The 144179-nt window shown below is 49.6% G+C and overlaps 1 protein-coding gene across 1 annotated transcript; it reads right to left on the minus strand.

Annotated features, from left to right (window-relative positions):
* Positions 1-4252: 4252 nt before the first annotated feature.
* ZBTB7C (zinc finger and BTB domain containing 7C) lies at positions 4253-114783 on the minus strand (the record flags this gene model as incomplete). The annotated part of the gene is made up of 3 exons (XM_084278796.1): positions 4253-4889; positions 10192-11388; positions 114701-114783. 3 exons carry the CDS (start codon positions 114781-114783, stop codon positions 4253-4255), a joined length of 1917 nt encoding a protein of 638 aa, XP_084134922.1.
* Positions 114784-144179: the final 29396 nt, after the last annotated feature.

Genomic DNA, 144179 nt, shown 5'->3' on the forward strand with positions numbered 1-144179 from the left:
ATCAGCTGAGCAAGGAAGGAGCTGTGGTGCCAAGAACATCCCTCCCGCAGTTAACCTCATCTCTCTGTAGCTATGGGAAAGGAAAGCAGTTGAGTCCCAGCTAGTTTTCCCAAACCACACCAGTAGGTCGTAGATAGGCACGTGCAGTCCAAGGTGATTCATTCCACCCTTGGGAGGTCCAGCGTAGGTGGGGTGAAATCGCCCTCCAGCGGGATCTGCCTCCATCCAGAGCTGGGTTGGCTTCGGAGCCTGGAAATCTTGTTACAGGTTAGGACATCCAAACTTACAAGTGTCAACGTGGAGGTGGCTCTGTGCAGGTGGGAAGACTGTTACTTCACTTCTGGGCATCTGAATGACATGGGCTGAGTCCCACCACTTGCACCTGCAACCTGTTTTCCAGAGCTTTGCTCCTCTTTCACAAATAACAAGGAAACGCTGCTGCTCCATAGTGGCAACTTGGATTACAGGGCTCACATTTGTCATCTGTGTCACAGAAGGGTTTGGGTTGAAAGGGACCTTTAAAGACAAGCTGGTACAACCCCCTGCCCTGGGCAGACACATCTGCAACCAGATCAGGTCGCTCAGAGCCCTGTCCAACCTGACCTGGAATGTTTCCAGGGATGGGTCATCTACCACCTCTCTGGGAAACCTGTGCTGGTGCTTCACCACACCCAGTGTAAAAAACATATTTTCCCTATATCTAGTTGAATCTCCCCTCTTTTAGTATAAACTGAATACCCCTTGTCCTGTGACTTCAGACCCTTGTACAAAGTGTGTCCCCATCTTTCTCATGAGCCCCCTGTAATGGAAATGCCATGGTAAGTTCTCTGTGGAGCCACCGTTTCTTCTCCAGGCTGAACCACCCCAACTCTCTCAGCAGAGGTTCTCCAGACATCAGATCATCTTCCTGGCCTCCTCTGGACTCACTAGATCAACTCCATGTCCTTCTTCTGTTTAGGACCCCAGAGCTGGGTGCAATACTCCTGGGGTGTCTCATGGGAGTTGAGAGGCAGAACCCCCTTCCCTGGTCACACTTCTTTTGATGCAGCCCAGTGTTCATCAGTACCTGCTACAGCCTGGCCCTAGGAGTGAGATGATGAAAAGAAACCACCATACCATGAGCTGGGAGAGAGCCCTGTGTCCTTCCAGCTCAAGGCTTGGCGCTCATCACACCCATCTAGGCTGGGGAAGTGGATCAGAGCCCCAAGAAGGCACCTCCACGCTAAGCCGGGCTCCTGTGTGGATACCTGTGACCTGGAGTCACCCCACAACATCAAAATGGTGAGAATTAGGGTTTTCTTTAGTCCTCCCTTCCCACCCCAACACACGATCGCCACCAGCACCCAGCTCCATCCAACACAGCTGAGCGCAACGCGGGAAAATCAACCTTAACTCATTTAATCATCAGCAGCATCGCAACGCCAATGGCCCCTCAGGCCAGAGCCCATTACCAGATAGATGCTTAATTAATGCACGATTATTTTGTCTTTCCAAAAGGCGCCGCTGGAAAGCACCACATTTGTGTGCCTGGCAAACATATGCGACCTGAGGCCATGGGGATGGCCACACCAGCCCAAGGGAGGAGGCATCTGCAGCAGCTTAGCCCTCTCAGCATGGCCACAGGCAGAAGAACCAAGTCCTGCTAATAATTTAAGACCATCAATTCATACAGTTTAATAAATACATAAAAGGGTCTAGAATCTTTTTTTCCTGTCCACTTTCTAGCATCAATGTAAGTTAAGGGTGATTGTCCCGTGAGTAACTAAGGCAAATTTGTTTGTGTGTGTGTTTCTCTCTCCTTTTTTTTTTTGTTTTTGTTTTGATCCCCTCCCCCCATTGTTTTTGTACATAAAACAATCACATAAAAATAGTTATAAATAGAAAAATTGCAAAGGTTTTTCGCCTCTAGACAAATAGGAAAAACAACCCAACCAACCCAACAAACAAATCCAGACAGAAAAACCACCTTGCTTCAAGTCCTTGTAGATTATTCAGTACTTGGCATCTTTGGATACTTTACAATGACTCCAAACTGTAGACAAAAAAAACCCACCTGAAGTAGCCAGTCATCTGCAAAACTTGTGTAAGAAGATAAGGATTTAAAAAAAAAAACCAAACAAAAAAACAAAATTAAAAAAGAAAAGGTTTGATGCAGTTTTAAGAAGGTTTGGGGGGGTTTTTATTCCTTCTTTTTTGTTTTCTTTATCTCCACTGGCTTGTTGCACACGGAGTCTTTGTGGATTTCTTTTTTTGGAAGAGGAAGTGAGTGCTGGGCAGTTCCTCAGGATTGTTCTGCCGCGGATGGTCTTGGAGCAGAAGTCCTTCCTGCCCTCATGGGGGGCTGTGGATCTTGGACCCTTTATATCCCCACCCCCATGCTCTGGTGGGTGTATCCTCATCCAGCCACCGCTTTCCAAGTGGCACCATCGATGGGCAAAACACACAAAAAAAACCCTAATTAATGAACCCGTGGTCCTCCCGTTCCCTTTGATTCTGCTGACGTTAAAAGGTAACAGTAAAAAGAGAGAGAAAGAGCCCTAATTTTGTAACAGTTACGTTTTTGAGAGATGGTTTCGCATTAAAACCCACTTCCCAGGGCACCTGCCGCAAGCCATTTCAGCTGGTGGTGAAACTGGGGTCCCACCACATTGGAGAGGAGCCATCAGCGGCAGATGGCCATAAAAAGCCTTTATTCTAGAGGGGTAGCTCATGTTTTTTAGGGGCTGAAGGAGGCCAATGAGGCGATTCCAGTCAATCTGCCACATTTTTGTCCTCAAACGAAATATTAGAATAGGGGTGTCCAGACCAGGATCCACAGGGATGCTGGGGAGGACCCCTAGACTTGGTGGCCCCTGTGGGCAACCTTCAGCTTGGAGCACCCCATCATATGTTACCGCCTCATCTTTTGAACCAACAAATGGTGAAGAAATAGTATTTCTCCTTGCTCAGCTACTTGCTCATCTACAAGAAATCTTTAGTGGACTTCTGTTCCATAAAGATGCCTTGAGACATACAGCAGGAGAATCTGCACACCTAATTTTTAGCCTTTTTTTTTTATTATTTCTCATCAACACTGCAGATTTGAGGACACTCGAGTGTTCTGTAAATATCTGTGATCAAAATATATATAGTAATTAGAGGGAATTAGGGACAAATCCCCAGGTATTTCAGAACAGTCAGCGGCGGTGGATTCTGACTCTTTGGTTTGAAATTATTAATTTTTTTTTTTCATTTCAAAATTCCCACATGGTTCATTTTCACAAAACAAGAATTTAAAAACAAAACAAAACAAAACAAAACCCAAAAAAAAACCCAAAACCACCTCAGGATCGAAACATTTCTGATCCTTCCAAAAAAAAAAATCCTCCTTCACCTTTTCAAGCAACCAAAGTTAAAATACTAAAAATAGGCTTTGGTTCCCCTTTTGAAAATTGGAAAAGACCAAAGAACCAAAGTAAGTAAAATATCCCCTTTTCCACCCAGATTTGCTCCTGGGTGACTTTTTTTTTTTTCTTTTTTTTTTAAATTTTATTTTATCTGTATAGGGTCCCAACTCATCCCGCACAGCAGGGCTTTCACCATCCCTGCAAAATCTGATATTCTGCTGAGAAAGTCAACAGCCTGGATCCTCCACCTTCCAACGTGGCTGTTTGACCATCTCCTTTATCCCCTGTAGAATATGTTTTGTTGCCAGACTTGGAAATTAATTTTTTTTTTTTTTTTAAAAAAAAAAGGAAAAAAAAAGAGTCTTTTTGTTTTTTAACCCAAAGGGCTAAGGAATGTAACATATCAAAACCAAGTCTGGGCGGCTTGTCTGTGTCCAGTGGGCCCTGCGGGTGACAGACAAATGGGGAACATCTCCCCTAGAAGAGCCATCTCATGGTGATGGCCATGCCCTGGACTAAGGCAAGTGATCTTTTCAGGAGCGTTGAAGAGAGAAGTAGTCCTGGCCTGGCCTTCCCAGATACAGCCATGAGCAGTGGGCAGCTGGATGGGGCAGTGAGTGCCTCATGGCCCCAAAGCCAAGTGCGTCGCAGAGTCTAAAGTGCCAGCAGCCATGGGGCACGGAACCAACCCAACCCACCCACCCCAGGAAAGGAGCCCTGCCCCAAGCCCCACAGCAGGCCATGATGGCAAAAGGATGAAGAGCTTCTTGGGAGCCAGATGATGTGAAAAGAGCTGGCAGGGACTGCGATGGAGCCAGTCGCCCTGTTGGGAAGGGAGCAGACCCGTGGCAGGACTGGATGTGGGTTTAGTTGCTCGGCTCTGAGATGGGAGCCACGTGGCCCAGCCCTGCCAAGCCGCTGAAGCCCGTGCTCCAAGGATCAGGAAGGGGGAAGAAGGGTTGGGCGGCGAGGTTTTCGTTATGGCCTAGGGCAAAGGCCAAGATGCCTGCATTCCTCTCCATGTCCAGCTGGGCTCGTCGGAAGAGCTTCATCTGGGTTTCTTCAAACTGGCTCTCCAGCTCCTGCAGGCTGAAGGGGTTCGTGGCCCCACTCAAAAAGTGCTTGGGGCTGGGGCCTGGAAGGCACATGGCCGCCCCACCGAGGTGGCCGCTCATCTCCTCCAGCGTCGGTGGCATCATGAAGCTCTTCTCCACCGGCGGGCCACCGGGAGCAAAGAGCAAGCCAGCCGCCCTCCAGGCCGCTGGCTTGCGGCCTCGCCGGGGTCGCGCGATCTGGCAGCTCTGGCGCTTGATGTGGCGGTGGAGGTGGTCGGAGCGGGTGAAGCTCTTGTAGCAGAACTCGCACTGGTAGGGCCGGACGCCGGTGTGGATGCGCATGTGGTTCTTCAGGTCGTAGTTGTGCACGAACTTGGCGTTGCAGTGGATGCACAGGTACGGCCGCTCCCCTGTGTGCTTCCTCATGTGGATTTTCAGCTTGTCCTGCCTGCAAAAGAAAAGGCTCTCGGTCACGTGTCATGGGCGGGAAGGGATGTGTTTTTGGGATTGGATCAGGAGGAGGGAAGGGCGATGGGAAGGTGTTTGGAGGAGGGGAGGCTCGTCCCAGGGCTTCCAGCCACCGCACAGCTGCAGTGTACGGATGCTCTCGCAGGCTGGCCTATGCATTCACCTCCTCGTTCCTGGGGTGGCACCGCACAGACCCAGCCCTCCATGCTGGGAATTTGCACTCCATCCCAATGACTTCAGAACAGCCAAAACTGGAGGAAAACACACACAAACACCCGCAATAAACCCTAAAAAATCCATATGGGAGTATCTGAAGGAGTACACCAGCATTCCTGCCTGTAAAGGAGGGAATTGGTTGAGTTTCAGGAGCCCAGCAGTGTGGGGCAACGCTGCTTGAAAAGTCCCTCTTGGAGAGGATTTCTCCTCTCCTTTTATCCTTGCACTGACCACTGGGTGTCTCTGGAGCTTTCCTTTGGAGCATAGCATAGGCAGAGGTCCAGGGAGCACCTTCTCCACGGCCAGCACCCATCCAGCCTCACGCATATCTCATAGGAGGTTTATAAATCCAGCACAGTTCCCACCCCAACAGCACTCATTTGCAAAGACAGCAGCTTTTTTTTTTTTCCCTCCCCTCCAGGGAAACAATCTAAAAGCAGCAGGAATACTTTCCAAGCTGATAGCCCAATCAACATTTCATCCCACAGCCTGCCAAAAAAATAAAAAAAATCACAGCTAAGGCATATGATTGTAAAAGGCCAAGCCAGTAGCAACTGAACTGAGCCTGGGTTGCACGAGCGGAGTTCAGAAAGTAAACAGCAAAGTGGGGGAATTTGTACTGCCCTCCCCAAAAAATTTTCAGCATGGTCCCTCCAAGACATCAGTAACACAGCTAGGAATACATGGAGTCATGTCATTATTATATATAAAACATGTGAGTGTGCAGGGAAAAAAAAGAAAAAAGCAGCAAGAAAACCCCACAAAAATTTTATTTACATTGGCAGGTGGAGACCCCAAAACTTCCAAGATGCCACCTTTGCCCTAATCCCACCCCCCCCCACCCCCCCCAACCTGCCTGTGAGCATCTTGAAATAGTGTTTCACAGAATCACCAGGTTGGAAAAGACCTTTAAGATCATCAAGCCCAACCGTTCCTGTCCTGTGCTGAACCAGATCCCTGAGTACCTCATCTACCCTTTATTTAAACACATAAAAAAAGGCGGTGTGACCATCAGTGTGTCGGTGTTGGCTGTAGCCAGCGCCCAAACCCCACTTCCCGCTGCTACCCCTGGGTTTTAACAAGGGCACGTTTCCCTCCCTTCCACACACACACACACACAAGGGCTGAAGACAAAGCAGCGTGGAAAAATTTCATCCCAAGTGGATAATGAGCAGCAAAGTCGTGGGCAGGCGAACGCAGGGGCTCGTAACGCGAAGTGTTGGGAAACGTTAATAAAAAGCAGAGCTACCAGCCCCACCTATAATATAATTTAAACCTATATATGTAATGTTTCACCTAGCAGGATCGCTTTCCCTAATAAACATGCAGCGTGCCAGGACTGTATAATGTAAATACAGGCAAAGGGTTGGTTTTCTCGGGTTTGTTTTTGTGGGGTTCTTTTTTTCCAGGCTGTTACCCATCTCTGGCAGAAGACAGGGAGAAACTCAATCCTCCCTGCCCTGGCAGCGTCTCCGCGGGATGGAAGAGAGGTTTTTATGGCTCTACCTGGAGAATCTCAGAGGCTGGGGAGGGGAGATGCTCCAGCTGTGGCGAGGCACCCAGGGGAGGATACGGCGTGGGGAAACACGGGTTTTGCAGGATGGGAGCTGGGCTCGCAGGCTCTCCGGAGGAGAACCACGCTCCGTGTGTGTGAATAACCTTAATGCAATTGCATTAGGAGAGCGATTAGGGCTCTGCGAGCTGTCACAACACAAATAATAGGAACAAATAATGTTAACCTTTCCGGCTGGAACAGTTTCTCCTTCAGCACTCCGTGGTTGTCTTGGTGGGAAAGGTGAAATATTTGCAGTTTTCTCCGGCTTTTTTAGCAGGGCAAAACGGCAGGCTAGAAGCTGAGCAGCCTTTGTTTAAGGAAAAAAAATTAATGAGCTATTAAATGAAGTGCCGGTTCCTGCGATCAGATGTCCCTGGGAGTCAGGAGCGGCAGGTCCAGGTGCCTGTGGGGTGCTTGCCGTGGGATGCAGGATCCCACTGATGCAAAAGGAGGTTGGGGGAACTCCCCAACCAGGAAAATGTGTTTTCTCTATTCCCACTCCAGTTAAATTTGATCCTTCACAGCTCCTCAAGCACAAAAATAATGCAAAGGACTGATTCCCACGGAAACCCCATTTGGGGACCTCTGCTTCCCTGTATCCTCAGATCCCTGGGGACCCCGGGGAGGGAACGTCTGGGCTTGCAAAGGCACTGCTCACTGCCGTGGGTGTGCGCCCGATGCTGCTGCTTTCAGGAAGCGTGAGATTCCTCCCTGAGATTCCTCCCAGAGAGCAAAACAACACGTAAGGCAAGTGGCGGTGTGCAGGAAACCCCGGCAGAAATATCTCTGTCTACATCTCAATCACTCCACGCTGGCTGCTTAAACACTCTTTTCCCTAAAGGAGAGTCCTTGTGTTGGAGTAATGCTGGAAGCGGCTAAACCTCCCCCACCAAAAGAAAAAACCCCAACAAACCTCAAACAAACCCAAACAGCCGCCTGCTGTTCAAAACACTTCTAAACTGCAGCTAAAAAAAGAGCGGTGACTTGAAATGTTCCCTTGGCTCCCGGGTGTCAGCAGGACGAAAAGACCCTCCAGCCTTCAGCGCTGTACAGGGTGACCCAAACAAAGGGCTTCATTTTTCAGGAACGCTGATAAGAGGCTGCACAGTTGGTTCATCACCAGTTTTGTCTGTGGGCATTTTCTTGGGCTAGAGTCCTCCTACCTCCTAGGCTTTTAATTTATTTTGAGCATATGAGGGGGACATAGAAGCTGCTGGGTTGAACCCTGTGTTAGAAATGGGCCATGCTGGGCCACCTCTGCGTGGAGCTTTTAACCTTTCCTAACTGTGTGACCTGTCCCAGGGACCCTGCTTTGGCAGGGGGGTTGGACCCGATGATCTCTTGAGGTCCCTTCCAACCCCTATGATTCTGTGAACCTCCAGGATGCTCATTTACCCTGTCTGGACTAGGCATCAGGATGCCTGAACTCTCACCTGAGCCCTTGTACTACCCTCCGCAGTGACTCTGAGTCAACACCAACACCCCGCCCGTGCCTCAGTTTCCCCAAGTGAAGCCAGCAACGCTGCCTTTGCCTGTAAAGGACTTCAGGAGTCGGCTGGGAGGGCTGAGCAATCGCATTTCCATTACAGGGAAGGTGTTGGTGACGGGTCCAACCGCGCTATTTCCTCGCCTGTGATTGGCACCCGCAGCATCCCACCCCAGAAAGCGACAGGGAACCCAGGATGGTGGAGGTCCCGACAGGATGCAGCCACACTCACGGCTCTGAACCCACCCCGCTCCACCCAGCAGAAACCCCATGTCTGGAGGTGACGACCCAGGGCTAACCTGGGGATGTCACACCAGCGGGAGCCGGATCCAAATTCCCACAGGCAGGAATTATCACCGGGCAATGGCCTTTCCCCCCTGCAGATACCAGGGTGAGCTGGCTCACATCGCCCGCCCCAGGCACGACGCTCCCCGCATGATAATACGATGTCTGCTGCGTTAATGGAGCGGAGCATGGAAATTTATTTTCAGGTCAAATCCTCATCATCTGCATAACTTCCACTCGAAAATTATCACAGGGACGGAAGAAGAAAAGACAGGCTGAATGTGGGAGCACCCCAGGTGTCCGGCCATTGTCAGGGAGCTCGGCTTTGCCTACTGTGCATATTATTTCCCTCTGGTTTGCTCGCCCCAGCCTAATAGGGCTCCCTTCTCTCACATGCAGCCAGGAGCTGAAATACCATGCTCTTGTCAGAAAGCTTTATTATTATGGTAAAGATTGTACTCATTAGATATTAATTATACCCAGCAAGAGCAGGTCCAGGAATCTATCTGCCTCTGCTCGCCGATTAAATTTGCCCAGCTTTTCAGGGAAGGGTTGCAGGCTGTAGCGTTAGATTTGAGTAGCCAGCTCCGATTTACTGTCCCCAAGGGCTTGGCTGGGGTCCAGAGAGGTGCAAAGGCTGGGACTGTAAGAACACTGATACCAGGGGGGGATCTGGTTGGTCACACTGCCTTGGAGCAGCCCATGTTGGGGCTGGTCTCACCTCGCTTGAGATACCTAACAGTTAGGTGATCTAAGCCCCACAGGTCCTCTTCGTTGTCGGGGATGATGCTTCTACTCATCCCTGTTCTTCAACTCCCTCTCTGAGGGTGCTGATCTCTTTCCATTGGACATGGAGGGAGTTGAGGTGCCAGGCTTTTGGGCAGCCAATATCTGGGCTGATGGACCACAGACTCATTTTGGTTGGAAAAGACCCTTAAGAAAGAGTCCACCCATTAACCCAGCACTGCCAAGCCCACCACTAAGCCATGTCCCTCAGCACCACATCTGCCTGTCTTTTAAGTACTTCCAGGGATGCTGACTCCACCACTTCCCTGGGCAGCCTGTTCCAGTGCTTAACAACGATTTCAGGGAATAAATTTTTCCTAATATCCCATCTAAACCCATCTAGACCATTTCCTCTCATCCTATTGCTCGTTACCTGGGAAAAGAGGCTGACACCCACCTCACTACTAGCCTATAATAATTAGGATCACTCCAACCTCAGGAAGTCCAGACACCATCGTGTCTAAACATGTGCAGCTTGGTTGTGGTCTGCACTGAGACCAAACTAATTACATCCTGCAGCCCTCCCAACTCAACGCATCTCCCAGCACATTAGAGATGAAGCCTCCTTGGATGGTTTGGCCATCTCTTTCCCAGCTCCTTCTGGTCCAACTGTGGTGACCTACACTGGGGTTGAAAATATCCTGTTACCTATTTCAGCCTTTGCCCAGTGAGCGGGTGGATCCAGTGAGATGTGGGTGTGACCAACAACCCTACAAAATCAGTAGCTCCCGTTTTCTTCCTCCACCCTCCTCCTTTACATCCCTCCTCCCTCTTTTTTATGTTTTCCCTGAGAGGACAAAGGTCATAACCCTGCTTTCTTATCTGCTTTTTTTGGGGGAAAAAAAAAAAGATGTGTAGCTTGGGAAAGAGTCATATGTCATGGCACAGCCCCTTCAACCACCACCAACCCCACGCCCTCAGAGGCCACGCATGCTGGAGGTAACCAGTGCACACCTGGTAAAGCGGACTTCACAGATATTGCACATATAGGGCTTCTCTCCCGTGTGGGTCCTCATGTGCCTGGGCAGCTTGCCAGCCCCCATGATGACTTTGTTACAGATAGGACATTGCTGGGACGCCTTGGGCTTTATCTTCCTCTCTTCCTCCAGGGGCCACGGGGGAAAAACTCCTCCAAACTGGGTAGCGCTTAGGAAATTGAGATAAGCGCTGTAGTCAGTCTCTGCCTTAATGTGCCCTAAGGGAGCGGCTGGAGTGTTGGTAAACATGTCCTTGAAGAAGTCATTAGGGAAAGGAGGTGGAGGCAGGTCTTCCTTCTCCTCCTCTTCCTTGATCTTCCTCTTATTGATCACCAGATCCAAGGGGCCATTGTCTACTTGTGGCTCCTCAGGCTGGGAGAAGGAGCCGAAGTTGGCATTCCATAGGTGGGGGAAGAAGCTGGGGGCAAAAGGAGAGAGTGCTGGCCTCCTTTCTGGGATGTTCGCCTTAGGGTACAGGTTTTCCCTTAGCAAAGACTCGATGGAGAAGTCTCGTATCACACCTAAGTGTCCAGAGGAGTTATTGGCTGGGTAGTGATTTGGAAAGTCTTTAGGTGCTTCTGTATACGCTTCTTCAGTAAGATCAGACTTAGAAGGGCTTTGGTGACAGCTTACTTCTTGGACGTCAGTTAGGTTCTCCTGATTGACAAAATCCTCCACTTCCTCCTCCTCCTCCTCTTCCTCCTCATCTTCATCGTCATCTTCGTCATCGTCCTCATCTTCTTTGTCATCTTCCTCTTCCGCCTCTCTGTCGGGCTCCATGATTTCAAGGCATACGTTGATAATGCACTGGATCTCCAGCATCTTGGCAGCACTGAGGATGTGCTTGACGTTTGAGGTGGTGATGGTGAGGGTTGAGGTGTAGGCAAACTCGAGGATGGCAGAAAGTGCTTCAGGCTTGACAAAGTCAATCTCGTAAACATAGGGCTGGTCTGTTAAAGTGCCAGTAGTGAAGAGTTTTTTGAAGTACTTGCTACAGGCAGCGAGGACGGACCGGTGGGTCCGGTACTCCTGGTCCTGTACAATGAGGATGACATCGCAGAGGAGACCATCATGACGCTGTTCGTTTAAGCCACATAAAACTTCACTGCTGTGGTTTGGGAATGGGATCCCAATAAGATCTTCAATGCCATTGGCCATATTCTCATTTAGTGCCCTAGGACAAAACACAAACAGTAGGGAATGAGCAGGGAATTCCCAATCAATGTACCTTAACGTACTCCCTTATGCCATTTGGACCTACTTAATCACCTCCTGCTTGCTCCACCCCAGTGCATCTCCATGACACCTTCAACTCCTTCCTTTAACCTTTGCTTCCCTCCACATCTCTTCATCTCCCTTTTTCTCTCCATCCTCCTCTTCTTGTATCCCCCCCATTCACCTTTCCATAGCCACCACAAGCTCCCTCTTCTCTTCCACATGCCTCCCTCAGGAGCCTTGTGCAATCACTACCTCCCCATCACAATTCTTCTACATCCTCCCAGAGCCAGCATCCTTCCAGGCACACATTGGATTTGCCCTACCAGGAGCTATGTGAGGAAAGGGTGACATTGTCTTGCTTCACACTACCAACAGCTAGTACCTACACTGCTTAAACAAGACAAGCCAGGGAGTGCCCATCTCATCTACGCAACTGTTTTTGGGGACTGGTACAACTGAACATCCCAAATAGGTCATGAATGTTTGCTGCAGTGGGACTGTGGTCCTTATGGACCTGATGGTCTCTGGTTCTGCGTCCCCACCCTGCTACTTTATGCCTGGAAGCTGTCTATCTCATGTCCCCTCAGCACATGGACAACCCACACAGGGATGTCTTCCCAAGGGATGCGGGAACGGGTGAGGCAAACCAGAAGTTGTGTGTCCCAGGGTACCTAACCTCTCAAAGAGAGACAAACAGGAACCCAACCAGGGAGCAAGGGCTTGGCCAGAGGCAGATGGCTGGCTGCTATCTTCACCCATGAGCTGAGCTTGCTCCATTCCCTGTTTGGACTTGTTAGCATGGTATCAAATGCCCTGTGCATCTGGCAGGCACCTTCCCCTGCCAGAACAGCTCCACCTTCAAAGGGAAATTTAGAAACAAAAAGCCCACACCCAAAAGGAAAACCTGATTTTTTTTTTTGGACTTTTTTTTTTTTTTTTTTATCTGTAAGATGTTTCCTCTTTCACATGGCTCCAGCAGCCCTTCCACATGAGAAATCCCAGGAAAGGAGAGCAACTTCCTCCAGCAGGCGATGAATACATTAATCCCATCACACACAGAATACATCAAACAGCCAGAGTAACTTTGAACACACTCACCCTTTGGAAGCCCCCAGGACACAGAGCATGTGCTCATGCAGTGTCACCTCTACGAGCTCCAGCTCGTGGCCCCACTGCAGGTAGACACTCAGGTTCACAGCCAAGTGTTTATCTCCAAGAGAGCCCAGGGAATACATAAGTAAAACTGCAGCCCCACTCTGGCCCCTTTTGCAAGGCTGAGACCATCAGGTAGGTTCCCAGTCCCTGCCTCTGCATCTCTGGCAGGTTCCCAGTCCCACCCCATGCCACCTCCACGTCTCTCCTGGGATCGGTCACCACACACTGTGTCTTTCCCTGCTCAGTTCCTGGCTGCCCTGACTCCAAACTTCCTTCCCACCAGATGTGAGGACCTAGCCAGCATTCTTTGGGGATAGAAAGAAGCTGGTCTGATGGAGGTCATCCAGGGGAATCCTTGCTTCACCTTGGTCAGCAAGCCAGTAACCCTTGGGGGAAACTGGGGAGCTGCATAGGGGTCTGACTCTGCAGCTAACATTCCCATGGGAAGGGGAACACCATCTCCCTTCTCTTCCCTCCACAGGGTCAATTTCCAGCTAAGACCTGGCAGATACCTCCCTCACACCTTATTAGTGCTGCTGAGGACTCACTGCTTGGGATCCAGTGAGCACATCCCAGGGAAGCGTCATGGACCAGCAGCCTGGTGGGAGCAATGCCAGGATGGGGGACAAGCTCTCCCTTAGCTAGAGAAGCCTCTTGAGGTGCTGGGGGGCAGTCCTTACCACAGGAAGCCTTCTTCAGCCACCTCCACAGGCCCAGAGATGGGGAGAGGAGCTGGGAATCACACCCTCCTTATGCCCCCCTCCCCTTTCAGCTCCAGCCACCAATGTTTTCTCGGCCAGAGGAATGATGCTCAGGCCCTGCCTCCCCTGGTGTGCCCATTAGCTCCACGCTAATTATGTCTGTTGTCTGAAACAAATTGATTCATTACAGTGTGCTGTGCTTAACCATGTTAACTAGCTACGCTCCTCTACCAGCCCCACCGGCTCCATATCAAATCCTCCTTGAAAATCGCCGGTAAATGGAAGTAAACCCGGTGTGCTCCTCAGGTGGAGAGCAAGGCAATAAATAACCCCAGCCAGGGAGGAAAAGGAGGGCTTCCTTTTTAGGAGGGGGGGCTTTGCATCCTTAATAATAAGCACGAGCAATTAAATTTCTACTGCTGTATTTATCTTCCACTAATTTATTTTCCTCTGGAAGGAGCATTAGTGTTTAAAGGGAGCCCCTTGCGTGAAGGGCCGTGCCTCCCGACAAAGCCATCTTGATCTTTTTTTGCTGCCAGATCACCCCAAGTGCAAAAGATGAGAAAAAGCAGGATATTCCACTACCCTGACAATTGTTTTTATGGAGGTTTTTTTTTTGTTTTTTTGTTTTTTTTTATTCCCCAGACACTCTACTGTGTCCTCCCTAATTTTTGTAGTCATTCGCTCGGCGTCAAGGAAGCAAGGGGGGGAAAAAAAAATGAGGTGGGGAGATGGGGAATATGTGATTACAAAGTAAAACGAGGTACAGCTCCTTTTGGTGGGAACTGACTCCTTTTTCCTTTCTTCCAACCCCCCCCCCCCCCCTCTTCCTGGTCCTCACGAGATGGGTTTCTGTTAACAGAAGCACTTAGGCAAGCTGGTAACTTCACAGGATGCTGGCAAAACTGAAGGTGATTCATGTCATTTAAATGTGGAGGGGGGTGGGGATGGGGGTTTGCAAGGAGGGGGGGGGAGAGGAAGAGAGAAGCAGCCCATTCATTTGCATGCATTTGCATTTTTTTAGCTCTGCAGGGTGGTTTGACAGCTCCAGAGCTCAGCCAGCCTGAGAAATGACCTTATGGTTCCCATGCCTCCGGGGAGGTTGATGGCCACAGGCTGGAAGTGTGCTGAGGCTGACGTTTTCCTTCCTCCCGCTTCCCTCCCCTCCCTCCCTCCTCCTGCACTCCCCCCTTCCCCTCCCCAAGCCAAGGGTGGGGTCCTCGAGAATAGCAGGCCTAAAAATAGCATCTGATGGTGACAAATGTCACCAGGGCATACACAAACACACACACACATACACACACACATATGCAAATGCTGGGTGGATGGCATGCAGTTAAACCCCCAAATCCCATTTTATTACAGAAAATTACCACATTGTTGAAATAAAGTTGGGGGGGGGGGGGGAGGGGGTAGAGGAGGGAGGGGTTAGAGGGGGAAGGGGTGGAGGGCACCTAAAATAAATGTATTCTGCAGAGGACATGCTGAAACATTGCATTTATGGGCATGCTTAAAACTCTCATTCATTACTTTCTCAACATGGAAACCCCATTTTAATAAAAGAACTATGCTGGGAGATGTTACTCATAGAGAGGACCACTTCCCCCACACCCCACGTTGCCTGTGGGTGAATGGAGAGTTCCCCCAGTATATTTAGGCACCTGCATCTGCAACAGGGGAAAGGGGGGATTAGGGGAAGCTGAGATTTACCCCCTTTTTGGGTAAAAATCCTTCCTTTATTGGGAAGGATGATGCTTTGCCACATCAGTGCAAATGGAGATGTGTAGGCAGGGGCAGGCAGAGGTAGGCAGGAGTCTCAGCTGTGATGCTGGGGTCTAACCTCACCACCTGTCTGAGCATGGGTGACATGGAATCGTAGAATCACCAGGTTGGAAAAGACCTTTAAGCTCATTGAGTCCAACCGTTCCTGTCCTGTGCTAAACCAGATCCCTGAGCACCTCATCTCCCCTCTGTTAAACACACCCAGGGGTGGGGACTCAGCCCCCTCCCTGGGCAGCCTGTGCCAGGCCCTGACAACTCTGCCAGGGAAGAACTTTTCCCTCCCAGCTGAGCTGACCCTGCCCTGGGGCAGCTTGAGCCCATTGCCCCTTGTCCCATCTCCTGTCCCCTGGCTGAAGAGACCATCGCCCACCTCTCTGCACCCTCCTGGCAGGGCAGGGGAGGTGGGGAGAAGGTCTCCCCTCAGCCTCTTCTTCTCCAGGCTGAACATCCCAGATACAAGCCAAGGACCACAGCGCCATTGCAAGCTGCCCATGACAAGCACTCTCTGGGTGACCCGAAGCCCATCCAGGGCGCTTTGCTCCTCAAAAGCCCACTCTGCTTCTTTATTGTCTTTGGTTTTGGGGGTTTTTTTGGTTGCTTTGTTGTCACATCTCCTTTTAAGTCCAAGCCTCCTCCAGTATAATACAGCCCTTGAAAACCAACGATACAAAACTGAAATATCAGAGAGAGAGGTGTCACCCTTACTTTTGCACAGTAAGGGTGAGGGAGCCCTGGGACAGGCTGCCCAGGGGGTATGGAGTCTCCTTCTCTGGAGAGATTCCAGCCCCATCTGGACACCGACCCGTGTGACCTGTCCTAGGGACCCTGCTTTGGCAGGGGGTTGGACTTGATCTCTGGAGGTCCCTTCCAACCCCTGTGATTCTGTGACTCTGTGAAACTCTCACTTGGCATTTAGCAGAAACAGAAGCATACTCAATAGATCACAGAGATTCACAGATTCACAGAGTTTTAGGGGTTGGAAGGGCCCTCAAGAGATCATTGAGTCGTATGTATAGAAAATCACAGAATGACAGGGTTTGTCAGGAACCTCTGGAGATCACTATGTCCAACCCCCCCTGTCAGGGCAGGATCACCTTGAGAAGGTTGCACAGGACAGTGTCCAGGCAGGTTTTGAATATCTCCAGAGATGGAGACTCCACAAATACATAAATATTGCCTGCATTCACTAGTGGAAATGAAAATGGGAGGAGTGCTGGATCTCAGCAAAGATGTGCCAGACCTGAGGTGGGACAGGATCCTGCCCCTGGGTCTCAGCATCACTCAAAGCCAGTAGCAGGAGTCCTGTGAGCCAGCAGGACTGTGAGCCAGTGTGTCCAGGTGGCCAAGAAGGCCAATGGCATCATGGCCTGGATTAAGAACAGTGTGGTAGGAAGGACTTGGGAAGCCACTGACCCCCTGACCCCAGCACTGGTGAGGCCCCACCTGGAGTCCTGTGTCCAGGTTTGGGCCCCTCACACTGAGGTGCTGGGACGTGTCAAGAGAAGGGCAACGAGGCTGGTGAGGGGACTGGAGAGTAAATGCTGAGGAGCATAAGGGTGAGAGACCTGGGGGTGTTTAGTTTGGAGAAAGGGAACCTGAAGGGAGATGTAATTGCTCTCTACAGCTACCTGAAGGAAGGTTGTGGAGAGGTGGGGGCTGACCCTTTCTCCCTAGTGACAAGTGACAGGACAAGAGGAAATGGCACCAAGTTACACCAGGGGAGGTTTAGATTGGAGATTAGGAAACACTTCTTCACAGAACGGGCTGCCCAGGGAAGTGGTGGAGTCTCCATCCCTGGAGGTATTTGAAAGACAGCTAGATGTGGTGCTGAGGGACATGGTTTAGTGGTGAGTGGCAGGTTAGGGTGATGGTTGGACTTGATGATCTAAAGGGTCCCTTCCAACCAAGACAATTCTGTGACTCCTCATCACAGCACTTCCCTCTCCCATTTCCTTCCTCTTCTGCAGTGATAACACCCCACAGAGCTGGGCCCTAGGAGGAGATAAAGGCTGCCAGGAAGAGTCCAGGCTTGTGCAGTGCGTGGCTCCTGGGCCAGAGGTACAGCAGGGCTGGAGATGTCCCATTCCCATCCGCCCTACCTGTGGGAAAAATGCTTCACGACCTGAGTCTTAGCAGGGAGATGGCAATTTTGGCCTTTAATTGGATGCTGTCATGTAGCTTCATTACCGTAACATGCAGCATTTTAATATTTTAGCTTTTGTACACAAGTATCTTCTACTATATTTATATTTTACATATTTATATATTTATATTTCAGCATTTTTATATTTTTATTGTGATTCTTGGGGCATTTTGTCTTAAAAAAAGTGCGTTGCTTGGCCTTCTCTTCGCTGTGACTTCTTCCCATGGGAAGGAGCTGGCTCCTGACCACGTTTCCTGTCAGTGTGCGAAGCAGCGCTGGGCTCTCCCCAGCGTTGCCACCCAGCAGAGATGGGAGTGCCCCAGGGAAAGTCGGGGAGCACAGAGTGGCTGCCCACCTCTCCCACCCTCCCCCCCCCACCCCCTTATGCCATGCTGATTCTGCATTCAGTGTGACGGAGGAAGGAGCCTGAGGCTCTGGCTGATCTCTGCAGTCTCAAAATGGCATTTTTCCCAGGCAAAACAAGCCATATCTCCAGTTCCCCCCTTCGCTCAGCCTGTGAGAGGTTTGGGGCTGCAAGCCCAGGGGCAGGCCTTCGGGTTGAACACCCTCCCCTCCATGGCCAGGTCCCACCACCCCAACATGGCATCCCTCTCACTCCATCCTGCACCTTCCAGCAAAACATCCTAGAGGTGGCTGGACCTGGATTTGGGGTGCTCAGCATCTCTGGTCACCCCAGCCTGCTGTCCACGGCAGGAGAAGGAGTCAGCAGGAGGTCTCAACAGCCTTGCTTATCTTGATTTATTTTCTACCACCAACTCCTTCCCTCCCCTGCCTGGGGCACCTCATCACCTGAGGGACAGATGCTTTGGCTCTGCTGCTTTCCTACCTGCTCCTCTTTCCCAATCCCCGCTCCAGGCTGCAGAGACAGCACCGGGGGTGGGCTGGCTCTTCTCCCTCTGCATCTACCCACAGTCCCATGTGTGTAGACCTGCCTGCTACATCCATCAGGCCATAAATATATGTGATTTATTTCCCCCCTCCCATACCCCCCCCAGGTTTATCTGTGCCTGGTCATAATGAGGCAATTAACACATGCGTGTGAGATTGCCCTGATCTGTCAAAATATTGCAGGCACTTCCTATGGGCTATGCAGATTGGTGATTGACAGCTCCTGTTCCTTAACTGTGTTGTTATTTTGGGGGCATAGGGATCACAGAATCACAGAGCTGGAGGGGTTGGAAGGGACCTCCAGAGATCATCAGGTCCAACCCCCTGCCAAAGCAGGGTCCCTAGGACAGGTCACACAGGTCGGTGTCCAGATGGGGCTGGAATCTCTCCAGAGAAGGAGACTCCACACCCCCTGGGCAGCCTGTCCCAGGGCTCCCTCACCCTCACTGGGAAGAAGTTCTTCCCCAGATTGGTGGGGAACTCCCTGTGCTCCAACTTGAGCCCATCGCCCCTTGTCCTGTCCCCACAGCCACTGAGAAGAGGCTGCCCATGTCCCCCTGTGTCCCACCCTTCAGCTATTGATCCCCATTGATCAGATCCCCTCTCAGGCTTCTTCTCTCCAGGCTGCACAGCCCCAGCTCACTCAGCCTTTCCTCACAGGGGAGATGCTGGGTCCCTGTTCTCGCATCTGCCGATTCACCCATGACTTTGAGCAAGTCCCTTGTGCAAGTGTCCCTGAGCAGAGCCACCCACGTTGCCACCCCACTTGGAGCCAGCCCACGGGGATGACACCATTGCCATGGCCAGATGCTTGACTCCAATTTGGAAGATGCCTCTTCTTTCATAGCAAGAAGGAGCTGGGATGCTTAAAAGCCTATTTGAAAGGCAGGCAGAAGTGTGAGGGCTATTTTCCCCCTGTTATTTAAAAAGAAATAAATAAATAAAAGGAAGGAAGACATAAAACCCCCAAAAAGGCAAATATTTCCTTAAACACACCTCCCCTCTGAACATCTTGTCTCCAGAAGAACATGTTATTAAACCACCCACCCCAGTACCTAGCGTTTCTCCCCTCGGGCAGGAAGGTGGGGCCGACCGCTCCTCGCCTTTCAATCACTTCCCTGAGAGATGCCCAAAACGATGAGGAAAACAGGGTGACACCAACCACTGCCTCCCTCACAAAAGGAAACCGTGGGGCTTTTAAAAAGAGATGATGCCACTTTGCAGACCCAAAGATGATGCTGTGGGAGGGAGCCAGCTCTCTAGCAACAGCGCCGGGGTTGGGCACCTGCCCCAGCCTCTAATAACTGAGATCAACCTTCCCCTTGGGACCAGTCATGCTTGGGGAGTATGGGGTTGAATTGGGAAAGGTGGAGGTGTTTGGATTTTAAGAGGTACTTAAGTTCATCCACCCACAACTGAGGATTCCTCATCAAAAAATTCACATTCACGGGTACAGGGTAGAGGTTTCCAAAGCGATGCTTTGGCAAGGAAGGATGCAAGAGGGTTGTGTTGATCATGGAAGATACTTGCTTACAGAAAGTATGGGGAGAAGGGCCACGTGGCTTCTGGCAAGGGAACAGCTCCATAAGTGGAGCAGGTCAGCACGATTCAAGAGGATGCTCCACAGGACGCTGGTGCCAAGGTTACTCATGGTGCCCAGGCAAAGTCCCAGTGCTGTTGACACAGATGGAGACCTCCCACTGGTTCTGGGAGGAGAGGGTTGGCCATGAGGCTGTGGGGAGGTCACCTGACTCTTTTTGGCCAGCCTCCACAGAGCCAAGGGTGCGTGAGATGGCTTCTGTCTGAAGGAAGAACACCAGAAGTAGAGCATGGTTTGTTCACGTAATTAATGTGGTTGTACGTCAGGGACTGAGATCACACGGGTGACCTTCAGCCTGGTATTTTGCCATTACCTACCATAGTTTTCAATGGTAGTACTAACCTCTCAACAAAATCCATGGACACACAAGGATTTATCCTTATCAACATCTGGCTGGCAAGCAGAGCCCATGTGAACAAAGTATATTCACACATGCTATAAAAAGCTGATGTTTTGGGGGCTGGAACTATTCGTTTGCTATAAACAGGCTATCAGGAGGCAATCTTAACCTGAGGTCACATGGGGGAATTCAAAATAAAAGGCATTGAAGAACTACCTCCAGAGTGTCCAACAACCCCAGAAACCACATGCTTAACCCCTGCTGCATGTTAGTGACAGTCACTCCTCACAGTTTCCAACATTCACACAGAAGTTTAACCAGCCACACAGACCCAAGACATGTCAACGCTGGAGATCTATAATTTTCCTCTGGTAGGACATCACTAGGGGAAGTACCATGAGGGCTGTTTTCTAAAGAAGATAAACAGTGATTACAGGTGCTACTCCCTCGTTCACCAAGGTGTGGAGGAACAAGCATCTCCTGTGCCATTTGTGAATCCATCCTTGGGAATTTTTAAAGGGTAGTTATACGTTGCAGAAAATACTATGTATCTCTCAACAAATCTGTCCCTGCAGGTTAACTCCAGCTACTGAGAGGCTGCACCAGGCACCTTGTACTTCAGCAGCTTTGTTTATGTACAGATACTATCTGGCAAAATTGCAAATCATGAATAAAATCCTCCCCCAGTGAGCTGAATGGCTGGGTGCTACTGGTTGTAATGGGAATTTGCTGCTGCTCCACGACAACCAGGACCCAACCACAGCCCAAGGGGGCATTTAAGTTAAGGCCGTTTTTCCCTGGACTCAGCTCCTCTATGGGCTTGTTGCTCAAGTTGATCCCCTCCATTGGCATGTGATGACAAACATGTGGAGCTCCTCTCCTCTGCCTCTCCTCTCCTCTCCTCTCCTCTCCTCTCCTCTCCTCTCCTCTCCTCTCCTCTCCTCTCCTCTCCTCTCCTCTCCTCTCCTCTCCTCTCCTCTCCTCTCCTCTCCTCTCCTCTCCTCTCCTCTCCTCTCCTCTCCTCTCCTCTCCTCTCCTCTCCTCTCCTCTCCTCTCCTCTCCTCTCCTCTCCTCTCCTCTCCTCTCCTCTCCTCTCCTCTCCTCTCCTCTCCTCTCCTCCTCTCCCTCATCAGACATCATGGGAGGCAACAGGTATCTGAAAAGCCTCAGCATCCCCTTAGATCTACCCCAAGCTCTCCCACCCTGGCCTGACCTGACCATTTTATAATGAGCTCCCAGACCTGGGTATGAAGTTTGTTGGATCAGGATCTTGCCCATGGGTGAGCCCTCAGGGACCTGCCACCCAGCCGCTCTGCAGGCTGTGGGACTTAATGCCAGGAAGATGTCATCACACCACCAGGACCAAGCCCCAAGGCTCTCCCATTTCCTTGGAACCAGTTCTTAGGCCCCAGATAAATGCAAACAGGAGTCCTGGCAGGGCCAGAGTCAAGTTTGATGCCTCCTGTAGTTGAAGGGCTACATTTACACTTTGGTTTCTTCTTTCCAGCTTCTTTAAATTACCCAGAACACTTCCCAGTTTCAGAGTTTATATAGATTTCCAGAATCAGGAGCTCAGGGTCACTTCTGGGTGGCAGCCTGATTAAGTCTGCATGCCCTCATGACAAAGCCCATCTGATGTGCTGAGCAGATTTTGGCAAAGGGGAACCCCCAGTGATAAATGGTCAAATAAACATAAACAATTACTGGAGCTGCATCGAAGCCACAGCCTGGCTCCAGATGCTGTTTTGAGGACCTCATCAACACACAAAATAGGGGCAAATTAATTAACCACAGTGTCTAAGCAGGTACCACAGGAAAGGACATTATAGGGTAGTCACATCTGACCACAGTGTTTCCTTGTAGACTTGTCCCTCCCATCCAAGCAGCTCAGAGGGCTAATGCCCAAGAAAATGGTGCTTTGGACATCAGGTCCATTCTGCTCCTCTCCACTGAGGTTCTGGGAGATGCTGCAAGGCTGGAGATGCTCAGCATCCAGTTCTGTCAGGTTTTGTTCTCAGCAGTCCCTCTCTACACAACTCTGCATTAGTCTTGATTCTCCAGTATTTAGGGGACTTTTAAATGCAGCATCAATCACTCTGCAGGAAATGATCCCTATGTATCTATAAGCACATGCATGCATACACATTACACGTGTGTGTGTGTGTGTGTTTGCATAGAAATCCCATGGGAGGGGGGATATGTGAAGCAAAACCAGAAGAGTTTCCAGTCATCCTGTACAACTACCCTACCCTCAACGGAGATTCACTCACACTTCAAGTGACATGTTCCCTTTCCTATGCCACATTCAGCAAGAAAAAAAAGAAAAAAAAGGAAAAAAAGAAAGAAGAAAAAAAGGGGGGAAAAGGAAAAGAGAAAAAAAAAAGGGAAAAAAGAGAAAAGAAAAAAGAAAAAAGGAAAATAAGGAAAAAAGGGGAAAAAAAGAAAAAAGGAAAAAAGGAAAAAAGAAAAAAAGAAAAAAGAAAAAAGAAAAAAGAAAAAAGAAAAAAGAAAAAAGAAAAAAGAAAAAAGAAAAAAGAAAAAAGAAAAAAAAGCCCATCCCAAAAACCAACAAAAAAAGAGGGGACAAAAGGAGCATGAGAGAAAAATCCCCATCAGATATATGCACATGCCAGAGCTGGCCTGGCTGAACATCAGGTTGTCGGTCTCTCCAGCATCTCTGACATGACCTGGACGGGGGTCCACAAGGTAGGTGACATGGTTGGTGGCATTTCTGCCCACGTGCTTGCAGCTGCTCTCCTCCAACATCACCTTTCCCCTCGTGAAAGCTGCCCAGCCACTGCTGGGGTGCGTGTACATGAGGCATCCCACTTGGGTGCATCACATCGCGATGCTGCGACCCCATGGCTGGTGGGTACCTCCTTAAAACAAACAAACAAACAAAAAAAAGGCCTTAAAAATAGAAAAAAAAAAGGCAAAAAAAAAAAAAAAAAGCCATTTCCTCCCATTCTGAACTCCTTTGGGAGAACAGGCAGGCCCGTTCTCTCTCCCTCTTGTTCTGCTTTTCTCCGGAGCCAGAAAAAGGAAAAGAAAATTTTTCAAAAAGGCTCCTATTGAACGTCGAGCACACATTGGGTGGGTTTGCTTCCTGAGAGAGAAAAAAAAAAAAAGGAAGAAAAGAAAAAAAAAAAAAAAAAGGAAAAAAGAAACAACCCCACGTTGGAAAAATGTGCCCAGCTTAACCATGGAAAACTGGTTTGGCTGATGTCCCTCCGGAGTGGACAGGATTGCGAGGGACTTGGACAGGGATCTGGGCACGGCTGTCACCAGCCTGCAGGAAAGCAGAGTTCCAAAGCAAAATAAACTGAAATAAAACGAATTTTTGGGTGCCCCCAGAAACAGTGTGGGGGGGGGTAAAGGATGGGGGGAGCTCCCCATTCTATTCTCTCCCTGCTCCCCCAGAGAGAACGCCACCGAAGGGAGGGCTTTGGGAGTAAAAATAGAAGGGTCAAAGCGCTAGCGCGGTAAATCAGAAGCAGATGTGTGCCTGCTCGCCAGCCTGAGTCACCGCGGGAGGGTGGGGAAGGGGGGGGTTATCGCTATTTTGGTGCTGGGTGTGGGGTACAGAAAACAATGCGAGGAGAAGGCGGTGCAGTGTTTGAGCAGGCTTAATATCTGCTTGGGAGCAGGTACGGGCAGGCTCCAGAGGCGGTGGGGTGGGAGGTTCAGCTCGGCAGTGGCATTGGCGGTGCTCCACCTCCCCTGCCTGGGCAGGGCTGCTCCTCCGGACCCTCCCCAGGCTTCCCCCCACCCCACCCCCCCTGCAGCATCGCCAGGCATTCCCAGTCACGCACATCCCTTGTTTGGGGGAGTTTCTTGCCATCTCATTTCCCAGCATCATCCCTCCAGGAGGAGCCCTGAATCTCCTGCATTGGCCAAGAGGTGCCCACCACTGCACCCGCCACGTGGCCAAGGCATCGGCAGCCTCACACCAAGGCAGAGGCAAGACCCTCGTCCTACCTCTCACAAGGATGACCTGAGGAGCTAGCACATCTCTAAATCCCAGATTGCTTTGGGCCAAGCCCCATAGTGCCTGTTCAGCTTCACCTTTCAGCTCCCACCCTGCCCTCCACTGCTGACACTCCGTTGGCTCTCAGTCCCACCAGTTTTTGTGAGAGCTGTACCTCAGATTGGTCTATTTTTTTTCTGGCACCACCCGAAATATTATTTTCCTGGTTGGCTCTCCTGAGAGTCTCTGCAGCCTCATTCATTTTTAATTGCCATTTAAGTCCTTGAGCTCTAAGCACACGAGCTCCTCTGCAACGGCCAGGCCAGAATAGCTCCTGCGTGGACAGAAAGAGGCTTGTGGAGAGATGTGCTCATGGAAGGGTGGGTCTGCAGAGCATCCCATCCTGCAACAGCAATCCTCTCTGCAAAGACATTGGACCTTCCAGCACCAGCGCAGAGGTCTGGTCCTGAGCTTGGACCATGTCACTTCAGTCAACCCCAACTCAGGACAAAAATTCCAGTCCCTGCCTTCAGAGAGAGGACCCAATCCACCCAGTTTTTACCCATATGAGGGTGCCCTCAGAGGCACCTACAGCCCCAGCTCTGCTGCAGGGGGGTGAATATTGCATCTTCCCATCCTTTGCTGACCATAGGCACATCATGGATGCTCCACCCTTGGAAAATTCAAGGTCAGGTTGGGAGGGGCTCTGATCAACCTAATCTTGTCGCAGGTGTCCCTGCCCATGGCGGCAGGGGCTTGGACTAGATGACCTTCAAAGGTCCCTTCACACCCCAAACCCTTCTGTGATTCTACAATCATTTTTCTTCAAGCCACCACTCCTCTGAAGCCCCAGTGAGGTTCATCGCTTGTCTAACCCCTGAGCTGGATGCTTCTAGAGGAAATACCGCCAGGCTTTGGCAGAGGACAGTCAGGAAAAGGGGATGAGACTTTCATCCAGGCTTCTTGTATGTAAACCAACCAACTAATGAGCTCTCTGAAGACCACAGGTAATATATGAGCATAACCTTACAGTGTGGCCCAAGCACCGAATATCCAGAGGCAACTCCCTATCTTCAGGGGACAATTTAATCCCCCTCTCAAGGTTACAGAGCAATTTAAGCGGAGATCAGGGGTCAGATTCAGAGCTCATTTGTATCCCAACTACTCCTGCGAGCGAAGCCCCTGGTTTCTCTGCCAACCGGCTCGAAAGCTGAACAGCAGCTCAGTTGTCAGCCCAGACCTGATCCTGCAAAGCCTCACCCGCCTGAGCAATCTGAGCGATCCAGTGGGGCCCACCCATGCCCAGCTTGGTAAATATAGTCAAAGCTGGTGAAGGACCTACAGGAAAAATATAAAATAAACCCCAACTCTCCCCAAGACACAGCCTGGAAGAAGGAAGAAGGAAAAGTGTCTGCTGATTAGATGTTTCAGCTCAAAATGCTGAAACAATTAAACAAAAAAGTTAAAACAAAAAAAAATTTAAAAATTAAAAAAAAAAAAGTAAAAATCAATAGGATTAATTTTCCAACCCATGGAAAGCAAACAAGGATGGTTGGGGGGTGTGCTGCAGGATCGGGCCCCTGAGCAAGGCAAGTCCTCCATCCCAGCTGGCTACGCACGCAAGCGAACTCGCAGCCTGATTCGATTTAAAGCAGTTAAGTTGTAAATGAGGTTTATAATGGAATTGGCAAATGACCCTTCAACACGGCACTGCAAACTGGCAGCGTTCAAAAATAACCAGGGCTCGAGTCAGGGTTCGGCTCTCAGCTGGGTGTGAGCACAGGCAGCACGAACAGACCAAGTGAGCAGGGAGGGGGGGGGGAAACCCTGCCTCTCCCCTCTCAGGGATTTTAGAGGGGTGATGCTAGAAGAAAAAAGGATGAAAAGAAAAAAAATAGGGGAAAGGAGGAGAAAATGAAGCCCTGCCATGTAAAGAGAGACAGTCTTGCCTGTTTGTTTTGGCCTGTCCTGAGCTCCCGGCAGCTTCCAACTGGAACCCAGAAATGCTGATGGTGTTTGGAGTCTGCCTGCATCCTTCCCATGACGTGAAGAGGCATTCAGGATGGGACTTCTTTTTGGTTTTTTTTTAATTTTTTTTTATCCCCCCTAACAGCTATATTTACTGTTACATTTTGAACTCCCCATGCTGTCATTACGATGTCAGATGAAATTACATGTGCGATAACCATAACATCCATGCGTGCACCAGCTCTCAAAGGCTTTACAAGGAAACATTTTCAAGGGAAGCTGCTCGCCATGTCCAGACTCAAAGGGGATGTCCCAAAAAGAGCCTTTGAATTACAGGACACTGGCTACAGCCAGAACTTGTCCCTGCTGGAGCTGAACAGATGGATTTTACACTTTATTTTGGGGTGGGGGCTTTGCTGAGTAAAGCATATTCTTATTTATCCTGGTGTAACTATGGATTGACTTCAGGGATTTAACTGACGCTTTTCTGGACTTGCACCACTGTGAAGAGGATGAGGGATGCCTTGCAGATGGATCTGAACCTCACCATCCTACAGCGAGCGTCTGTGCTGGTGCCACCACACAGATGTTGGCATGGGATCTGCAGCTGGTGGGTGAAAGAGCTGCACAGGCACAAGAGCTAGAGCAGGGACAGCTGTACTGTTACAAAAGCACCTTATATCAAGGTGGCAGATTCCCTTTTATGACTACATGTGCCCCTGTGCAGCACTTGGAGACTGAGGAGAGATGCTCGCTCCTAGTCCAAGATGTGCTGGAGATATAAGAAAGGATCCTGAGCTTTTCCCCCGCTGCCAGGCCAGAAGTAACCACTCCTCACAGCTCTGCTTTTAGGAAAAAAAGCCCTACTTCTGCAGGGAAAAAGTAGCAAACGGGTTTCTTCCAACTCCTGTGGGCAGGTGGGTGAAGGGAACTTGGCTGGTGCTCCTGGATGACGGTTCCAGCAGCACAGCGATAGAGGCAGGAACCTCCAGGAGAGAGGCATCGCCTTCCATTGCCACAGCTGGATGCGTAAGGCAACATCTGTACAGCTCTGGCTGCATCTGCGTCAGGGTACAGGTATAACTAGGCCAGCCTTGTAAAAGTGCTACAACTTCCAGGCAGATGTATTGGATGTTACGGCTCAACCTCGTGGCACAGCATGACAGATCCATACCTAGGGAGGTCTTGGCTCTCAGCTCCCAGACAGAGAGTATCTTATGGAGCAGCTGCTTATCTTACATTAAAAAAAAGAAAGAGAGATGTAGACATCTAACTCAACAGCAACCCCAAGTAACTGTGCCTTGGAAATAAAACCCTCATCACATGTGCAGGGGGAGCACGTGGCTCCTTCTGTGTACTCTCACCAGGGTGCAGGTTTGATCCACCTCCTGAGCAAAGGGCTGGAGGATGCTCTAGGGGTGTGCGTTTCGGAAACGCCCTGAAGAACACCATTGCTCACACCACTTCAGGAGAAGCCTTTTGTCCCGAGTGGGAAAAAAATTGGCATTTTATCCCACTTCCCCCCATCATTTCACCTCCTGAGCTTTGCATCTCCTTCCACAGCACAGGAGTACGTCAGACCCCAGTTAAACATCTTGCAGCGAATTCTATCTAGCACAGGAAAATCCATTAGTGAAGGGGGCCACAATAAAAGCAGACATTTGGAAAATCTGCCTCTCCATCCACCCACCTCACTTCCCATCTCTGGCATTTCTAACACGTAACATGCCATGTCATACACACCTCGTGTTGGCAAAATACCCCCTCGCAGCATTTTCAACTCTTCTTCTCCCCGTTTGCCTGCGAAGAACATTCACCAGAAAATTCTGCATTGTGGGGTTTACGTGGTGGTGTTTCGTGGGGTTTTTTTAATATATATATATATACCTATATATGTCCATTCAGCCCTTCCTAGGAATGGGCAGGAACCCAGCAGCTTTGCCAACGCCGCACTTCAAAGCCACACACCAGTGCTGGATGAAACGCCAGCGCCGCAGCACGCCGGGGACTTTCCTTTTCCAAGCCGACACTTGAAAATATTTATAAATGCACTTAAGCCCCGTTTTGACCACTGCTTCTATTTGCAAACCCTGCCCTGAGATTCGTGTCAGGTTGAGGGGAGTTACGCTCGCATTGTTGGCATACCTGAGGAGAGGCAGAGGGACTCGCTCCCTGCACACAGAACAAAGCCCCGGGTTGTTGCAGAGCTTTGCCCTCCACTGAGTGCAATTATGGTTAGAGAAAACCCTTGTTTATAGCAGAATCCTTCCAGTTGGGGGAAAAAAAAAACCAGAGAGAGAGAGAGATTTAATTATAAGGTAATGGTGCTGTGGGCGTGTGTGCGAGCAGAGCGCAGATGTGGGTGCAGGAGGCTATGTGCAGGGTTGTTGCCCTTGCCCAGGTGGGATGCTGGTGGATCCAGCCTTTATGGGTGGTGTAAGTGGGGATTCAGAGTCTCCCCCCACGGCTGTTGGAGGCTGAGCACTGAAGCAGGAGCCCGCACAGGGGACGCAAAGCACAGGGCAGAAAAAGCCAGGAGAGACGGCTGCCTCGGAGCAATGAGAGGGGCTTTAAGGGGAGATGGATCGCCAAAATGCCCAAAATTTTCCCTTTTCCCTTTCCCTGAGTCGTAGCTTGCTCAGGTAGGTCAGAAGATGGGTTGAGTTTTCAATCCCTATTCCGAGTGGCGTTGCCAGAGTCAGAGCTTGGTGTGCGCTGCTGGTATTTGACGTGCAGACACTGGATGTAGGATTTCTAAGGATTTTCAACCAGGCCTTATAAAAAAAGCACCTTACAAGGGAAAAGCTTCCAGAGCTCTTCAACGCTGCCTATCGAAGCTTATCACTGCTGCCAAGGTACATGCTCACCAAGTGTGTTCATCAGAGAATATTTTTCTAGCTCTTTCTTTTCTTCCACTTATTTTAAGGAACAGAGTGTGGTTTCCTCTCCTGCATTTCTCATATTTTGCTTAAAAATAAAATTTGAACCTACATCAAACCAAACAGCTTCTTGCCCAAGGTGGTTACGAAAAAAAAGAGAGAGAGAGAGACTCTTCTATGGTGAACCCATCAGGAAGAGGAATATAAGTCTTTATTCTCCACGAAACATTTTGCAGTGGGTCCTTTCTACCACTGCACACGGCTTCTTGGAAATGTAGAAGACATCTAATAGAGCAGAGTCTGATTTATAGATAGAGCAGGGCAACTTTAACAGGAGCAGTAGTGTGGGTGTAAATCTCCAGGCATGGAAAAAAGCAGCGACGTAGCCCCGGTCCTCTGAATTAGCTCTGCTCTGAATGCCACTGCATAAAAATGAGGCTTTATGGTAAAAAAGAGGGACATGTCCTTCTGCTGAACAGGAGGGATTTCTAAGGGCACAGCACTATAAATAATCATTCGAGCCATTTTGCACGTGCCTCATGAAAAGTCACAGAACAGGTACTGAGGAGACCACAAAAATGGTCAGTCAGAAGGCTGGAGCACCTCTGCTCTAGAGACAGGCTGAGAGCACTGGGGTGGTTCATCCTGGAGAAGACTTCATGGAGACCTTAAGAGCACCTTCCAGTCTCTAAAAAGGACTTGTAAGAAAGACGGGGACGGACTTTGCAGGAGGCCCTGTAGCTACAGGACAAGGTATAATCATTTAAACTAAAATAAGATAGATTCAGACTGGATATAAGGAAGAAATCTTTTATGCCAAGGGAGGTGAGGCACTGGCACAGGGTGCCCAGAGAGGTCGTAGATGCCCTATCCCTAGAAACATTCCATGTCAGGTTAGATGGGGCTCTGAGCAGCCTGATCTGGTTGCAGACATCCCTGCCCACAGCAGGGGGTTGGACTAGATGGCCTTCAAAGATCTCTTCCTACCCAAACCCTTCTGTGCTTCCATGACGACCCCATGGGTGGAATTAGAAATGAAGGCTGTTGTGTGCTCTTGTTTATCTCTGCGTTCCCAAAGGTCTGAGCCGCTCCTGTTCATACACACAACCAGAGTCAGTCCCCCTACACGCTGCCCCCCTGCCACTCGACCCCACACACCAAGGGACTACCATGCAGAAGCATCCTCCTCACTGTGCTCTTGGCATGGGTGAGTTGTGGGGAAGGTGGCTCCGTGTCAGGGGATGATGCCACGCTTACTCCTGCACCATGCCGACAACCCAGCCTTAACATCTCATGCCCATCCTGAATCCAGATCAACACCATATAAAGACAAACATCCTTAGAGTCAAGCAGGGATGGGTGGCATGGAAGCACCACCATGGAAGCACCACGGGTGCCTCCACAATCTGGTTTATTAGTTTCACATTATTACTAACTCCTGCTGTCCAGTGCCTGTCCTGTCTGCAGAGCAGAAACCCACCTCTAGCATCCCTGCTCCTAAGTGACCTCCATCTCTCTTTTACCTTCATCACGGGCAGGTCTCACCTTTTCTCTCCAGGGGCACTTGAGTTTGATGGCATTGGAGGAAGCCCTGCATGAGAGCAAGGAGGAGGCTGATTGTGACAACGCACGCTGAAATGAGAAAATGAAATGAACGGCCGGTCCTAAAAGAGAAAACTCCTGCCATAAAGCAGATTTTGAGGAAAAAAAAGGAAAAAAAAAAAAAGAGACGGTCATGCACAGCCCTGCTTTGCTAAACAGGCAGATGGGACCTGTATTTCTCTTCTGAAACTTTAATGGGAAGAATATGATTCTGCTGCAAGCGTATTTTATATGCCTGGCGATTAGAGAGGAAGGGAAGGGCATAATTTATAGAATTGTGAAGCACAGAGGATAGCTTTCTGGCTGCAATGTTTCCTTATTTTCTTGTTATTCCTTTTATTCTTCTTTTTGCTTCTAGGCCTGTGAAAGGTGATGGATGGGCAACAGCGGAGACAGAAATCTTCCTTTTATATTCACAGGGCAGGTACCGCACCAGCAACCGCAGCGGCAGCACAAGCTGCACCACCTCTGAGCAAGAACAATACTGAGACCAAAAAAAATAAAACAGAAGAGTTAAATAAATAAATGCTTCAGTGTATCCTGAAGGCTTTCTACAGTGCTTTCCTGCTCCTGCAGCCATCTCACCGCTCAGTCATTAGTGCGGCTCGTGCCTTCAAACAGGAAGGCTGAGCTGAGTCTTGGTGTAGTCAGCAACATAACATGGCCAAGCTTGTAGTCCACCTCATTCTCCAGATCTTACATCTCCAGGGACAGTCTTCTCACCCTTTGAGCTCTGCCAAGACCCCGGCACTTCCCATCCATGCCACCTTTGTAGGAGGAAAGCATTGCCCTTGTAGAAAAAGACCCGATGGTCCTGCTGGATAACAAAGTGCTCAGGAGTCAGCAGCACATCCTTGCTGTGAAGGTGGGCAGACAGACATGGAGTTGCATTAGCAAAATTTCTGCCCAGAGGTCAAGGGAAGTGATCCTTTCCCTCTGTTCCTCACTTGTGAGATCACCAATGAAGCCCTGTGTCCAGTTTGGGCTCCCCAGACAGCCACTGTTGTTGTGGAAGTACACCAAGATGGTAAGGGAGCTGGAGAACACAAGGTAGCAGCAGAGGCTTCTTCAGCCCAGACAATAAAGGGGTTAAGGGGGGAAATTAATTTCTTCATCTACCTACCTAATACGTAACTATAGAGAAGATGGAGTCAGACTTCTCAGAGCACCAGAAGCTATGGACAGAAGTTGCAGTTAAGAAATTTGAGATCAGATGTAAGAAAAACACATTTGATTTTTTAGAGATTGGTCAAGCCTTGAACCATAAAGCCAGAGAGATGCTGGGATTTGTATCCTGGGAAAAACTCAGAACTCACCCACACAAAGGCATGAGCCTGACCTAGAGAGGGAAGTTGACCATGGAGCCTCCCTGACGTGAAAACCGTTTCAGAAAGGGAACCAAGGCTCAAAGGAGATGAAATAATACAACCACAGGCATGTAGGGGGCCTGCACCTGAGATCCCATCCCCAGGGAGAAACCTAAAGCCTTCCCCTCATTGCTTTTTGTCTTGAACACATCAACGCAGCTGTATGTGTGTGTGTGTGTACTGGGCTTTCTGGGGTCACCTGTTCTTGCTTCCTTGGTAGAAGGCAGCGCTTCTCTAGCTGCAAAATTTTGTTGAAAGTATTTTTATTTCCTCCCCCCTTTTTTTTTCTTTTTTTTTTTTTTTTTTTTCATTTTCAGGGCGAATTCAGCCACTTGCCTTTCTGCTGAGAGTGTCAGCAAAAGTGCCGACTGCACGGCTGGCTCCTGTGATGTGGAATCACACCCGCCAAGACTTGGACCAAGACTCTGCAGCCCATTTCACATAAGCCACCAACCCAGCCCACACTTGGCAAAAACCAAAGACCGTATCAGCCATGCCTGCATGACTTCTGGCTTTGGGCCATTTTTCTCCAACCCTCTGAGCAGCCATGATATAAATCTTGCTCTTCTTTCACTAGTCTTTGCCATGACAACACAATCACTTGGCTCCCCGTGCCACGCTTGCATTGGTTGTTTGTCAGAGATGTGTCAGTGGAAAAATGAACTCTGTACCCTGGCAAGAAAGGAGAGCCGTTCTTCATAAAAGCAACGACCGCTGCCCTTTCTCAGCTAACACGTTTGCTGCACCAGGAATTCAAGTCCTCGTGAAATCACTGTGAATATTTACCTGCACCAGGAGCAAATTTATACTTTCCCTCCCAGGGAACAAGCAAGAAAACCTTGCCCAAATAAATGCAGGGTGAGACTTTCCCTTCCCCTCCCATACCGGCACTCTCACGCCTAAATACCTCTACGAAATATGAGTGTGCATGTGTACACATCCTTCATTCAGAGCTAAATTTGTTCTTTAGAAGGAAAACTGCTTGTCCCACTGAAGTCAGAAAGAAGGAAGAAATTTTTCACACCGAGGGAGGTGAAGAACTGGCACGGGCTGCCCAGAGAGGTGGGAGATGCCCCATCCCTGGAAACATTCCAGGTGAGGTTGGACAGGGCTCTGAGAAACCTGATGTGGTTGCAGATGTCCCTGCCCATGGCAGAGGGTTGGACTAGATGGTCTTTAAAGGTCCACTTCCAACCCAAACCCTTCTGTGCTTCTGTGGTAAAGCAGCTGAGTCCTCCCATTCACCCCAACGAAGCCACAACTCCTGGTAAATAGAGAAAACTCTCCCCTGAACCAGTAAATTGAAGCTCTGCAACATTTCTTTTTTTTAATATACTACCTTTTTCACTATCTGAAACCTCTTTTATTGAATTATTCCAAACTCTGACTTTAGAGCATCGCTAAGAGCCCGTTGATGGGATGCGGGGACCCCACTGCGTTCTGGACACCGTGGGAATGTACATCCCCAGTGCCCACCTGTGGGGAGAATATGAGGCCAACAGAGAAGACAATGGGGTTGGACATGGTGTGGATTCAGCTCAGGAAGGTCACACAGTTATTATACTATTAGCACGGGAGGGTGGAGTCCTACTTCTGTCCAGAGAGAGGGAAGAGAGCCCATCCCCTGCTGAAAGCTGTGGGTGGACGTATTGCACTTGGCCAGACAGAAGATTAAGGCAGTTCCCCTAATTTAACATTTCCCAATGGAAGGGAGGGAAAAAAAGCAATTCGGAGGGGGTGGGGGGTGGAAAGAGACCAGGTAATATGTGAGCCGGAGAAAACAGGGTGGATAGGAGAGGCTCCTCACAGAGAGGAGCTGGGAGGAAGGCTTGGGGGCGGGGGGGGGGGAGAGGAGGCTGCTGGCTGCATGAGCCATCGAGCGCTTCAAACATGGGGCACAGATAAATGGAGTTGCAGAGCAGGGTGGGAGGAGATGAAGGAAGCAGGCAGGAGAGAAGATTACAGGAGTGCAAGGAACAACAAAGAGGAGGAGAGAGGAGAAGGAAAAATTATGCAGGGCCTCGAAGGTCAAAAGAGTCAACTTCAAAAGGATTCCTTAAAAGATATAAAACCAATGCCTTCATATTCAATTATTTAGTTTTCACACAAATCTAAGTAATATGTGGGTTGGGGTTTTTTTTTAATGTTTTTTTTTTTCTTCACAACACTCAATTTGGCACAAAGGGATGATGAGAGAAGTCTGTGACTCTTTGCTTTCCTAATGGACCTGGATGGGGCCAGAGTTGGCATTACCTCCTTGCAAAGGATGCAGAGCAAAGGAGAGGAGGAGGTTTTTCTGGTTCACAGGAGCAGGAAAGGGGGAGTGACCGGGGCTTCTCCTTTGTGGAACTGAAAAAATGCTAGAAAATTACTTGCTCAGCCTCAAACAAAATGTTTTCCCTAAATACTGTGCATCTGTTTAGCTAAAAACACAGCAAATGCTGAGGCAAACAAATCACACTGCCTGAGAGAGTCAAGGCTTTCTCTTTGAAGCTGCTGAAACAAAATGCTTCCATTTTTCACAATTCATCTCTTAATCTGACAAAACTGACCCACACACGCGGTATGTGGGGGGTTTCTTTTTTTGTCACCAAAAACTTCACTTTGTAGGAAAACATATTTGGCTGAATGATCCATCCCAACTGCACTTAAGGAAGCCAAAGCTAAGTACCGAGCTGAAAGAGCCAGCTCCTGTATCCTGGGGTGTTCAACCCATCAGCACAGTTAAAATCACCGACAAGCTACAGCAAGCTAATGTCAGTAAAATGGTACCCAACAGGAGGTTTGAAGCCAGCACAGTGAGCTCTACAATAAGTTCCAGTCCATTAAACACCAGGCTTAAGTAAAATATTACAGCAGGTCACGTTTTAAAGCGGACGGAATAGGTAAGGGAAGCACTGAGGACCCATGAGGATGCTGCTGGTGGAGAACGGAAACGGTGCCATACCCTTTGTCAGCTCCCTGCCCTAAACACCATCGTTTTCCTCCCGACTGTAGGTACTTCCTTCCACTCCACACATTCTTTTTACCGTGTGCCTCCCCAGCAGCTGATGGCTGCAGGGATTTGAGCCGTTGAGGCAACACCACGGTGACGTTACTTTGAGCATCAGCAGGGGTACCACGGTGCCCACCCGAGATGATGACCAGCCACATTGGGGAAAAATACCCCAAACCCAAGCCAGAAACAAAGCAACTTGGTGAAGGCCATGCAACAGGTCAGCGGTGGAGCAAAGAGCAGAAACCATGTCCTCCAGTTTCTGCCCACCCAGATCCCAAGCGTTTAGTACGTTTCTCTGTTCAGCTTTGACCTTACGAGTTCCCTTAACCTTCTCCTGGCAGCTTCCTAATGGGCAAATAAATCTCTGGAGAGTATCTTAAATTCTTTTTTATCACAGACTGTATCAGTGTGATAATAAGATCAGCCTTCAGACTCCCCATTAAGTCACAGAAGGTGTGGTCATCAGTCATGCTTTTCCCAGCCTTAATTGCCAGACAGACACTTTAAGTGGAAAGTCCATCTAATGAGCCCAATCATTAAAACATTCCTGGTTCCTATTTGAGATGGAAAATTATATTGCTCTAATAAGGGGGCTGCATCTTTGCCCCCCTATTCAATAGTGTGGCACGCAGAAAGGTGAGCCTTCTCTGCGAGTTTGCCTCAGATGTGATTCATTTAAATACAGCCCCCTACTTCAGGGAAGAAAAAGTAATAAAACCCTTCACAGAAAGAGAACTAGGTGGTCGGAGAAGATGGCAGCTGCCTAGAGGTGCACAAAGGGGTCACCATGGGTGGGAGGAGTCACTACTGACACCACAGATGCTCCTGAGGGCTGGCCTTGCAGAGATGTTGGAAGACCCTGAGGGTGGTGATGATGTGACGCCCGGTGTGTTAAGGAAAAGGCCACACGGGGTGTATGAAGTGGGTTCTTTAACAGGACAGCTCCTTCCTAAGTAATTTGCAAGAAAAGGCTTCATTTGGAGAAATAATTTATCCTATTAGCCATCACCAGGAGCCTGCACCACGTGGAAGAAGTGTCTGGATGGTTATCATGACCTTCATCTCACAGAGAGGTGGGAAACTGAGACGGGACGAATTCAAAAGCCCTTGCATGGGGTAGGTCTGAACAACGTCCCTAGAACAGGGCTCAGGCTACAATTCCTCTGCAAAGGGGTAATTCTTTCCTGCCTTGCCCAGTCCCAACAGAAATACTAGCCTTTCCCACCTCTCTCACCTCCTCATCACAGGAACATCTATCTAGGTAAGCTCCATCTAGGACCTCAGCCCGGGTAAGATCAGCCCAAGTCTCCAGTGGTCTCCAACCATGCCAGATGCCTTTGGCTACATGTCAGCGTGCCCACTGAAGTGCCCCAACGGACCCGCTCGCACCACAAAGCATCAGCCACGAGATCTCCTCTGCAGGGAAGCCCAGGTGGGAAGCCCAGGCAAGTCTAAGTGAAGAGCTCCACATCCAACGGCGGCTTTGCCAGGTGCTTGGAGCGCTGGTTCAGAGCTATCCCTAATAAAAACAACGAAGCACGGAAGGGTGTGTTACTTTTGGGTAATAATACATCTTAAAAACTGCACGGTGAGGCAAAGACAACGCCGCACCCTAAGCCACCCGAAAGGGTGTGGGCATTATACAATGATTCACCCACACCCAGAGCCTCCGACGACAATTAACATCCAGCCCCGCGTAAGAATCGGTAAATACTGTATCTCAAACCAGGAAATGTCAACATTTTCCATGCACAGAAAGAAGAAGAAGAAAAAAACCAACATCCCCCCCCCCCCCCCCCCCCCCCCAAAAAAAAAAGCAACCAACCCAAAGATGTGTCTTAACATGAACATCACTTTGGGCAGATCATTTCCACCGCAGCGCATGGTGATTGTTCTCTGCCCTTCCTCTGGAAGAAGACGGTGTAAAGCCAAGAGAAGTTTTATTTTGAGTTCTATTACCAAGAGCAGATTTTCTCAGTTTTCACCATTTCCCTCTTAAAAAAAAGAAAAACCCTGAGCAAACAGAGGCAATGGAAAAAAAAAATCTAAATGCATAATTACTTTTTGATAACTACAAAGTCATGCGAGGTGCTTTATAGATAATAAAACGACAAGATCTCATCACACCCAAGTTTATTTTCATAGCCGTAAATCTACTTCTGGTAAAGTCGCTGGGAAAAGATTCTGCTATTGTGTAATGATGGAAACAAAATACCTCTTATTAAAGGGAAATAGGAGCAAGAACTCATCTGATGTTGAAAGACAACAGAGAGAATTGGTTCGTTATTACCAGATAGCAGAAACAACTCTTTTTAGCCAGTCTGAGATGCTGGCAGTGGGACCAGTTGGTTAGTAACAGAGATTTCCTCCCCCCCCCCCCCCATTTTTTTTCTCCCCTTGCTGTGATGCTCATAAAAACAGCAATTAAAGATGAAGCTCAGGGGTTGCACCTCCAGCCATCAGCATATCTTAGAGAAAAAAAAAAGACCAAAAAAAGGACCAAAACAAGAGTGTCTCCAGTATTCCTGATCATTTCTAAGGTCAGGGAACTCAAGTTGTTTTACCAACATAAATTCACATGTTCATTAAAAAAGGCCCAACAGATTAAGATGATGATAAATCTACCTTCTGGGTGACCCTAGGAATAAAATAAAATAAACTAAACCAGGAAAGGACAGTTGATGCTACTGGCTTTGTGTCTGCATGAAGGATGGAGCTAGGAGAGATGCCATATACCTGCCTAAAGCACAGTGAGGCTGAAAGCCTTCCCGAGGGACAGGCGGTGCTCCTGAGGAGGAATGCTTGTTGCAATATTAACGAGGGAGGAGACGGGACCGCCAGGGAGAAATGAAATGTATCTTCCTGGCTGACACAGCGGGGACAGTTTGGATAGCTCAAGAACAAGGGGGTTACGCTGGATGTTGCTGTTTGCCTTCGGGGCAGTCAACTGGGGCAGATGAGGAGATGTTTGTATGGATAAGAAAGTCCTGCTTGAATTTCTGAATCCTGGTCGTGGGCAGGAGGAGGGGTGGATTTCAGTTCTCCATCTGTAGATCTGAGTAAGAGGAGAAAATCATAGCCCTACCAGCAAATGTACAGGCAAGGAAATGAAAATACCCGCTACTGTTTGCTGATGATAGCTTCAGAACATCTTCAAATGAGGCTAATTTTCTACTGTGCAAGCCACGTGTTTTATTATTATTATTTTTATTGCCATTTATTATTACTATTATTACTATTACTAATTGCAGTGACCATTCATACTGTCCCAGTGTCTTAACACCTCCGAGCAGGATGCTCATCTCCTTACAGGCACTGTGTAAGCAAGACCAAAGAAGAAATAATCCATCCCTAAATGCTCATGCTCCAGATAAACAGCGGAAGAAAAAAGGAGGTTACCTTATTTTCTACAGATGAGGAACAGAGATGCTTGGTCATGTGCTGGAGGCCACAGAGGAAGCCCATGGTAGAGCCCAAATTTTGAATTAGCTCTTCCAAATCCCAAATCACCACCTGAACTAGACCATTAGCTGGCTCCTGCCTAAGGCTCAGGTTTATCCTAAGAGGAGCCTTTATCCTAAGGGGCAGCCTACAGTGCAGAGGGTCTCCAGATCAGGACCACCACGTGGGCTCCCAGCGCTGGGTGGTTGCATATTGTCTGGTTTCAGTTAGAGTTAATTGTCTTTCTGGCAGCTGGTGTAGTGCTGTGTTTGGGATTTAGGATGAGAATCATGTTGATAACACACTATTATTTCCCTTTTTTGGTTTGCCCCTATCAAACTGTTTCTATCTCAGCCCACAAGTTTTCTCACTTTCACTCTCCCCCATCCTGCCGGGGAGAACGTGAGCGACTGGCTGTGTGGGGCTGAGCTGTGTGGGGATGGGATTACACCACGACACACGTGCTGAACCTCGTGCCCATGTCGTGGTTGGTTGTACCAGCCCAGCGATCGGCTGGTTCAGCACATCACCAGCAGAGTTCTGGCACCAGGCAAAGCCAGAGGATTTTGGTTTGCACTGGAATGGCGTATAGAATACACAGAGTTGTAAGGGACCCATCAGGACCATTGAGTCCAACCCCTGATTCCACACAGGCCCAGCCCAGTCAGAGCTGGCACTGAGCGCATCATCCAGATGCTTCTTGCCCTCAGCCCAGCCCAGGGCTGTGACCCCTTCCCTGGGGAGCCTGTGCCAGTGCCTGACCCCCCTCTCAGCACAGAACTTCTTCCTGACACCCAGCCTAAACCTCCCCTGGTGCAGCTTCACACCATCCCCTCGGGTTCCATCCCTGGTCCCCAAAGAGGGGAGATCAGCATCTACCCCTTTGCTCCCCCTTGTCAGGAAACCATAGACCCCCATGATGTCTCCCCTCAGCCTCCTCTTCTCCAGGCTGAACAACCCCAGGGCCTTCAGCCTCTTCCCTTAAGGCTTCCCCTCCAGACCCTTCCCCATCCTCACTGCCCTCCTCTGGACACTCTCCAATAGTTTTGTGTCCCTCTTGTCCTGAGGGACCCAAAACAGCACATAGTAAATCTCCTAAAGGAGCTGGGACAGAAGGGTCTGGGCTGGGAGCTCATAGTTCCTGGGATTTTCACTGAGCAAAAGCAAAATGATTTGGGCAGGGAAGTGGGTTTCCAGAGAGGTGGGGGAGAGCTCCCAAGGTAAAAATAAGGAAAGTCAGGAAAACTGAGAATGGCAGCTCATTGCACCCGCACCCAGCCCCGCAGGGTTTGGCAGGAGGGCTTTGCAGGCACCGAGGGGATGCTCAAAATAAATAAGAAAAAAAAAAGTCCTACCAGCAGCAAAAAGGGTCTTTGCAAAACATAAACAGTTTGGGGAAGAAACGAGAACAGCGCACGAGCTAAAAATAAGCAGCAGCAAGTGAAAAAGGATTAAAGGAGCCCGAAAGAAATAGCGAACAGCAAATTGCAGGGAATTGTTCAGCAAACAATAAAAGGCTCCTCGCCATCTCCCTGCAACAGGCGGGTGGCACGGGGAGAAAGCAACCCACGACAAATGATAGCTGCAAAAGGGGAGATGGAGGCAGGAGGGGAGGGGGAAGTGGGGGGAGAGAAATTCAGACCTGGCAGATTTGTTAAGTGGTTATTTTCCCTCTGTCTTTACAGAAGACAAAGGGGAGGTAAAGCTCCCCAAGACAGGGATTGTATTTCACTCCGCGGTCGAGAAGGCTTTCGAGTGTCTGCAGATAGCGGCAAGAAATGGTCCTAAAAAGATTAGAGCTCTTAAGGTAGGGCAAAATACTATATCCAGACAACACACTCGAGTTTTAATGACAGTGGGGAGAGAATTGAGTGAAGCATTGTCTGCTGCCTTTAGGAAACCAAAAACTTAATTTGAAACAGCACGGACTAGAGCTGGGCTTTTCTCATGAGAAAGGTTTTATTCCTGCCCTTTAAGCATCACTTTTTATCCCTGACATATATTTTCCATTCACCGCTTTCCCACATCCAACACAGGTTTAGGAATGGCCTTCCATATTTTTAGAGTGGTTTGGGTAGCTTGCTTTCGAGAATCTCTCAGGCTGCAATGTGTTTCTTCTCACTGCATCCCTCTCTCAGGCTGTTATCCATGTTTATGGATGCCCAGCTGAGGGATAAAGAATCAAAGCAGCTTCCTACAGATGTACAGGGAGTATGCTGGAAAAAGCCCTCACCCTGAACTCCCCAAATCTCAATCCACAGACCACTGCAAGCCCCTCCTACCTCCCCGATTCCCATGCTGGCTTGCTAAACTGGACAGGCCAGTTCCCAGTGGATGCAAAGCAGCAGAGCTCCCATACCACCCTGCTTGCACTGGGGCCATCGCATCCAGTCTTAAGTCATAGAACCATAGAATCATTTAGGTTGGAAAAGCCCCTTAAGATCGAGTCCAACCATGAACCAAATGCTACTGTGTCCATCACTAAACTATGTCTTGACTGGATCAGAGTTTTTGTGCCCCCAAAAAGTGAGGCCAATTGCTACAGACCACCCACAGCAGCTGATGCACCCCATGGGGGTCACCAGGACCCACCCCTGCACCACTTTGCTTTGGGACAAGGGCAAAACAGGACACTGTCTTGCTGCCAGCCTCTGCCAAGGCTGAGGAGGGGGAGAGTACGACACCTACGTTGCCCTCACTGACTCCTCCACTGATGGGTAACACGGAGGTGGCTCCACAGTTCCCATCTCAGCTCCCACATCCCCCCAGCCAGGGACTTTTGGCTGCAGGGTTCCCCCCGACCTTGCCCGGGGCTCTGTTACTAAGAATAAGATGCAGAGGGCTGTGCCGCGGTGGGATAATTGCAAGGAAGCGGCTGCTGTAGCCCAGCGACGGCAGTAATTGGGTACGGGCCATCCTGTAGCCAGGTTTCCCGTGCTATTATGCCCTTATTAATAGAAACCAAATCTACCTTTGCAGAGAAAGCAAAGCGAGCCTGGAAATTATGCAGGGGCTGCAGGGAGACGTCTGCGGCATCTTTGCAATCGCCTCATCCCTTCACCACCCATCCTGGAGGGCTCCCGCCCAAGTCGCGGCCAAATCCCAGCTGTCCCGACCCAAAATCCTCTATGGTCATTGGAAATGTGAATGGTAGACTCAGCCACGTGGTGACTGACCTCACAGAGGCAGGCGAGAGAGATCTGGTCTATTAACTAATTAATCCCAGCAGCATCCCTGCGAGGTATGGCAGGGAGTATTAATTTCATCTCCCGAGAAGGAAAACTGAAGGTCGAAAAGGTTTGAATTTCCCCTTGCCTGCATGGATGGGGTATGGTGGGGGGTGATAAGCTGAGCATCCAAGGATTTAAGGCTGGGAAATAATGTGGAACATCTCAACTGGGATGCTCCTGCCTGGGCGCCGTGGGTTGTGGAATGAAAATGATCAAGGGAAAAGTGACAGCACCATTTTAAGGAGAATCAACCCCATGATGCTTACAGCTCTCCGTGCTGTAAGGTGTGAAAGCCAAGTCCTGACTTCTGAGAAACCCAAGAACAAGGTGAAAGTCTCTGCAGGGTCTTCCAGGACAGGACTTCCAGGCCAATACTGTAGCATGGATTTCCATAGCCAGGACTAACACAGGTCCCTCTCCTCATCCCTGTCTTATTCCAAGCTAACCTCCCCTCCGAAGCTCAGCTTGGAAATGGTCATGGGTAACAAAGTGCCCCAGATCATGGGGTTTTTTTTGATTGGCTAAGGAGAGGAGAAGGCAGTATTACAGCTGGAGGGTAGATGAGGCACCTCCATCCAAAAGGAAGTTGACAATGCAGTGAATGAGATGTGATTCGGTACCCTTGGTTTTTTTAATGCAGGTAGGAAATGCAGGCTTGTGAAGATCTTTGGGACCACCTGAATCTCATCTCAGATTCAGGATTCGGCTTGAAACTTCCCCAGTGACGTTTGCTTCCACCTCCCCTCCCGAACCATGGTAGGCAAAGCCTAGCAGATGGCCTCCTACAGTAACGATTTTAACGATCAACTTTGTTAATACACCCAAGGCTGAAGGGAAGAATTATCAGCCCATAGAATTTCTGAGCCTCTCCGTTTTTCCTCACCTCTTCTTCACCCAGCTTCCAACGCTTCCCATTCCAACGGCAATTAATACCATCCTTTCTGAAGATGAATCCTACAGGCTTGCAACCAAGTCCTCGCAGAGCCAAATCAGCACAGATGTGCTAGAGAGCGATGCAGATGGTTCCTCCTTCCCCTGAAACTCGAGACTTTGCTCCTGCTCGGCGCTGCGGTGTTTCGCAGGCTGGGGATGTCAGGAGCACGTCCCTCCCCATATGGCAAGCGAGAAGTCATCCCAGGAAGATTAAAGGAGAGAGAGGAGACCTGGGCTGCCTTCTGCATTTTTCAGCCCTTCTCCATCACTTTGTGAGAGCCTGGTGCTGTTAAGCAACTACGTAAGAGATGAAAAGTGTTGGGGAAAATAAATAATACATAATTGCCCAAGTGTGTTGCCAAGGCCACCTCCAGGATAGATCTGTACCTAGGCATGCTCCCCTCTGGACAGCTGCGTGCTCCTGCCCTGGAGAGATGTCACAGGGAGTGAAATGGAGCTCCTGGGCGAGACGTTGGTTCAGAGTGATGCATCGGAGAGCCTTGCAGGTGACAGAAACTGTAATTGCTGTGATTTAACTTCGCCAGCCCATTTCGCCCCTGTGAAACCCAGCTTAGCTGCTGATTTCAGCAGAAGCAGGATTGATGTTCCTACCAGGGGGAAGGTTGGGAGGGTTAGAGACACCTCTCCCCAAAGCATGAGCAAAGCCCCGTTGCCTGAGCAGAGGGTTCCTTGTGCCATATCGTACCCCTGGGGCCTCATGGATGCTTTGGTTTCCATGAGGACCTGAAGAGTGTTCTCCATCATTCCCAGAAACAGACCAAACCACGTGCAGAGAGCCAGCAGCTTGGCAAAAGGGGGTCTCAGCCTCAGTGTGAGATGCTACAGATGATGGCTTGGGGTTCAGGGCAGTGGTGCCTTGTGCCCACAGACTGAAAAGACCCCTAGGGAGCTATGCTGCATCCCACCAGCTCCATCCTCACATCCCTATTTCAACAGCAGCCAGATCCACCCCTATTTTTCTCAGCAAATCTGAGAGCTCCATGGCTCCACAGCAATAAAAGATAATGCACTGGTCACTTTGAATACGTGACAAGAATGCACAATAGAAAGTACCCAGTGTGGCTGGATGCAGCCATGACAGTGATGTGAGCTGCCCAGTCTTGAGGCATGGAGAGCCAGCCATGACATCTGTGCATGGAGAGCCAGCCGTGACATCTGTGCCATCAGCCTGCTGGAAGGGATCCTCTCCCCACCTTGTACTTCCCATGGGTTAGGAGGTGAGGCATCACCCCTGGAGCCTGTCCTCCAGTGATGACACAGGTACACCCACCCCCGATGCACAAGGACACCAGGAGGTGCAGAGGGTGCTTAGGAGTTATGATGAGGAGTGAGGTCCTTAGGGTGGCTGCTTCAAACCCTGCTGAGATGGACAAGTCACAACCTCCCCTAGCCCCCCTCCCCACTTTTCACTGCCCTTGCCTGGAAAACAGCTGAAACATCCCTAGCAAAGCACTTTACAAACCACCCACAGCCCTCTCCTCTCCCGTGCCTGCTGCAGAGGGCATCTGGAAGGACTCGGGAGACACAGCACACAGCAGAGCCCACAGGGATGCCACAGCGACTCCCAAAATGAGATGCACCCAGGCAGCCTAACGCCTCTGCAAAAAAAAAAAACCCTCCCCATGCCTGCTAAGATCAGAACTGGTTGCAGAGGTTGAAGATGTCGCTTCAGAAATACCAGCTATTGCTGTGTACACGTGTTCGCCTTGTGAGCTTTCTCTAGTGGGAGGTTGTAAAGCAACTGGGAAAAGAGGGGGAAAATGCTCTCCTTGTTTAGCACAAAAATATAGGTAACAATTATTAGGCAATAATTGATTCATCCGATACTTTATTAACGGGAGTTGGGGTGTGCAAGTGGCAGGCTCTGCAGCGAGCCTTTCATGTGACACGTTATTAAAGGCTCTTTTTCTGGCTTCGAAAGGCAGTGGCTGGCAGATCAAAGGTCAGACATTTCAAGGAGTAAATTGGTTTAATGTGGCTGCAGATAGCCTCACAAAAACCTAATAAATATGCAGTGAAATGTAAGGAGAGAAAATTGTGGACAAGAGAGACAATTACTTTGAAACCAGGATAAAAGCAGCGCAGGCTCAAATTAATCAGTGTACGGGCTCCTTCTCCCTGTCTCAGGATTTAGTATTCAGAGCAGGAGCCTGCCTGCTGGTGGGATGTGATGGAGGAGGGAAGGCAATGGTACCTGACCCCAAAACCTGACAGTGGAAGATGCTCAGCCCCGAGCTGCAGCCGGGATGCTGGTGTGACCCACCACAGCTTTCTGTGGGAACCCACCCAAAGGATGCTCAGGAGGGGATTTTGTGGTGGCTGGTAAAGACAAATCCCTCCACAGCCAAAACCCATGGGCAGCCCTTGGTGTGACTGGGCAAGCTCAGGTTGGCACTGGGACACGGGCACACAGCAACTCACGGCCCAAGCCATTCACTGGTAAACAAGTGAGCACGGAGGAGGTTAATTGTAGGAACTCATGCTTTTAGTTCACCTCCTTGCTTTTCACTTGATCTCATGACTTTTTCAGCAGCGTACCTCACTTATTTTTAAACTCCAAGCAGTGACTAGGTCTCGATACTTCGGGGTTTTTGTTTGCATTTCTTGAAATGCATTAACTCAAATGACCTCCAAATGCTTGCAAGGCAGCATTTCTCTGCTAAAAAGTCACAGCTTCACTCCTTTCAATTAAAGGTGAGGAAACACCCACTCCGGTTCTCTAATCTGGAGAGGGACTTCCGGCACCAAAAACAAAGCACGATATTCCCAGCACGGGTGGAAACAGGAGCAGAGGAAACAAATCTTTGAAGCAAAACGCCCCGTCCCCCCTCTTAGAAGCAGATAAGGACACAACCTCTTTGTGTTCCCTTCGCAGGTCACCTTCCCCAGTTGAGTCACCATGCTTGCTCTGGTGTGATTGATCGTGGCCCCAACCAGATAGCCTGGAAAGGAACAGGCAGCACGATCTGCCTGTGGTTTAGCAGAGTGACCCTTGCCCGGTCACTCACATGGGGACTTCCTGCAAGCATGGAAAGGTAGGGACCCACAGGCTAAACTACTCCATGAGCCGTGTTATTTCATTGGCTGGACCATCAGAGATGAATGACATCCCTATGCCCACCATGTCCCTGTTGGCTCATTGCTGGCTGTGTCCCTGTGCCCACGATGGAGTCACACCCAGGGGTAGCACTGCCACCTCCCCGGTGAGAAAACCTCATGAGAGACCTTGGGGATGGGACAGAGAGGGACAGGTGGTGCCACCCGTGTCCCACGGGCCACAGGACACTTCGAGGAGAACCCATACTTCAAGGAGAACCCACAACCTGAGGAGAACCACAAGCTTTGTGGGTCACCCACAAGGAGAACCGAAGGGGCACTGACCTACAACCCATGCAGGCAGCTCTTACCCTGAGTTATTTGCACGCAAATTGCTCAGCCATAAATCAGGAGCCCTGACAGTGTAATTTGTATCCGGGGGAACCCGGAGCAATTACAAAATCAGCCCAAACACTGTTTGTTTCACAAGATTTTGCCCTTAGTTAGCACTGTCGTTCTGCTTTAATTACAGTGTAATTAATTGCAACAAAACTGTTTGGAAAGTGCATGTGCACGGTGGAAGGGCTGGAACATTGCAACCCGCCTGCTCCTCTGCAGCCACCAGCGTAACATCTCTGATCCTCCTTCGGCGTTAACACTGGTTCGTTCCACCAGCCTGTATCCAGAGAACCTTCCAGTCCCCTTACAAACACACCAAGACCCACGGAAGGTGGCTACTGGCTTGTTTTAACTCCAGGGGAATTAAGGCACAGAGGACCTAATCTAGTTTCTCTCCAGACAGGAAAAGAATGCAGAAGCTGCCAGAAGCAAACCAGACTTAGGCCTGGATGTGCATTGCAACCTCCTCCTTTGCCCCGGGATGCTCAGATGTTTTCATATTGCCTGGTAGCTCCCAAAGCCACCTAGAAACTCAAAGGGGCTGGGACCTGCCTCCTGTTCATTGTCTCATCCCTAGAAACAACCCTAAGAGAGAAAGCAGCGAGACCTGGACTGGCTGATAAAGGAAAGCAAATACGACCCATTTCTTCTGTAATATGTCCCCTTCTCCTATTTCCAGCATCTATCCATGGCATGGAGGTATTAACCCTGGTTGAGGTGGACTCCCAGAGTTCCCTCCTGGCTGGCGCTCCGTCCGCCGGCACAGGCTGTAATGAGCAGCCCTAATGCAATCGCTGGGCAGCCGCTCGGAAAGGAGAAGCCACCAAATGCATCCGAGGCTGCCTCGAGTTTCATCCCCCTGGCCAATTATTCCCGTGCAAGGAAGGCAGCTGCACCAGAAGCCTGCGTCCCTGCGAGGCTGGGGAGGAGGTCTGGAAGGGACACGGGAGTCAGGAGACAGGGATTAGCCGATCTGACTCATCTCCTCTCGCACACCACCCGCGAGAGGCCAGGGCAGTGGCTTGACAGTTGGGGCAGGAGGGGAAATTTCCCATTTGGAAATTGCTCAACACTGATAATGTTCTTTTCTTTTTTTTCTTTTCTTTTTTTTTCTTTTTCCCCAGCTAAATACCTTGCAGAAAAAAACAAAAAAAAGGAAAGAAAAAAAATAGAAGCTCTTGCTTTTCTTTTCTCTCACTGTTTTTTTTTTCCCCAGCCTCTTCTCTTATTTTGCCTCCCCTCTCCTCTCCACTCCCTGCCTCCTGGGAGCACATCAAGCCTCCCCACCTTCATTTTGCTGAGGGCAGATGAAGCAGCCTGCCCCAAACCACAGCAATAGAGACCGTGAGTGGTTGAGAAGAGATGATAGCAGCCCAGTTGGTCCCCAGCGATGTCCCCAGACCTCACGCACTGCTGGAGGCCTCACTGGGCTCCAGATACCTCCCCAGCAGCCCAAAGCCACAGCCACACTGGGGGAGAAGAACCAAAATTTTGCATTAAGGCAGACGTTTCAGCACAGGGATTTGTGAAGCCACTTCTGATGCCTGCCTGGCAGTGCAGCGTGAGCAGCATAAGAAACGCCATGGCAGAGGTAAAGATGCATCTACTTTGAGGAGCTCGTGAGGTGACAGAAGAGTGAAGCCAGGGAGGGACAGGGCAGGCAGTGGCAGGGGGTCCAAAGGCAGCAACAAAACAAATGGGATCATCCCAGCAACAGTAAGTCCGGAAGATCCAGCTGATCTAAGAGACCTCCCAGACACATGCCTAGAGAGCCTGGGGTTTGGCAGAGGATCTGCTCCATCAGCTTCAACTCACCTTGGCAAAAGGTGCCCAGATACCATGGTGACGGGCTCGGCGGGGATAAACACCGAACATGGGTGTGGGTTGTTTGCATAGTTAGGAAGCTGGCTGGTCTCCATCCCTCCACCCTGCGCCCTCCCTGCAGTGCCAGGATCTCAAGAGAAAGTGGTCTCCTACCTCTTCCTGGGCTGGCTCATCCACGGGCAACACAGAGGCACTTCCCAAACTGGTTCCCTGATAGGCAGGGAAGGGTGGGGGACGGTGACGCTGGGTTGCCGCCTCTCCCCACACCCCGGGAGGTGGAACCTATTTGGTGGTCCCAACATCCAGGTGCCTGCCTGGACCCACACGGAGATGGCACAGATCTGTCACGGTGTGGGACATCCCCGCCTCTTCCTCCTCATCCTCCTCCTCCTCCTCCTCCTCTTCTGCAGCTGCCAAGCACATCGAGCCCCTTGCAAAACCACCAGCGAAGGATGTGGCATCCTTCCCCCTGCCCAAAAAAGCACTCACAACCACCACACACCCATTCCTTACGGGCAAGGACATCTTTTTGAGGGATGAGGAACAAAGCAATCCAAAGGCAGCGAGAAATAAATCTATAATTAAGGCAAGCTGCTCACATGAGCGATACTTGAAAATTATGCAGACCTGTGAGCAACGTTGCCATCGGGCGCGCAGCTCCTCTCAGGCTTCCAGTAAGGAATAAAAAAGCTCTGACTAATATAAAGAGGCCTCCAAATCATTCTTGGCAGAAGCATCCCAGCCCCGGATCCCCTCCCTCTATTCATCGCTAAAGCTCTCAGCCAAAGGAAAATAAACCGTGCAAGCTACCTCGCTGACCCGACCCACAGCGCGGTGTTGCTGGGTGCCAGAGCACATGGCTGCCCTTTCTGCACCACAATACACTAATATAAGAGGGTATAAGACATATACGTTGTGCACAGTTGTAAATGTAGATATAGAAAACATGTATAGTGTGTATAAATGTGCAAATATTACACGTAGAGCTGTGTGGGCTGACCCACGCTATTGGGACCCGGAGTGATGCTGCCTTACCGTCCCCATCCTGCCAGGAGGGCAGGGGCATGTGCAGGGGCAGGGATGAGCTCTCCTACCACTGCCTCCTTCGCTGGGATCATACACACATACTTGATAATACCATGTTTTGTTGCAGTCCGGGATCCTTTACCTCTCCTAATTACTTCCAAGTCTACAGAATCATTCCACCGGCAACTCTTAATGGGAATAAGAACAGGACTACCAACCAGGGAGGGAAGACTCTAGTGTTTTGGAACTATTTTAATAGCTTGCTACTTAATTAAGAGCAATAGTTCTGAAATTATGTCAGTGAAACTTGCCACTTATTTATTAATTAGAGGAGGAGTTTCAAAGGAGGCTAGGTGCCGGGCAGCCCCGGGCTCGCTGGAAAATCCCAGGTTTGTATGGCTAATGCTTGCTCAGCGCTCAGACACGCCGGGTCTGACTACACATTGCCTGGTGCTTGAAATAAACAGCGTCAGGCATGAGCGTAAAGTGGGAGCTAAACGCTGCCCGCTCCAGGACCCAGGTTTGAAATGTCCAGTTCCCAGCGGTGGGGAGTGATGGAAGGCATCGGAAGACCAGGGAAAGACAGCAGAGCACCTCATCTACCTCTCCAGGAGTTACTTGCTGTGCTGTGCTGGGGTAGGTACACCAGCATACATGTGGAAAAGCCTGCAAAAGGTTTTGTTTTCCAGCGTGGGGTGCTGGAAATATTGAAGGCAGCAAGCACTAGCAGTGCCCACAGCATCTACTCCCTGCGGCCAGGGTTTGGATAGATCCAGCTGCCTTTGCTGCCTCCAAATCCTCCCGGGAGGAGAAACATCCATCTAATCCCACTTCCACCAAGCAGAAAGTAGGGAAAACTCCCGCTCAGCATCATTTCCCCCCAAACACTGAACATTGTTGAACTGGAAGGTGGCTGCCACATCCCCTTTCCAAGGGCAGAATAAGCCGCAGGTCTCCACACGACCGCACCATCCACCTGACGCGCTCCGGAAAGCAATGCCGGGATGGCCGAGCTCCGGTTCTTCCTCTGCTGAGTACATTCCTCCCCTCCTGTTTTCATTCAGCCCAACCTTAAACAAAACCATGGCTGTTGTTTTTATCAGCGGCGCGGCTCTGGGAATTACCTACGCTGGGTAGGGGGAGCTGGAAAGGGGGGTTGCGCTGCTGAAAGAGGGTTTAATCTCAAGAAGGGGCTGTTAAAAACATAAAGGCTTAACTGGGTACAACATACCACCCTGCTGCCTCCTGTTTGTTAATAAAGAAACTGAACGTTCCTGAGACAGGCTGAGATTTAAACCCGAACTTGGGCTGGGGGTCTCCAGATAAAGGACCTCCTGTTTCCCCATGCGATCCCCCCATGCGGTACAGGCAGCAGGGAACAGGTCGGCTTGAGCCGGGCTTAACCCTGCCCCAAGCAGCAGCCTCATCCCAGCCACGCTTTCCAGGCTGTCTTTAATCACGATTTCTATGCAAGCATCAAATCTGCAGAGATGTTTTAACTATTTAAGAGGAAGGTTGGGGGTTTTGTGTGGGTTTTGGGTTTTTTTTTTCCCCAGCAACTTTTCCACCAAGAACAAGCGAAACAAAAATGACTTTAAACCAAATATTAAAAATAAGACACAAAATATAATATACATTCTATTCAGTTATAAATATTAACCATCTGCCTTAACAAAGCCCTTCTGCCCACCCGCCAGGAGATATGAGAAGATGTATTTTCACACTGATATTTACTATCTGAAACAAATAACTAAGAATGGACTTACCAAGGAAAAAAAAAACCAACCCAACCCCACATTACAACGCCGCAACTTGAGAGGTTTTATCGTACAGGTGTTGATACACAGCCAAAATCTCCGGGCTTGGTAAAGATTCAAGATACCAAGCAAGGAAATCCGAAAGGGAATCACAGGTTTGAGTTCAAACAGCAATTAAAAACGCATGCAAATGGCGATAGATCAGCACAGGGGATCGCTGCGACGCGCCGAAGGTTTCCAACACTGAGCACGATTAGCCTCCGAGCATGAAATTCAAGAGCCTTTCCCCTCCCCTTAATAAACCTTAAAAGCCCTAAAAAAGGGGGGTGGGGAGGTGGGGAAATAATTAAAACCCCACATATTTCTGGAAGTTGAAAGTACAGCATCCGACCCACCTACCCGCTCCGGGAGACGACCCTCGTCCTCCTCTCTCCTGCCTTGGCTGCAAGGGGAATCAGCGTCGCTCCCTGGGTGTCTGCAGCCGAGTGGAGATTGTCATTGATTTGTGTGCGGAAAGTTAAGCCTTTCTAGGAGCGGTTGGGAGAATTCACTCCCACCACTCCCTCTAAACCAAAAGTATTTGGCACGGAGCCCTCCTTGTCCACCTGTACTATTAACGTCTAAACAACGTGTGGGACATCGACTGACTTTCCTGGGATCTTTTCACGTTTCCTTTTTAAACAAGTACACAGAGTTCCTCGGAAAGGAGAGCAGCCGTTTGTTTGTCTTTGGTGGTTGGGGGAAGGATTTGGGGTTGTGTTTTTTTTGGTTGTTTCATTCTTTTTTAATCTGATTTTCATTAAAGAAGCTTTAACACATGTTTTGTTTTTTTATTATTATTATTTTCTAATTGGTGGGCCAAGTCTTTCCCTGGTGTAACTGGTGACCCCTGACCATGAGCTGGTTTGCCTCCACAGAGGACCTGGCTCGGTTGGTGACACCTTGGGTGACTTTCTTATCAATCTGCTCCACTGGCTCTGGTTTTGTCTGAGACAATGCAAAGCTGGGGAGGGGAGAAGGAATCCTCCTCCACTGGAAAAGAACTGGATGTAATTTAACTGAAATACCAGTTTGTGTGTGAATGACCCAAGTGAGCAAGACGATGAAGGCAAGGTATTTTCAAAGGGGGGGCTTGCTTACTCAAGTCTGGGTGACAAAAGCCCAAAATGGGTGCCAAATCCAAGGAAGAAGTGATTTTGAGACCCTTGCCAAGTCCCCCAGAGTGGGGCTTCAAAGCCCACCACCTCCCCCCGAGTTGGAAGCCAGCTTCAGCTTCACCCATGGGGCCAACAGCTCCATCCCACACCCACCTCCTGCGGTCCCCATCCACAAGGATGTCCCCAGCAGAGGAGTCACCCTGCCAGAGCCTGGCTCAGCAGAGCGTGCCGCCTCCACAGCCATGAGCAGCTTAACCTGGCTAAGCCCAGCTTGCCGGCATGCACGCAACCTCAAAGGCTTGGCCATTGTCTTGAGTGATAAATAACAGGTCCCTCCTCTTCTCCTCATTGGGTGCCCTGGGGATCAGCTCATTCTCGAGATGCTGCCCCAAATTAAGCAGCCACATCTCTGAGCATTAAGTTAAACACTGTGCTTGGTAAAATGCTAGTTCCTTTCTGGCACAGGCATTATGATGAGGAAATACAGGGGTTTTTTTGTTAATACAATAAATCTGATGAGAGCAGCTGGACACCCAGCTCTACATTACATGCCTTTCTGCTGGTTTTCCTTTAAAGAAGCACATTTTAAAAAAAAAAAAAACAAAACCGCCAAAAAAAAAAAAACCACCACCAAAAAAAAGAAACCCAAGTCACAACCAAAATTGTTTATAGAAGGGAAATATTTCTGAAGCACGAGGCAAAATCAAGTGTAAGATAGCCTGCAGCAACCTGGCACTCCCAGACACGGCTTGGAAGAGCACCACGCTCTGAGCACGGTTACTTCTGAAAACTTTATTACATGCTTGCTTGGTCTATAGGAAAAGAAAAAAAGAAAACAAACCCAAAACAACCCACTGCTTCCATCCCCACACCCAAACCACTATCTGCAACTCCCCTGACTGCTGGGTTTCTAAGGAGTGTCTGGGTAAGTCAGTAAATGAAGTCGGTACGAACAATGTCTGGCCCCAGATAAGGGTAAAGCAAAACTTGGGCAGCATCCAGAGAGTGCCAAGTCGGCACAGAGAGGAACACCAATTGCCACCCACTGCTCTTCCTGGTACTCACACAGCCTGCATCCCCCGTGGGATGGGAGCACCCATCCGAGCACCCGCCCGCACCCCAAGCAACAAAGCCAAGCAGCTCTTCATTTACCACAAAAACAGTTGTGTTGGGGTTTTTTTTTCCACCAAAATGACTTCCTCCCCATCAATCCACCAAAGCCAACCTGCCCAAGAAACAGTTGTTTCCACCCTGTGCTGATGAAGTGCTAATGGTGCTGTGTCCCCAGATGGTTTTATGGAAATGTCCCCAACACCACTGAGGTGCTAGAGCATGTGCAGAGAAAAGCAATGGAGCTGGTGAAGGGTCTGGAGCACAACTCTGATGGGGGGGTGGTTGAGGGACCTGGAGGTGTTTAGCCTGGAGAGGAGAAGGCTGAGAGGAGACCTTATAGGACAAGAGGCAATGGCCCCAACCTGTGCATGGGGAGGTTTACATTGGAGATGAAGAAAAATGCCTTCAGTGAAAGGGCTGTCAAGTGCTGCAACAGGCTGCCCAGGGCAGTGGTGGGGTCACCATCCCAGGGGGTACTTAAAAGACGTGTAGATGTGGTGCTGAGGGACATGGTTTAGTGGTGGGCTTGGCAATGCTGGGTTAACAGTTGGACTCAAGGATCTTAAGAGTCTTTTCCAACTAAATAATTCTATGATTCAAAATATCTACAAATTCCTGCAAGCCAAGCCCAACATTTCCATACAGAAGAATATTTGGGGGTAGGGACACAGTGTCAAATGAAACATCTCAGTGATGAACTGGAGTCCAAAACCACTGCAGACCAACAGGTCCCCACTGAACCCTGGAAATTATTTCCAATTTTCCTTGTGGAACCGGTTCCCAGTTTTCGATCACCATCAACAAAGGAATGAAACAGTGTCCTAGAATATAAAGAAGGAGAGCCCAAACTACTTCTAACAGGGTGTGAAATCAGAACAGTAGGGGAAAGAAGAGAAGAAAAGGTTGTGTCAGACCCCACTTCAGTTCACAAGCACAACAGGAAGCAGCTAATAGATAAAAATAATGGAAAACATTGTAATGATTGCTTATCCCAGGTCAGGAAAGCTCTAATTACAAGTATTACAGAATTGAAAGCTTTGCAGAAGAAACTTACAGGATGCTTGACCAATCAGAAAAACTAAGGATCATAAACTTTAAAGATTTTCATGAGGAAAAATAATTGTTTTTGACACAGTTTTGTTTTCTACAGCTTTTTTGTTAGAGATAAACTTAAACTTTGTGAATTTCCACAATTTTTCCTTTCAAACTTGAGTTTTTCAGACTTTTTTTAAACTTTGGTTAGTTTTAGTACAATTACCAACCTCAGTGAATCCAGCTCTTTGAAAGCCAGAGGAAGATACTTTCTCTAGAAGTATTTTCTAAGATACTTTCTAAGATACTTTCTCTAAGAGTATTTGCTGCACCAGGCACATTTTTCAAAGGAAAATAGTTTTCTTTGCCAAACATCCCCATGTTATTGTCTAAAACTCTTGTTAAAAAGAGCAGGGATTCTTTATCAGGTTAATTTTGGTAAGGAAATAAATCCCTAAAACACATTTCCTCCCCAAATATTACAGAAACTACTTTGAAATGGGCAAGTTGGAGAAGCCTGACAAGGTTTCATCCAAGATGTCCACTCCATACACCCTCACGTGTTTCTGTTTGCTATGGTGTGTATCCCTGATGACTTCAACACCAATAAAATTAAGCCTTGCCTAAGTGCTTCCAAATGTTGGCCTTGTTTTAAAGGTGGTAGAGGAAGTGGGAAGAAGAGATGTGAGCCCACAACCTTGATCCACACCCTTATTGTTGGAGTATCACCAGGTTAGGAGGAAGGATGATGGTGCAACAACCCATCCAGTGTAAGAAGGTCTCTGTGCCCACGGCTTGTATAAGAGCTGATGGATTTTCATCCTTAAAAGGTAAATATGGACATTTCAAAAGTGTGAATGGGTGAGTTGTGAATAGGATTTTCTTGCTAGTAGTCCCATGAACTGCAGATGAGGAGCAGTTTCCAGCGAGAGGCTGAATTACCAGTTACTCCATGCCATAGACTAGGCAGATTCATGGGTCCAGGCTACATGTACAAGCAAAGCTATTGTCATAACATTCCCAGCCCCCCAAAAAAAGTTCTAAATCCAATCAGTGAAAAGCAATGCTGATTAAGTGCTTAAAGCAACATAGCTGCAGTGATTTCACATTTGAAACCATAATGGCCATAATCCAGATTGATCCTAAGGGATCTCTAGTGCTTTGCCTAACAGCATCTTCAGTGGAAATAGGGTCATTTATACTACCCACAGATTTCCTTGTGAAATGAAAACACAGATTGATTTCCATCAAGGAACAGGGCTGGATGTAGGCAAGATGATATCCTATGGGTGTACAGGGTACATGTATACACACTGAATGTTTAGCTATGTGATGGAACTTTGCTACACCACATGGTTCCACTGGGAAGCTGCACCCTGGCCTCCCCTCTTCCCCCACTACACCTGCTCCAGTAGGGACTGCTACCAGCTCTGGAAATGCCTAGCCCCCTCACAGCTCCCAGTCCTTCTTAATCCACAGCTCACAATCCTTCTTGAAGATCAACAAGGAGATTTGCAAAGCCCTGCACTTGGATCAGGACAATCCTCGCTACCAGTACAGGCTGAGAGCAGCCCTGTGGAGAAGGACTTGGGGTATTGATGCACACAGGGATGGACATGAGCTAATAATGTGACCTTGCAGCCCAGAAGCCCAATCAGAACCTGTGCTGCATCACCAGAAGTGTGTCCAGCAGATTGAGAGAGGGGATTCTGCCCCTCTGCTCTCTCTGGTGAGACCTCACCTGTGGTGCTGTGTCCAGCTCTGGAGCCCTCAGCACAAGGAGGACATGGACCTGTCAGAGTGGGTCCAGAGGAGGCCATGAGGATGATCCAAAGGCTGGAGCACCTCTCCTACAAAGACAGGCTGAGAGAGTTGGGATTGTTCAGCCTGGAGAAAAGGCTACAGGGAGACTTCAGAGCCCCTTCCAGTCTCTGAAAAGACCTACAGGAAAGCTGGGGAGGACTGTTTGTGAGGGCATGGAGTGACAGGAGGAGGGGTGATGGTTTAAACTAGAGCAGGGCAGGTTTAGATGGGACATTAGGAAGAAGTTCTTCACTCTGAGGGCGGTAACACACTGTCACAGGTTGCCCAGAGAGGTGGTGAAGGGCCCATCCCTGGAGACATTCAAGATGAGGTTTGATGGGGCTCTGAGCAACATGATCTAGTTAAAGGTGTCCCTGCTCACTGCAGGGGGTGGGACTAGATGGCCTCTGAAGGTCCCTTCCACCTAATATATTCTGTGATTCAACGATTCTTAATCCCAGTCCTTCTTGCTCCTCTGCAGCTTCAAGGTGCCACAACAGAATGAGAATGATCCCACACTAGCAAGAACATGGCAAAACTTCTGCATAACATTTGAATTAAACCAGTATTTTGCTTGGAAAACATTTACCTTTCCCCACTGTGTCTTATTCTCATTCTAATCAAAGAAGATGAAGCCAGGTAGAGCCATTGACTCTGCAAACTCTTGCTCAGTGGGGAGGTAAGATCATCTCCAAAGCTGACTGATTAGGACACAGGAAGTTTGATGGTGTGGCACAGGAGAGGTACTGTAAGGCTAAACATAGTAAATCCTCCTCCATCCCCCAAAATGAAGCTGTAACCAGCTCATCTGAGATAACAGCCATTCCCAGAGGTGAGGATCAGAGGCCAGGAACCTCATCTCTTCCCTGAAGCCACCAGTGAGGAGACAATGACACCAGCTCCTGCTCCCCAGGGCATGCGCTGCAAATGGAGCACACGCACACCTTCCTCCTTGAACCAATGCCTATATAAATACTTGATGTATGGCTTGATTACTTGGTTAGGTGACACATGCCTGAAGGCAGCAGTGCAAGTCAGTTTGCTTGGTTTTAATACTGCAGCTCTCCCTTCCTCTTCATCACGAAAGACTTTCTGAGCGTGCTTCAGCTTGTGTTTGTGCAGGGCTGGGACTGGGTGAGGGCTACTAAAAGGAGATGATCATAGGATGAATCCTAAATGCAAACAGATGTTAATAATAAAAGGCAAGATGTGGACTGAACAGCCACTTTGCAGAGCTTGATGGGTTGGCGCAGGGTTTAGCTGGGGATACCTCTCTCACCCCAGAGCACCTGACGGTGGGTGAGGTGAGAACCTCCAGGGAGGTCCAAACCACCTGGGGCTTCTGAACATCTACTTTACACATGTCACCCCCCCCGATGCCAAAACACCTTCCCAGCACCTCAGAACAAACTTGAGATGGGTGGTAAAAACGCCCAAGTGATGCGAATACAATCTACTGGGGGATGAAACAGAGGAGGTGGAGGGCACCCACAAAGACCCAGACTCCAGCGATGGCTGCACGCCTCAGCCTGACCTGACCACAACCATTTTTGGACAATTCATGGGCAATTGCCACATGCAGCATTGGAAACATGTTTCCTGCCTCGCAATTTCCCCGTGGGTTATTCTTGATTTACTCCCACACAACACGAGCCACGGCTCCTTGCTGGGTCTGCTCACCCATCTGACCCATGGATGGGCTAGGGACAACCAAGCAAATTGTCCATTGTAATCAGTGTGCCAGCTTCCCAGCGTTGACCACCCTCTGCCCCCGCTTTCATTTCCACAATCCAGAAAGTTACCCTTATTTGGGAGCAAGAAATCTAGCAGGAGCCCCCCCCGATGTACGTGGAAACAGTCTCATTTGCTTTCAAAAGCTGTGGATCAGGCCGCAGCTCCTTGCAGAATCTCACATTAATGGTGGGAGGCAAATGAGCCATTTTACTTCTCCTAGCTGGGGGAAAAAAAAAAAAATGTTTAAAAAAAAAGGGAAAAAAATAATAAAAAAATGTGGCTGACCTGATTTACCTTCCCGATAACGTATTTAAAAAATGCTCCCAGGCTGAGGACTTCGCCAGCCGAGATTTCATACAAAATGAGGCTGTTTATGTCATGACCGCAACCTCCTGAAAAATGCCCCTGTAGATGGGAAAGCTCACAAGACCCTTAGGTATAATGATCTCAGCTATATCAATAACCACATTTCGGCAGATTCATTATCTGCTCGCCGGCCTGCCCAGCGAAACGTTTGCAGCAGGATGGAGGGAGAAAGGAAAACACTGAATTCAGACGTTCTTCCCACAGAAAAAAATTGAGATTGGGGTGTGTGTGTGTGTGAAATTCTTTTCCCTAAAGAAAGCCAGCCTTTTATTTCCTCTTCTTTCACACTGTGCTTTTTTTTTTGGGGGGGGTGGAGGGGTGGGGAGGACCTGAGCTGCACGCAGTATTGAACAGAACCGATCAATCTCCCTTCAGTGGGTGCAAGAGTATTCTCCCTCACAGCTTGCATCCTCACTCCCCAGGCATCCTCACCCCTCGCTGCGACCAACTTTACGGCCGAACATTTGTCCTCCCCCTTGCCTGTTCCTCCTCATATTCACCCCATTATTCAAGGTCTGAATGTCTGCACTAACTCTGTGCACGGATTTCAGACCACACTTGGTAGGAAATCTCAGCTACAAAACAAAGGTTTATTTCCTACCGGTGTTTTCAAGCCACAGGGACCATTATGATCATGTGTTATGCCCTCCAGCTCCATACAAAATAAAATACTTCACCCAGTAATTTCTGCAGCAAGGACCTCGTTCCTGCTTGCCCTCCAGTATTTAGGAGCAGAGGCAATCTTGGCTGAAAGATTTCAAATCAAGGGGGTCTTGCCCTGATCCCTTGGCAAGTGTTTCTAGCAGCTTATTAGTCTCAGTATTAAAAAAAAATTAGCATTATTTTTTTTTCCTCCTGTCTGAATATTTTTACCTAGCTTTAGTTTCTGAGCATCTAACCACACTAAACCTTTCTCTGCTATAGAAAGCAGTTTGGCTCTCTTCCCAAATTGAGGACTTAAAGGCTACAATCCCATGAGACAGGTTGAGAGCCATGAGCATCTCCCTCCTGCAGCATCTCGCTGCTGGGCTTACACACCTCTGCCAGCAATAGATGTGTCTGCAGAGAGCTGGACCAGGGAGGGAGACTGCTCAGGAAAAATGCCATGGCTATGTGATTGGAGGCTTGAAGAGATTAAAATCTGGACCCTGTGGTCTCTCAGCATCACTGGGTCCCTTCAGCCTTGAGCTTCCCCTCTCCTCATGCTGGGGAAAGTCAGAGGGTGAAATGCCAGTAGCAAGCGATGCTCAGGAGCTGTCACAGCCCCAGCTTCTCCTGAGGGGGAGAGAGAAAGAGGCAATCCACCCACCTCCTCCCAGCCTGGATAGGCTGGAGCCTGCCATGAGGAGAACATGAGGCAACAAAACACACATCCTACCTGTGCCCACCCTCCAGACCCCCCGACTTCTTCACCACCAGACCCACTTCTCTACACCTAACCAAGAAAAAAGCAAAATACAGCAGACCCAGGCAAAAAAACCCCACCCCACAACCCACCAAACCCAAAACACTGACTGTCCTATCTCCTAGCTCAGGCCAACTATGTGTAACTGCACTGCCCTTTCAAGACCCTGAGATTGGCCACATCATGGGAGAAAAGGTATTTACATGGTAAACTCTTTGGTACAGATTAAATGGAAACAGATACATGTGGTCCTGCATCATGCTTGCTAAGGAGAGAGGTGTGAACAGGGATGCCACATGAAGAACTTGTAACAGCCAAAAATATCAGCAAATGCTGTTGGCACATTGTGAATGGGTTGTCCCATCACCCAGGGATCCTGGGGTGCTGCCCTCCAGCATGTGCAGTGATTACAGGTCAGAGGCCCCTCATCACCTCCCAGCTTGCTGAATGGGCAGCAATCACAGAATCACAGAATCACAAGGTTGGAAGAGACCTTTGAAGATCATCGAGTCCAACCGTTCCCATCCTAAGCTAAACCATATCCCTAAGTACCTCATCTACCCTTTTTTTGAACACCCCCAGGGGTGGGGACTCAGCCCCCTCCCTGGGCAGCCTGTGCCAGGCCCTGACAACTCTGCCAGGGAAGAACTTTGCCCTCCCAGCTGAGCTGACCCTGCCCTGGGGCAGCTTGAGCCCATTGCCCCTTGTCCCATCTCCTGTCCCCTGGCTGAAGAGACCATCGCCCACCTCTCCACAACCTCCCTTCAGGTAGTTGTAGGTGGTGATAAGGTCTCTCCTCAGCCTCCTCTTCTCCAGGCTCAACACCCCCAACTCCCTCAGTCGCTCCTCAGAGGATTTGCCCTCCAGCCCCTTCCCCAGCCTGGTTGCCCTTCTCTGCACTTGCTCAAGGACCTGAATGTCCTTTTTATGGTGGGGAGTCCAGAACTGCACACAGTACTCACGGTGTGGCCTCACCAATGCCCAGTCCAGGAGCACAATTACCTCCCCAGACCTACTGGCCACACTGTTTTTGATACAAGCCAAGATGCCATTGGCCTTCCTGGCTGCCTGGGCACACTGCTGGCTCATGTTCAGCCTGCAGTCACCCAACACCCCCAGGTCCTTCTCCTCCTGACAGCTCTCCAGCCAGTCTCCCCCAGCCCGTAGCTCTGCATGGGGTTGTTGTGTCCCATGTGCAGCACTCTGCCCTTGGCCTTGTCAAACCTCATCCCATGGGTCTCAGCCCATGGTTCCAGCCTGTTCAGATCCCTCTGAAGAGCCTCCCCACCCTCAGGCAGATCAACACTTCCTCCCAGTTTAGTGTCATCTGCAAACTTACTGGGGGAACATTCAATCCCTTCATCCAGGTCGTTGATAAAGACTTTGAACAGAACTGGAGCCGGGACTGAGCCCTGGGGGATGCCACTCGTGACCGGCCTCCAGCTGGATTTGGTTCCATTCACCACCACCCTTTGGGCCCAGACATCCAGCCAGTAAATGAAGGGGATAAGAGCATCTCTGCAGCTGGCCTTATCTGTCAGAGCTGCTCGAAGGAGAGAGCGAAAAGGCAAATGAAGAAAATTGATGAACACGGGTTGTAGATGGAAATAGGGATCTCCTTTCTACAGGGAACCCGCCACCCCTCTCTCACCCATGCTGGTACCACCAGTCCCAGGGCTCTGCTACCTGCAAGTGGAGCCCCTGGAGCAGGCCTGACCCAGCATCAGACGCATTTGCCCTCCCTGCCCCGAGCCCCAGGATTTATTGTAGCAGAAACCCAGAGCAGGAGGGAGCTGGGGAAACAGGATGACAGGAGAAGGGCAAAGATAAGAGAAGAGAAAGAAATAGCAGCTCTTTTCTAGGTTGGGGAAAAGACCAAGCAGTCACAAACTGCTAAGGAGAGATGAGGGCTTCTTCATCCATGGGTGACTAACTCCAAGTTAGCATGGCAACATGGAGGTAGGGTGGGATATGACCAGATATGTCAAGATATAGAATGTTCATGGCTTAAAAAAATATATATTTGAAGATTTTGGAGGCAAATTTCACCCTTTGTGGAAGGGCCGAGGTGTCTGATGGTTTTGGAGCTCTTGGCCCAACTGCTCAGCAACCCAAATTGATGGACAACACGGCAGCAAATTAGTAACTCCTCATTAATGACTGCAAAGTGATGCAGGGCAGGGAGAGGAATTTCTGCTCCTCAGGCAGGGTCCTAAACTGTGTCAAATCAAGGCAGAGACCTCCCAGCAACGGAGACAACACGGCGGAGACCTCTGCTCCGCGCGCAGCCGCAAGGCTAAGACGACGTCCAGCAGCACATGGAAAGGGATGGAGAGCAATGCTGGAGATATTACAATGCCTTTGTATAAATCAGTAGTGCAGCCCCAGATAGGGAGAAAAGTAATGATGCAGAAAAGGCAGAAGTGTTCGATCAATATTTCTGCTCCGCATTTGGAAAGAAGCAGGATGAGATGCTTGTATCACATGAGGAGGATGAAGTACTTTCCAGTCCATTAGTAACCAAGGAGGTTGTTAAACAGCATCTACTAGCGATAAACATTTTTAAATCAGCAGGCCTGGATAACTTGCTCCCCAGAGCCCTCCAACAGCTGGCTGAGAAGCTCTCTGGCCCGCTGTTGTTAATTTTTAATAAATCTTGGAATACCAGGGAAGATCCAGACGGCTGGAAGCATGCAAATGCTGCACTGATCTGCAAGAGGGGCAAGTGGGATGGCCTGATGAACAGGTTGGCTTGTCTGTCATCAATCAGGGGCGAAATAATGGGAACCCTCCTGAGAGTGAACCTGAAGAGGAATTAAAGGATGGGAATACAGTTAATGCTCGTCAGAGAGGTTCTGCAGCAAACACATCACGTCAAACAAAGCTGATTTTGTTCTTTGAGGAGATTACAAGTTTGGTTAATAAAGATAATTGCCTAGAGATAATATACATAGGCTTTTGTACAGCATTTGATTTACTACGACGTGACATGCTGATTAAAAATGAGTGCTGTATTATAAGAGTAAAGCACATGTGCAGGGGATTCGGAGCTGATCTCAACAAATAGCTGTCAGAGGGGAAACAGACTGTTTCCAGGGGGATTTCACAAGGCTCAATCCCAGCCCCAATATTCAGCGTTTTCTTATCTGGAAGCAAATATAACATTGCTGCTGATAAATCAGTTATGTGCTACACAAACAAGAGAGGCCAAGCCATCTGAGCAGAGAGGAGAGGATGGCAGCCAAGCATCTGGCTGGGGGTCATCACTCCACCGCAGGGGATGAGAGGAAGGGGACAGTCAGCAAAATAAAAAGCCAGAGGTGGGATGCTCAGAAGCAATGCAGAAACTGGGAGGTGACACCATGGCAAGTGGTGGTAGGGACTGTGCTTCCACAAAGAGATGGGCAGAAGGGCAGAGGGTTGGGTGCTACGCACACCCCAACATCTCTGAGGAAGAATCCTTGGAGTGGGAATGAGGAAGCAAACTGGAGCCTGGGATGAGAGAGGTCAGGATCAGTGGATTCCATACTGCAGGATTTTGCTGCACATGCAGTTGGCCATTGCCTAGGAGAGGACACAAGACCTAGACCAGCTCTTTCTGGGCTCTTCGCGGGGCTTGATTCTGATGCTGACCTTTACAACCCTGAGGAAATCAATTAAACCTTAATGCAGTGTTTTTGTAACATTAATACTTCCATCTGGCCTTTCTTATCCCTCAGCCTCTGCTGCCTCTTGGGAAACACAACACTTAATGCATGGGTGAACACCTCAGCAACCCTGTGAAGGCAAGCACAGGGGTGCCAGCCACAGAAGCAAGGCATCCTTACAGGCAGCCCCGCAGACTTGGACTTATAGGTCTTCTTTGCTGCTCCAAAATCAGAAACCTGGCAGCTGAAAGAAACCTTCAGCAAGAGAAAATGGAAGTGTTTAAACAGTCCTACATGAAGCACCTTCTCTGCACCTCAGCTCCACCAGGAACACACTATCCTTAGCACCCTGTCAAGCATCATCGTGCCTCCCTCAACAGGTTCCACCTTTGTTCTGAGGCATCACCCAGCTCCCCAGCAGTCATGCACTACCACATCTTCAGTTTTATTGTGTTTTATTTCCACTCTGCCATCTTAGAAAAAGAGAGGTTGTCCCGCCAAGGCAGCGCTGCCTGATGAACCAAGTGGCTGCTGTGGTACTGAGGAAGGCTGAGTGATGGGCAGAGGCTGCAGAGGTGCCCGTGCAAGGGGTTTGAAGGCAAAGGGCATGTGGGAAGAGCTGCTCACCCTGGGCATAGCCAGCCGGTGTCCTCCCCTTGCTTGGCTGGATGCTGGAGATAAGATGTGTGGCTCAGCAGATTAATGGGAGAGCACTTTTCTCCAAGTTCAGAGCAGAAGAGGGCCCTCCAGGGTAGAGAGGGGTGCACACCCATTGGCTGACGTGCACTCCTCCCTTTCAGATCCTGAGGGTAGGCCCATGTCCTTGGTCTTCAGGGCACCGCAGGGGCAAGAAACAGGTTCCTGTAATTGGGACACTGCAATCCAGCCCACAGGAATAAGGCCCTTCCTGCCCAACCTTCCTTTGTGTCTTCTCCTGGGTCTGGAAGGGCAGCTTCATACCTGTCCTTCTTTCTGATGCTTCTGCAATTGCCTTGAAGGGACCAGACCTGCTCAACCATGAAAGAGATGAGGGGAAACCTCTCTGTCTCAAGAGCCTTGAAAGCCCTGAGCCACCTCATGATCTCACCAGGCACATGAGGGTTAGGCAACCTGATGGAACCCTGAGATCCCTGGGCCTGCCTCTTCCTCCTTGCTCTCCCAACCCTTGACATGGGGAGAGAGCACAGGTCCCAGAGGCAGAAAGAATGGGGAGGTGGGTCTCATGTGGGACTGACTGTGGCTTCTCCCAGGAAGGACCACACCAGGAGCTTTGCTCCCTAACCACAGCCTGAGCCAAAACCAAAGGCTTACTCAGCTCCAGATGCACTGATCTAGCAGAGAAGAATTTATCCTCCAACACATTTAGCCCATCTGCCAAGATCTGCAGATGTGTCTAGGACAGATTGCATGTGTCCTGAGCCTTCATGGTTTACCACAGGAGCTGGAGATGAACTCTGGCTAAGGGCACTCCACTGCCTTGGCCTCACGTTTCCATTTGACTTTGTGACTAACCAGTGACAGAGAACTTGCTCTTCACTATATTTGTCAAGGGCTCCTCCGACTGCTCTTGCTTCAGGAACAGGAAGGGGTCAACAATTCAGATCCCAGATGTTTAACCCAAACAGGCCCCATCCATCAACACCTGAGCGGAGAATTAGAACACATTGTTATTGCTGGAGGTGAATTCAGGAGATAAGGCATTAAATCAAAGTCTTATCTAATGCTAGGCATTACAAAATGTTTCCAACTTAGGGGAATAAAAAAAAAAAAAAAAAAAAAAGAAAAAAAAAAGAAGCCAGTTTGGTTTAAAAACACACGAATTGCCCCCCAGGCCTTTTCAGTGAAGTGATCCATACCGATGGTGGGGCCTCTGTCAAGGAAGCTGCAGCCACCTCACTGGGCTGCCCAGATGCAAGGTAAAAACGTGGTGATGCTTCTCCAAAAAAGACAATCTAAGGGCTCAGCTGCGACTGCTACTGCAGATACAGCAGGTACCAGCCACAGTCCTTGAACTCAGGCTCATCTTCCCTGTCGTGGCTTCCATCACCCAAGCTGCCAGCGGCTCACGGAAGACCCCGGCTTCCCTAAGAGCTGCTAATTTAGTTGCCCCTTCCATCTCACCCATGGTTTTTTTATCAGCATAAAGCTGTCAGCACCCACATCTCAGTGTCTTGCCTTGCTCCAGAACTTCACCCCCACGTCCCCGCACCCAACGGAGGGACGGATGGCCACGGCACAGCTCCCACGTGCGCCTTTAAGCGTCCCTGCCTTGCACCAAGTCCTCAGCGGGTGAGATCCCTGCCAGGGAACGCCCCATGCTGCCTGCCGGCTGCCTTGCCTGCCTCCCACCTCCTCTTCCTCCCTGGCTCCGCATCCGGGAGCGGCGAGGAGGAACCACAAACACTCCATCCCTCTGAAAAAGACATTACCCTCCACTCCCACCTTCCTCCTCACCCCCACTCCAGCTCCCTGCCCGGCCAGCGTATTTTGACTCCGCCGCAGTTAACACTTGACAGGGCAGAACATCCCCCCCCCCCCCCACCCTTTGCTCCAGCCAAGCCTGAAACAGTGCAGCCAGAGCAAATTATTTAGAAGAGAGAAGGGGGGGGGGGGGGGGTAAGAAAAAGTAAATAGCCACAGTAGACAAAAGGCTTCTTGTCTTAAAACCCTTACTCAGCCGGCGCATCGGGCAGGTTGGCACCACGATCGGGGGCTGTGCCAGGGCTCGCCCAGGCACCTCGCTGCAGCAAACCCCCCAAATTCAGCAGCAGGGACCCTGAGTGCCCAGTTTGAACACGTGTGGGGTGCCAGATTTTGCATATAGGGAGGTGTGTTATCCTCCTGCTGCAGAGTTGGACCACTCTACGCAAGAAGGAGAGGATTTGGCACCATGAGGGTCCAGATCACTGCAGCTACACCCCGAACCCCGGCAGGGAAGGGGCCACCCGTGCCCCCCACAAGTGCTCCAAAAAGACCTGGCTCTGGTGGGGCCTGATTTTTTCAACAGGTTGAAATTGTAATTGTATATTTCCCCTACACTTATATAGGAAAAAAAAAAAAAGAGAGAGAAAGGAGGAGTAGAGTAAGACGAATTCGTTCACCATGTGCAGCCAAACCCCAGGCTGGACTCAGTGAAATGAAAATGAGTCGGTGACACTTTGTATAATGGCATTCCAGTTTGTTCTCCGAAATAATTTGTATTTTAATGAGCCCTTTTTGGTCCAGCACTAGTTTGTAGCCCCCATACTTTCTCAAGTCCTTCTGTGCTTTAATTTGATTTAAAAAAAATAAAAAAAATTCCAGTGTCATGTTTTTTAATTAACAAAAAGGAAAAGAAAAGCCTGCTCCCTTCTCTCCTGGCTTAGATGGGAACAGGTAATGAATCTCTGTGTGTAGGAGACAGCTCTTATCTACTTGGCCTTGCTGTTCCCAAACCTGCCTGTTTAAAAGGCTCTCCCATCATGAGATAACAGGAACCGAGAAAGTCAGCAAAGAAACAAAAAGGCAATCAGGAGCTTTACAGAAGCAGGGGAGCACTGTGATTTCCACCTGATCTTCTCCTGCTAGGACAGGTCTTAAGGTCAAGGTGCTGTAAATGAAAAGAAGGCGCTTTGGGGAGGGTAATCACCAGAGCATCATTCTGCATCAGGAAGCTATTTTGCAGCTCTTGGACTTGCTAAGGGCTTCTCCACTTGGGTCATGCTCAGCTTGCCATGGGAGAGATGGCTGCTCAGCCCTTGCACACATCATATTGAAAGGGGTGGGGGGCAAGAGGCAGGGGGGTGGCTTGGCCATGTTAGCTGGGAGTTACACCCCACACCCAAACATCAGCTGCTGCAGGCGGTCTAAGGTGGTGATCCCTGCCCTGCCAAGTTTCCAGGGAAGGGCAGTGAGGCTGTGATCCCAGAGCAAACCTGCGTGGACCAGAGCCGTGCCCCCACCAGGCACAACCTCAGCTGGGCATGGGGGCACTCCCAGGTCATTCCAACACGAAGCCTGACCCGTTCCAACACCAAGTCACACCTACACAACGCGCTGCTGGAGGCCGCTCACACTGGAAGGTTTGTGAGTGCTGTGGGAAAACTGAGAGAGGAGTGGGAACGGAAAGCTGGGCCACATCTTCCCTCACCTGCTTCTTACTGGTGGTGATGGCAGGGCATCTTCCTCCACCACCCTGAAGGCAGCACAGTGTGGTGGCCTGCCAGTGGCCCCACACCTTGTCATGACACTCTGAGTACTGGACCAGGTGATGTCCCAGCTGAAGGATGGAGCAATAGCTAGAAGGGCTGGGAGGAGGGAACAAGAGATGTCCTCCATGTCTACTCCCCCATGTTAGCCTAATGAGCCTCATTAACAGGGGGGACTATGTCCTGCAGCTGGGTGGGATGCAGGCAGGGAATGGGGGTGGAATGGGACTGCTGACCGGGCAAAGGAGTCCCTTGGGATAAGCCCCAGGAGGAAAATGGTCTCTGGAGGGGCTTGTAGGCTGAACCAGGTCATGGTTGGGGTGACATGGATGAACTGGAGATATCTGAGACAAGGTGAGCCAGCTGGTCCATCTCTGCTGTGCTGCCTAATCCCTTCAGATACCTTCTCCCTCCCCAGCACTCCTGGGCTGTAGGAGAAGAGAGGCACCAAACAACTAACTGAGAGGTCAGAAAAGCAGCACCTCCACCTCCAGTCCAACTGGAGACCATCACAGACAAGGAAGGTTTATAAGCAGGGCTATTCAAAAGGAAGGCTGGCTTAAAAAGACCTGAGCAAACCTCATTAACACCAGCCTAACCAGGCTCAACTGCAGCTCTTGCCCTCAGACTGGGGAAACAAATGTCACAGGTTTATACACCAATTTATTTCTACCCATTTAACAGATCAACGTTTCCCTCCCATCCTTCTTCCCTGGAGCAGCAGCTGCTTCAGCTCAGAGTTAGTCCTCATTCCCAAAGCCTTGGAGATATGCTTGACCTTCACTATTGCCCTGTTTTAATTCCCAAGCCTCCCTTTGCATACCCTCCCCTTTGGATCCCCACCAGAATTTCTCCCTCCCTTGAAACCATCCTCGCTGCTATTTCATTTGGGCTTTAATCACCTTCTTCTGTAATTACTCCACTTCCCTCTTTTACAGCCTTCCTAAGGGCTGCGCCACCTCACCAGCCTTTTTGGGAGTACCAAATGGGCCAGCCAGATTCCTCTTAGGAAATATCTGTTCTTTCAGTGGTTTCTTCCCTACCCTGGGAAGAGTTTCAAAGCCGCTTTCCCCGCTGGCAGGATTCCAGGGAGCAAAGCTTTGTGAGCAGGGCCAGCAGCAATCTGAGGAGTCCAAGCAACCTGGTGTTACGGTTTTAGGTCAAATCCAGGGTCTGCCAATTGCCCAAAACCAGCCCAACACCAACTGCCCGATGCACCAAATCCCATCTGTGCCTCCAGGAAGGTGGTCTCTCAGCCCCAACCAGCCCAAGGTTGTTTTAAAACCTGAATAAGGAGCTCTAAACCCCCTGCCAAATCTCAGGTCTTCCTGCTCTTGTTTTCTTTGCCATTCTCAAGCAACATCCAAGCTTTATTTGAGCCTGAAGTTCACAGATTCAGAGGCATCCTGCAGCAGTGAGCTTTGTAGATCCAACCCAATGGGGGAGCATTTTCTCACAGCCATGGCTGCTTTCTTTAACAGATCTGGTGTTACGAAATAGGGAGATCAGAAACATCCTATGTACTTTCTCTGGCCACTCAGTAGGTTAGAGACGCTTCTGTCCCCTTTTCTCTGCCTCTGCTTGGCTCTGTGCCTTCTGTCCAGCTTTTTGCAGCCTCTCTCTCTCTCTCTCAGCGATTTTTTTGCTCTGGCTGGTAATTGTTCTCGTTGCCCTTCGCTCACAGATGGTCCTCGGAGGGCTCACTATTGATGTGGTGCCAGCTCTCCTCAATCCCAGCTGCTAAACTGCATTAGGAGACCAGCTACCACTCAGCAGAGATCACTCCTCCACTCCATCTGCCCTTTCACATCTGGGCCTTTGCTGGGAGAGGCTGTGCTCCTCAGAGCTGCCATGGCTGGGCAACCTCTCAGTCCCACCACAGACACGTCATCCCCCAGCCCCACTGCCTCCACCCAAAGCTTCACAGATGAATCTGAAACTCCCCAACCTTCCTTCTCCTGGACACCCCTCCCGCCCTGCAGATGAGTCACTTCCCCTTCTCCAAACCTCTCCTTCAACCTTTCCCATCCCCTTTGGCTTGTGAGACCCACTGTGGTACCCTCTGTGGTCCAAGGCCAGCAAACCCTGCCCACAGATGGGGCCTCTGTGTTCATGGAGCAGCCCCCAGGATATAACATTTTATGCTGAGGGTAGTGAAGCACCAGCACAGGGTGCCCAGAGAGGTGGGAGATGCCCCATGGCTGGAAACATTCCAGGTCAGGTTGGATGGGGCTCTGAGCAACCTGATCTGGTTCCAGATGTCCCTGCCCATGGCAGGGGGCTGGACTAGGTGTCCTTTAAAGGTCCCTTCCAACCCAAACTGTTAGTGATCCTGTGATTCCAGCTCTTGGGCTCCAGCCCCTCTCTACAGTGGCAAGCTGGATTGCTACCCAGGCAGGAGGAACGGGAGCAGAAGAAACCAAGAGTGGGGAGGGGAAGCACAGTAGACCAGACAGGAGATTAAAGCAGCCCTTATTTTTCACCAGACCAAGTTGCTTTTGGAGGCACAAACACTAGGTTCATTCATGAAGCAGCTTAAGTGTAGGGTTTTCAACGGAAACAATGAATTAGCAAGGATGAGCAGCGACAGGATAAATGACCTTTTTCCTGCTTCCCAAAGTGTCCTGTTTCTTTCCTAACCTAGCAGCCAACTGGGTGTTGAGCTTCATGGCACTCAGCCCCAGCAGCCTGGAGCCTCCAAGGCCTTGGAGAGGACCTTCCCCCTGAGCCACCTCCTTTCCCGCGGCTCTGCACCCTTCCCACCCAAACTCACAGGAGCTGGGGGCTAGAGGAGACCCTGCATGGCACTGGGGATGTGAAACATGACCGCACCAGCCCGGTGAGACCCAACTAAAGGCAGCCATCATTGCCCAGCAGCAAAAAAAGGTCCCATTCCACGAGCACTGGGAGCCCAGTGCCTTTCACCAGCGTGCGGGTTGGCTCCAGAGCGACACAAAGAAAGTGGCTTGACTCTCGTTTCCTGCTGTCTCAAAACCTACCAGAGGGCTATGCTACCTTACACTAACGTAGCGGATTAAAGCAGAAGATAAAATGCCACTCCATTATCTATTTATTAAAAGCACCACTTGAACTGCTTTCATTCGGCATACATCTCCTGCTAAAGAGGCACTCCTTGGCTGTGTAAATCAGCGAGCGATTGTGTTTTAACAGCCTTTGGAATGGCATTTCCCCACAGTTTTAGATGGACTATCAGGCAGAAATCCTCTTCCAAAACTCACTTATCATAACAGGCGCGAGCACAGAGCTCTTTGCCGCTCCTCTACCACCCAGACAAACACAAAATGGGCTTGTAAAGCTCACAAAGCATAGATCATTCCCACCTTTCACCCTGCTGCATGAATATCCTTAACGACGGGTCAAAATAAATAATTTTGTTAGCAGAGGAGAACTACTCAGCTCCCAACTGACAGATGAGACTTCTGGTAGGCAATGCAGGCTGCAGCTCCCAACCCACTGATGCTACCTGTTCTGCTGCAGTCAGTTCTCGCAGAGCCAGAGAGGATGAAGCCACTTCAAATCTGCCAGTTCCCTGGGAAAAAGGGGGAATAAATTATGCCAGATTTTCAGTAAAAGACTTCAGGTGCGAATATAACTGTATCTGTGAACTGCAGAACAAAAGGGAGGCTGTTGGATCGTCTCTGCTCCACCAGAATAAATTGGCTTTTGCTTGGTTGGGGATGTTTTTCCACACCAAGAAGCATTCCTCCTTTTTTTTTTTTTTTTGGCAGGATCTGCTGCTTTTGGTATTCTAATTTCTTTACAGAGTGTTCTGATCAAGAGCAGTGGAGCAACAGTGTTCATAAACCAGTTAAATTTTACCAGCTGACAGGAGACAAGCCCTGCAAGCTTCACCCTGCGCTGGGGAAGTCAGTGGAGGCTCTACCATTGGCATGAGCAAACATCAGGACTGCTGAAAAGGCAACATGCACAGGGAAGGACAGTCTGGAAACTACCTGAGATAGATGGAGGGATGGAGGGACGGACAGATCCCTATCACTCTGCTGCCATCAAAGGAACCCTGGCAAGCACTATAGAATCATAGAATCATAGAATGGTCTGGGTTGGAAGGGACCCCAAGGATCACAGAGCTCCAACCCCACTGCCACAGGCAGGGACACCAACCTCCAGGCCTGGAGCTACACAAGGTTGCCCAGGGTCCCAGCCAACCTGGCCTTGAACACCCCCAGGGATGGGGCACCCACCCCCTCTCTTGGCAGCCTGTTCCAGCCCCTCACCACTCTCTCTGGAAAGAACTTCCCCATAATATCCAGTTTAAATCTTCCTTCCTTTAGCTTTAATCCATTCCCCATCGTGGAGCCATTATCTACCCTTTTAAAAAAGTTGATTCCCCTCCTGTTCCTCTGCTCCCTTCAGGGACTGGAAGGCTGCAATGAGGTCCCCCCACAGCCTTCTCTTCTCCAGGCTGACCCAGCCCAGCTCCCTCAGCCTCTCTCCATAGGGGAGCTGCTCCAGCCCTCTGAGCATCCCCGGGGCTCCTCTGACCCCTCTCCAATAGCCCCACATCTTCCTTGTGTTGGGGCCCCAGCTCTGGCCACAGGACTCCAGCTGGGGCCTCACAAGGGCAGAGTAGAGAGGGAGGCAAACTATGGCAAACTCAACGCCATAGTTGATGTCCTTGTTCCTTCTTTTTCTGTGGCCCCTCTGCTTTCTCCCTCACTGTGGATAAACCAGAGCACTGACCTGCTGGAGAAAGCACAGGGGTCCACTTGCAAAGTTCACCCACCCTCATCTGGCTGGTCACCCAACCCAGCACACCCCAGGCTCCGGGCTGCCCTTACCTGAGTGAAATCCTGGCAGGGCTGACAAACCCAGGAGATCATTTCAAACCACGGTCGCTTCAAATTCAGCTTGTTTCAGCCTGTGACCTTCTTGGCAGGATCTCCCTTCAGCGCTGCAGTCCCAAACAGGAGCTGACAGTGCTCCGAAACCTTTTGAACCAGCACTTGGTTCCCCTGGGTACTGCAGGAAGGATTTCTCTTAACGGTGTGCAAGCTCCCCGGCTCTGACAGCCCTGCTCTTGGGCTGCCTGGGAGGGGACAGGCATCCCATTTCCCTCCGTTTGGCAGTGTGAAAGGTCACCAGGGAAAGTGCACTTGTCACCAGGAATAAACAGTTACAGGGAGGTCGTGTCACGTCTTCTTTCTGGGAGGATGGCAGCAGCTGAAGTCAGTGGAAAAGCTCCCTGATGCCCGTGGGGTTTGGGTCTGTCCCCAAGCACCAGGCAGAAGTGCAGAGCAGAAAGGAGCAAATCCCCTTCTGAACAGCATGGGTTATCAGCTGGCATGGGTGGGCCCCAGGAGATGCCCTGGGAAGGTGTCCCTTCTCATGCCAGCCAGTCCAGTCCAACCTGTCTTCTTAAAAGAAGTCACCCCATGACCAGACAGCTTGGAGGGTCCCAGCTTCCCAGTCAAGCTAAATAAAGCCCTTCCCTTTGCTTCCCTTGACAGCACATCTTATCCAGGGCTATTCTGAAACATGGACCACCAGCAGATCTGTGGGTGCTGGGCTTTAGGGCTCCAGCTCAGGAAAGCCTGGATGGTGCCCTGTGATTCTGAGATGTTTGAGTTTCCCAGAAGAACCTCATATTACTGCCTTTATATATCAGGGTGACATTAGAGGAGATTTTATTTATGCACATAAGAGAAGCAAACATCATCTAACCTTCTGGGAGGAGAAACCAGGGCCAGCCAGCCGCAATCACTGCCTGCTTACCTGGCTCAGCAACATCCTAAGAACCCAAGCATGGACCAGACACCCCCTGCACAGGATGTTCTGCAGTGGAAACATCACATCCTGCCATGGTCCCCTTGAAGACCAGGAGAGAGCAACACAGCCCAGCACAGGGCTGGGACCAAAGAGCACCACAAACAGCCACCAGTTTTGTGTAGCCTCACCTCAAGAGCAGGCCCAGACCAAGCTCTTCCTCCCCTCTCTGCTGCTGCACGCGTTTCAGGGTGACTCTTTGCCTAGGCTCAAGCTTAAGAGCTTGTCCAGGAGGTCACCATGCCAGGTGTAGCTGTGCTTGGCACCACGTGCATTGGCATAGGGGACCAGGAACACCAACTTCTCAGCTCACAGCAGTGGGCATCAGCACTGCTGCAGGCAGGAGCATCACCACGCTAAAGGGCTGTCGAGGCTGTGCCTGGCTCCTCTCTGCCCCTCACTTAATGCAGGTCAAGACACAAGGACAGCGTTACCAGAGCTGCCTGTGCCCACCAAGGTGCTTCCAGCACAGTATCAGAAACTAAAGTGAAGCAATAAAAATTAAAAGAGAAGTAATACGGATCATAAAACTCAAGCACAAGCCTAAAAAAAGTCCGTGGATGATGACATATTGTTAAGGCAAGGCATGGCACTCCCCTTGCAGTGCTACCAAATCCCCTTTCCATGGGAAACCATCCCAGTTTCTGATTGCTGTGGTGCCAAATATGAGGCAGGCTTTTTTTGCCTGGCCCTCCAGGAACTGGTGTGTCATCCCCTGCACACCACTTTTGTGCCTCATCTCCCAGTGGGGCTTTGTGGCTGACACCACCAGCGCCTTAAGCCAACGACTGAGCGGCCACTGTTCATGAAGGATGGAGTGGAGAAATGCTAAATAGAAGCACAGAAGGCTTTGGGCTGGAAGGGACCTTTGCAGGCCATCTAGTCTCCCTGCCATGGTCAGGGACATCTGCAACCAGATCAGGCTGCTCAGAGCCCCATCCAACGTGACCTGGAATGCTTCCAGGGATGGGGCATCTGCCACCTTTCTGATAATTCATAAGTGAAGTAACTAAGCCCAGCCTAGCAGAGCTGCTGGGCTGAGATCAGACGAGGGGGAAAAAAAAAGCTCACTATCCCCTAGCCTTGCAATGATAGACAACTCAAAGACATCCTCCCCCACCCCTATACCCTGCCGTCCTCCCACCCTTAAAGGACCCACTAAACATTAGCCCCAGCACCAGGAGTTTAATGGGGAGGGGGAGGCAGGTTTTGATTCATTTGGATGCAAAGCTGCAGTTTTAATCACCCCTGGAGCTGGTTGGAAATTCGCTGCCTCCCCACTGCCCATCATCCCCATCCCTGTCTGGCCCCAGCGACCCATTAACGTCCCCTTCTTCTTGTAAATATTGCCTGAGCACTCCTGCCTGCCCTCCTGGCCTCAATTAATTGTGGCCTGGGGGAGAAGCAGGTAAGAAAGCTCTCAAATGTAACTGCATCTCTGCAGATGGAGCTGGATGTGAGAAGCGCGGGCAGCAGGGACGTGCATGAGCAGGGAGGGGAGGAGAGCAGAGCCCTCCTTGCCTGAACATCCTCATGGATGGCAGGTTATCCTTATCTCCCATCACTTCACAGGGCCTGGAGACATCTGGCATGCCAGTGGGGTTTGATTCTCCAGGGAAAACTCTGCCCTGGGGTAGATTGTGCTGGCGGGCAATCCCCCCACCACCACTGAATCTCACACTCCCAGCACAGCACCAGGCTCACAGTTCCCTCTGTGAGGCACAACAGGTCACCCACGGAGCAGTCCCAGTGCTACCCAAAGGTGGGTTTGCTGGGACAAAAACAAAGGCCACGCAAATCGGTTGGCTGCTGCTTTTTTGCTGTTGTTTTGTTTGGGTTGTGGGTTCCCCACCCGCCCCCCCCCCCCAGACATTGCTAAAGTCCAGGAGTGGGTAGTGCCTCAGCATCCTGCTCAGCAATGCTTTCAGCACCACGGAACAAAAGGCTGCGGTGGGGAGGGGGACGGTGGGAAACCTCACGGGCTCCAGAGCTTCATTTGAGACCTGGTGTTTGCAGCACGGGGCTGCATTTCATCTTTTCATAAGTAACTCTTACCAGGAAACATTACAAAAAAAAAAAAAAAAAAAAAAAGGGGCATTTCAAGGCAGAAAAGTTGGTCTCCAAATGTAATCTTTCTCTTTTTTTTTTCAAACCTTTTGTTAGCAGCACTTCTGGGGAGCGAATCCAGCAGAGGCAATACAGTGCAATGTGCACTCCTAAATTAGTTTCCAGGCACTTGGGATGCTTTATTATTCATTTCCTGCAAATATTAGGTAATGCCTTTCGCCCCTTTCAAAGTCTGTACGAGGGGTCTTTGATGCATTGTGGGACTTGAAAGTTGCAGGTCTAAAGAAGCATTTCTTTTAAGTCCTCTCTTTTATCAAGCATATTCTGTTCTGTTCGCTATAATGCACACAATGGCATGAGAGTCTTGACCTGCTTCATGTCTGATGGGTTGAAATCTCAGATGCATAGGATAAAACAGCCATTCCTAGCAATACAGCTTAAACACTTATGGCTCTATTCAGGCAAATATTACCCAGGGGTCTGCCACACCACTGAAAAGCTGCAGAAATTGGCTCCGTAGACGGCTGACCAATTCAGCAGTGAGAAACGACCCCGCTACATTAACTCCCCTTTTCATTTCACCCTGGGCGAGCCAGGGTCTGGAGGTAACTGCAGCAGGAGGCGAGAGCCGGTTGAAGCCAGATTCGTTTTCTTTATATAAAGTATTTGTGTGTGTGTGTGTGTGTGTGTCTGTGACCATGAATGTCATTATGCAGGCCCGTGGAAGAGGGGAAGTAATGATATTAGGGCACATGCGCAGAAACCACCGAGGTTTTTGTCTTATGGTTACGTAGGAGCGCTGGCACATCTTCTGGAGAAGTAGAATTTGTAGCTCTTAGGATACCACAAACGTCTGATAACCAGGTCTCTACTTCTGCTGAAGGCATCTGGACTTTGGTGGGTCACCGTACACCACCCAGCATCGGTCTCCTCCACGTGTTAACCAGAATGAACAGCTCTCCTTCTGCAGCCATTCCCCCTTTTTGTAATGTTTACACCACAACCTCGCTGGCCTAGAGATGACTCCTGCCCGATAACACAGAGGACCCAGGACAAGGATGCAAGGTGGAAATTCATCCTTGCAGAAGCAAGCGACTTTCAATGCAAAATTAAATGTTTTTGTCCTTCAGACAATCGCACCGACATGTTTTTACAAAAGTACCAGGCAGCTATTTTAGGATATTAATGTCCTCTTATCAATCTCCTCCTGACAGGTTAGAACCAGGAGAGGTTTTTCAAAGGGAGCTCTTGAAATGCAGGGGTAAAATTCATTGTAAGGGCTGAAGGGCTCCTAAATGGGTTGAAGCTGCTTGCATTTGCCTTACACCCTAGGAGTGAAAAGATGTCTCTAGGACAAATCGGAAAAGGAGTGTTCAGCCTGTATGGAGAGATGTTTGTAAGAGAGATGGGTTCTTTTCTTATGTCTTCCCTTGCCTTTCCCAGTGCTATGGCCTGGTATGCCTGCAATCCCCACCTGTCAGCCAAAACCAGGCATCAGAGTTGATAACCATGATATTTCATGGGGAAGATTGTTTCCTAAGCTATATAAAAGAGGAAGAAGCTGATTTTGCATGAGGAAAACCTAGATATGTCTCTCCTGGCATTGATAAAACATCCAGCAGCAGCTCTGCAGTCTGTAAAGAGGGGGGATACATGCAACCGCAGCCTCTGGCTCTGGTGTGTGTGCTTCCAGCAGTATTTGCTCTAAAAAGCAAATCTGATCCATGGGCATATGATCTCCCATCCCATCCCATCCCATCCCATCCCATCCCATCCCATCCCATCCCATCCCATCCCATCCCATCCCATCCCATCCCATCTGCCTCCTCCAGGACGCTGCAGACCCAGGGAGGCGAGCACGGGGCTGATTTCCAGTGGTGCTGAGCATCTCTCCCATTGCTGGTACAGCACCAGGTACCAAAAATAATGTGAGAAAGTCTCAGCTCTCCCATTATCCATCTGGTCGGGAGGGTTTTTTAGGAGCCCTTTTAAGCATCCTTATTAAAATACCATCAAGACAGCCGGGGGTTTTGCCCTACATGAGAGCGCTGGTCTGCCGGAGGGGAGTTGACAGGTCATTATTTTGTGTCCTACAAATTCTACGAGCCGATAAGGAAACTCCAACAATGTGCTGGTTTATCAGTTCGTAGGCTGGAAAAGGAAATTCTTTCAATCGAGATAACGATTCTATTCCTTTCTGACAAATGGGAGGTTTTCTGCTTCGTGCAGGGAACCTGGCAGAAGCGGAGCCAGGACAAGGATGGGACCCATTGCTCACGAGCCAACAGAAAGATGCTGTCACAGCCGACAGCAGCATCTGCACAAATTGTAAGGAGCCCGAAACTGCTCCTTTGAGAGGGAGAGAAAGGGAAAGGAAAAAAAAAAAAAGAAATGAAAAAAAGAGAAGCAAAACTGCAGGAGAAACGAAATCTATTTGTAAACCCCAGGCAGAGTTGACACGAGGCAGCCGGCACAGGAGTGCAGAGACGATAATGGAGCCTGATGGATAGTTCACAGGATTATTAGATACCCTCCAACTCAAATATGCTGAGAAGCCAATTATTTAATGCTAAGAACAGTGCAAACGGATGTTTAATAAGCTGAATCACTCCAGGATCGCAGGAGCTCAAGAGACCAAATCCCTGCTGGTGTAAATCAGGAGAGCCAGAGTTACAAAATACCGGGGGCTTCAGAGACGTGCCAGCCCTCCTGCTTATCAAGTCTCTGCCAGGTGTGCAAGGACTGGGGTGCACAGAGGGGAAACACAGCTGGATTTTGGGAGCGGATGGGTGAGAAGGATCCCCAGAAGCAGGAGAGGTGGGAGTGGACACAAGCCAACACCTCCAGGGCTGGCAATCACACCCAGCTCTGTGGCCAGTGACCTTCCAGGCTGCCTTGTTTACCAGGGAGGGGCTCGATGCTCCTGGGAATACAGGCAGAGTTTATTCTAAAACTAATTACAGAGAAGCAGCTGGAAGGAAGGGGGAAGTGTAGAAGCTGGAGAGGAGTTTGGTCTCCGCTCCGGGCCCTGGTTAGCACCTGTTTTGGAGTCAGCAATGATCCCTGGGAACAAAGCATCACTTCTCAGGCTCTTCCAGGGGTCCTGGGGAGAAGACCTGGTCTCAGCACCCTCCCTGCCCACTTTTCCAGGAGATCAGCCTGCAGACACACCAGCCCCTCACCAGGGCTCCTCCTGCAGCCAGAGAAGAGGGACAGGTTGCTAGATCATCCTGAGGTGTCTGCCTGAATTGGTTCATTTGTAACATGGGATAAAAATGCCTTCACTCATTATAAAGGGGCTCTGTATTGCTTAATGTCTGAAGGAGAGTCCTTCTCAAAACCCATTCTCATCTATGCTTCCATCACCTTTTTCCTCCTCCAAGTTCAAACTTAAATGGAGCTGAAGTCACCACACCACTCCTGCACATCCACACAGCCCAGGCTACAGCACAGACCCAGAAATAGATACAAGGAATAAATGTTTTACACTGAGGGTGGTGAGACACTGGCACAGGGTGCCCAGAGAGGTGGTGGAGGTCCTATCCCTGGAAACATTCCAGGTCAGGTTGGATGAGGTTCTAAGCAACTTGATCTGGTTGCAGATGTCCCTGATTATGGTAGGGGAGGTTGGACTAGGTCACCCTTGAAGGTCCTTTCCAACCTCCAACAGTCTTATGATAACCTAACACCAAAGTGCTCCTCAGCATCCATAACATGGGGTACAGGGACAGGAAGAGATGATGAGTCCCTGATGGGTGGGGACCCGTGGGGACTCCACCACAGCTCTGCTAAGGGTTTGGACAGTGAAAACCAGGCAGTTGGTTGTGAGAAGATGGCGTAAAAAGACTGGCCTCCCACCTGGTGCAAGGCAAGACAACTTGGTTCAGCAACATAAACTCAGGATCTGGCTCTGATGCACCCAGCCATGATAAAAGCCAGAATGCTCCTTTCTTCCTATTCAAGACCCCTGGGCAAACACCCAAGCCACAGCGTCCTACACGGCAGCTGCAGAAAACAGGTCTGGAGAGGACCTTGAAATGTCACCCAGATCGCAGCCTGATGACTGGGTCCTCAGCGGGGCCAAGCACAACAAAAGCCAAAAGCACTCCAAGCATTAACAAATATTGTTGCTCAGCGCACTCCCCTGCAGCTGCCAAGCGTCTCTGCTGCCTGCTCTTTCCAGCACCACAGCAGAGAGAGCACACATATTTATGAGAGCATCTTCTACGGATTTACAGAAAGAGCAATTAGCGGCTCGGCTGTTGACAACAGCGGAGAGCCGTGGCGGTGGTAAAGCTGGTCTGTGCTGATCCACCCACACGACAAACCACCTCCTCTCCTGCAGGAGTCACCAGGAACTGAAGGGCAGGATCAGAGCCCCAAAACTCCAGAGAAACACGAGGACAGCTGCTCTCTGTCCCTCAATTCACATCCCGCTCGCGAGCAGCTGTCAGCTCTCCCCACAAAGCCACCAGGTCAGCACACCCAAATGAATTCTCACTTGGTACCCTTGCTTTGGTGTTAAATCTCCAGCGATGCTCCCTCTGCTCCTCTGACCATTTCCTAAGGAACAATGAAGAGAACAAAAACCCACAACAAAAACCTTCATCAGATCCAGAACTGAACTTCTGGCTAAGAAAGGCCAATTCTGTAGAAACCTTCTGCCAGGAGGATGAGAATCCACTGAACCAGGCTTGCTCCTGCCCTCTTACCACCTGTTTTCCCATGGCCAGTTGAGCTGCTCCTCTGCTCTTTACCCTTCCCTCATGCCTGTATCACGAAATCACCCAGCAACACCGTACCTTGGAGGTGCAAACCCAACCCATCCTCCTGCTGCTGTATCACATCTCCTCCTGTGACAGCTGGAAGAAGGACATTCTGGAAACACATACCATCACAGCAGCATTGGCTCCTTCACCCATTCCACCCCCCACAGCTACATGTTACACCTTAGTCTCTTGGAATTATCAGTTTCCCTTGTCCTCCTACACACGTAGCTCAGTTGTCAGTGGTAGCTTGGTCATAGCTGCAACAAACCCACATCCCACAGGTGATGGGGTGCAGAGAGGGAAGGTGTACCAGCAGCATCCCCACCCAACTCCGCTCATACAAGTCCTCCATGCCTCTTATCCTGGGAAAAAACTTTGGAAAAGCAAAGCTCTAGGCCATCACTTTGCACTTGCAAGTGATGGAGACAGCGGGCTGGCGTTTTCAACCAGGAAAGCCACACCTCCATGGAGAAGATGTTGAGTAGGACTGTCAACTGAGAGGAGATGAAAATCCAGGCTGGCAGCTACTAATGCAGGCTATGGGTGGCTGGTGAGGGATGAGGTGGCCAGCAGCTGAGCTGGAAGTGGGCAGGGCTCAGGGGGTTGATGATGGAGATTAGTATAGGCATGCTTCAAGGCACCTGGCTGCTTCAGCACAACTTCAGCAGGTCCAGAGCCTCACAGTACAGCTGGTGGTGGTGGCTCAGGTGTCCTCCTGGGTAAGAACAGAGGGAGACTACCATGGCTGTTAGGAGACCAGGGCAGCTGGAGCATGTGCTATGCAAGCAGATAGATGGGGATTGCTCCTGTGGTTCAGCAGTCAGCTGGAAAAGGGGTATCTGCACGCAAAGGGAGCAATGAGCTCATTACCTGGGGTACTCTCCACAAAATGGCACCACCAGCTCTCACCTGCCCTTAAACCTGGGTTTATACCTGAGCTTTGGCCAGGCTCAAGGGATTCCCACCAGCCAGTGGAGACTGCAAGGGAAAAGCAATCTGTCTGCCAAGGCTGAGTGTTGTGTATCACTCAACTGGGAGTCACTCACAGCAATTCCCGTCAGTAAATGCTACACAGGAGGGTTGAAACCAAGATGAGAAGAATGTTATCATGGGTCAGCTAGAGATGGGAATGCTGCCTCCTCTTCCTGGGGTCCTCTAGCAGTTCCCAAATGAATCCCCTCAGCACTTCTTCCTTTCCATATCCAGACAGTCTTTGGCACACGTTTCCTGGGGCAGGGTCCACCAGCACTACTTCCCACTACCTGTGACACAGGCAAACAAGTGGGCCCCCTCCCCTCTCCCTCCTTTTATAGGGAGGCTGTGATCACCTCAATCTTCTGCCAGCCTTTATGAGATGCCCTCTCATGGGAAAGTGCCAACAACGTTTTTCAAGTCGGGTTGACACCTGGACAGCTGTCCCAGGATGGAGGCACCAAGGGGCTCTGACCACCCTACCCATTTAATCAAACTGCTAAAATAATTGGTGTGGCAAGTAACTTTGTGGTTCACCTGTGTGCCTCCTTCTCATGCTTCTTGCGACCGCCGGCGCGAGGACATTTCGGCTGTAAGCAACACACAGAGGGCAGGTGACGGGCAGAGCAGCTGGTGACTGCAGCCGTGCAGGCTGCCCAAGCCATGATCAGCCCCAAGAAGGGGACTTCTCTGCAGCTAATGAGTCCATCTGCTTTTTGAGAGCACCCAGCTGCTCTGACCTTGTGCTCTTAAGCACGACCTCCTTCCTTAGCCCCGGCCCCAGTTCAGATCATTAGCTGACGAGTAACCGCCACCGCTGGCGACTAATGGCTCGTTTGCCGCTCAACAGCCAAAAGTGATCAGCAAGGGGGGCAAAGAGCTTAGCGCAGGCCACTGTCAACATGCCCACGTGGGGGAGTGCCTTTGTCTTTATTTTGGGCAAAATTCCCAGGGAAGGCTTCAAAAACCCTGCAATGCCCTGGCTTGGTGCCGGAGCTCATCAGCTCTGCTGAGGTCGATGCGCAGCCCTCTCCGGGCATCAGGGCAGGGGCTGACACTGCGTTTCCCTTGAGCAGCTCTGGGCTTTGGCTTTGACTTCTACTTAAAGTTGTCTCACTCTCTCTACAGGCAGAACCCTGCACTGTCCCCCTGCAGAGGGGAACTCAGGGGACAGGGCAGCTTGCTAGGAGCAACTCAAACAAAAATGAAATATCCCTGTTTGAGGCTCAGGAGAATCCTCATGGGATGAGGGTATAAATGGGAGTTTCTGGGCTATGGAAAAGCTGCACCTGAACTACAGTTTCGTTCACCTGTTGCCTGAAGGACAGTGAACAACCACACTCATGGTCCATCCTCTGCAACAGCAAAGAGGAGGCAGGGAGGATACCCTGATGCCCCCGTGGTAATTCCAAAGAGGATGGGCACTGGTGAGAGCAGCCCAGGCTTCGCTCTCCCGTTCCCTAAACACAGGCAGGATGAAAAGCCATGAGGCAAACAGACTTGCCTGTGGCTTTCCCCTCAGCCACAAGGTCTCTTTTAACTTCTCTGGGTGGTTTCTAGATGAACTGGACACACCCTCCGGGATGTGACGTTAAGGTTTCTAATTACCCTCCACGAATACATCACTAACATGCCACATCAGCTCATTTCTGGGTCTGTTCCTCCCGCCAACTGTCTCTAAAAGGGGAGCTTCTGCCCCTCTTTATCACGCTGGCCTCTCCATCCTCTTGGCTTGGGTGAGCTGCAGAGATGGGAAGGAGCATTCCCAAGCAGCCTAGTTGATTAGGCATGCTTGTCCCACTCTTGATGTCAGCTCCACATGCATAAACAGCCCTTCTCTGAGGTGTCTATACTGGGAACAACCCTATGCTCAACAGAACAGACACTTGTATACTCCCAATGGGCCATCCTCCAAAGAGTCCATTCATTCTCTAGCCCTGACCAGCCAGCAGCTCACCATTTACCACATCACCTGAAGCACAGTGTAGCCCTGATCTGTCAGCCAGGGACAGCTTGATAAATCTGCACCAGTCCCTGGCATGCCAGATAGGGTTCAGGTCCAGATTACGGCATCTCAGTTGGGGTGTCCACATGCTAATCCTGGATTTAGTTGCCTAAATGTGGGTTCCCATCACCACATTAGACTCCCTAAGCTATCTATGACCTGTGCTTGGCTTTACCAGATATAACCCTGGCCCTGCATCCCCCTTGACTGACAGCTGGAGACTAAGTAATATGTCTTAGGGTAAAACTAAACACCTATGTCTAGCACCTGCACCATGACCTACACACATGGGTTGTCCCAGCCCTTACTGTGCTCCATGGAGATGTAGTCAACATGATTTCAGGTGTCTGGAGACCCATTCAGTTAGACCAACATCAGTATCTACTTCCAGGTGTGAAACATCATCCAGACACCACTGACCAAATATCCACCATCTATAGCAGAGGATTAGTCACTGAGTTCATATTTTTATCTTCCACTGCAGCTCACCTCCAGCTCCTGGTCCAAGTTTCAATAGCTCCAAAATAAAACCCATTTGCATTAGAAGAGGATGCCATTGAGCTCTGCATTCTCAAACCCCTGCTGTGATGAGTGGCACAATCCTGGCACATAAACACTTCCAGAATGGCTCCAGTGTTTGTGTGCCTCCTGCATAATATCACTGCATAGAATAAATCTGGCTAAGAAAGGAGAAGGAACAACTGATATGCAAACCCATGTCATGAATCATTCACCAAACGGAATTTGCTCTTCAGTTTTCAAATAATCCTGGAGGTTGCTTCCAAGGTACCGTTTGCAAGCCCTCTGTTAATCTGGAAAGCAGATGCTGCTACAGGCTGTATTACAGCATCTTCAATAAATCCCCATCAAATATTACTTTGAAATGACCAGGACTTTTGCAATCATCTTTTTTCATCTTCTTGGCATATCTGAAAAGCAAACATCATAAAACACCTTTGCTGTGATTCAGCTTTAATGAACAAGCCTAAGCCTGGGTAAGAGCTCATCTCACATCTCCCCTCATGCCCCCGGTGACCCCAGACTCCTCCCAGAGGACTCTGCCCATTTCCTTCATATGTTCTCAAGAGTCTTTGACCTTACAGGACACATTAGTGAATCAGGAAGGTGCCAAAACCATTTTCTAGCAGACTTAATAAAGATGTGGAGCTGCAGGAAAAGGCTGCCATGTTGTCAGACAGAACCTGGTGAACCCTGGCTTGAGTGAAAATCAGGAGCAAGCTAATGAAGTGCTGCCTTCCAATCTCGGCCTGAGCACTGAGCTGTCCTGATTGCAAAGATATGACAGACTGTCCCCTCTGCCATCTAAAAAATAAAGCTTCAGCTTCCTTTAGTAAGTCCGACCAATCAGGTGAGCAGACCAGGGTGGCCCCATCCCTCCTGGACATGAGTGGAAGTAGATAAGAAGATGGTGCATTGGGACCTGTAGTGCAACCAGAAAGCCCAACCATGGTGAAACACTACAGCACATGACATCAGGTGTGCAAAACCCACTGGGGACACCTCTCAGAATCACAAGGTTGGAAAAGCCCTTTAAGATCATCGAGTCCAACCATTCCTGTCCTGTGCTAAACCAGATCCCTGAGCACCTCATCTCCCCTCTGTTAAACACACCCAGGGCTGGGGACTCAGCCCCCTCCCTGGGCAGCCTGTGCCAGGCCCTGACACCTCTGCCAGGGAAGAACTTTGCCCTCCCAGCTGGGCTGACCCTGCCCTGGGGCAGCTTGAGCCCATTGCCCCTTGTCCCATCTCCTGTCCCCTGGCTGAAGAGACCATCGCCCACCTCTCTGCACCCTCCTGGCAGGGCAGTGGAGGTGGGGAGAAGGTCTCCCCTCAGCCTCCTCTTCTCAAGACTTACTCCCAGCCTTTTAGTTATGTGTCAAGATACTGAAAAGCATGGTGGGAAGGAGACATTCATGGTCACAGACTCTTCATCTATCTGCAAAAAAATGCCTCTGTCTGGACTATTGCTACTACTCCATAGGCAAAGGAGAAAATCTACAGCAAGATCCATCTGGTCTCAGCTAGACATCTCCCTCAGGAGAAGCAAAACCATGGCATCAAAACTGTGCTTACTGCTCTCCATCGGTGGCAAAGCCCAGTGGCACAGGGCTCTCCTTCCTGGACCAGTTCTTGCCAGGGTCTGTGTCTTCCACCCAAAAGTGCCCTCAGAGAAGCTCACCCCTTCCATCTCTGGGGAAAAATGGGTGCATGGGTTGTGCTCAGGAGGAGCGTTTTTGGGCTGGCATCCTTTCCCATCTCCAGCCCTCAGTTTTCCCCTTCCTGTGTGAAAATGGATTCAAGGATGGAAAAGGGCTTTGGAACCTGCAGATGAAAAGTGGAAGATGGTGCTGCATTGTTTGAGTGACAGAAGGGGAGGCAAAGCCAGTAAAGGGGGGTGGGGGACACCTGTATAATAAATACCAGTCTAAAAATTGCATAAATTGAAAGCATAAAAAAAAAAACAATCCTCCAAGAAGCAGCTGCTTAATTCTTTACTGTTGATAGCACCCATATAAGAGGAGAAATTGCCACCTTGTGTTCTGCAACACATCACACTGAGCTTCCTTTACAAACTCTAATGTCCCCTGATTGCAAAGTCAATTTAAAATTTACCATAAAACACAGAATCCCATAAACTTTACAGCCCCAATCACGACCAGTGCCTTCACCCAGGTCAAACGCAGAGGCACCTGCTTTGCTTTCTGACGTGGGTATGTCACAACATGCTGCAGGCAGCAGATGGGAGAGCAGACCAGAGCATCACAGCAGAGATCTGCCAGCCCTGGCCAGCCCAGGGGAAGAGAAAAGAAGTCAAGTTTGAAACAATCTGGCAAGTGACCCTGGTGGAAGCACCCTCGGATGTCCAGGAGACAGCTCATTGTTGTGATTTTGCCTGGTAACATTTTGGGGGTGGAGGAGGGGAGGATGCAGGGGTGGCTTCTGCAAGGAGCTACAAGAACCTTCCCCCAGCTCTGACAGAGCCAACAGCAGCTGGGCTCAAGGATGGACCTGGTGCTGACCAAGGCTGAGCCCATCAGCGACGGTGGCAGCACCTCTGGGGTAACAGAGTTAAGGAGGGAAAAAACCCACAAGCAGCAGGTTTTTGCTGTCAGAGGAGGGAGTGAGAAGATGTAAGAGACTCTGCAGACGCCAAGGTCAGTGAAGAAGGGGGAGGGGAGGAGGTGCTGCAGGTGCCAGGAAGAAAGATTTCCTTGCAGCCTGTGGGAGAAGACGACGGTGGAGTGGGTGACCCCTCACAGCCCATGGATGATGATGCTGAGGTAGAGACCCCAACAGCAGCCCATGGAGAGCCCCACTCCAGAGCGGAGACACATGAAGAACCTTGTGTCCCAGTGGGAAGCCCACACTGGAGCAAACTCCTGGAAGGACCTGCAGCCCGTGGAGAGGGAGAGAGAGAGGCCCACACTAGAGCAGGTTTGCTGGGGGGACTTGTGACCGTGTGGGGGACCAGGCTGGAGCAGTCTGGGCCTGAAGGTCTGCACCCCATAAGTGTGACCCACTCTGGAACAGCTGGGGAAGAGCTGAAGCCCCATGGAGGACTGTCTGCTGTGGGTGGGACCCCACGGTGCAGCAGGGGAAGGGTGTGAGGAGTCCTCCCCTGAGGAGGAAGGAGCCACAGAGACGTGTGATGGACTGACCCCAACCCCCATCCCTGTTCCACCTGAGAGGGCAAGGAAGGGAGAGAAACCATAAATAAAGTTGAGCCTGGGAAAATGAGAGGGATGGGGGTGTGGTGGGAGGTGCTTTAAGATTTGGTTTTATTTCTCATTATCCTACTCTGTTTTCATTAGGTGCTTTGGAGGGGGGGGGGTGTGTTGGTAATAAATTTGATGCATTTTTTATTCTGTGTTGAGTCCATTTTGCCTGTGATGCTCTCCCTGTCCTTATCTCCACTCCTGAGCCTCTCAATATCTATTGTCTCCCCTGTCCAGCTGAGAAGTGGAGTGAAAGAGCAACTTGGGTGGGCGTCTGGCCTCCGGCCGGGGTGAAACCACCACAGTCATCCCATGTACCAAGAGGATGAAGGGTAGCTAGAACCATGATTTATGCTGAGGGTACACTGGCTCAGGTTGCCCAGAAATGTGGTAGATGGTCCCAGGAAAGATTCAAGGCCTGGTTGAGCAGAGCTCTCAGCAACCTGATCTAGATGCAGATGTCCCTGCCCATGTCTGGGGGTCGGACCAGATGATCTTTAAAGGTCCCATCCATCCAAAAGCACTCCATGATTCTATAACCACTTACAGTGTGACCTTGAGTGCAGCTGGAGAGCTGTAGCTCTGTTGACCCCCCAAGCTGGGACCAGCATCCCATCACGCTGAACCAATCTCCTTCCTTGCAGCACTGGGAAATGCTTTAAACCTTTTTGAGTCCTTTTGCAGCCTCCTGTGCAGAACCTCAAGTCATTTCCCCAATCTTGCATTTCCTCCAGAAATTTAAACCCATGCAGGTCATGCAGTGAGGATGGTGTGAGCTTTTGATGAGGGGAAGAAACATGCAGCCATGCTTGCGCTGGGAGCTGACCCTTCACTCTTGCAGGCATGGGCTCCACTCATGGTTTGATGATGGAAAATGAACTAGGCTCCTAGTTTTGCTTCCTATGTAAAAGCAACTCCTCTGGCTTCTGATTAAAGTGTTGCCACTGAGACAGGAACCCTGTCTCTCTGAAGAGGTACAAAAGGTTTTGGCTGAAGCGACTGAAAAAGCTCCGTATCTCAAGATGCGCTCCCTCAGCAGCCTCAAAACACTGCTCCCCAAATGCCTGCAGCCCCACAAACCCTCTGGCTTAAAGTTCTCCCCAGATTCACCCTCAGCTCAAGACTGCAGGGTGCGTTGAGGGAAGACTGTCGTTCTTTGCAACCAGAGGCTTGAGTTCCTGACGGGCTTAAACTGCAGCGAGAGGGATGCCTGAAGAAGAATCAAGGGTTAAACCCAGCACAAGGAAGAGGACAGGCAGGACTCGAGGATGAAGTCGTTGATCAAAGGGTAGCTTGCAAGTTATTTAAAAATAAACCAGAAAGTAGAACTTCCAGGCAGTTGCTGCTGTAATTACAATGCAGACAGCAGAGCCATGGTGCTGTTAAGGTTACTGGATTTTCCTAGCAGCTGTGTTTAATTTACTTAAAACATGCAAAGCCATCAGGTCAGATCCCATTAGCAGAATCACTCTGGAGCACTGCAAGAGCCCAGCCAGCCCAACGCTGCAGAAATGCTGAGGGCAAAACACAAACGTAAAACGCCCCTGAAGAAGTGAGAGGAGCTTCACACGATGGCAAATACATCGAGATGCGTTGCCTTTTCCCTTCATCCTTCCCCCTCATCCACAGCAGTCACAGGGTGGTCAGTCCCTCCTGCTCATCAGAGGAGCTGTCCCTCTCCCCTCACCAGAAGCCATCTACTGATGGAGTCCCCTAGGACCAGAGAGGGGAAGGCAATGTTAAGATCACCAGAGCCAGAAATCAGTGCAAGCATCTTTCCTGGCTGTAATGGAGAAGATACCTGGGATCATTAAAGAAAATCATTTGCGTGTGCTTTTTCTGCAACCCAGGTCTTCAGTGTGCCCTACAACCTGCTCATGAACATGTGAGATGTCCCAGAGGGATCCCTCTGAGACCACCTCCTTCACTTTCATGTTGCCTTAGAGAGGAACCCTGCTTGTTCCAAACGGTGTGAGACAGGAGCTTGGTCAAGCTGGTGGGGTCAAGCTTCCACCTCTGGAGCTTTGTTCACACATGCAGAATTGGGGACACATGATCCTGAGGAGCTTTTCCAAAACACAGGACCAAAAGCTAAAACCTCCTTGTCAGGAAATACCTTCTACAGATCTTTTTCGGGGGGGGGCAGGGGGGGTTAGGGGGTGGTGTTGGGTTTTTTTCATTCATTTGATGTCGGTTCAGCTCTCTCTTCCACGAAGGGAACATCAAGGTTTCATCCACTATTCATGGCTCCTACCATCTCAATTCTATTTCTAAAATTAGCATCCTGAGATATTTAATTGCTAGAACAAAAGGTGTTAGGTCATGCTTCAGTCCCTGCACACCACACTAAGTGCTCCTGCAGCCGCCTCAGAGTCAACCATGGACCAAAGCTCAAATGCATCCTGTTCCACTAAGCACTACCCAGCAGAGCAATGGAGCTTCAACCAGCACCGATGCCAAAAAGGACTCACAGAACATTAGGAGCTGGGAGGGACTTTGAAAGCTCATCTAGTCCAACCCCCCTGCCAGAGCAGGATCACCCAGACTAAATCACACAGGCAGGTTTGAATGTCTCTAGAGAAGGAGACTCCATAATCTCTCTGGGCAGCCTGTCCCAGGGCTCTTCCACCCTCACAGTGAAAAAGTTCCTTCTTATATTCACATGGAACTTCCTCTGCTCCAGCTTGCACCCACTGCTCCTTCACGGAATCACAGAATCATAAGGTTGGAAAAGACCTTAAAAATCATCGAGCCCAACTGTTCCTGTCCTGTGCTAAACCAGATCCCTGAGCACCTCATCTACCCTTTTTTTAAAAACACACAGGGAAGGTGACTCAACCCTGGGCAGCCTGTTTCTCCCTGGGCAGCCTGTTAAGAGAGCTGAAGACAAGGACAGAGCAGAACATGCCACGGGCTCCCTTCTGCACATGACCCAGATACCAAGTCATTCCTATGGAGAATGGGCAAATAAAAAAAAAAAAAAATAAAATAAAGTACCATAAATGATACAAAATAATGTGAGGCCATAAATTCGTTCCATGGGAACTCTGAAAACGTCCAGACAAATTGCATTGCCCTCGTTGACGGGGACTGGCTCTGCTCGCCACCAGAAGCCCTCCTGAAACCAGCAGCTCCTGGCCCTGGAATCACTGGAACAGCTTAAGATTGCTCTTCCAACACAAGCTCATCCTTTGTGGTTTAGAAAGGTGTGATGCTTATTTGCATAATAAATGACAGGGCAGGGGTACAGATTTCTGACAGGTTCCCCCCCCTGCCCCCCTTCTCTTTGAAAAAAAAAATCTATTTATTCCGAGTGAATCAGCTCTTCTCCAGATAAATGGTGTTTGTAGTCAGTTTAGCTCGGTGAGATATGCATTCTTTTTGCATGCCTGTAATGAATTTTCACAGCCAGAGCCCTAATCCAGTCTAGTCATGGAGGGTTTATCAGGACTTCTTATTTTATTTCTACCGGTAAATGGGAATTGCTTTCCTTATCACTATCTAGAAGCACCTGAGTGATTTTTGCTTCCTATTTCCTATCCCACTGGAATTCAGGATGTGGTGCTATCTGATACCGTACAATTGTCACTCACGTTAGTTGCCTTTTTATTTTAATTTGTTGGATTTATTGCTGCTACTGCTTCTTCTTCCTCTTCTTCTTCTTCTTCTTCTTCTTCTTCTTCTGTTTTTTTTTTTCTCCACAGAGATTTTACTTTGAGATCTGAGTCCCTCTCTGCTCCCTGGCATCCTCCTGCTCACATTGTTAGGGTGATCCTCTGGAAGGCAGGATCAGGGCTTGCCTTGCCTCCATTTGCCTGACGCCTTCCTTTGGTAGAAGACCCAAACACTGGTGTTGCCTCCATCCATCCCACCTTCCTCTACTGGGGAAGGGCAAAATTACACAGTAACAAACAGAGATTATTCCTAACATTGGGCTGAAAAGCATAAGAACCCAGGAGAGCAAGGGCTTGCTGATATGACCACTCCAACTTCCACAACCAGGGAGCAGGTACCTAGATCTGAGCTCCAGAAAAGCAAACCTGCTGTTGCTGGAAAGGCACAAGAGGACCTATAAATCCTGCAGATAACACCGTGATGGATCAGTAGTGGCAAGACATTAACCTTCACTCTTGAGGAGACACCCAAATGATAACACCTGTAGCCATGCCACTCCAGAGTTATCAGTCTTGTCACTCGTGAAGATAAATCTATCTGACCTAAACCATCATCCTGTGCCCCTCTGGCTCCCTGGCTCAAAATCCTCATAGATACAGGGATCTGGAAAATCACACCTAATAATCAATTGAGTGTGCGTAACAAGGCTCACATGGAAACCATTTCCTTCCAGCATGTTAAAATAATCCCACAGAGCAGGGGAAAAAAAACACAGTAGGCTTGAAGGCCAGTCAGCAGGGAAAGTGCTACATGTCAGTGACAACTGTGGAAGGACAAAAAACAGCTACCAAAACCTCAAGGAGCTGTCACGCACAGGAAAATGTAAGTTAATTAAAGCCACTTAAACAAATACATCTGGGACCAGGGCATGGGATGTAGGGAGGGAGAATGAAGTGATATTAAAAGCTCAGACACATGCCGAATCCCAGACAGGAGGCAAGGGAACCTATTTGGCAAAATCCAGATGAGCCCCTCGCCCCAGAGCTGTGCCAGAGGGGGAAGTGAAAGCCACCTCCAATCAAGGGCTATGCCTCACTGTCAGGCACTGCATCTTCCCACAGCTCCCATGGGGATGTGCAGGATTAGCGGGTCTGCCCCTCCACTGGAAAACACCAGTGAGGCTCCACCAATGCTTTCCTGGACCAAGCAGTACTGGTTTGGGATTATAAATTCATTTATCACCTTGCTAACGTCTTCCCCCTGTCCCTACCACACTATTTAGCTGAAACAAGAACCACAGGCAAAGCATCCATCTGGCTAAGAAGAGCATGAGGATGTAAATCCACCTCAAACACACCACCAGGACCAACATCACTTCAAACTTCAGCCCTGCTCCCCCTCCAAGACAGTCTTTCCTGAGGCCCCAGAGATGATGATGCTCCTACTATGCTCAAAAGATGAGCACCAGTTACTCACACCAACCCCAGCTGATAGAAAGGCAAAGCAAGAAAGGTTTGGACAGGCTTTAAGCAACCATCCACCCCGTGTGAGATACACACAATAGCTTTGAATTTAGAAGCCTTGAAACTCAACAGGACATGAAGTTTAGAAGTCGCTCTGAGATGTTTAAAGATGTAACCCTGATACTTACTACCCGCCACAACCACCTGAAAGGAGGGTGTAGCCAGGTGGGGGTTGGTCTCTTCACCCAAGTACCAAGCAATGGGACAAGAGGAAACAGCCTCAAGTTGTGCCAGTGGGGGTTGAGGTTGGAGATGAGGAAGAATGTCTTCAGCCAAAGGGCTGTCAAGTGCTGGAACAGGCTGCCCAGGGCAGTGGTGGGGTCATCATCCCTGGGGGGATTTAAAGGATGTGGTGCTGAGGGACATGGTGGGCTTGGCTATGTCAACAATTGGACTTGAGGATCTTAATGGGTGCTTTTCCAACCTCAGTGATTCTATGATTTGACCTTAGGGTTTACCACAAAAGAAACTTTATTTTTATTCCAATAATCTCCCAAAGAAACTGAGAATCTTGAGCCTTTATATATTCCCTTGAGCACTAATTCAGAAGAGGAACCAACCCACCCACGCAAAGCCTGAATTATGATGGAGAACTTGCATCTGCTACCACTGCCACCCAACCAGCCCTTTGAGGCACCCCTGCCTGGAAATCAGCCCCCCAGCCAGCCAGCCCCAGCACAAGGCAGACGGGAAGCAGCAAAGCTGCCTGCAGACCATCAAAACCCCCGCTGCGGGATGACAGCATGCGAGACCGCTGCCTGCGAGAGGAAGTCTTGCCATGACATCAGCCCGGCCCAGTTGGAGCGCAGGAGGCACAGAAACACAGATGGAGGAGAGAGGAGGCTCCAGGCTTCCAACTCGTCTCAGTCTGCTTCCCACCCTCCCTCCTCTGCTGGGATGGGGGAGATGCAAGTAGCCCAACACCAGCGTAGCGTGGTCCTCCAGCGAAGCAGGAGGTTCCTGGAGTTTGGTTACCCTGGTTAGCAGGGAGCTGGTGTAGTAAAGGACCCAGGTCTCACCCAGGGAGAAGGTCTGAAATCTCCTTCCTCACTCCCGAGCTCATTTTCAAACCTCAAACCAGGCTTTGCTGCAAACCTTTTATTCCAGCCCTGGGTAAGATTAACTCATCACAAGTGCCCATGGCTCCACAGACAGTATTGCAGCCTGGGCTCTCCAAATATAGCTCAGGAGAGTATCCTTCTCCCTGCTGCAGCTCTGGGAAGGCGGGCAGGCAGCCAAGGCCCCCCCACCCATGCCCCCCAACCCCTTCCCTCCCAAGGGCTACTTCCTTAATGCAGCACAGCTGCCTGCCCCCACCCACCAAGGGCTGACAGATTTGTGCAGTCCCCTTAGGGTGGGGTAGGTACATTTATTTCCTCTTTTCCAAAAAAAGAAAAGTTGAAAAAAAAATGTAAAAAAAAAAAAAAAGGGAAAAAGAAAAATGCAATTAACCTTTTCCTCTCCTTGCAAGGGGCAAGCAACATCCCTGCCACAGAAACGGTTTCAGGACGAAGAGATCTGCTCACACAGCTGTGCCATGAGCTATTCTGGCTTAGCTAAAATTAAAGAGCTGAAGCCCTGTGTGGGCCTTCACAAGACTGCCATGGAGACCGCAAGATTAGAGGACCAGCCAGTGACCTGGGAGGCCAAGGTTTGTCCCCAGCTGTGCTGAGGGATTCTCATGTGAGTCACAACATGTTTCTCCACCTCCATTTCCTCAAAGATAAAAGAAGGACACAGAAAACGAACCCATCAAGAGTGCAGGCCTGCAGGAGAAGGCCTTGCATGTCCATAGGACAAGGTAAATCCACACAACAAGGTGTCAATATCCCTGCACACCTGAGACGAAGAAGTAGCTCATTCGCTGGTGGTTTGGAGGGTAGAGCATGCAGAGACTTTCCCAGTCCTTGTGGCCAAGCTACCTGACCCTCTAAGCAATGCCAAGATGAGAGGTTCCATAGGTACACCTCAGGACTTTTGCACAGTTTCAAGAAGGAAAGAAGAATCCCATCTCACAGACTGACATGGGCACCTCAAGCTGCTCTGACCCTTCCAAAACTCACATTTCCCATTGAATAGCTTGGGCAGAAAGGGACCTTTGAAGGTCATCCAGTCCAGTCCCCTGCCATGGGCAGGGACATTGCAACCAGATCAGGTCGTTCAGAGCCCCGTCCAACCTGCCCTGGAATGTTTCCAGGGATGGGACATCCATCACCTCTCTGGGCAAACAGTGCCAGTGTTAAGGAAGAGTAATCCCATCTCCCCATCTCAGAGTCTGTCCTGTGTGCTTCCAGCTGTTCTGTCCCTCCAAAAACGACTCCTGTTTATCCCACGTGTCCTCAGTATATCCAACCCAGAGCAGCAACAGACCCACAGCAGGCACATGTGAGCTATGGACAGAACAGCATCAGAACAGCAAGAAGCAGCACAGCCAGGTGTGGCCTGACCAGCTCCAATTCCCCTCCAAACTAAGCAGCTAGCTAGAGATCTATCTAGCTAGATATCTAACGGCACTGAAGAACCACAAAAGCAGAGGATAACCTCCGCATCCCAGCCACCATCCCCTCTCCCACCAAGAGCAGGTCTTCCTCTGCTGGCTGTGCCAGCTATTGTTGGGCACATAAAGACCTCTCCACCACCCTGCCGTCAGCATGCAGCTCATTACTCTGCAAAGGGCTTTGAAACGCTCTGAATATGAAAGGTGCTCCATCAGACCAAATTCAGCTCCGTTTGCTATTACAATGCAGTGCATTTCTTTTGTCTGCACCCTTTGATGGTGCCCAATTGTTCCCTTCAGTCAGTATTTCGGAGTCATTAGTTGGAATTAGTAAAGTTCCCGCTGCCGGACTTTTCCAAGGCTCTGTTCTTGGGCTACAAAGAGTCAATGAGGACTTGTCATGCTTTCACTGAGCTGGAGGCACGGCAGGGAGCGTTTTGGGGGGGTGGGGGGGGGGGTGGGAAGGGGGAGCAGGCAGTCTGGTCGACTCCACTCTCCCACTGCAGACACCGGGAATCGACCGTGCTGACGAGATGCTGCGGGTGGTCGTAGGGCATTTGGTGCTTCCCAGCAAGGAGGGAAACCTACTAGACCCTTTCATTTGGTACCTCTGGTGAGCCCAGGGATTTGCCCAGTCACATCCATACTTCAACAGCACATCCCACTTTCAGGGTTCTCTCCCAGAAGTCCCCAACTCCCCATTTCAAGGCACAAGCACTGAAGAATTCACCTTTCTCCAGGTGACAGGGACCTTTTTAATTGGCCACCTTTGTTGTGAAAATGCCTGGAAACATCCTTCACTCATGTCATGCTTTTCCAGCTATATCAGAAAACTTCCTAGTACCAAGACACTTTTTCTCTGAAGGCATTCATACATGGAGCACACCAGTTCCCCCCCCTACCTCGTAGCCTCTTGGGATACTCACTGGGATTTAGAAGGCATTTGGTGATAGGACATTTTCACTGGAGATTCTTAACCCTTCTGGATCTGTGCTCCTGCCTTGGCTGGTCACACTGGAGTAAGCCAGCTCATAGGGCAAGGCTTGCTGATACATCAGGGAATATCATGCCCTACAATACCACCACCTGGCCCATCTATAGCTAAAGGTGTGCATTTGCCATGGAAAGCACAGGATACAGCAGATACAGCTTTCCTTGCCCACCATCAGCATGAATTGGGTTCAACACCAGAGCAGGTAACTGAGATACTGCAGCCCAAAATCCCAGCTCTTATGGTGACCAAGGGGTGTATGGAGCAGGGCACATACAGAGTACCTCTCCATATATATGCTCCTGATGGCCAGGAGGCAGCCAAGAAGCTTCCCGGTCTGGTGGGTGCACCTGCAGCACTGAGCTAACAGCAATTTGATGGACCTCTCATCCATAAATTTATCTAACCAGCTTTTGAAGCCATCTACACTGTTGGCATCTTGTAACATCCTATGGCAAGGAGGTCCACAGCTGAAATACATGTTTTACAAAAAAGCACATCCTCCTGTTTAAAGCCTGGTCATTTCACAGCTCTTCTCCAGCTTTCGTGCTGCAGGACACAAGCAACTCTTCCCCACCAACCTCCACACCACACAGGGCTTATATACCCCACTTAAGATGCCTCCTCAGCTCCTTCTCCTCTGGACTGAAGGACTTAGTCTATTCAGCCACTTTTCACACAGTTGATCCATGTCCTTGACCTCCTCCCTGTTCTCCTCCCTGACACCACAAGTCTTCACACACCAAATGGGCCTCACGTTCTTGGATCTTTCTTTCTCACCAGGACCCCTAAAAGTGGCCCTGTGTGGTGGCAGATCCTTGTGTCCCAACCCCTCACAGTGAGGAGGAGCTCCCAGAACCTGCACACAGGGAGAAGCAAATGCTGAGACACGCCGGTCCCCAACACACGAACCAGAACACAGCAGGTACATCCCCATCTGCCAAAACACAACACACACTGCAGTTGGCTCAACTGTCACCAGTGTTAATCACAGGAGGACCCCAAGAAACTGTGGTCTAATGAGGCTGAAGACCAGTGCTACAGCAACGTGGAGCTCTACATGCTGATGCCAGCTGAGCATAAAGGTGGGTCCCACTGCATTACCCACTTCCCAGATATAATAAAGCCTCCATGGCAGGTCATAGAATCACAGAAGGGATTGGGTTGGAAGGGACCCTCAAGGTTATCTAGCCCACCCCCCTGCCATGGGCAGGGACATCTGCCACCAAATCAGGTTGCTCAGAGCCCTGTCCAACCTGCCCTGGAATGTTTCCAGGGATGGGGCATCTACCAGCTCTCTGAGCAACCTGTGCTGGTGCTTCACCTCCCTCAGTGTAAAAAATGCCTCCCAAATACCTAGTCTGAATCTACTCTCTAATTTAAACCAATTACCCCTTGTCCTATCACTACAGGCCTTACTGCAAAGTCTGTCCACTGTAGGTATTAGAAGACCACCAAAAGGTCTAACTGGAGCTTTCTGCAGGCTGAATCAGCCCAACTCTCTCAGCCTGTCTCCGTAGCAGAGGTGCTCTGACCATTTTTGTGGCCTCCTCTCACAGACGAGTCATTCCTGTTCGTGCATAAGGAGACCCAGCAAAAGCATGAAGGGATAAACTTGTACGGACTACACCCCATCTGACACTGATGTCCATCCCCAAACAATCAACTCTGAGACCAAAGCAGCTCTGACTCACACCCATGCTCCCTGAGGGTATAGATCTTCCCTCACACAGCCATCCCACCACAATTTCTCAATGCAGCATTTGGCCATTACAGCTCTGAAAACTAGGTGCAAACCAACCTTGCAGGTCATCCCCAGGGAGAGGGGAAAAACCGGCTCAGCACGGAACCCAAGCTCCTCTAGTAGCTTGTCACCTTTCGTGGGTTGTACTCCCATTCCCTAAGGATTTCCCTGAAAATTGTCTCACAGATCATCCCACCAAACTGCAACACCACCAAATGCAGGCGGTTCACACCTCTCACCTTGCATTTTTCTTAAGTAGCACGGTACAGTGAAACAGCCTGCCCAGATTCCAGCCTAATCTAAAACCAACTTTATGGCTTCTAATTTTAGCACTAATCTTCCTTTGCTATGGTTGTGTGATTTCTAATTATTTTATCCCCAAGCCTTGCTTTGACAGATAGTTGTACCTTTTCCAATGCCGAGTGACTTGTAAAGTGCCTTTTAAAAAATACGCTGATCATTTCTGGTTCATTTCCAGTTCCTACACAAATTGCATTCTCATATATGGCTCCGCTGTGAAAATATTATTATTATTAAAATAATAATAATAAAAGCAATGCAGTTTAAAAAGGGAGAGTTCTATGTCTTTGGACAATCCCGATGTGATCCCGCAAACGCCGTATTTTTCCCTTAAAAGTTGTTTAAGGAGCATAAATCCGTTATCCAGATACGAATCTCTCAATAATTCATTCTCTTTGGCTTGGCATCACTCCCAGAACATTTTGCTTTTATCTATCCTTATTTTCAGGTTACAACACATCGAAGAGCAATCAGCCACACCAAAATCTTGGGGGGACTTTGCGAGCGATGGCGCGAAGTGGCAGAAGAGATGTGCTTGCCTTGATGCTGCCTGCGAGCCTTGCCTATCCAAACCCTCTGTATTTATAGCAGCACAGACCAGCCCTTGGCTGAAGATGTGCTGCAGGGGCTTAGGATGGACCTCCAGTCCAAGTTCCTCAACAAGCAGATGTTTTCTCTCCTACAATTCTCACCTGAAGCAACCTCTACATCCTCCTAATTGCTGGCCTAGGTTTGATACAGTTCAACTTGCACCAAAATTTACTGGGGAGAGGATGCTGTTTGCAGAAAGTTCTCTGACATTGAGGCAGGCAGCTGCCTTCCCAGCGTTGCCACCGAGCTGTAAGTCCTCACAGGACCTTCCACCAGCAGCCAGCACTGGGATGAAGGATGCAGAGGCAGCAGGGCTGGTGGATGTTTGGTGGGTTGTTTCCTTCCCTGGGATTTACACTGCGCTCCGGTCAACTGGAAAACATCCATTTGACCTGTGACATTTTTGTTTTAGTTACTCTCCAAGCTTTGACAGCAGCCGTTTAAACACAGAGCTTCACAGAGCTGGGAAAGCACCCCATCCCCACACGATGGGGAGTGGATGGCGGACTTACTTCTTCCTTCTCATTCTTCCTTCTCCCGCCTTTCACCCTCTGCATCAACATCCATTTGCTCTCCCCACCCTTGGAAACACGAGCCGAGCTCCCCACCGCCCACCACAGCGTTTGAGAGAGGCTACAGGGGTGGTTGGTTTATTTTTTTGGGTTTTTTTTTTTTTATTTTAATTCCCTGCACAATGCTGTGCACAGAGTATTTGAAATGGAGATTCTCAAAACAGGAAACAACCCAGTCAAAGTCCTCAGGCCCGGGTCCTGAAAATGTCACTGTACAGAGCTGGAAGGGACAGAGAATAGCCCTCTGTTCCTGCACAGAGAGAGGATGCTCCGGGAGAGCGGCCAGCGACACACGATCCGCCCTCGCATCGCCCTGATCTGGAGAGCTCTGCCAAAATCAGTGGGAAACTGGGTTTTGTTAACCAGTTTATTGGGGGAGGGGGAGAGTGTGACAGAGGAGGTTAAAGGCCAGCCCCCTCTTGGGACAGTATTTTTATCAGCATAGAGAAATCCACAAGGAATATCATTTTGCTCAGGAAGCCCTTCATACAGGAAATCCTTCATCCTTAGCCTTTTGGAGTAACATCCACAGCAGCCTGCTGGCTTCCTTCTGACTCCTTTTAAAACTCAGCCCTGAGATCACTTCTCAAGCTCGTGCTCTGAGTTCAAGGCAGCCTTGTGGGGGTGGAAGAACAAATCTTGGGCCTAATCCTGCCCCCTGTGCCCCACCAGGCCAGGCACTGTGCTGACGCTGCATCCATGCGAGGATGCAAAGCAGGGCACTGCTTGGCCCTAGGCTCTTTGATATCCATCTACCCACCTAGAAGCAAACATCTAAAGACCCTAAGGAAGTTCCTCAAAGGTGCAGCAATGAGGCCAGGGTAGGAGGGGAGAATGCAGCTGCTGTGGATAAGACTTTCCCAATTTAATTTTCCACAGGAAAGCAGTTCCTAGAATCAGTTTGGACAGCAAGCTCCTGCCGCTGTAGGTTTTGTGCCCTTCTTAAAAGCCTGACCTCAGCAGGCATCCTCACCTGGTTGTAACCACTGGCATTTTCAGCCTTTGGTTGGTTCTGCTGGGAATGAAAATCACGTTGTTTTATTTTGATATAGTTTTACAGGCTTCTGCAAGTAAAAGTTCAGGAGAACTTCCCCAGCAGAAGAGCTGGTGACCGTCACTGTAATAGTGACACAGCGATCTGCAGGGTGCCCAGAGAGGTGGTAGATGCCCCGTCCCTGGAAACATTCCAGGTCAGGTAGAACGGGGCTCTGAGTGACCTGATCTGGTTGCAGATGTCCCTCCCCACGGCAGGGGCTAGACTAGATGCCCCTGAAAGGTCCCTTCCATCCCAAACCTTTCTGCAATTCTGTGATTTCTCCTCTGGAATCAAAGGAGATGAACCATAGTTCTATTTTTGAGGGAACAGTGGTTCTCATTGTACTGCCAGTTGGATCCACGGATCCATGGGATGGGTAACCAGAAACATCATTTCAGATGGTCTGCACAGCCCACAACATCAAATTTCACCCACCATCCTGGCAGAGAATTAGAATAATTACCTAGGGCCCGATCCTGAAAGGTGCTGAGTGCAGTCAAGTGGTCTCCGCTCCCATAGAGTGCAGTATCTCAGGGGTTCTCAGCAGGGTCAGCCTTGGAGCCTGGGCAAAACAAGATAGATTGATCTTAGTCAGGTCATTTGTGAAAAAAGCCTATACAACCTATCATTAAAAAAAATCCCCCACACATCCCAGCTCCACATGCTGGCCTCATACTCCCGTATGGGAGCTAATGCAAGGGTCATGCAGAAGGACCAGGGAGATGGTCTCCAAACCACAGGCGTTCTTTGCAGATCAGGGATGGATAGTTGCAGCACACAGGAGAGAAACTACACTGGGATGGATGGATGCATCCATAGAGCTTTGGCCCACATCCAGGAACACCAAAATGATGCTCCTCAGGAGTGCTGGTTTATCTGAGCCACCACACATGGACATGTACACTGTCAACGCCATCCCGGAGCTAACACACCTTGCTGGCAGAAGGCAAACTCCAGGGCTGCCTTGCCAAGTCTACAGGAAGTGATAAAGCTGGAGATAAGAGAAGTTTGCTGGGTTTCCAGGGAAAGAAGCCTAGGAACACCCCTCCATGCTCCCTGACAGCTGGCAGTGACGCATGGCACACCAGCCCTGGGCGGGCATGGCTGTGCCAAGAGCAGGGTGAAGGGAGGGAAGAGGATGGTGGGGACAGGATGACAGCGCTTTTCTCCACACAGCCCTTTGTTTTGGAAGGTCCCCCGAGATGCTCAGCTCGAGGTGGCCAAGTCCTCCTTCTTCTTCCCCTATAAGGGGAACGGATGAGGGGAGGAAAACAATGCTCTCTCCTCACTTGCCTAATGGAAAAACAAAAGCACAGTGATCCTGTCCAAAAATGTCTTTTGAGGAACAGACGACCGAGCCTGAAGGGCCAGTATTTCTGGTTTATTTATTTCTGGAGGAACTCCAGACTGGCAGCATCTTTCTGTCCTTCTTCCAGCCTCTTGCAGGACTTGCACAAAGCTGCATGGATCACGCAGAGCTTGCCCAGACCCCGACCCAAGTCAGGGATTTAACATCCAGCACCTTGTAGAGGTGATGGTAAGAAAGCTGAGGTTCCTCCACTAGACCACATCACAGGCCATGGGGCAGAAGGGGCAGGGTGGGGCATCACCCACCCATAGTCCTGGTCCAGCAGCATGCGTTTCGTAGGGAAGGGTCTACCCCAGCCTGAACCCACTGGAAACTGTGACCAAAAACCCACTCATGCCAAAACCAGGGCAAAACCCAGCGTCAGACCTTTCATTGTTCAGCGGCAGTGGCTTCTACAAAGCAGAAGGGAATTTCTGCCATGCCTATTGCTCATGGAAAGTCCCCGACTGGCCCACAACCGTGGAAAAAGCAGAAAATATAACTTTAATACCAAGTTGGTGGCAGGCTGTCTGTTTTCCTCTCCTGTGACTATTTACCATGGATAGATTTCTGAGGTCAGCCATGCAATTGTTTGCTGCACTGCTCCTATTAAACCGAAGATGAGCAAACCACCCCATTTGTACTGCACTTAAATTTCCAGAAATTCTTTGTTCATTTGTTTGCTTAAATTATTTCTCTCATTTAAAGAAACAATGCAGTCTTACAAAGCCGGGGCCCAAATCTCTCGAGTAACCCTGCTGTGGTTCATTACTTCTGTGCTAGTTAGCCAGGCCAGTAATTTCCCTAAGGTTTAATAGAAAATCTTCCTTCCAGAATGCAGAGAGGCAGGACATTTTAACAAACGTGCTACTTACTTGCTGTGGGTTTGCAGGGCAAGGTTTAGGTGGGGTTTTTTGGAGGGGAAGGAGGCCACAGGGACGGCTTCTGCAAGAAGCAGAGAGAAGCTCCCCCCAGGTCTGACAGGGCTGATGCCAGCTGGCTAAAGGACAGACCCACCGCTCTCCAAGGCCAAGCCCATCAGCAGCAGCGGCAGCACCTTTGTGATAAGATACTTAAGAGGGGAAAAAAAGAACTGCAAGCAGCCACTTTTTGCAGCCAGAGAAAGGAGATGTGAGAAACTTTGCAGACACTGAGGTCAGGGCAGACATGGGGGCAGGGTGGGGGAGGCACCCCAGGTGCTGGAGGAGAGATTCCCTTTCAGCCTGTGAGGAAGACTGTGGTGAGGCAGTTGCAGCCTGGGGAAGATGATGCTGAGGTAGAGATCCGACCTGCAGCCTGTGGACAATCCCATGTTGGAGCAGGTGGAGACACAATGAAGGACACTGTGACATGGTGGGAAGCCCACGCTGCAGCAAGCTCCTGGCAGGACCTGCAGCCCGTGGGGAGAGGCCCACACCAGAGCGGGTTTGTTGGGAAGGAGCTTGTGACCCTGTGGGGCGACCAGGCTGGAGCAGTCTGGGCTTGAGGGACTGAGAGACATTCTGTGATTTGTGACTGCACCCATAGCAGTGACCCATGCTGGGGCAGCTGGGGAAGAGCTGAAGCCCCATGGGGAAAGACTCACATTGGAGAAGTTCATGGAGGACTGTCTGCTGTGGGTGGGTCCCCACAGTGCAGCAAAGGAAGGGGATGAGGAGTCCTCCCCTGAGGAGCAAGGTGCATCAGAGACAATGTGTGATGGACTGACCCCAACACCCATCCCCATCCCCCTGTGCCACCTGGCGTGTGAATAAAGTTGACACGAGGAAGAAAGGAGGGGTGGGGGGGATATTCTAAGATTTGGTTTTATTTCTTATTATCCTACCCCGTTTTCATTGGGTACTTTCTTGGGAGGGTGTGTGCAATAAATTCAATGCATTTTTTGTTCTACATTGAGTCTGTTCTGCCCGTGACGCTGACTGTGGGATGATCTCTCCCTGGCCCCATCTCGACTCCAGAACCTCTCAATGTCTATTTTCTCCCCTGTCTAGCCAAAAAGGGGAGTGACAGAGCGGCTTTGGTGGGCATCTGGCCTCCACTCGGGGTCAAACCACCACATTACTGTACTCCAGTTCTGCTGTAGGGAAGGGATTTCCTAAGCACGGCACAGGTCCTCCTCAGAGGTACTCTACAGAAGTATCCTAAATGGAACATTTTTTCACCTGAGTGGTTGAAGGTACCCTTTCTTCACTCATTTAGCTGGGGAAGGGGATCTGAGGGTCCCCCGTGTCTGTGCTGAGCCTTGCCTTACTTGCAGCATCAGTTCCTGCTCCTCCTGGCTATGGGTTCCTGAACCATTCCATTCCTCATCCCAAAGTGAAGACCGGTTTATCACAGTATGCTGGGATGAAGTAGATGATACTAGAGATCCAGGATCTCCCTGAGGTGGGTCCACTGGCAGAGGTGGGCATACAGCTGGTATCACTACAATACAGGTTACAAAGTACACAGGACATCTGCCCATGGCCTGACCATGCCCTGCCCTTCTCAGCAGTTTCACAAACCTTCTTACACAACCAAACCAGAAGTTAAAAAATTAAATAAAGAGCCCAGAAAGGTCTATTGAGACACATGCAGGTGAAGCACATCCTACACTGAGTTAGAAGCTGGCAGCACTACCCCCACTGAGAAGGGTATATGCTGTACAAGTGCCTCTGCAGCTCCTTGATACTGTCTCTACAACAGGATCTGTCAAGCAACAACTACAGGTATTTGCATGGAGTCTTCTCACTTATCCAGAGATAATACCACATGCCCGGGACAGCCGAACAAATTGCACCCTGTAAATAATAAATAATGGAGGGTTAATCAGAAGGAGCAACCTGGAGATTCCCACAGACACCCTGCCGTGAGGAAGGAAACAAGAAAATGCCCTGACCTAAGCAGGGGTGAGTCTCTCACACACACACACAGATCACAGGGAGATCACAGGAGCTGTTTGCAGATCACTTACTGAACATGAATAATTCAAGCAGAAGCGGCTGGAAGTGTGAGAGGAGATGGATGGGAGCTCATCACCCGCTCCTCTGCAGGCTTTATTTTATCAAGCAAGGAGAGAAACAGCGAGCCCCAAACAAAAATCCTTAGCCTGAGTGTTGTGACTTTGCCAGGTTGCGACATGGAACTGTTGGAACGAGTCCAGAGGATCCAAGGGCTGGAGCACCTCCTCTGTGAAGAGAGGCTGAGAGAGTTGGGCTGGTTCAGCCTGGAGAAGAGAAGGCTGCAGAGGGACCTTATAGCAGCCTTCCAGTCCCTGAAGGGGCCTACAAGGAAGCTGGGAGGGACTTTTAGAAGGGCCTGGAGTGATGGGACAAGGGGGAATAGTTTTAACTTGGAAGGGGGAAGATTTAGATGGGATATTAGGAAGAAATTCTTCACTGTGAGGGTGGTGAGGCCCTGGCACAGGGTGCCCAGGGAGGTGGTGGCTGCCCCCTCCCTGGAAGTATTTCAAGACCACATTGGATGGGGCCTTGAGCAGCCTGGTCTGGTGAGAAGTGTCCCTTCCTGTGGCAGGGAGTTGGAACTTCATGATCTTTAAGGTCCCTTACAGCTCAAAGCATTCTATCATTCTATGGTTATATGTGGCACTTCAACAGATACTCAGCTGATGACAAACATCCTTTCCCTTTCTGCTCAAGGCAGGTTTGTGATTATTTGGCTGGGCAGATGGGGTGAAATGGGGGTTTTTTTTAGCCTTTAGGACCACTGTCTAATTACACAAACCACAGAATCACACAATATCTTCATTTTATCTAGGCTGATCTTCCCTTTTTTAATTTAAAAACATAACCTATCACTACAGGCCTTACTACAAAGTCTGTCCTCATCTTTCCTAGAAGTCTCCTTTAGGCACTGGAAGGCCACAAGAAGGTTTCCCCAGAGCCTTCTCTTCTCCAGGCTGAATCAGCCCAACTATCTCAGCCTGTCTTCATAGGAGAGGTGTTTGTTCCAGTGCTCTGACAATCTTTGTGGCCTCCTCTAGACTTGCTCCAACAGTCTGTCTGGTATGGAGGACTCCCAATATGGATGCGGTACATGAGACACCCACCAGTACAAAGAGGTGTTTCCTTTGAGGGGTAACACCAGTTATCATCCTCCATGGCTCCTCTCACCCCTCAGGGACCCCTTTGGTAAGACAGGATTCTCAGAGACTGCATTACAGCCTTCCAGTTCCTCTGCCCCTGGAAGAGGTCATGCTTCAGTGGGGTCAGCTCAGAGGAATGGACTGGGGAAAAAAAAGGTGTCAAAAAAAGAGAAGAAACCAAAAAGGAGGAAAAAAAAAATAAGAAGGGGTGAGGGAATATATTTATTCTGAAAGGAATACACAAGGAGGGTTGCTCTGTAGGAATGGGTTGGTAGCCCACACCCAACACATTATCAGGAGGACTGGAAACCTGCAAGCAAATAAAAAACCACAAAAGAAAAAAAAAAAGGCGGAGATGGTAAAGACAGGTGGTGGAAGTCAAACACAGCTGTGGTGCAACCTGAAGAAATCCAAACCTCATCCCCCTGCGAGCACTTTGCCATGTATTGAGTGCCAAGAGAAAGACCTTTGTCCAGTGTCAGTGGGCAGCTCTCACACGTGAGGACAGAAATGGGGCACCTGGACTAGCAACTGCCCAGTGAGCCTGGGGACTCCTCATCCCCTGAGAATCAGAGGTGTCAGGGAGGCATTTAACAGAGAGGACCCTGTCTTAGCAAGGCTGAAAGATCTCCTTGATGAAAGGACATGCTCCATCACTCCTGACACCCTTTGGGAATTCATGTACAGCATCTACATGTGCATTACTCAGCTCCAGTTCACTCCTAGGCACTGGCACCAGGCCTGGATTTATCCCCAAAACTGCACACCAAGCTCTTCATCTGAACTAGAAGGAAACAGCTGTGCACATGGAGGACACACCTGCTCACAGTCCCCTCATGTAAAACATATTCCTTGGCATTGTGTGAAATGCATCTCATTCAGAAGTCACAGTGACAGTAAAAGACCTTCACCAAAGACCACCACTCAACAATCCAAATAAATTTGGTTTCCACGATCAACTAGATGAGAAGCATCCAGCATCCCCAGCCAGCTGTGATCTTTGATGTTGCCAGCAAACAAGCCTACACTTCCAATTTGTCCTTGAATAGAAAAACATTCACTCCATCCACTCTTTCCCCCATTTTTAAACTACTTGACCTCAAACTTCTGAATCAAAAACATCCTTCAGCACCATTGCCTGGAGCACCCTTGATCTAGAAAGTTCAGTCTGAAAGTGACGTCTCAGTGGTTTCTATTACAGATGCTCTATTATCTACAACAAGGAACTTTCACTCCAGCCTGTAGCATAAGCTGTACATCTCTGGTAAGAAACCTGTTTCTCACCAAGAGCTAGAGGGACCTTTGTAGACTAAGCACAGGCCATCCATGATACATCTCCATGTTACCACAAAATAATTACTTGGGCACACACCACATCTGATCCTCGGGGCTCTGGGTTCCCCACCCTTGTTTTTTTTAATTCCATGCAGAAAAATTAACTAATTAATATACGTCTGACAGATGTTCTTTGAAAGAGATATCATGTCTTCAAAACACAAGATGATGAAAGGAGAAATCGAGGAGATTAGGCTGACCAGAAAAGCAAGGACTGTGGCATGACAGGGGAAAGCAGAGCTTTAAATCTTTCTCTGATATTTATGATGGCTTTATTTGCATATCAAACTATGTGCCCATTAACTGTATATAAATCTATGATGAAATTATGCCGTGTAGCTCTCCAAAGTGAAGAAATGCCAGGGCTGGGCTGCATAATCACCCTTAACTCTGCCCCTCCAGGTGTTCCCATTCCAGCTCACTCCCAGTGATGGTCTACTATTTCCCAATCACACAACTGAACAGTGAGCATCTTTTGCAACCATACAGATGTATATGTAACATTTCCATATACTATGAGCTACTCCGCATGTGGTGGGACCTCTGCATCTCCCCATGGCCACTTCAGGAACATGATTTTTCTCATTTCTCAGCTAGTTGCATCTGCCTGCCACCCCTCACCTCACACCCCCATCTCCATGGGGCAAGCTGTGGCTTTGCCAAGGCTTTCCACATCCTGCTTGGAGACCCGTAGGTGACACTGGGATGCAAACAACAATTGAGACACATGCTCTCATTTTACATATCAAGAGGAACATGGGGATGCAACAGCCTGGTCCTGGAGCAGAACCACCTGCCTTCAAGTGTGCACTGGAAGGGGTGTGAACTTGTAGTCAAACTAGCCACTTCAAAGAGGCCTTTGTGCTCTGCCTGAGATCTGCAGAAGGCAGCACACAAAGCTGGAGCTTACAGCCCTGTCTGCAGCCACAGCTAGCATTTGCTACAGCCAGCACTACATCACCACTGGGCAAGCCAGCCAGCCCACACAGGCAGGGAAAGGTCTGAGAAGAGTGAGTTCCAGAGGTGCCAAGCAGTGCTGATGCTCTTCATGGCTTTGTCTAAAGCTGTGCCCAAGGTGGGAACCAAGACTTGACCTGCCAAGCCCCCTTCCAGTGTCTAATGACACCACTGTCCTTCGTGGTTGATAGATGTCAGTCCCACATGTCTTCCCCTCTACCTCATGCTCTGATGTATCTCAAGAAATATCTTTTCCCACATGGAAATCTTGCCCAGAAAGCAAGTGAAAATGTTGGATATTAATGGAGGAGCAGTAACTGTGTAGGACAGTCAGAAACCCCTGATGGGCTCAACTCTGCAGCATTCGATGTCTGTGGGACATGTCATCACAGGGAAGCAACACTCCTCTTGATGTGCCCACAATGCTATTTACCTTCTTGATGATCTCATGATGCTGTTTTTGGGCTGGAATCAACATTAACTACACTGAGCTTTCCCTGAAGATTTTTCCCTGCAGATATGCTACCCCTTAGGTGGTCTTCCAGGAAAATCCCAGGGAAGCCACCCCTACAGATGGCGTGAAAGGGGGGCAAGGAACTGAACCAGCTCCCCGGGACCATTTTATTTTTGGCCCAACGGAGGGTAGCAACTTTGACTAGTTGGAGCGATTAGGCACATATTCAGACATAAAACATTAATATAAGAACAAATCAAAGGCAGCTTGGCTGGCTGGGGCTCCTGCTTTGAATTCATTAAAATACATTTAAAAAAAGAAGAAGAAGAAGAAAAAGAAGCAAAAAAAAAACAGGTTTTATCTTTTCAAGTACGTATGAAGAAAGTATAAATTCCTGCCTGACTGCCGCACTTGGCCTGGGTGAGCTGGTAATTGGAACCAGCGTGCTCTGCTTCCCGGGCGTCCCATTCACAGGCGCGAGAGGGAAGCATTCAATTTTTCAATAGGAAATTTCATCGCCGGAAAACAATCCACCTTCCCTGCCTCCGAAGAGAAGCCAGAGGGAGAGAGTTCTCTCCCCGACCAGGGTTTCGGCTTACTGCCAGCCCTGGCCAGAGCTGCCGGCGGGCAGGAGGGCTGGATGCCGCGCTGACTCTGCAGACCATCCCAGAGCCATGAGGTCGACTTCCAACACTCAGTGTTTGATTTTTATTTCTCCCCCCTCCTCCGCCACCACCACCCTCTTGTAAATACATTGATTTGTTTTCTTTTCCTTTGGGATTGCTCAGGGGTCCAGATTGCAACTTTAATTTCCATAACCACACCGGCTAAACAAGCTCAGAGTTTTGTCATGACAGTTTTCCAGAGGGTTTGTTGTTTTGTTTTGTTTTTCCTTCCAGTTTTCCACCCCATTTCAGACCTGGCACTTCATGGCAAGCACCTGGGAGTATTCACAGCCCATGGGGATATTTTGCACAGGGATTTCCTCACAGACAGGTCACACTTTAAGTGGGGTTCTTAATGAGCCCAGGACAACCCCAGCTTGATGGGACTGTGAAAATCACCTTATGCCAACAGCTTTTTCAACATAATTTTTTTTTTTTTTTTTGCTTCTCACTAATTCTGAAAGTTGGTGCCTTAGAGAAGTTTGATAAGGCCACAAAAACCCATGAGAAACTCTAGCAGGGCTCAAGAAAGGCAGGCAACAAGCAAAGGGACTAGGCGGTGTGATGGCAGGTGAAATACAGCACTGTCCAACACAAAACCAAGGCAAAACCACCTCTGCCAGTGGGCACAGTAAGGACTAAGCTCAGGATTAAACAGACTCAGAAGCACCCGTCCCATCCATTGTCCCATAGGCACAATGCAAATTTTAAATCAAAATTTACTTCTGCTTTTAAAAGTTACTTGAAAAGTTACCTTCTTCCTTCCTATTTACATATGTTAAAGCATTAATGAGTAGATCCCACCACAATGGCTTGTTCCTTGATGTACCTATAGAAAGGCTGCGTTCTGCAGCCTTCTTCACCTGCTTTCCCAGCCATCCCCAGGACAAAACTAGGAGAGGAAGGGTTCCCTCCATTGTGCAGTCTCAGTGTCTATCCCATCCCATCCCATCCCAAGTGGCTGGACCAGAAAGCAATCACAGGCAATGCCTGAAGGAGTTCTCCAGAAGTACACCAACCTCCACCTTTACACCTCTTTTCCCCAGTATCTCTAGAAAACGGTAATCACAGAGCTGTTTTTAACTGAAAGATAGAAATAGTCTTTTAACCTCCAGTGCAGCACTATAGGGGTACTTTGAGCCATAAGTAGGGTACTTTTAACTGCCTTAAGTGACAGGCAAAGGGGATTCCTGAAGCAGAATGGTGTGTGACTAGGAGTATGGACCTGGCAAGCAACTGGTGATGCAAGGGGCAGGAGATGGGAAGAAGGGTAAAGCTGAGGGCAGCAGCTGAAGCAGAGTTAGGAAAACTTAGCACAAGGTCAGCATGGAGTCACATGAAGTATTGGATTTTTGGGATATTTTGGGCAATGAGGGCACTTGCTGTTCCTCCATTCCAGTACAAGATCGTTTGCTTCTCTTGAGAAACCAGTTCCCTCAAGGCTACCCTGAGTCAGGCACAGGATGCCTTACTCAGCCCCAGAAGAAGACTTAAAGACTATAGCATAAAGTACTGAGAAAGTCCTCAAAAAGTCTTGTGGTTCACCCCAGGCTCAAAGCAGGGAGCCCTAAGGGAAATGTTTGTCTTGTTCAGAACTGCCAGGGATAGATCCATAGCACTGAGCACCCCTGGTGTTTCACCGGCCTTTTCTTTAGAGGTACTTTACTGCCCAAGGACCTGGTCTCAATATTGGACCCATCGTTGTCCCTACTAACTCCTTAACAAGCCAAGAAATTCATGCAACACTTTATGTCTGTGGGACTTTATCCTGCTCTTGACAGGCAAAGCTTGGACCCCTCCTGTTGGACTTAGACTTGGACTCCAAGCCCTAATCCTGAGCTGAACACCCAGAGCTGATCACTCTCCTTGGGCACCGAGGATCACGCTAAATCCCAACAAATTTCAGAGCAAATAAAATGCACCAATTTTTGCGAGCCAGGATCACCTTTGTAGAGCTGCCACCAAAGCTCTTCCTAGAAGTCATTAATTGCGATGGACAAAACACGATTCCACCTCGCTTCTCTCCTGCCTCTTCAAGGGCAGGATGGCAGCACTTGAGCTGCTGCAGCACTGATTGTCCTATTGTTCCACAAAGTGGTTCCTCTCCAGCAAATTGAACACTGAGAGCCATCAGAGAGAGCCCCGGACAAAGGGACCAGTGCCTGTTTCTGGGATTATTAGAGGGAAGCAGAAAAAGCCTCTTGAAAAGTCTTTGTGGCACTTAACGTGACAGCTGAAAATAATGGATAGGACAAAACAGAGCAAAAAGATGATTTAAATTAGGCAACTCCCGGAAAGTGGTGCTCACTTAGGCTTCCAGAGGAGAACTGCCATTGCTTAGAAACACTAACGCTCACGTCTGTGTGCTCTCCCCTTCTGCAGCGTGTACACACACACACACACACACACACACACACACACATCCCTTTTTAGGTGCTCTGTAGAGCATTTGTTCCATTTGCCATTGCAGACGGCATCCCTTGCATCAGGGGATGGGAAAGGTGTAAATGAGCGACCTCACCTGCAGCACATCAATCCATTATACAAAAGGAAAGGAAGAAAAAAAAGCATTTCATTTCTATTTGCTGCCCAAAGTCCCTGTAGAGAGGTAGAGATTTACGTGTATGTGTTCCAGAAACCATCAGAGACCTCCTCCAAAGCCACCCAAAGGAGAAGGGCCTCGCTTCTACTCAAGGGGTTTGACCTGATTGCCAGCTCATGCCAGTCCCACCTTGGTGGGATTGGTGTGGGGATCATTTTAAGTGATGGGCATCTCCCATCCATGCCAATCACCTTGCCCCTGCCTTGAGGAGCTCACTCACACTTCCTGGCAACATCCTTCAGGATTGAATCCTCTTTTGATGCTACAACTCCTGCCAGGGCTGGACCAAGATAAAGCCACTCCAAGCGAGTCCTGTGCAGCCATGAAGCAACCAGTCTCAACCCGACACTGCCAGGTTCTACCAGCTGAAACTGTGTTGGTGGTGCTTACTCCACTCCCCACGTGCTGGGACCTGCCCATGCCTGTCTCTCACCCTCCTCATCCTCATTTCCTTAGTGCACTGATAAACCTTTCCTGAGGCATCTGCTGGACCAGGGTGCCCAGGGTCCCTTGAGATGATTGCACGCTCATCACCCCATCTGCAGATCTCTGCACCAGGGCAGGGACACCCACTCTATCTGTGATGGTGACCTGGGCACAGGATCACACATGAAGGGACTGGGGTACAGCATCCCACCCTCTCTCATGCACTGGATGTGAGTGGGGGTCCCTGTGGTGTGGGTCTCGGTGTGGCTATCACACAGTCCCTCTTGTGCTGTCGTCACCTGGCTGCTTGTCTGAGCCCCAGAGAGCCAAACAAACCCATTAAGGCTAAAACCTTAATCATCAGCCCAGGCTACTTCCAAAAGTCCTTCATTGTGGTTGGGACCAGCATCCTTCCTCACCCAGATGGTGGCTGTCACTCCCATTTTACTCAAAACAAGAGCTTTGGGACATGATTCCCCCATCTGGGAGGATGATGCAGAATCCCCTCAGAATCCCAAGAGATTAATCCTGCTTTGTCTGGTCTCTAGAAGTGCAATTTCTTTCTCTCTCTCTCTCTCCTTGAGAAGGCAGCGATGCTCAGGCCATTCTCAGTCTGGCCAGGGAAGCAGGGGAAGGGTGGGGAGACACGCGTGCTGCACAGGGTGAATTAGCAAGCTGTCTGGTTTCGATAGATTTACTTATGCTGTGGCAGCAATCTGTCTTTCCAGGCACAGTGCTTTGGTTTTACGACCTGAAACACCACGCAAAGCAGCTCCTGAGCATCTGAGGATGCAGCCCAGCCAGCCCGGCGCTCATCCCTGTGGTGGATAAAATCCAGTTCAAAATGCAGGGAGCCCTCTGCAAGCACCAGTTTGGACACCCAAAAGCCTGAGACACCAAAGCAGCAGCTGAGTGGACAGGTCCCAGCATAAAACACCCCAGGCACCCCAAAGAGAGGAACCTTCATGACAGTTCCTAGGAATCCCATGATATCACCCCTTTGCTGAGATACTGTGGGCTCTGCCTTCTGCAAAAGCTGATTTGCAGGAGCGGGTAGCTCTGGCATTGGATGAGGCTCATGGATGTAGCAGTCAAACCTGGGCATGTTGCTCTGGATTTGTGTAGCATCTGGCACGCTGGGATGTCACCTATCTGTCCCTGCATCCTGCTGCAGCACCAGTATCCAGTAACGGATATGTCAGAGGAGGAGGGGACGGAGAGGAGAGGAGAGGAGAGGAGAGGAGAGGAGAGGAGAGGAGAGGAGAGGAGAGGAGAGGAGAGGAGAGGAGAGGAGAGGAGAGGAGAGGAGAGGAGAGGAGAGGAGAGGAGAGGAGAGGAGAGGAGAGGAGAGGAGAGGAGAGGAGAGGAGAGGAGAGGAGAGGAGAGGAGAGGAGAGGAGAGGAGAGGAGAGGAGAGGAGAGGAGAGGAGAGGAGAAGAAGGAGAAGGAGGAGAAGGAGAAGGAGGAGAAGGAGAAGGAGGAGAAGGAGAAGGAGAAGGAGAAGGAGAAGGAGAAGGAGAAGAAGGAGAAGGAGAAGGAGAAGGAGAAGGAGAAGGAGAAGGAGAAGGAGAAGGAGAAGGAGAAGGAGAAGGAGAAGGAGAAGGAGAAGGAGAAGGAGAAGGAGAAGGAGAAGGAGAAGGAGAAGGAGAAGGAGAAGGAGAAGGAGAAGGAGAAGGAGAAGGAGAAGGAGAAGGAGAAGGAGAAGGAGAAGGAGAAGGAGAAGGAGAAGGAGAAGGAGAAGGAGAAGGAGAAGGAGAAGGAGAAGGAGAAGGAGAAGGAGAAGGAAGGAGAAGGTCCTCATTCTGCCCAGTGTGATGGGCAGATGGCCCCTTGTGATGCTCCTCTGCTCCTTACACAAAACCAGCCAGAAAACTGCTACTGGAGCTTCTCACACAGCAGCCCAAGAAGGAGTTCACAGCGAGCCTGCCATGCCTCTACAAGTAAGTGTGCAAGAGACGTAGGAACTCACACGGGAATAGTTGGGATTTTATCATCTTCCTGGAGAACAAACAGAAAAGGAGTGCAAATTGCTGCTTTTTATCACAGCTGGCAAAAAAAAATCTGTAAGCATCAAATGATGAATGTGCTCGTAGTACTGTAGGTGGGGAAATTCTTGCTCATAATCAAATCTAAACTCTCTCTCAATGTATTCACAGTGCCACAGTCCCCACCGTGGGTTCAGAGTGGCATTTCGGAGCTGATGTTCGTGAAGCTGAGGTGGAAAGGTGAGTAAATCAACTGTCTCTTTACTGGGTAGAAGAAAAAAAGAAAGAAAAAAGAAAATAAGAGGGGGGAAAAAAAGACAAAGATTTTTACAAGGAAGGAAATGGAAATTTAAAAGGAAATGGGAAGAAAAGGAAGAAATAAGTAGAAAATTAAGAGAAAGAAAAAGAAATTAAATACAAGTGAAAAAAAGGAAAACAGAAGAAAATTGAAAAATAAATGAAGCATCAGAAAGAAAAAAGAAGGAAAAGGGAGGTAAAACGGGAAGGGGGAAAGGGGAGGAAATAAAAAACGTGTTAAAAGAAAAGGGAGGGAAAACTAAAAGAAAAAAGAAAGTGATACAAAGATAAGAGAAAAGAACAGGAAAAATGACTAGAAAAAAAGAACAGAAAAAAGGAACAGAAAAAAAAGAAAAGGAAAAAGAAACAAAGGGGAAAGAAAAAAGGGAAAACAAAAATAAAAAAAGGAAAAGAGAAAGCCAGGAAGCAAGAAAAATCTAAGAACTGATAGTTTCCAGACACTAAAGGAACAACCTCGAGTCATTTTTTAAAAAGTCCAAGTCCTTCCTAATAAGATGCCTAACAGTCTGTGAATTACACAGCCATAAAACTTGTACTTACATGTGACATTTGCTGGTAGGAATAAATCAGGGCTCAGAAAAGAGGAGACGCTTTGGAGTTCAATGGGTATTATCCGAACTCTAACCGTATTAGCGGTGGTCTGAAAGCAGGACATTGTCATCCAGACAGACGGACGATGTTCATAACCAGTGGTAATTTGTAGGACGCATAATTTGCTGCTACCAAAATAGCACAGCATGTGGGGTTTTTTGCCCTTTTTAGTATATAGCCCTGTCGTTTCTTTTGGCTTGTTGAAAGAAATCTGCTCTGCACAAGCGGAGCGAGAGCTCAGACCTTCAGCAGCTCATATAAAACAGGTGGCTAGGCATCAGGGGAAATAGAGCCTGCTTTTTTTTTTTTAATTCTTTTTTTTTTTTTTAAAGCTAATAAAATAAACAGATTATTAGAGAAAATGGAGATGAAACCGGCTTCTCTTTCAAAAACAGAAAGTCAGAGATGAACTAAGTTTCGGCTGAGCGAACGCTGCACGGAAAACACAGATGCCACAACCTCTCTGAATAAAACTCTCTGAGTTTTACCAACACACTGAGTTTTCACCTAAGATAAATAATTAGGAAAAGAAGAGTTGTCCACTCAGGGACATCATCCCCAAGAGTACAGCTGGATGCAAAGATCAGCAGCCCCTGGCCAACCGAGCCGCTGGCTTAACATCCACCTAGCCTGGAGGCTTGTGAAAGTCAGGTTAGGACAGACATGCTGCCTTAAGCCTTCATCCCTACCAACACCATCATCATCATCATCATCATCCTCCTCCTCTCCCCCACCAGACAAGACAGCGCAGCACTTACGTGAAAGTTGGGATTTGGATCTGGTTAAGTCCCAATCCTTTAACTTTCCGCAGGGAAAATGTTAGGAGGCATCTCCCCTGCATGCTCCAGACCGTTGGCTACTTCATGGTGGGGACTGACGATGAAATTGAAGGCGGGGAGGTGGAGAGGGGGGGAAATAAAGCAAAAACCCACCCCAGAAAATAAATGCCTGTATCCCTAACAAAGCGGCAGGGTGGAGCCAGCACACCCTTATATTTAGCTGCAGGCAAAGCCTTAAAGTTGTAGCACATTTATTTTCCATGAATCACGACGAAGCTACAAGATTCACACACACACACACACACACACACAAACACACCAAAATCTTGCCATTTGCCTGCCTCTGTTCTCTTACAGGGCACTCCAGGACTGTTGGTACCACTGTTCCATTTTTATTTTCTCAACTCAGGAGGGTTGTGATGGATCAGAGACTTCAAAAAGCTCAGATGAAGCTACCTCAAGCTAAAGTGCAGTTTCCTGCAGCCCTGAATTATATATATATATTTGTTAATTTTTCAACTTTTTTTTTTTTTAACAGTGGAAAAAACAGTAATTATCAGACCTAAATCACACCTCATATTTAGAAAATGCTTAAGGGCTGATTGCTGGTCTCAAAGGCTCTGAAATCCTCCTATCTCTGCCTGCCCCAGCAGAACCAGCCTGGGTGACGGCCAAGGTCAAAGCCCATCTGCAGAGGGCACGATCTGCTGGGATGTCCAACACAAGCAGACACGAGAAAGAAAGGAAGATGGGAGCTATCGGAGAGGCCACAGGCCCTGCCTCCAACCCCTCCCGAGGTCGCATCTAGTCCCAACCACCCCACCACCTCCCTCTTGGCCTTGCTTTCGCTCATGCAACTCGCTTTCATGCGATGCCAAGGGCCCGGGCGCCGCGGCAGATGCCGCGTGCTGAATTGCAGCCTCTTCTGCCAAAGCCTGGGGACAGCAGAAGGCTCAGCCAGCCCATAAAAATTAGCATCTGCACTTTGCCACTTGCACAGCTGTACCGTGACAGCAGGGTCTGGAGCCGGGGTTATCTACAGGGGTGTCGTGGGGGAAAGGAAAATGAATCCGTCGTGCCACGGCAGAAGCCGACGCTGACCTTCCAAAGATCCTTACACAAGCTTCAGGGAAAGGCCTTAGAGGCCTGAGTAAGGGATTTCAGTTTTGACAGCGTTTCCCCTCTACCTTTCCAGCAAGGCTGGGCGCAGAAGAGTGTCTGAGCACCCTCAAGGGAAGAGATCGACAGTTTACCTGCAAGCAAGTACCTACAGAACTTGGTTAGTCACCCACTCATTTTCTCTTTATTCCATCGTAAGGGTTGTTCCCTCAGTAGTTGTAACACCTGAGAGCAGGACAACCCTTGACACGAGGATCCGTATGCTCCAAATACCAACCACTGCTGGGTCAGCCACCGCTGGGTCAACTCTGCCTTGGACAATAAAACACCAAGCCCACACTCTCCCAGTGAAGCCTGCCTCCACTTCCAGAGGTCTTTCACTGATGCTCCAGCAATCCTGAACTCAAAGTCTGGGGTTGTTTTTTTCATGTATTTTAAGAAAATGTTGGAAATATTTTTTTTTTCTTCTGCACTGCCTGGGTAGGGCCTGACATCCTTCCTGCGCTTTTCACCGGGGAACAGGGAGGTCCTCTGCAAAAAGGGCAACAGGCTGCTGTGGCTTCCTCACCTGCCAGCATTGCTTCCTGCATCAGATCACTAGATAAGAAGCTATTTTTCCTCTCTGCCTTGTGTTTTCAAGCTGAGTGGTGATCAGGGATCTCCCCTCCTCCTTCACAGGGCCCCATAACAGGACCTGAAATTTTCCCCAGGGGTAAAGAAGGAGCATCATCATGGGCTTAAGAGCATTAGCCTACAGTAGCATGTCTCTTGCCTTCTTCCAACCCTTCTCCTACCTAGCATTCCAGAACTGCTTGCAGAAGCTCCTTAGCACAAGACAGAGGGCCACACAATAGTTTGTTTTAGTGGAACAGGGACCTCATAGCCCACCCCCTGCCATAGGCAGGGACACCCCTCACCATCCCAGGGTGCCCAAAGCCCCATCCAACCTGGCTTTGAGCCATGCCAGGGACCCAGGGGCAGCCACAGCTTCTCTGGGCAACCTGTAATGATGAGGAAGACTGAGCTTTAGCCCAAGGTTGTACCATGCTGCAATGACAGCCAAGACATGGCATGTGATATAGCTGCACCAGACGTGATTAGGGGTTGGTAGTCGACTAACAACGCACACAGAGAGTGACTTCTCTAGCTGCACAGACCAGCTCTGGAGGGACACCGTAAGAAAAAGCGGTATTGTGTCAATGTACAGGCATTTGGAGACAACCCAACAGCAGATCTCTGAAAGAGATATTTCTGTTTGTTTGTTTTGAACTGTTGCTTGCCAGTGCAGGACCTCACGTTGGGCATTTGTCCTAGTGCACAATTTGCATGCCAGATGCTCTTTCGTCTTGCTAATTGTTGAAACAAAGTGGATGGTGAATGAAGTCCTTTGAGGTTGGCAGGGGCTTCAAATACGGCCAGCACTGAGCTAATCCTGCTTCCAGTGAATGGAATAGCAAATGTACGTTGGCAAAAGGCTCTTCACTACTTTTGTAATAACACAAAAATGAAAGTGCAAGAACAATGGTGAATGCCCTCAGAAAATCCCTTCCCCTGTTGAGGTCAACCCCCTTGCTGGCCTACAGCTTGCAGAAAGAATAGTGTGACACTACATGCTGGAGCTGGGCAAACCACCTCATTGAGTCCAGCAGTAGCTTTGTCCAGGCTCAGATGGCTCAGATGCCAGCCCTTCCTTCTCCCAGCCTATGTGTGCTGTGCTTTCTGGCAGAATTAAGAGGAGCTGAGCAGCAAGCTCGGATCAATGGGGAGCTTAAAAGGCTGACCAGGTTGGAAATAGGTGTAAGAGATGGACCTTGGAGCCTTAGCAGGTGTCTGCCCAAGCTACAGAAATGTGGGGAACTCAAGGGACCACCTGAAGGACCGATTCCCACTGCAAGACACCATGTAAGAGATGGGTAACCTACACAAGACCACAATCCGTCAACTTGGGTTGGCACCAAGAGAAGAAATCTCTTAGGAAAAGGATGTCTAGCCCCATTACTTGGTTTTGTACTGTGTCTGACATGGGACAGGCAGGAGAAATGCACAAAAAGGAGATATGAATGTACAGAGATACTTCCTCCCCACACAACCTGCCAGCTGCTGACCATCCATCCACCTTTCAGAGGCTCCCAGGCTGGAAGCTGCATCTGAATCCCAGAGCCAGCAGCCCTCGCTGAGCCTCGTTCCAATTGCTTTTTGAACCCTTTTATACCTCTGGCCTCCGAAATAGTTGGTGACAACAAGCTCCCCAATTTAATTACGGACTATGTGAAAAATTATTTCCCTTTGTTTGCTTTAGAGCTGCTGCCAAATAATTTTATTTCACAGCCATTCATTTCTGGGTTAGAAAAGAGACAATGAATAAACCGTCCCCTGCTCCTCTTCTCCACTCCAGCCATGGATTGATATTTCTGTCTGTGTGAAGCCTCCAAGGACGGGGGCTTTTTTTTATAGCACTAAGGGGCCTCGTATGCTGAGCCCCTCTCCCTGCAGAAACCACTCCATCCTTCCTACCTCCATCACTCCCTCTGCGTTGGGCTGCGCGTTATCCATCGCGTCTGCAAATGAAGCTCAGCCACGTCTTGTGTTCTCGTTTTTCTTCTCAACCTTCGCCCCAACAGCTCCTTACGTTCAACTTCCATTTCTGCCAGCGATTGAGAGTTGAGCTGACATTTCAAAAAAGTATCCAGAGTGATGCTGAGATGCTTCCACACCTCTCTGTGGCTTTAAGTGCCTGAAATAGTTTCCTAAATTTGGTAAACATTGCCCTCTCCACAGTCACCTGTTTCCAGATCATTTATGGATGTGTTGAACACCTCAGGCACTAGTTAACAGCCCAGTAGGACTCCTTTGGTAGCCATGGTGAAAAATGACCATTTCTTCCTTTCCTGTGTTTTCTAGACTCTTCTTTGGCCTCCCATCACCTTTTGGCCTCCATCCTTGCTCAACCTCAACTCTTCCTTGGCCTCCCACCTCCTTTTGGCCTCCATCCTTGCTCAGCCTCAACTCTTCCTTGGCCTCCCACCTCCTTTTGGCCTCCATGCTTGCTCACTTAAGGCCAGCTATGTCCATCTGAACAAGGGTCTTCACTCACTTGCCTTCTGACCATACTACATTGGGTGTAGTGGTGCAGATCACCCTCTCCTCATACGTAACTCTGAGCTTGATGTTGATGTTCCCCAAAACCTCAAAGCAAATTTGGAGCCAGAACATTTCATTCCCCTGAGATTATACCTGAGCTCTGAATTTGCAAGGGCATAGGACCAGGCTGGGATGGCATGTCACACCACTTGGATCAGGATCATCCTTCAACAGATACGGTCCAAAGGCCAAGTGAGCCCCAGGCAGTCTGTGTGCTCCTCAAACATAGTGCACGTGTCTAGTAAAGAACTTCAGCTTCCTGGGTGAGGAGTTCCCAGGGCTGAGGGGTTTTTTTTTCAATCAGAAATTCAAGGCAGAACCCCAAACCTCCCATCAAGACATCTCTGAGATTTGGGGCTCTGGACATCTGGCTCTAAACTGTGGCTTGCATCCACGATCCCTCCACACCAGATGGCTGCAGTGGAAAAAAAAATCTCCATCCTTCTCCATGTCCCAGCAATGCATCCCTACATCTGCAGAGGGTGGGCCAAGTGGGGTGGGAGAAGAGAACACAGAGGGATGTGGAGCAGCCTGGGACATCAGAGGGAACAAGACCCTTGGCTGGACCAGGAGCAGGTTTCACTGAAATGAGTTATTCAAGGACGTGGGAGATGCCCCATCCCTGGAAACATTCCAGGCCAGGTTGGACAGGGCTCTGAGTGACCTGATCTGGTGGCAGATGTCCCTGCCCATGGCAGAGGGTTGGACTAGATGACCTTTACAGGACCCTTCCAGCCCAAACCATTCTGATTCTGCGTGCATACTCCTGTGCAGATGGCTGCTTTCCTAACTAGGACGCTGCAGCCTTAAATTGCAATGCTCGGCATGGCACAGGGCAGGGCAGTGTCTCCAGCTCCCTCCAGACCCCCCTGATATTTATGTTACAGCCATCCGGATTCATTTTTTGCTGACTGTGCTGGCTTGCCCTCCCTCTGCCCTCTGCAGAATTTCATTAATGCTGCTTTGCTGGTTGGGGAGGGGTGGGATGGGCAGACAAAATGATCTCTTATTTTATTTTATTCCTCCCCTCTCTCCCCTTGGCTTCAAAACACTGCCAAGGATCTCCTCCTCTTATCTACATGTGACATCCCTCAGCATCACCCAGGGCAAAGAGCTGCTTCTCAACCTTAAGCCCTCATAACAAACCAACACCATCAGAGCATTCTAAGCATGAGGGACCCAACTGCTGAAGACTAGGAGCCCAGCCTTAGGACCAGAAGGGATCTGACCATCACCAAGAAGGTGTAAACCTCTTCCAGGGGAGCTGCAGCCTTTGAAGGCAGCTGTGTCGGGGGCCAGAGCTGCCATGTCAGCAACTGGGTTACCCAAAATGGACCTCAAGTCCAGCAGCCACACTGGGGACAGTCAATTATCCAGCAAAGCCAGGGATGGATCTCTGCATCCCCCACCAAGAGCCACAGGAAAACCAGGGATGGACCTCAGCATCCCCCACCAAGAGCCACAAATCAGCCTTGCTTTGCACAGCACTGGCTGGCTGATTGTTTTCCCCACACAGGAGCTCCAGGGGTAATGTCTGGATGTTTCAAATCCACCAGCAAACACAGCCACCGGCGAGCTACCCAGGCTCCAGATTTCCCCCTTCCATCACCAGATCCATGAACCAAGAAGCTTTTCAACAAGGGTCTCGGAAAGAATAACAATCCCAACTCTCATTTACCTGGGTGGGAGTCAGGCACTTCACACCATCAGTCCTCTCAGAAATTCCAGCTTTACTGCCACAATGAAAAGGAAATATTTTTCTACACAGGGCTTATAAGATGTTGTCGTGGTGGCATGTGTGGGTGTGGACTTGGATATTATCTAAAGGCTCAGATCTGCAAGGATGCACATAAATCACTTCACTCCCATGAAAACAGCAAGAACAGCCATAAAATGACCCAAGCGCCGAGACCAGACCCCTCCAGACAGCATCACTGTGAGCTACTGAGGTGTAAAAGAGGAAGAAGGAAAAACAGATGACACATAAAATTTTTATTCCACATCACGGTCAGTTTGTTTCTGCATCAAGTATGTTTTTCCTGTGTCGATATAACACTTATTAAAGCTCTACTTGGGTCCTTGTCAGCGTGGTGGCGGCAGCAGCTGCAGGGATGCTGGCTGGGGTTTCCCACGCCAGCCCTGGTGTCCCACTCTTCCCCTTGGGGCAGTGGCAGGGAGCAGAGGAGCCACCCCAACAATGGCAAAGCCTTTTCCACCCCTTTGTCCCTTCTTCACCTTTCTCCTGCCTTCCTTGGGGCAGATAAAAAAAAGATAAAAGACCAGTTTGCTGACAGGGTCCACCAGCAAGGAGGTGGGGATGGTCCTGACCACCAAGTGTTTGAGGAGAGGAGAGCAGAGAGGCCAGAACCAGTGTTACCATGCAAGGGGATGGAGTGGTGTGGCAAGGAGGGGTGCAGAAAGGTGACACCCTTGCAGAGGTTTTGGTGCCAGGCAGGCCCGATGCCCACCCCTACCTCCCAGCATGGGGCAGCAGGAAACATCTGCTGCCCCTCACTGAATGAGGATGGAGATGGCACTGGTGTATCACTTCAAGGAGGTCATCAGCGCTGAAGCACTCTGCCATCACTGCCCAACTTGTACTGCAGCACTGGAGACCTCTGGCTTGGCCCACACCTCCACCAGCCGTGGGCTGAAAAGGGTTTCCAAGCACAAAGACAACAGATGCCCCCTCTCCCCGTTACAGATGGGCTCTGTGACACTGTGAGGGGCAGTCAAGCCCCAAGCGACACACAGTGAGATGGCCACAAGCAAACAGCATGTCATGTGGCACCAAATGTCCCTGAATAAAGTCAAATTGTAAAAAAAAAACCCAGACTGCTGGACCACAGCTGAAGCCAAAGCATCTCAGGCCAGCATCCTGCTGCACCAGCTCTGGAACCATCAGCCCCCAACATAAAACCTTCTGAGTTTGATTTTTATACTCTTCCTTCTCATGCAAAGTGATGCTGCCCTATCCACTCCCTTCAGCCACACAAGCACACGAGCAGCACCTTATACACATTATCTCTGATTGCCTCCACTGCTCCTCCATGTGCTCTTTATGCAGGGACAATTAAGCTCTGCTCAGCTTTTCCATTAACCCAAGCAGCCCTGAGTCATGTCTGATGAACTAACAAGTTGGGTTGGTTTTTTTTTTTCCAATCTGATCCAAGACTCATGTCTGCTCAGCTCAGACTCACTGTGAAAGGTTCAATCCCTCCATGCCTCCCAGTCAAACATCAGTCTGGCTGCTTCTTGTCCCTGCTCTGCAGAAGCTGAATGACTACATGAGATGCCAGACAGCTTGGAATTAGGTCCAGGATTTATTCTAGGAGTGTCTGGCTGTACAAAGACTGCAGGCACCCCTAGGACTAATTTGTCAAAAGCATCCACCCAAAAAAAGCTTCTGCAGTTAGGTGGCTACCACATCACATGCCTCTTCCATCACTAGATGCCTAGTACCACTGTAGGTCTTTCCTCACTCAGGTCATGAGTGGGGTCTCTAGCAAGATATTTCTTCTCAAGAAATGTATGAGCTTCAAATTCTTGTTAGCCCTTGACCCTCAGCCACCACATCATTCAAGAATTACTGGAGGGGGGGGAATATGTAGACAGAGGAAGAGTCAGGTGTCAGGTTTGTTCCCTTGGAAGCCAGGTTAAAACTGGTATGTGCAGCCATGGATTCAATCAGTTGAATGTGCAATCAATGCACACAGTGAAAAGCATGATGTCAACAGGCTCTGGGAACCTTAGTCCATCCCCTTGGCCACTCCAGACACTGAAATAGCCATCAAGGAAAAGTTAGTCAAGACCATCCAAGGCAAAGCCACCCCGAAGCCTTTGGTAAGAGGCAGGAGAGTTCACTCTTTTGCTATCTTGAGCTCCTTGCAGACTCTGGAAGGTGCTGCTAGACTCAGACCCACGGTGGCAGTGGTTAGTGATTCATTTAGGGGAATCAACTTTTTCAAAGGGCAGAGACTGGCAGGACAAGGGGGGATGGATTAAAGCTAAAGGAAGGAAGGTTTAAATTGGATACTAGGGGTAAGTTTCTTACAGAGAGAGTGGTGAGGGGCTGGAACAGGCTGCCCAGAGAAGGGGTGGGTGCCCCATCCCTGGGGGTGTTCAAGGCCAGGTTGGATGGGGCCGTGGGCAACCTTGTGTAGCTTCAGGCCTGGAGGTTGGTGTCCCTGCCTGTGGCAGGGGGTTGGAGCTCTGTGACCCTTGTGGTCCCTTCCAACCCAGACCAGTCTGTGATTCTATGATTCTATGATCTGGAGCTTAGTTTTGTGCACAAGCAAGGCTGATAAAGTGTACCTGCAAGTCTCTGCATCTGCATATTTCAGTATGTCACCTGCCAGGGCATCATCTCCACTCTAGTTTCAAAGGGGGTCATGATGATAGGAAGTTATGAAGCTCATAAAGCCTCCGTTGGCAGAGCAGAATCCTCCCTTCATTAACAGGCTATGGCTATGCTGGAAACAACGGGGTACCAACCAGAGTAAGTCAAGAAGAGATGCCCAAAAAGAGATGGCGAGCAGGTGAGGGACCACACAACCTGACCCAACTCAACACCTGGAGAGAACAGCCTGAATTTCACCCCCTTCCTCTGCCCTACACCTACTTTACCCTGCTCTGATCTCCCTCCATCCCTCTCCAGTCTGCAGCATGTGGCGACTGTAATTACCGTCCTCCTCGCTGCCGCGCAGCCATGCCACCTCCAGGTACTTAACTTCTTTTAATCTTGCTTCATGTTTCAGTCCCTGCAGCCCACTCATAATGTCTGCTACTCTTCTTCCATCACCCTCCGATTCATCAATAGCCATGTCAGGCTTTGACCTCCAATTTTCTAACTGCTCAGCTAAACCACTCTGCCACTGGCCCCGTTCCTGCCTTTGTTAAAAACGAGGGGGGAGCCTCATTTGCTTTCTTATTTGATCATCACTTCACTTCTGTGGTGTGCACTCTGCTTCCCCGTCTCAGAAGCCCATCAACCGGCCCCATTCGGGACTGGCGCTGGGGCTGTTGTTACCTTTAACGAGAGGAAATTATAGTTAATGCTTAATTTTAATTTTTTTTTCCCCTCTCTCTTCCCCTCCTTTAATTTATTTTTTTTTTTAATGGCTTTCCCAGAAAAAGCAGCTTCGGCAGAGCGCTGCCACCTGAATGCTAATGAACATGGAAGGGACCCGGCGTGTCTGCCTCTCTGCCAGACATCAAATTGATTTTCAAATTGCTTTGATGACATAAGGTGGTTGCACAGTTTGGACCCATGTGATTACCTGAGTGTTTATCTCAGTAGGCTTTTCCACTCGCCTGCTTTAAAATAACCCAGGCGAAAGGATTGGACCTTCATGATGGAGGTTGTGGTCCCCTGGGTTGCTGCCAGCCTACGGGAGCCTGGTCAGAATTTGGATCATTTGGATATGGATCCTGGCTGAGCCCCAGCAAACAAGAATGGGGAGGCAATCTGCAGCTGAATGTCAACTACATCTTCAGCTTTTGGAGGTAAAAAAGGAACCCCACAGCGTGGTGGTAGATACCCCATCCCTGGAAACATCCAAGTTCAGGTTGGACTGGAATCTGAGAAGCCTGATCTGGTTGCAGATGTCCTTACCCATGGCAGGGGGTTGACCTAGATGACCCTGAAAGGTCCTTTCCAACCCAAACGCTTCTGTGATTCTTAAACATGGATGGTTCAGTGCTAAGGGAACAGTCCTAGTATATGATGAAATTAGGGAAAAAAAAATTCTGTCAGGGAAATTCAGCTGCTGTGTGTGGTCCAGGACAGCATCTCACCTCCTATCTTAGGTTCTCACCATAGCCAAAAGTGTGAGGATGAGGAAGGAAGGGCAATGAGGGAGCTGGAGGATGTGCTGAGCAGCTGGGAGTTCCCTGTGGAGAAATTCCAGAGCTCAGGCACACTCGTCCCTCCTTTCAGAACACTCATCTTCTGAGTGGATGCTGGATGGGAAGGAGGTGTGACTGACGGAAGAGAAACATGATTTAGCCATGGTTGAGGCCTCTCCTCCATGAGCAAAGTCTCAAGCCCAGGAGGGAGGGGAACACAGGCTGCCAAAGGGAAATCTGAGCATCACACAGGGCCAGGCACCGGCTTTAGGCCCATAGGAAAAGGCAACAAAGCAAGACATCCATAACCCATTAGCAGGAGAGGCAAACACCCACTATTTCATCAAGCCTGGTGGGCAAAAAACAGGTCAATAACCTTGTCCCAGACTGAGGGATGTGAGGATGTGAGATGGCCTCAGTGCAGCTGCTATTACGGATGCAAGAGAAAGAAAGGCACAAGCTGCTGCAGGCTGAGCTCAGCCTCCGAATCTTCCACTGATCAGAGACGGGGATAAGCAGGAGTGAGGGGAAATATGATCCACACACATTAAGCTGTGGGTAACATAAGCAGTGGCCTCAGAGATAGCGTTCCTTCTATCCCCACACGTGGCTGTATCTCGGTACGCCCAGCAGCTGGAATGCGAAGGGCTGGAGTGCAATTTATGGAGTGCTCGGTGATCCCAAGGGATGAGGGGGAACAGCGGGAGAGCATTTGTTACTACTACTTTACATCAGAAGGGGTACGGCTGGTCGGTGGTTTACATTGCTGGGGCACCTTTCATCTCAAAAGATAACAGAGGCATCCCATGAACAAGGGAGGGCGTGAGCCAAACCCTCACCACTGGCTCTGCCCGGGCTGATGTGTATATATATATATATATTATATATGACCATATATATATATATGACCAGAGAAATTCAAATCTCTTCCTTGGAGCACAGCCATCTCCAGTATCAGAAAACACCCTTCTCCCCAGACCTCTGAAACCATGCTGTGCCCACATGAAGGAATAATCAGCATTTAGCAGCATTTCCCTCTCTGCCACGCAGGCAACTCCCCATTTGCACTATATAAAGCAAAAAAATAAATCACAGGCAACCTAAATAGACTCGAGGGTGGGGCTTTCTTCAGCCAGAAAAGCCAGCACTCCTTTGGCACAGACACGGCTGGGTTTGGAGAACAGCAACTAAGACAGGTTGCATGAGAAAATTCTAACCACCCTGAAGACACCCACTTGGTCTCCAAGCTGATGGATGGGAGATCTCAACGTCTGCAAGTGCTTCACACCTGCCCACAGGTGTATGGGAAGAGGATGCTCCTCCCCAGATGACATGTGGGGAGTTATTGCCAGCAGGTCGAGGGAGGCAGTTCTGCCCCTCTACTCTGAGGAGACCCCCCTGCAGTGCTGCATCCAGCTCTGGGGTCCCCTGGAGAACAAACACGAAGCTGTTGGAGCTGGTCCAGATGAGGTCATGGACATAATCGGAGGGCTGGAGCACCTCTGTTATGGAGACAGGCTGAGAGAGCTGCGCTGATTCCCAGGGTCAAGTCACCATCCCTGGAGGTATTTAAAAGACATGTAGATGTGGTGCTGAGGGGCGTGGTTTAATGGTGGGCTTGGCAGTGCTGGGTTAGTGGTCGGACTCGATGATCTTAAAGGTCTTTTCCAACCCAAATGATTCTGTGATTCAGCCTGAAGAAGAAAAGGCTGAGGGGAGAGCTGATTGTGGCCTTTCAATAGTTAAAGGGGGCTTGTAAGAAAGATGGGGATAGACTGATGGGGGTCTGTAGCAACAAGACAAGGAGTATGGGTTTACACTAAAGGAGGGTGGATTCAGGCTAGATAGAAGGAAGATACTTTTACACCAAGGGTGGTGGAGCACTGCACAGGGTGACCAGAGAGGTGGCGGATGCCCCATCCCTGGAAACATTCCAGGTCAGGTTGGATGGGGCTCTGAGCAACCTGATCTGGTTGCAGATGCCCCTGCCCATGGCAGGGGGATGAACTAGATGGCCTTCAAAGGTCCCTTCCAGTCCAAACCATTCCATGATCCTATGATACCTGTCCTCACCGCGCACAGCAGACACATCTCCACCAGCAATCACTTTCAAACAGATAATCACTCAAAACAGCCCTGGAGCGACAATTCAGTGTGTTTGCAGGGTTAGTGCCGTGCCAGCTGCACACCAAAGAAGAACAACCATCTAAAGCAGACATGTTTTTACGCCATCAGCTTCCCAGATCACTCCTAGACCCCATCCAAAGTCTCCCGCTGCCACCGAAAGTCTCTTCACCTCCTAAAATGAATTTTGTCTTGCGCCCTTCAGCAAAGGGAGCTGCAAGTTGCCTTTTCCAGACACGCTTCTTTCCAGCGTGAGTAACTGCAAAATGTGTTTCCCCACATATGGGCAACCATCTGAAAGCCCTGCCACACCAACATGCAGGCAGAACCCAGCAAATGTTTGGTGACATTTTCCCCCTCGCTGTCTCGCTGCTAAATGTGCTCTTAAAAAAAAAAAATAAAACAAAATAAAATGAAATAAAAATATTGGTACTAGTTGAGTCTATTTTGAAAGAGGAAAATAAAAACCAGAAAAAAAAAACCCATCTTCCTGAGCTCAGCAGCAAAGACTGAAGCAAGTCGGGTGAAAGCACTGGGAGAAGGGAAAATACAAAGCCAAGCATCCCCTCTCTCCTCCAGCAAACAGCAAGGCCTTGCTGTTAGCAATTACAGAAACAAAAGCCACGGGGACGCTGCCATCGCCCTGCACATGGTTATTCCCAAACCTCATCTCTGGATGACAGCTACTAGCCCCACACTGTGCAAAATGTTCCTCCGGAGGTTTGCGACCTTCATCTCTCACACCGCGGCGCTGACAGCTCCGCGTCGCCCGCGGGCGTTGGGATGCTCCAGCGATTCCAGTGGGGCTGCTCACCCCTCCCCGCAGCCCAGACCTCCTCCAACTTGCGTTTGGGATGCATTTTGGAAGCCTCACCTGTTGATCAGGGTAAAGGAAGTCAAGGTGTCCATGCAGGTCCTCTGTTCGGGGATGCTGACCTTGCAAAAAGCCCTCTCTTATTTAGGTAACCAGGGCCTCTCTGCCCTGCTACAGCACCCAGTAACATGACACAGAATTGCATTTCTCCCCCAGGGTTGCCAAAGGGTGTTTAAGAGGAGGGCAGGGGGTGGAGGGAAGAGTGCACAAAATTTCATGCTCTGTTTGGGAAATTTAGCTGCACTTTCAGGGCTATTTCTAAGCAACCCTGTTAGATTTATCTTAATTATTTTTTTATCTCATCTGTCTCCTCCCTGTTAAATATCAGCTCAGGGAGGGCAGCATGGTTTCCTCCAGGACCCAGAATAAAATCAGTAGGGGCTCACTTGGATACAGAACTTGTTCTTTTCTTTACTGGTTCCTCTAACCAAGGGGAATGGTTACAGGAGAAAGGAGCTGAAGATGGGAACCAGCCAGGAGGCTGACCCTCAAAGATCAATTAAGCTTCTCGCATCCTTCATTTTGATGATGCTCATCCCTGGGCTCCAGCAGGCAGCATGATGCATCTCCTGTCCAAAATGCTAAGGGAAGAGCACACATTATTGCCTGCACAGAGGGTACGCCAAGACTGATGGCTTGATGCAGCTCCCAGTGGCTTCACCCCACCACCAGACAGGTGGTGACGAGCCCCACTGAAGGAGAACATGTCTTGCATCACCAAGCCACCCACTGAGCCTATTCTCCATAAAAGGGAGTTGTGAACTGAAAAAAAATCAGAATTTGTTTTCAGCTGGGTAGGAAGATGGTGGCAAGAGAGGGTGGACAGGGCAGCAGCTCAGAAATCAGAGATTGGTTAGGGGCCTTTAAAAGCCATTTAGTCCAGCCCTCTGCCATGGGCAGGGACATCTGCAACCAGATCAGGTCGCTCAGAGCCCCATCCAACCTGACCTGGAATGTTTCCAGGGATGGGGCATCTGCCACCTCTCTCAGCTCCACAGGCTCAGCTAGGATGAAGGCCCACAAGCTGTGATGACACCTTTCCCAAGGTGCTTCATCACCTCCTCCAGCCCTACAATAGCTTTTGCCACTGCTTTATTCAGGGCCTCACCCAGTTTACCATGAAGCCCAGGATGGCTGGGATGCTGCATTTGGCACCATGGGCATCCTTACAGCCCTGCCATGAAATCCTGTATGTAGGATCATCAGAAGTTATGTGGCTGTTCTACGTATTCCTGTATGGGCACTCCATCAGGGTTTTTCACCGTTTCCAAAACCCAGTGCACTCCTAGAGCTGGAAGGGGATTAATAATGAGGGGGTGGGTGTTTGGTTGTCTTTTTATCTGGTGACATTTCCTATTTATGTCAAAAGTGGGAGAAAAATGGCCTGGGTCAATGAGAACCAGATTTGGGGGAAGGGGAAAGGGGCTCAGTGATGTGAGAAAAAAAAAAAAAAGTCACCCCTCCGTGTTTTGTCTGAATTGAAGCAAAATGTCTTAGTTCACCACCAAGTCTCATTTAACCTCTCCCCCTCCCAACTGCAAGCTGCCATTTCCAAACAAGAACTTGAAAAGCTTCCTTAAAAAGATGTCAAAAAGGAAATGTTCTGGCATTTCCGAAATGACACATTTCATTTCGACATTTCAAATGAAATGCCTGGGCATTAAAAATAAATTAACTCCCCCTTGGGATCTTCAGTGTATCCAGTTGCCAAACTCAACTTAAGCTTATGAATAGTCCGGGCTTTCCAAAAATTCAACTTCTGCATTAATTTACAATGGAAGTTCAGTTCAGTTTTCATCCAGACAGCAATGCTGAGACCCTGCGATGCCCTTGTGCATGATCCTCCTCTCTACATCCAACAGAACTTGATCTCCAGCCAACATCTCAAGTCTAGAAATATTTACACCTTATGAAAATATTATATATGAAGAGAATGGGTTAGCCTATGACCTGACAACAGCCTCTCAAATTATTTTAACATGTGCTTCGCTCCTAATATACTGCTGTCATTCATGGGGATTAATGGTTGTTATTAATCACACCATTTGAAGGCACGGAAGAAAACCATCTCCCCATGCACAAGACAGAGGGAACATTATTTATTTGCTAGCACTAACATATAATAAAAACAATTTCTCAGTAGATTTCTCCTCACATACACAGACGGCCATGTCAAGCCATGAGTGATTTGCAAGGCTTTGGAGGCATGACAAAAACAGCTGGCAATGACAACCAAGGTTATTGTCTCGCAACCCCTCTTCAGATGAGTAATACTGGTGTGGATAGGCACATCCATCAACCAAAGGCCTTGGTGAAGCATTCTGGGGACACGAGAATGGTCACACCCATGCTTGCTTTCCATCAGGCTGTTGGTAGAACCCCCAGGCTGGCCACAATGCTCACCAGGAACTTGGGCTGTCTGACACGGCGGAGCTGCCTACAACCACGTTTCTAGAAGATGCCATGCTCAGTGGTTCCACCCTTGGACAGGCAGTGGCTAAAGGAAAATTTGCCCCATGAGGCTTTAATCTGTCGCAGTTCTGGTGTGACCTCCCTGTGATGACTGAAGGACAGAAAACCTTCTGATTCAGTCAAGGCCAGTACAACCTGTCCACAAGCCTCATCAGCCAGGTACCAACACCAAGAAATCTGAATATAGGGTGTCCTGCCATTAGCAGCATATTATCCCCATTTTGCAGAGATAGCTCAGGGGGGTTGTTTTTCCTGTTTTCACTTTCAATGCTGCCATCTTCTCAGACTGAAAGCACTGGGCACCAAAGACAAAGCTGAGAACAGGATGGACAACAAACTGCCACTCTCCTGCACTTCTAAAGGCTCTAACCCAAAATATCCCTGCGCCATCCATCAAGACCCTGAACAGGAGGGCTACAGGAGGTCTGCAATGCCAAGTCTTGTCCAGCTCTGCATTGAACTGCACACTAAAGAATAACGTACATGTTTATATGCCTCACTTGCACAGCACGGTGCTTGTAGGCTGGAGGCTCAAGTTCCTTCTTTTGATTCGCTCCTTGGGTGAGTCAAACTATTTATTTGAACTCGGATCCACATGAGGTGCAGAGCAGCTCAGGCTTCGGCTCAATGCCAACTGCACTCCCATTGTCCATCATATAAAAGCAGGTATCCCAGCGCGGTCATGGAAGGTATGAGATACAGAAGGGGACAAAACACTGCTTTTATGAGGCAGCTCCAGGAAAAAGAAAAAAGGAATTAATGCAACAGAAAAAAAAAATTGTAGATATATATTTCACTTTTCTCTGCTGTTGTCCCTTCTCTGGATCTCTTTGCCTTTTGGCTTTTTTGAGGTTAGGGACAGAAGAAGGAGCCTCTTCACATTCAGCCTTTTCCTCCACTCTCCGCATATTTCTGTATTTAATCCTCACCCTTCTGTAGATCTTTCAGCTTACAATTTTACTGAAGCTCAGCCAACATCCCTTATTAAATGAAGTCACCTCTTCACCTGCTGAACTATGACCAACACAAAAAAAAATTCAAATGCAACCTCAGGGGAAGTACGTGGCTCCTGTGAATATTCCTATGGAGGCTGCTCCTTTTCTTTAGACTCCTAAACTGAAAAACTTTTGGCATAAAGTCAGACGTGGGCTTTTCTTCAGTAAGAACCCTCCAGCAGAAAAAACAGGCAGTGAAAGAAATAATCTTGAGCACACCAGCATGTATTAGTACTGGACCAATGCGCACAGGCAGAGTCTGCAAGACTTGCTGCTCCTGCACTCCATGGGGCAAGATGCATTAAAGGCTTCTTGACTCTTTTCTGCAAGGATGAGTTGATCAACATGGCTAGTAATCATAGAATCATAGAATGTTTGAGGTTAGAAGGGACCTTTAAAGCCCATCTAGTCCAACCCCCTACATTGAGCAGGGACATCTTCACTAGAGCAGGTTGCTCAGAGCCCCATCAGGCCTGACCTTGAATGTCTCCAGGGATGGAGCCTCCACCACCTCTCTGGACAATCTGTGCCAGTGATCTACCACCCCCATACTGAAGAACTTTTTCCTAAAACCCAACCCTAAATATCCCCTTTTCTAGTTTAAAATCATCACCCCTCATCCTATCACTCCATGTCCTTGGGAACAGTTCTTCCCAGCTTTCTTATAGGCACTTTTCAGGGATTGGAAGGCCACTATGAGCTCTCCTGGGAGTCTTCTCTTCTCCAGGCTGAACAAGCCCAACTCTCTCAGCCTATCTTCACAGAAGATGATGTTGATAACTATTTTGTTCCTGTAGAAATCCCCTGTCATCCAGGTGAGTGGAATTATTCTCTGCACCCCGCCGCACGCCGCGTTTTCTCCCACCGATACCACATTCCATCCCACACACAAGCAGCAACTTACCCAAAGCAGTAACAGCAAAGAAGAGCTCCAGGCTTTGGGAAAAGGCATCCTGGATAGGGATTTTGAGATTGTTAGGTATTGTATAAATGTACCTTCTTGTAAGCAGGATCTGATGAGCTCTGTTCAAGAATACATCCAAGGAGCGACAGCCCCTGGAGTATAATAGAGTGCAAATGGGCTCTAATAGGGCATTTGGCCGTTGCATTAGTATTAATCTGCTCAGTGGCTAAATTGTGGGAGGCTCATGAAAACTCTCTCTTCTCCCCACTGTATCAGTGAAAGGTCTTCAGTAATTTGCATCCAAACAAATGAGCTTTGTGAATAATGGGACGTTGCACAGGAGTGTAATTTTGTTACTGCATTCAAGCAATCTTAGCTAAATTGCACTTCCTCTTTGGAAGAGTTGCCATCGGTGAGGAGGGATTGTTCACGACTGCACATGAAACAAAAATGGACATTTTCAGCTTCCATGACCTTTTTTTTTTTTTTCTCCCCTGTCATTTATTTCCAAAATACCTGCTGTCTGTCAGGAGGATGCTTCTCCTTTATCAGAGCCTGTACCCATCGCTCAAAGAATGTAGTATCTCACAAGAGCTTGGTGGAAAATAAGAGGAAAAACTCCCAGGGTAGGTATCAGCAGCTTTCCTTTGAGAAGAGGGAGTGGATTACATGAAGGAAACAAAAAAAAAAAAAACCCAAACAAACAATAAAAAAAGAGCTCCAAGGTCCCAGCTCACCACTGGTACGAGTGGATGTGAGTCCCAGCACAGAGCCAAGGACACATCCACATCATCTCTCTGAAGGCAGTGGGACTATCGCTGCAAGAAACACTGAGCACTCATAAGGATGTAGGGAAGAGTGCTTTAATCATTGACTGATGGGGCAAAACAGTGACTAAAATTATGGTGGGAGAGCCCCTGGGCACTCTGGTGAAGAGGAAAACCAAGAAACAACCACCCAGGATCAATATCCCATTCCTTCCCCACCTTTCCTCTAAGTCGGCATCCACTTGCCTGCCTCATCTCACTAGGGAGCTCTTCTGGATGCTGGCTGCCTTTTGCTCCTTGCACAGCACCTACCTCACTGAGCCCTGAGTCCTGGCTACTGACAGGACATATCTCCACCAGAGATGGTGGCCTCCCACCTCCTCTCTCCTTTCCACCCCAGAATTTAACACTGGGTTTTCTCTGCTTCACACCAAGGTCAGTGTCTCAAGTCACTCAATGCAATTCCACTGTCATCACAAACACTGGCATAACCAAAGCATAGAAAAGGAGAGAGAAATAGAGATGGAGAGAGAGGGAGATCCCTCTCCAGCTTATACCCAAGACAAGCACCATTCATACACCTCTAGACCAGCAGTGAGATAGCTGCCAGCTGAAGAAGGGACACACAAAATGACAGAGTGATAGGTGAAAAGAGGGGAAAAACCACAGCCACAGCCCAAGCAACCAGACTGCAAGCTACTTAGGGCAGATTAAAACACAAGGGCAGCTTCTTGGCTGGCCTCTGCCTGCAGCAGACCAGCAACACACTTGAACAAGACCCTGGTTGTGTCTGAGATCTGATGCATCTATGGAAGATGCATGTTGCCCCTGAAAGACCCTGTCACGGGCGTCCTTGGGCTCTCCTGGTTACTAAATTTCTATAAAGATTAAGCAAAGCTGCACTTCCCAGCAATAAAACCCTCCTCACTGGGGACCCCACTCCCACATTAATTCAGAGGCGTCCCATTACCTGTTAATTAGAGGACACTATTATGCAAATAATGGAAATTAATTAACCCCTCGTTTATTAATCTAAAAGTCCCTTCCTTGCTGTTCTTGAATACACCCCAGGCAAGCCACTACAATCTTTTTTAATCATAAAAGTGACAACCTACAAGCTGTCACTTCTTTAAAGGATGTCTTTAATATCAAAATAAAATAAAGTCAAAACTAGCCTTCTCTCCCAAGTGGGTCATCAGTAGCGAGATCTTAACCCAATCTGCCCCAGCCTGCTGACTTCTGAGAGATGGGAGGTTTCCTTCCCAGAAACCCCATCCTTCCCCTTCCAGGGAGGCTGCTTCTCCCCATGGGGCATACCTGGAGAGATGTTTCTCTGAGCAGCCCATAACCACTGAGCCTGACACTGCAGCAGCTGGCTTGGCCACAGCCCAGAGGGACAGAGGGACGTGCTGTGGGGCATCAGGATGCTCCAGTTATCACTGCGGGTTCACTGAGCGGGCACCGATGTGACCTGGCTCTGTGGGCAGCACGTGGGAGGGTTCCTGCCACCAGGAACAATCCCATGGAGCAGAAGAGGAATATTTATGCCTCGATTCACAATGCACTCTTTTTTTTCTTTTCCCTTTTGGTTGTCTTCTTTTCTAAACCCACCACAACCTCAGGGGTCAATTTGCTTTCTGAATATCGTGGTAGTTTCTTCAATAAAGCTGATTGCTGCTACTCATAACCAAAAAACGCCTCAGCACCTTGCTATGGCTCATTTCATGTGGGACCCATACCTGTGCAAGCTCAGGGCTCACCAGCTGAACACTACATCCAGGACTTGAACATCCAGGCAGATCTGTGAGCATTTCTGGTGGCCTTTTGGAGGTGGCAATGTCAGAGGTTGCCACTTGTACCTGCCAGTACAAGATGTAGCTTTTCCTTGAGTGCTTCACAGCAATGATGTCTTCCAGTCAACAGCCAGAGAGGATAGTGGACCTTCCCTTCAACCAACCCTCAATCCACCTCACTACTCAACCATCCAGACCACACTTCCTCAGTTTAGCCACGAGGATGCTGTGGGAGAAGGTGTCAAATGCTTTACTGAGGTCAAGATAGACTGTATCTACTGCCCTGCCACCATGTATCCATCTGGTTAAATCATCATAAAAGGCTATCAGATTGGTCAAGCATGATGTCCCCTTGGTAAAACCACATTGACTGCTCCTAACAACCCCCTTATCCTTGATGTGCCGAGAGACAGCACCGAGGATAAGTCATTCCATCACCTTTCCAGGGATGGAAGTGAGTCTGACTGGTCTGTAGTTACCTGGGTCCTCCTTCTTGCCTTTTTTTTAAGACTGGAGTGACATTTGCTTTCCTCCAGTCCTCAAGCACCTCTCATTTCCCAGGACTTAGCAAAGATGATGGATAGTGGCCTAGCAATGACTTCCACCAGCTCCCTCAACACCCTTGAGTGCATCCCATCAGGACCCATGGATTTATGGATGTCCAGACAGCTTAATTCATCCCTGACCAAGTCCTCATCAGCTGGGGCAGACTCACCATTTAGCCTGACTTCCTCTGGGGCTTCAGCCATCCAAGGCTCCTGCAGAGTCTCTGGCAGTGGAGACAGAGGCAAAGAAGGCATTTGGTAACTCCACCTTCTTACTGTCCTCAGTCACCAGGGCACCCACCTCATCAGCAGAGGGCCTACATTGCATCTAGCATTAGTTTTGTCTCCAAAATATTTGGAGAAGCCCTTTATGTTGTCCTTGACCTCCCTTGCAAGGTTTAATTCCAAAGATGCCTTTGCTTTCCTAGTTTCCACCCTACATGGCCTCCCAAGTGGCCACCCCCTCCTTCCATGACTCAATGACCTTGAAGGTCTTTTCCAATCAAAACCATTCTTTTCTATGATTCCATTCTATTCTATGTGAATACAGAGAAAGGACAGACCTGGGGACTGACTCCATCCCACACACAGCTCGAGCAATGGTTCTGCATTCCTCTGGGAACAGTCTCAGGGTGGGATGTCATGTCTTACAAAGGAGTGAGCCAAGAAAGGCTCTGAACCATTGCTTGGGGAAGTACCACATATTGTACATTAACCACCCAGGGAACAGTCCTGCAGCAGGACACCTGTGCTATGGGCTGCTCCGATCTGAAGTGCCCAGGTTATCCTGGAAGCTATTTCATTTTCTCTTCAGACCCAAAGCGTCTCCATGGGAAATCAGTGGGCAGTAGCTCACCCAGTGATTATTCCCTGTGGATCAGCTTTTAGATGAACACGTCATCCACTGTGCCAGATCTTAATCACAGGGATGTGCCTCATCACTTGGAGCCTCTCTCACACCAGCCACGTGACTTAAATCACAGAATCATAGAATCCCAGACTGGTCTGGGTTGGAAGGGACCCCAAGGGTCACAGAGCTCCAACCCCCCTGCCACAGGCAGGGACACCAGCCTCCAGGCCTGGAGCTACACAAGGTTGCCCAGGGCCCCAGCCAACCTGGCCTTGAACACCCCCAGGGATGGGGCACCCACCCCCTCTCTGGGCAGCCCATTCCAGCACCTCACCACTCTCTCTGGAAAGAACTTCCCCCTATTATCCCATCTAACCCTTCCTTTAGCTTTAATCCATCCCCCTTGTCCTGCCAGTGGCTGCCCTTTTAAAAAGTTGAATCCCCCCCTGTTTCTCTGCTCCCTTCAGGGACTGGAAGGCTGCAATGAAGCCCCCCCACAGCCTTCTCTTCTCCAGGCTGACCCAGCCCAGCTCCCTCAGTCTCTCTCCGTAGGGGAGCTGCTCCAGCCCTCTCATCATCTTCCTGGCCTCCTCTGACCCCTCTCCAACAGCCCCACATCTTCCTTGTGTTGGGGCCCCAGCTCTGGCCACAGGACTCCAGCTGGGCCCTCAGGAGGGCAGAGCAGAGAGGGACAATCCCCTCCCTGTGCCTCAACGATGTCACCAGCCACCAATGCGGAGGACAGAGGCACGGCGGCGCCGCGTTGTGCAGCTCCTGACATGACTCAGAGCAGCCTCGGCATTACACTTGGAATAAGTGATTAAAAACCCTGACCACTCCTTCATTACCATGCAGGGGTGATGCTCCCTGCACCACCAATCACAGCTGCACCCTTGTGAATGGGAGCGAAATGAGAGCAGCTGCCTGGGGAGGACAGCTTACACCAGCAGCACCCACCGAGCGCTGCGACTCCTCCAGACTGTTTCCTCTTAACCTGGGATAAACCCTGGGTGTGTGGAGATGGAAATAAGGGCTTGGAAAACCCTGGGTGTGTGGAGATGGAAATAAGGGCTTGGAAAACCCATCGATGGGAGGGAGGGGAATGGGGACCCACCCAGCCTATATTTAAATATATTCTGAACCCCCAGCACGCAGCCACCTCCTGCAAAGAACCTTCTCCAAGATGCCACCCTCATCCAGGCCAGTATTTGCAGGCAGTAGCTACTTGGAGAAACCTTCAGAGGCACTGCAGGCATTGTGACAGGGAGGTGCCTGGACCCCTGATCATCGTTTATATCTACCTCGAGCATTAAAAAGTGTGCAGCTTGGGCTTCCTTGGTAGGGAGGGAATCCTGGTGGGAAGAAGGAAACAGGATTTTGACAGAGGAAATGGGAGAGCAGCAAAATGTTTTGAAGGGGAAGGGAGGAGGGCTTTCCACTAGAAGCAAAAATTATTTCAAAAACAACTTGTTCAGACAATCTCTTGGTGATTCAGGGCTCTGAAATGCCAAAGCAAAGCTGGCAGCCACTCTGCTGCCCCAAAGCCCAGGCAGGAGTTTTAAAAATCAACCAGCAGAAAAGCTGGGAGAAGTCATTGCTGGGGTTTTGGTTTCTCACAGTAAGTGCCAGGCACAGTTCAGACCCCAAAGGAGGATCCTGCAGCCCTTTATGCACAAGTCTGTGAATACTTGAACGAGAAAGGGTGTCCAAGCATCATCTGCCATATCCAGGAGAGCAAGAACAGAGTCAAGGCTGCTCTGGACCCCACTCTCAGAGCACCTATTGGCCACCTGTTTGCCCTCTGCAACAGAAAACCTGTCCTGCTACAAGTTTAAACACATTTAAAGTGGCTATGTGAGACAGCAGTGCAGGAACAAGCTCACCTCCTGCTCATGCTGTGGAGCAGCCACCTCCACCCACAGGTGAGCAAAGAGCTGGAGCATCAGAAGGACCTTCAGGATGCACCTCGGTGGCCTGTGACCATGAGGACATGGGCATCAGTTGACTTACAAATTACTACCACAAGGGCTAGATGGCAAAATTCCCCAATATTTTCCTGGGAAGTCCATGCTGTTGCAGCCCAACCTCTCCAGGTGCCTCAGAAAACTCCCAGCTCTCAGGAGAAAAGCGCATCTCTGCTCCTCCAGCTGGGAAAAAGAGCACAGGAATTCACTTAGCAGATAAACATGCTCAAGTCTATGTGCACAGGTAGTCCCACGTGGGATTAACTCATGGGCTTCATAATTAAGGACCAGGTCCACAGGGCTTCCAGTCCTTATTTAGGTACAAGGAAGCCGGGGAGGGACTTTTTAGAAGGGTCTGGAGTGATAGGATGAAGGGGAAGGGTTTTAAATTGGAAGGGGGAAGAGTTGGATTGGATACTAGGAAGAAATTCTTCCCTCTGAGTGTGGTGAGGCCTTGGCACAGGGTGCCCAGGGAGGTGGTGGCTGCCCCCTCCCTGGAGGTGCCAAAGGCTGGGTTAGATGGGGCCTTGAGCAGCCTGGTCTGGTGAGAGTTGTCCCTGCCCATGGCAGGGGGGTTGGAATTTGATGATCTTTAAGGTCCCTTCCAGCCCAAACCATTCTGTGATTCCATGAAAATTAAGTTCATGTGTCTTGGTCTACAGGTTCAGCCAAGATCACACACCGAGTCTGAGCAGATCTCACGCTGCAGAAGCCACCAAGAAATTAATTGCAAAGATCCCTCAGAGGTTTCAAAAGGGAGAATAAAGCCTCTCTCCATCTCAGATATGAATTACTTTACATTAATCCAAGCCCGTCCTGCTCTAAAGCATCAACCCACCCATCAAGCAGCTGGATCTCAAGCCTTGCCTTTTGGTCATTAGCAGAAATTGACACCAACACAACATTCACCTCAAGCCTCCCAGCAGACCTGGCTGAGCTGTGTGCTCCTCTCTCCTGATGCTCGATCCCACATCCTCTCTTTCTGGAGCCATCACTGTCTCCCACCAGCTGTAACACACACACACAGTGATGCTACCATATCCTGGTGGGATGGACACTCCTTGGCTGTAGTTTGGGTGAATGACTGCCAGCAGTCTAAGGCACCCCATCTCTTTTTCACTGTCCAGAAACTCTTTCATTGACCTCTTTCCTTCCAGCTGGTTATCCCACCCAGACAAACCCATCACCACCTCCTATAAAGTCTGCAAAGGTCAAAATAACAAGCACATGGGTCCCTTGTATTTGAGAAGAAAGAAGAAAACCCAAGCCACCTGCTATTTTGAACTTTGCATGCATTTTGTGCTAAAATTATGATGAAACAATCCAAAAGCCTGGATAGTTAGAGCACATCTAAGGGCAGTTTCACTGCAGACCTTCTGCTACCACCCTTCTTAAGGAGGTGGAAGATCTTAGGAACCACAACAGCTTGCCAATGAACTTTTCCTTGCGCCTCAGCTGGATGTTGTACCATTACAATTCACTGCCCATATTACAGGGAGGTCCAGAGACCTAGCCAGCAGAGCATATTCCCATGCTAGACAAGCTAATAATGTTTTATTTGTGACATCAACGATAATCCCTGCCCTGGAAAAGCAAAGAGATGCTCCAGAGACAAGGCAGTGGAGAGGCAAAACCTTGAGTGACCCACAGTGGTGGTGCCCAAGGATTCCCTCCCAGGGGTACCTCACCTCCTGGGATGAATTCCAGCCTTCAACATCAGCTTTTTGCTACCTGTCCTCACCATACCTCCTCCTGCAAGCTTACCTGTCTGTTCTGCAGCATGGACATCACCTGGATTCCTCCCACCTGCAGACAAGAGATGGCCACTGCCAGGACCCAGGAAGATCCACAGAAGCACAAAAGGGTTTGGGCTGGAAGGGAACTTTAAGGACCATCTAGTCCAACCCCCTGCCATGGGCAGGGACTTCTGCAACACATCAGGTGGCTCTGTGCTGTGGATTTGTGGGGAAGGGGGGGAAGGGAGGAGGGCTGAAGGGGTGGCTCCTTCCAGAAGCTGCCAGAACCTTCCCCCAGGTCTGACAGAGCCAACTCCAGCCAGCTCAAGGACACACCTACTGCTGGTAGGACCAAGGCCGAGCTCATCAGCAACCTCTGTGATAACATATTTAAGAAGGGGAAAAAAACACAAGCAGCTGCCAGAGAAGGGAGTGAGAAGATGTAAAATATTCTGCAGACCCCAAGGTCAGTGAAAGAAGGAGGGGAAGAGGTCTTGCAAGTGCTGGAGCACAGATTCCTCTGCAGCCTGTGGAGAAGACCATGGTGAGGCAGGCTGTCCCTGCTGCAGCCCATGGAAGATGATGGGAAACAGAGATCCCACCTGCTGCTTGTGGAGGACCCCATGCCAGAGCAGGTGAAGACACACAAAAAGCACCGTGAGCTGGTGGGAAGCCCATACTGGACCTGCAGCCTGTGGGGAGAGAGAGGGGCCCACGCTGGAGCAGGTTTGCTGAGGGGACTTGTATCTCCATGGGGGACCAGGCTGGAGCAGTCTGGGCCTGAGGGGCTGCACCCCATGGAAGGACCCACCCTGGGGCAGCTGGGAAAGAGCTGAAGGCCCGTGGGAAAGGACTCATGTTGGAGAAGTTCATGGTGGGACCCCACAGTGCAGCAGGGAAAGGGTGTGAGGAATGTCCCCCCCCATCCTGGCTAAGAAGGAAAACAGTTTGTGAGGAACTGACTGAAACCCCCATCCCCATCCCCCTGTGACCCCAGGGGGTAGAAGGGAGGGAAATCATGAATAAAGTTGAGCCTGGGAAGAAGGGAGGGGTGGGGAGAGGTGCTTTAAGATCTGGTTTTATTTCTCATTATCCTACTCTGTTTTCATTGAGTACTTTCTTGGGAGGGTGTGTGTAATAAATTCAATGCATTTTTTATTCCATGTTGAGCCTGTTCTGCCCGTGACACTGACTGTGGAATGATCTCTCCCTGGCCTTCTCTCCACTCCTGAGCCTTTCAGTGTCTATTTTCTCCCCGGTCCAGTTGAGAAGGGGAGTGACAGAGAAGGGGAGTGGCAGAGAAGGGGAGTGACAGAGCAACTTGTGTTGGTGTCTGGTCTCCAGCCAGGGTCAAACCACCACACTCGGAGTCCCATCCAACCTGACCAGGAATGTTTCCAGGGACTGAGCATCTACCACCTCGCTGGACAACCTGTGCCAGGGTTTCACCACTCTCTGCATAAAACATTTCTTCCTTACCTCCAGTCTGAGGAAGCAGTGGTACAAGGCTTAACCCTTATCCCTGCAGAGCTTCTGGGTCAGCAATGGCCAGAGCCCAATAATGCTTATGAATACCAAGCCCTCTGCAAGCTCCAGGATGTGCCAGGGGGATGTGCAATGGTCTTTGCTCTGATTCTATGAAAATAACGATCTGGAAGAGAGTTAAAAACATGTGCATGAGTATGTGTTTGTTTGTGTGTACCTGTGGCTGTGTGTAGACTCATGGGGAGCTGGAAGAGCAGATGCCTTGCTGCCCATGCCTGTGCACTTCGGGGCAGCCCTGCATCGGATGTCACTGTGTGATCCTGTCGTCTCCAGAGAACCCTGGTGACATTTGTCACCACATCAGCTCAGTGCCAACATCACGTCTTCTCCTCCCCACGGTGGGGCACTGCCTCTGAAGATGCAAACAAACACCATGTGCCTCTCTGTTGTCACATTGTGCGACCACCTCCTCCCGTCTCCTCTTACTGGCATCATCCCATCTCCTCCAACACCAAGCACAGCCTTGCCTGGATGCCAATCCAAACCAACTCCAGCATCTTCATCCCCTGATTCTGTCTCTACCTTTCCCCTTGGGCACCACAAAATCATGGCTGTCGTTACAGTCTGGTGGGTCTTAAATGCAGCAGAGGAAGTCAGTCCTCCTCTTCATGACATTCCTAGTATGACATAACACAACAAATGACCAAGGGAGGTCTGTGGAGCTGGGGAGGTCTATGTTGTAACAGGACTTCTCAGTATTTACTGCCTATTGCCAAAAATCAGGCTGCTTGACAAGTTTATGATGGTGCCTGGGTGCACATCCTCATTTAATGCACACAGGGAACCCTCCAAATTCCACCTGTTACTACGAATATTTCTGGCTTCCCACTAAAAAAGGGCTGTGGTCCTATTCTCTTCCATTTATAAATAAATAAATAAATAAATAAATTAGAGGGTGGACGAGCAGTTAGGAATTTCTGAGGCTTGACAGCCCATAATCAGAGCCGAAATCGACTGAAATAGAAGTTGTCTTTGCAGGAAACAAACCCTTGAACTGCACTCCATCCACTTTTAGCAAGCCAACCAGGTGAGGACAACCAACTGATAGTTATCCTCTGAGTCACAGGAAGCAGCACCCGAAACACATGCCTTGCCCAAAGATCTGGAGGACTCAAAAATAAATAAATAAATAAAATATGCAAGCCTTTTTTGAGGCAAGTCTCACAAATTCCCTGCGAAATCCAGGCTGTGGATAACCAGGAACTGAGGTCAGGCTGCTGCCCAGCACCTGCACTTAGTGATGCATCACTGACCACTCAGGGAGTAGAGGCCCCACAGACGTCACTGGCTGAGCAGTCTGGTACCCAGTAACCTGTAATTTTCCCATAATCAGAAGCAACAGGGTGAGAGTTTTAGTGGCCATGCATAATGCATGTCTCCTGGCATCGCTGGGGAAGCGGGAGATGAGCACCACAGCCGCTGGAGCTGGCTGACACGCCGGAGAAGAGAACATCTGAGTAGCCAAGAAGAGCTCTGAGTGCTCCTTGCCATCACAAAGGCAGCTGGGAGCACATCCTCCCCTCTATCCCTGCTCACCCACTGCATCCCCAGCTCTTTTCTGCATTTCCCCATGGATGATTTCACCGCGGCTGGTACCTACGTGCTGGTGGGCCAGACAACTGCCTCCCCTCAGCATGGATTAGGGCCAGGCACCTTGCCCATGCACCAACCCTGTCGTACAGTATGGAAAAAAATAAAATAAAATAAAATAAAATTAGGTTATCGAGCTGTAAGCACGATGAAGTACTTCAGGTGTGACATGCTCCACATTCAGAGGACTCGCTGGCTCCGCGGCCGTTTGAGAGCACCCTGTGCAATCACTCCCTTGCAGCCTGTAGCTGCTCCTTTCCTTCCCAGTCTCACTGCTGGTTCAGCATCAACCTCCTCTTCGCCCACCATATCAGCTAGTTTCCTTCAGTGCATCCCCCCCAAGATGTCAGATCTAGTCCTTACTACAGGTCTGACCCTCCCTCCTTATCCCCACACACAGGGAAGCTGCTTTTATACCCTTTTCCCTTTATCTTCCTTCATGTGTTCTTCCCCAACCCACCCTGAGCCCTCCTTCCCTGCAGCCTTGGTCCTCCCCTAAAAACCCCAGTAAGCTTTACACACCTTTGGAAACCCCTGCAATCATCTTATACCAAGCTTTACACAATCCCTGAACTCTCTTCTCCCTGAAAACCATAATAAACACACCCCACTATGGGAAATCATGCCTTTTACTTCTCATGGCTTTCAGGAGAGAGATTTCCTCCCCCCCCCCCCAGACACATGTGGGTGGGTTTCATGTGAGAACCAAGGTCCTACTGAGTCTCCTCCACGTACACGATCTCACCTCCACCAAGTTCCTCCACTAGCATGGAAGGCAAACAGAGAGCACGTATGGGGGAGTCCCCCCTCCATGTTATACTGAAAAAACAAGATGCAGGACTGTTCAGCCTGGAGAAAAGAAGACTAAGGGGGGACCTTATTAATGTTTATCAATATCTTAAGTATGGGATGCAGGGGGGAATGGCCAGCCCCTTTTCAGTGTCTGTGGGGACAGGACAAGGGGTGATGGCTGCAAGTTGGAGCACAGGAAGTTCTGCACCAACATGGGAAGAACTTTTACACAGTGAGGGTGAGGGACCCCTGGGACAGGCTGCCCAGGGGGTGTGGAGATATCTCTCTGGAGATGTTCAAGACCCATCTGGATGCCTATCTGTGCCATATGAGCTGCTTTGGCAGGGGGGTTGGACCTGATGACCTCTCGAGGTCCCTTCCAACCCCTAAGATTCTATGA

Source organism: Gallinula chloropus (assembly GCF_964237585.1).
Source record: "Gallinula chloropus genome assembly, chromosome: Z".
Taxonomy (NCBI): Eukaryota; Metazoa; Chordata; class Aves; order Gruiformes; family Rallidae; genus Gallinula; species Gallinula chloropus.